A 139,447-nucleotide genomic window follows, 5' to 3' on the forward strand; every position below is an offset into this window, starting at 1 on the left:
AATCCGGATCCTCACTGGTACTAGTTGGGTCCATTACCACTGAGCCACGATGGGAACTCCTCAGCACCTGTTTTTTAACCGAAAAAAAATTTTTTAATTTAAAAAACTTTTCTTTTTTGGCCACTCCATGGCATATGGAATTCCCAGGCCAGGGATCAGATCCAAGCTGCAGTTGTGACCTATGCTAGAACCTGTGCAGGGCTGGGGATTGAACCTGCAACACTCCAAAGATGCCACTGATTCCATTGCGCCACAACGGGAACTCCCATCTCCCTTTTCTGTCTGTCCTTTCTGTCTGTGCTGGGCCAATAGCTTGAGGTTTCAGTAGGCTGATCCCCTGTCAATCTGGCCCAGAATTGAGGGCCCAGGAGCTTGGACCCTTGCTGCCCTCCCCCACCCTACTCCAGCAAAGATCATCTGCCACCCCAATGCCTCACTGAGCCCAAGGTAGGAGTGCAGCCCTGGATTCTGAGCTCCTAGGACAGCGTGGGGGAAGATATTGGGAGGCGGCAGGAAACTGCATGTCTCATCAACCCCTGAGTCATGACGTTTCCATGGACAGGAGCATCCTTGGCAAAACACCCAGGAAACTGATCCCAGTTTGGGTGAGAAGCAAAGGTGGGGATTATCATTATCAATAGGAGGTTCTACTTATTGAGCACCTACTGCCTGCTGCTTCGTGTGCATTATTTTATTTAATCCTCATGACCTTCAGTGAGGTGGGTGCTCTTATCATCACTATTTCTCAGTTGAGGAAACTGAGACTCAGACATGAAGTGAGTTGTTCCCTCATCACAGAGCTGGGATTCTGTCCCAGATTTGACTTTAGAGACCAGGTGACCAGGCCACATTTCTTGTCTTTCTTTTCTTTAAGGGCTGCACTTGCAGCATATGGAAGTTCCCAGGCTAGGAGTTGAATCGGAGCTGCAGGTGCTGGCCTATGCCACGGCCACAGCAACGCAGGATCCAAGATGTATCTGCAACCTACGCTTCAGCTTGTGGCAATACCAGATCCTTAATCCACTGAACAAAGTTAGGGATAGAACCCACATCCTCATGGATATTAGTCAGGTTCTTAACCTGCTGAGTCACAACGGAAACTCCCAGGACAAATTTCTTTAGTTCTCAAAGTAGCTGCTGTGGGCAGGAAACCTCAATATCATATAAATGTCAATTATCACCAAATCTCTAATTGCAACACACCTTTTTTTTTCTTGCAACACACTTTTAATCAAAATCCCAACAGGGTTTTTGTAGAAGTTGATATGCAGACTCTAAGACATATAAGGGAGAACAAAAGGCCAGCAATACCCAAGAAAATTTTGAGCAAGATGGGAGACTCGATCTACCAGATACTGAAATTTACATTAAAGTAAGAGTAAGATAACTCGGTGTTGGTCAACAGACAAGCAAACCAAATGAAATGAAAGAGCTTGGAAATCTACCTGGATGCATAATGACAGATGGCATGACTAATCAATCAGTGGGGAAAGGATGGACTTTTCCATAAGGGCAGGGATAGCTGGTAACCTACATGGAAAAAACAAAGTCAGATCTAGTGGAAACATCTCTCCCTGCAAATAAACACTTGAGGCCCTACAGCAAGACATGTGTTCCTTGCAGCCTAGATTTTGTTGCAAACAGATCCATGGATCACTAGAGTTTAGAGGACTCCTGGGATTTTTTTTTTTTTTTTTTTTTTTGCTTTTTAGGTTTGCACTCGCGGCTCATGGAGGTTCTGAGGCTAGGGGTCCAATCAGAGCCACAGATGCCGGCCTACACCACAACTACAGCAACGCAGGCTCCAAGCCACATCTGCGACCTACACCACAGCCCATGGCAATGCCAGATCCTTAACCCACTGAGCGAGGCCAGGGATCGAACCCGCAACCTCATGGTTTCTAGTTGGATTCATTTCCTTTGCGTCACAATGGGAACTCCAGACTCCTGGGATATTAAGCCCAAGTCCCTCACTGCCCCAAAGCGGACACAGAAGCACTGAGAGGGATTGGGCATCCTGGCCAGCACTCCTGCCCTATTGTGACCCCTTACAGGGCTAGAAGAAAGGGGTGGAAGGAGTGGATGCCAGATGGGTGCGGAGTTACGGAGAAGGGTCAGTACCTCTTTGGAGCTAGGTTTTGGAAAGAACAAGCCCATCAGCTGTGCTGGGTCATCTCCAGTTTTCTGAATTGGTCCGTTGACAACTGCCAAGTTTGCAATGACAGGGCATCAGGTGATGGACCTATTTCTGCCCGCTGCCCAGGGGAAAGAGGGAGGTTTCCAGGGGATCCAGCTCAGTGTAGCTGATGTGGGCCTTTTTCTCTAGAGAGAGTGGCTGGCTCAGGCCTGAGAATGAAGCTTTGTTTATTTTTTATTTTATTTTATTTTATTCTTGTCTTTTTGCCTTTTCTAGGGCCGCTCCCACAGCATATGGAGGTTCCCAGGCTAGGGGTCTCATTGGAGCTGAGGCTGCCAGCCTATACCACAGCCACAGCAACTCAGGATCCAAGCCATGTCTGCAACCTACACGACAACGCCAGATCCTTAACCCACTGAGCGAGGCCAGGGATCAAACCCACAACCTCATGGTTCCTCTTCAGATTCGTTAACCACCGAGCCACGATGGGAACTCCTGAAGCTTTGTTTTTGTGAGGCAGTACAGCATGGTAGGGAAGACTTTGGGTTCTGTGGTCTGATGGATCTGGTTTCAGACGCAGTGCCACCACTTCCTGGCTGTGTGACCTTGCACAGATGCCTTCACCTGTCTGAGCCTCAGTTTCCTCACCTGTTGGTAGAAATAATAGTCCTTACCTCAAGTTGGAGAGGGGATTCAAGGCAGCAAGTCTTGCTCATTGGAACAGCACCTTTCTCAGACATCATTTGAATGATGTCAAAACTATCCTTGAGTTCCCTGGTGGCTCAGCAGGTTAAGGATCTGGTATTGTCACTGCTGTGGCTAGGGTTGCTGCAGTGGCACAGCTTCCTTCCACCCCTGACCCAGGAACTTCCACATGCTGCAGGCACAGCCAAAAACAAAACAAAACAAAACAAAATAAAAACAACTGTCCTAGACTGCTGTTGCAGTAAACAAAGAACTTGACTTTCATTTAGGGGTCATGTTGTAAAAAAAATTATTTAAGTACAGAATTATATTCAATTCAGTAGCAAACTTAGAGCAAAAAAGGCATCAGAGGAGTTCCCTTCATGTCTCAGTGGTGAACGAACCCGAATAGGATCCATGAGGATGTGGGTTTGATTCCTGGCCTCGCTCAGTGAATTAGTTAAAGATTCAGCGTTGCTGTGAGCTGTGGTGTAGATTGCAGACATGGCTCGGATCTGGCATTGCTGTGGCTGTGGCCGGCAGCTGCAGCTCCAATTTGACCCCTAGCCTGGGAACTTCCATAGGCCTCGGGTGCGGCCCTAAAAAGCGAAAAAAAAAGACATCAGAGTTCTCCTGTGGCACAGCGGGTTAAGGATCTGGCATTGTCACTGCAGTAGCTTGGGTTGCTGCTGTGGTGTAAGTTCAGTCTCTGGCCTAGGCAATTCTACATGCCAAGGGTGTGGACAAAAAAAAAAAAAAGCATCAGGAGGGCTTCCCCTGTGGCCTAGCGGCTAAGGATTTGGCATTGTCATTGCTGTGGCTCAGGTTTGATCCCTGGCCTGGGAACTCCACAAGCCATGGGTGAGGCCAGGGAAAAAAAAGTTATCAAGAAATCAAAGATCATGATTATAGATTCCATCTCTTGCTGACTATCTCTGGAATAGTCCTCAAGTGGAATGAGACAGAGTCACCAGAACTAGCTCAATCCCTGCTCCCTAGCATGCATCAATGGAGACCTATTAGCACAGAGCTGGCACACAAATGAATGCAAGCCCATAATAATGTAGTTGGTGGTGATATTTTTATTGAATTTTCCAGTAAGGATACTTGATAAATGCAAACATCTGAGAAGAACTCTGGAGTGGTAGAGGGAACAGGTATATTGGTTTCTTTTTGTTTGTTTTACAGGCGTTATGACAAGCTGGGGGTCAGATGCAACATCCTCCACAAAAGACCCTTCGACTGTAGGAACTATTGAGTGTTCATTCACAACTCCAGCTCCATCCAACAATGGGAGAGACAACAGCCCTGCAGCTCCACCTAACACCTCACTGGCAGCCAGGAGGCCAGCACCATCTGAATCCCAGAAGCATGCAACACCTGCCACCCCACCATCTTCACCACGACCCAGCAGTTCTGCTGGGTCCACTGAGCAGACAACCTCAATACAGGAGACTCAGGAGGAGGGATTAAACACGGCTCTCACCGCAAGCTCCGAGAGCACAACACTGTCAGATTCTCTAATGGCTTCTACTTTGAAGGACCAGGGAGGGACATCCAGAAGCACCACCTCCTCCAGCATGGCCACTTCAGCTTACACCTCAAAACAGAATCAGAGTGTTCCAACCACAGCCTCCTTGCCATCAAGCTCCATAGTCAGTGGGTTGGAATCACTGGTGTCCATAGACTCTCCAGAGTCAGCCATGACCACATTGCCAACAGATTTAAACACACCAGGCAATGATGTTACATCGTTGGAGTCCATGACAACCACTGTCTCTCAGAAGTCAGCTCCAACAGTATCTCCAGAAACACTGAATGAAATCACTGATGGGAAAGAATCTTTATTTGTGACAACCAGGGCACTCACTCACACCACTTCACCAACCATGACCACCCTAGAAATAACTGTTCCTAGAGCAAACGTCTCTGAGACTCAGGAAGGGGTAACTGTAGCTGCCTCCCCAACCCCAACAACAGCCCACACGATGAGTACACTGCCTGAAAGACATCACAACACCACGACACAAACACCTTCCCATCCAGAGGAATCAGCCTCCAGTGCTGACACTGCGACCGCTCAGTCACCCGAGCCATCAGTTGCTCATTCAGCAGCCCTTATCCCCAGCTCTTCAGTGACAACAAAATCATCTGCCATGACTGGAGCCAGTCAAGCCTCCCCTAAACACACTCAGAGCAATGGTCCCCAAGCAGGAGTCTGTGCTTTAGATGAGTACCCAGCTGATGCTGGAGGGTGTATGTGCAATGACAGCTACTACGCCCACTCAGGTAAGTTGAGGAATTCGTATCAATACAGCAAAGAGCTCTTCACAAGTCTGTGACATTCTGGACGAATGCATATCCAAGGGGTATGGGAGGGCCAGCGAGCTTTGGTCGGACTTTGATATCTAAAGAGTCCATCCGGGTAGAGGTGATTTCTAGTGAGGAGAAAGGTAGCTGGGCATATGGATTTGTCTTCATTCAAGCTACTGTAACAAAATACCACGCACTAAGCGGCTGATGAACAACAGAAACTTATTTCTCATATTTCTGGAGGCTGGAAGACCATAAGACATCAGCAGGTTCAGTATCTGGTGAGGGCCCATGTCCTGGTTCATAGACAGCTGTCCTCTTGCTGTGTCCTCACATGATGGAAGGGGCAAGGGAGCTCACTAGGGTCTCTTTTACAAGGGCGCTAATCCACCCTCATGATCTAATCACCCCCAAAGGCCCCGCCTCTACATACTGTCACACTGGGCACTAGGATTTAACATATGGACTTGCGGGGCATGCAACCATTCATTCTACAGCAGAGGTAAAATGGATAATTCTTCGACCTCCAGCCCCCAGGATTCCAACTAATAACCAGAGATAAAGCATTTTGGTGGTGGTGGGGGAAATAGATGATGATCCATTAAAGAAAACGGTTGTAGCCCCACCCAGCAAAGGCCTGAAGGGCTAGGCAGGGAACCTGAGGCAAAAATCTTATTGGAATTCTCTTGTGGCACAGTGAGTTAAGGATCTGGCTTGTCACTGCAGTGGCTTGGGTCACTGATGTGGCATGGGTTCGATCCCTGGCCTGGGAACTTCCACATGCTGAGGGCACAGCCAAAAAAAACCCAAAATCTTGTTGTTGAGTCATGTTCAGTGTGGCACGTAGTTTAGAAAGGCTGTGTTCACAGGGTCTCCCTGTGTGAGTATTTGTGCAACTAAGTCCCAGGCCTACCCTCTGGCAGGGCTGAAACTGGGTCCTGGAACCAGAAAGGTGATGGTGTCCCCCAAACATATGCCCCCACAGTCAAGATAAATTTAACCCCCCCCAGACATATCAATTAAAAAAAATTCTGATTTTCCTAAAATGACAACTCTGCTTTTAAAAAATACCAAATTTCTTCAAAAAATATTTCCTTGGCATTCCCATTTTGGTCTAGTGGATAATCCAGCCTTGGGACGAAACTTCTATTATATGTAAAACTAGGCAGTGCTTAATTTATGGGTCAGTGCTTTCCAAAATGTATTTTGTGGGACACTGATGCTAAGGATTTCAATAGACATTACACTAAAAAAAAGTTTCTACTGTCAAATGTATTGGGGAAATATCAGATTAAGAAAACTATTTCTTGAATGCAGGATTTTTCAGAGCCTTTAATGTTTAGTATTCCAGTGTTCACTGTGATTCCCTCAAAAGTCAGATTTTGCAGGGACGGGGGTGGGGAGAGCCATGCCTGCGACATGTAGAAGTGCCTGGGCCAGGGATCAAACACATGCCCCAGCAGTAACCAGAGCCACAGCATTGACAACGCCAGATCCCACAACTGCAGCACCACAGTGGGAACTCCTAAAAGTCAGATTTCAAAGCAGATTATGGCATGCATTTTCCAAGAGCACCTCTCCCAGAATCCTCACTCTGAACACTTATGTGGCACCTTGGCATATACTCTGTTGCAGAAGAAGGGAATTTAGATGAGAGCTGAGAAGAGCTGGACAAGGTAGAAGTGACCTGGATGACAAGTCTGACCCAGGGCTGTTTCGGTCAAACTCTAAGTAGGTGCCAGCTCATTAGAGGGTTGTCCCCATCTCAGCAATCTCTCCTGGGGAGCCTGGGGTTATGTGCTCACTTGTACAATGCTACATGTGTTACTCCATAGAAAATACGCAGCGTATCTTTGTGTTTTCATGCATTGAGAATGAAACAGCTTCTCTTTTTGTGTTAATTTTCTTCCCTGTAAGAACAGGGACTTTGCAAGATAGACTGTTTAGGTTTGAATTATGCCTCATTTTCTTCTGCTGAGGATAAGAGCACATTTACTTCATAGCGTCAGTGTTTGTGTGTTAGCTATTACCATTATTATTTGGCATGTCATATCACAGTGTATTACTGACTGCAAGAGAAGAAAGTTATGTGACTGACTTAAATTGTTCCCCTTTTACCAGCTCATGTTGGTACAAAGTACCTGCTCTTAACTTGCAGCCCATCCCTTGGACCAAACGATCCTGCCAACAGTGAGCTTTTTCGGGCACAACAGTGAAAACATGGATTCCTAACCACTAGACTGCCAGGGAACTCCCAGAATCACTGAGCTTTTTAAAAAAGGAAGGGAAAACAGAATGTTTAAATTCAAAGTAATAAACCAAGACCAGAAATATTTTATACTGGTATTTCCATAACATTTTACTTTGTAATGACTTTCATCTGAAAGTGTGTAAAGAGCAGACACAGAAAGAAGGGAAGGGTTAAATATTAGCTTCTCCTTCATCACCCAGGACCGTGAGTATGTGACACCTACCAGGGCACCGCCTGGTGCCGGGGTTGGGGGGGGGGGGAATCAATGCTAATTGGCTTGAAGAAAAACAATTAACTAATTTTAAAAACTGAAAATATGAAAAAAAATGAAACAAAATGTGTTGTCTCATGAAACGAAGAAATCCTGGAAAAGACTTGAAGACTCTGACCCCTCTCCCTCGAAGGCGCTCCCTCCCTCTCCTCCCTCAGCGTTACCTCTTCAGGGATCTAGGCTTTCACAAGACAGAAAGATCCTTTGATTTCAAGCAGTTTAGGTTCCTCAAAAAAAAAAAAAAAAAAAAAAAAAACACAAAAACCCAAGGCCCAGGCTACGTTGGAATGAGAAGGAAACCAAAGAAAACAATTTAATATCTCCAAAAAAATCTTGTTAGGCAAGTAACACAAACCAATGGCGCTGGTGAAGGGGAAGGGGAGGATTTATTGCAAGGGGTGTCAAGGATCCCAAGGACAGGAGTTCCCCTCGTGGCTCAGTGATTAACGAACCCGACTAGGAACCATGAGGTTGCAGGTTCAATCCCTGGCCTTGCTCAATGGGTTAAGGATCCGGCGTTGCCGTGTAGGTTGCAGACATGGCTTGGAGCCTGCATTGCTGTGGCTGTGGCGTAGGCCGGTGGCTACAGCTCCGATTCGACCCCTAGCCTGGGAACCTCCATATGCCGCGGGAGTGGCCCAAGAAATGGCAAAAAGACAAAAAAAAAAAAAAAAAAGGATCCCAAGGGCAGACTCTGACCTGGTTCCCTAGGGACCTGGAACTGTGAACGTGGTGGGAAGCAGGGAGTCACCTCTCTCTTCTCTCAATCTTGCTTCCCCCATTCTGCACCTGCACCTCTTTGTCCCTCTTTCCACACACTGGCTTTTCCTGCCTCTCAGCCCACGTGGCAAAAGATGGCTGCCTCACCACTCTCAAGCTTTACACCACCTCATTTAAGGCTCGGTTCCAGGGAAAGAGATTCTGAGTGGATCAGCAGAGGCCAGGGATCAGGGTTCCCCAGTGTAATCACAGCAGAGGGGTCTCACTTCCTTTAAGGGAGAGTCATCCTTTAAGGGAGTGGTTGGAGATTGGACTAATACCCCCCTAAAGTCTCTGCTACCCATTAGAACTCGGTCCCTGCCCTTGGCATCAACCCAGGAACCTCTGCCCTGGCTCTTGTCCCGCAGAACTATCCAGGGTGCTGGTGGCCCTGCACTGCCAGCCGCAGAAAATTGAGGTGATCCTAAGCAGCTGCTTCCTGAAGACTCGCCGCTGGATCCTGGAGGAAGGCGCCTTTTCAAGATGCTCCAGTGTCAGCAAGATAGCGGAGGGGCGCAGTGTCCAGGTCTTCACAATGGAGAAGAAGGATGGAACTTGTGGACTCCACCTCTCTGTGAGCAAGCTGGCAGGCGCCAGTTGATAGGAAGTTGGGCTTTATGTGTATTTTGGGGGAGGAACTGGGAAATGAATGATTGAGTACCAGTCTTGACTTTCTTTCCATTTAACTGAAGAATAATTCTCTGAAATGGAATCACATCTTAGCCATCAGACAAGTCTTTTTTGGGGAAGAGGCCATGTCCCCCATCAAATTGGGAATGCCCTTATAAATGGTACCAGACTCAATGGATTGAGAAATTGGTTTCCAAACTTGTCAACCACAGAATCCTTTAAAATAATAACCAACACAACCAATATTTATTAATGTCTTACCATGTGTCATGTGCTGTGTGTCAAAATCTTTTTTTCTTATTTTTAATTAAAAATTTTTTTTTTGTCTTTTTAGGGCCTTAGCATATGGAAATTCCCAGGCTAGGGGTTGAAGCGGAGCTGCAGCATCTGGCCTACACCACAGCCACAGCAATGTGGGGTCTGAGCTGTTTCTTCAACCTACACTGCAGCTTATAGCAATGCTGGATCCTTAACCCACTGAGCGAGGCCAGGGATTGAACCTGCGTCCTCATGGATACTAGTTGGGTTTTTTACCACTGAGCTACAACGGGAACTCCCTCAAAATCTTTTTTTTTTTTTTTTACATGTTGCTACCTCCTTTCCTTGGAAGGGATCTTATGTAAAAACCAAATATAAAAATAAACATATAAAAGCATGGCAGCTCTGATTGAACAGGGTAGAAGTGTGCCCTGCTGTGTTAGCTTCCTCTCAATGCACAGGGGGGCTTTAACACAACTTCAGAGAGGCTCCGGGGCTCCCTGGGCTCAGTTTGAAAACTAGAGTTTGTTCAAATGGTTGGGGTGGGTGATTTAGTTCCTCTGGTGTCTAGTTCTACCACCCAAAAATTCATGGAGTCTCTTGTTTAGCTAAGCTCATGGCTGTGCCCCTAGAATTCTCTATCACTGTTTTTTTTTGTTTTATTTTGTTTTGTTTTGTTTTTTTGACCATCCTGAGGCTTATGGAGTTTCCAGGCCAGGGAGCCGATCCGAGCCACAGTTTCGACCTAAGCTGTAGCTGCAGCAATGCTGGATCCTTAATCTACTTTGCTGGACTGGGGATTGAACCTGTGTCCCAGCGCTCCCAAGATGCCACCAATCCTGTTGTGCCATAGCGAGAATTTCTTTTCTTTTTTTAAAGTCTTTTTAGGGCCGTGCCTGCAGCATATGGAAGATCCCAGACTAGGGGTCGAATCAGAGCTACACCTATCTGCCTACACCACAGCCACAGCAACACAGGATCTGAGTCACATCTGCTACCTACACCCAGCTCAAGGCAACACCGGATCCTTAACTCACTCCTCGAGGCCAGGGATCGAACCTGAGTCCTCATGGATTCTAGTCGGGTTTGTTAACTGCTGAGACACAGCAGGAACACTCACAGTGAGAATTTCTATCAGTGTTCTTTTTGATAAGCTGCTTCACTCATAGCAACAAATCATTTTATATCTTTTTTAAAAATCCTATAGAAAAAATGAAATACCAAAAAGATACCTGAATCTTGGGAAAGGGACCAGGACTTGGCAATCTTAACAAGCTCCACAGTGATTGTTTCATTTATTCTTTTGCAAGAGATTCTAAAATACGCATTGAAATTTTTTTTTTTTTCTTTTTATGGCTGGACCTGTAGCATATGGATGTTCCCAGGCTAGGGGTCAAATCGGAGCTTCAGCTGAGGCCTACACCACAGTCACAGCAACACCAGATTTGAGCCACACCTGTGACCTATACTGCAGCTTGTGGTAATGCTGAATCCTTAACCCACTGAGTGAGGCCAGGGATCAAACCGCATCCTCACAGAGACAATATTGGGCTCTTAACCTGCTGAGCCACAATGGATACTCCCACATAGAAATCTGAAAATCACTGGCACAGAGGTTAAGAACATGGGCTCTGGGGAGTTCCTGCTGTGGCGCAGTGGGTTAAGAATCTGATTGTAGCAGCTCGGGTTGCTGCAGAGGAGAGAGTTCCATCCCTGGCCTGGTCCAGTGGGTTAAAGGATCTAGTGTTGCCACAGCTGTGGCATAGGTCTCAGCTGTAGTTAGGATTCAATCCCTGGCCCAGGAACTTCCATAGGCCAAGACAGTAACCATTTAAAAAAAGGGGGGAGGGAAGCTCTGGGATCAGAAAGATGTTGAATTCTGGCTCTGTTACTTGCTTTGGGCAAATCTTTTAACTTTATAAGCCTCAGTTTACTCTTCTGTAAAATGGGACTAATAACAACCTTCCTCAGAGAGTTGTGTCCAGGCCACAGTACCTGGAATACAATGCATGCTCAATAAACTTTAGCCATGACTCGTATTTAAATAAACAGCTTGCAGCAAATGAAGATGGGAGAAGGTGATTCCCCTGGAGATCTGAAGGTAATAGCTGCCTCTCTGTTTTTTCTAGACCAACAACAGCCACGCCCTTTATTCTCTGGAGGTACAGCTTCTGAAGGTGCTCCCTGACTCCGTCAGTAATGACTCCACAGTGCTCAGTTTCAAGTGCATGTACCCTCTGGTGGTGAACGTCAGCCAGGCCCACCCTCACCCAGTGGTCTCCTTCCCGTGAGTTCTTTTCTGTCAGCTGCCTCTTGCCTCTAATTCAGGCAAAAGGAATCAACACCCTCAGGACGCTGGCCCCCCAAGCCCCCTCCACCAATCACAGGTACCTCTTAGATTGAAACTCAAAATATTAGTGGAAAAAAAAGACGCTGCTCTGAAGTAATGCATTATGGGTTGTCTATGTAAATTACCTTGAGTTTGGATGGCTTGGATGGCTTCAAGTGTCCTAGGGTCTGGGGATTGATGATGTGGTCCCTCACTTTTTAGGAGGTCCAGGAGGCAGGTTAGCAGATTTCCTCCTCCTCTCCCCTAGTTCTCTATGGCTCCCGGTGCTCAGTGACCTTGGGTACAAGGCAGAAGATGAGTGATAGTCCCTGCCTCTAGATTTTTGTGGTGAGAGTCTCATTTCTGTCCCTCTCCAGATATATCACCATCCATGTTCCCGGCACTGGGGACACCATTGTCATCCTGGCCATCTTCACGGACTCTGAGCTCTCATCTCCACTTGAAAACAGACCAGCTCCCCTTGGCAAGCCTCTCTATGTGGTCCTCAGAGCCACAAGCAGTGACCCAGACAGATTTGCCCTAGTGGCCAATGAGGTCTTTGCCAGCACCAACATCTCCAGGACTGGTGCTGCCAAGGCCATCTACTACTTTGTGAAGAAGAGGTAAGTATCTGCTGGGCCCTGGCAACCTCCTCTCAATGTCACCCTGGTTCTTGGACTATAGCTTGCACTGGGTGCATCTGTACCCATGAGCAAAGATCCTGTCATTCTTCTTCTCTGTATCCCTGGTACGTAAACAGTGGGAAAAAGTAAGTGATCCCAAGAAATGGCAAAAAGACAAAAAAAAAAAAAAAGTTCTCATTGTGGTGCAGTGGTTAACAAATCCAACTAGGAACCATGAGGTTGCGGGTTCGATCCCTGCCCTTGCTCAGTGGGTTAACCATCCAGCATTGCCGTGACCTGTGGTGTAGGTCACAAATGTGGCTCGGATCCCATGTTGCTGTGGCTCTGGCGTAGGCCGGTGGCTACAGCTCCAATTAGACCCCTAGCCTGGGAACCTCCATATGCCGCAGGAGCGGCCCAAGAAATGGCAAAAAGACAAAAAAAAAAAAAAGAAAGAAAGAAAAAGTAAGTGCTGGCTGGATGTTTGTTGAAAAAAATGCAAATATTATTATCATTCCCATTTTCCAGATAAGTAGATGAAGGCACAAGGAGATTAAGACCTGTCCAAGATTACATCCAATGACATTCATTCCTTTTATTCTTTCCTCAATTATTGAGGGCCTACAATGATAAAAGTAAAAATCAAGGCTATAATGGAAAAAATAAAAATCATTTTTAAATTAAAAAATAAATAAATAAATTCCCAATGTTAAAAAAAAAATCAAGGGAGTTCCCGTTGTGGAACAGCAGAAACGAATCCGATTAGTAGCCATGAGGATGCAGGTTTGATCCCTGGCCTCACTCAGTGGGTTAAGGATCTGGCATTGCCATGAGCTGTGGTGTAGGTCGCAGGAATGGCTTGGATCCTACATTGCTGTTGCTGTGTAGGGTAGCAGCTATAGCTCCGATTTGACCCCTAGCCCGAGAACTTCCATATGCCACAAGTGTGGCCCTAAAAAGCAAGACTAAAAAAAGTAAAAATCAAAACCAAAACTAACATTTCAGGGTGCTATACACTATGTAATATATTTGACATTTATTCCATGGTAGGCACTGTTCGAATCACTTCACATGTGTTAACTGACTTAAGCCTCACAACACACTGTATGACAGAGTTATATTTTCATTCCCACTTTATAGATGGAGAAACTTAGGCTAGTTCACACAACTGCTAAGTGGCAGACCTTGCTAACTGCTGGGCCAAGTCCTTACCCTCCACAGCTCAAGGTCTAGGGAAGGAGCTGGAGATCCTGCCTTCTGATTGTATTTCATTAACATTAACAGGTCTTCACAGAGCCCAGTGAATCACTCATTACCTCATTTATTCCTGAAAACAACCCTGTGAGGTATTATTTCCCCTACTTTAAAGATGAAGGTTCAGAGTTTAAATGGCTAGACCCAGGTGCTAGTCTACTCATGCTCTAGAGTCCAGGTTCTGAGGCACCACCAAATCCATCCTAGCATTCGGTTCTTCTTTGTCAGAAGGAAAGAGAACCTAGTGATTAAAGGTTTGGTTGGGGGGAGCCTGCGGCCAGATTGCTACCTGAAGAAACTTGGACAACTTACTTAACTTCTCGGAGTCTCGGTTTACTCATCTTTAAAAAAGAAAGGGACCATCAAGGGGGGAAACTAGAATGGATTTATTGATGGTGACCTTGAGTCCTGGAATAAAGATCCCAGGGTAAATAAATAAATAAATAAATAAATAAACAAAACAAAACAAAACTACATAGGCTTTGGGAAGTGCAAGAGAGATTTCAGAGAAGTGACTCCCTAATGCCCACAGGAGGTAGCATCTGTTTGGGCAGGTAACTTAGTGGGAAGATAATTTGCTGTCCCTTAGGGTTTTACATTGACTTCTCTTCCTGGAATCCTCAACTCCTTGATACACATATGGAAAATTCTCATCTCCTTAGTCTTTGCTAAAAAGTCACCATTTCAATGAAACCTACCCTGTCCATGCTATATGTGTGTGTGTGTGTGTGTGTGTATATATATATATACATATATATATATATATATTTTTTTTTTTTTCCACAGCCGAACCTACAGCATATGGAAGTTCCCAGGCTAGGGGTCAAATTGGAGCTGCAGCTGCAAGCTTATGCCACAGCTACAGCAACACAAGTTCCCAGCCGAATCTGCAACCCATACCCCAGCTCATCATAGTGCTGGATCCCTGACCCTCGACCCACTGAGCAAGGCCAGGGATTGAATCTGCATCCTCATGGATACTAGTCAGATTGGTTTCTGCTGCACCACAATGGGAACTCCCCCGTCATGCTCTTTAAAATTGCAACTGCCCTCCACTCATCCAACCTAGATCCCTATTTTTTCCTTCTATCTACTTATCACCCCCTACTCTATACTGTATTACATGAGATCATTTCCTTTTTCATTAAAGTTATTTGTTGTCTGTCTCCCCTCACCCACGAGCGAATAGGAGGTTTGGTCTGTTTTGTTCACTCATGTTCCCTAATTCTCCTAAACACCTAAAACAGAACTTATGCACAGTAAGAATTTCTTTCTGCCCATGGGCCAATTATATAAATATTACCAGTTATAATAAACAGGCTACATTTAGGTTATTGTTGCCTCAAAAAAACGTCACCATGACAATAGTGTGGACAATTCAGGCCACTGTCTCCAAATTCCTTAGCTCACAATTTTTTACATCTACCAGACTTTGTCACCAGTAACTAACATTTCCCTTTTAAGTGTGAAGCAGTTATTGCTAATAGAAGGTTCCTGATAAGCTATGCCCAGTTTCCTTTACTGAAAGCAGAAGACCTTAGAAAATAAATAAATAAATAAAAGGTCATCTTGCAGTAATTTACTACCAAAATAATATTAGTGAGGAGAGGAGAAGAAGAAAGGAAAAGACAGTGGGAGAGAAAAGATGTTTAAAAAAAAAAGAAGAGGAGTTCCCGTCGTGGCGCAGTGGTTAACGAATCCGACTAGGAACCATGAGGTTGCGGCTTCGGTCCCTGCCCTCGCTCAGCGGGTTAAGGATCCGGCGTTGCCGTGAGCTGTGGTGTAGGTTGCAGACGCGGCTCGGATCCCGCGTTGCTGTGGCTCTGGCGTAGGCCGGTGGCTACAGCTCCGATTCAACCCCTAGCCTGGGAACCTCCATATGCCGCGGGAGCGGCCCAATAAATAGCAACAACAAAAGACAAAAAAAAAAAAAAAAAAAAGAAGAAGAAAGAAAAAAGGAAAGGGGAGGAGTGCAAAAGAACCACCTTCTTCCTACGATTGATGTGAGGATGAAGTGAAATAATGCATGTAAGTTCTCAGTAAGAGACCGAGCATCTATATCCACACAGGAAAAGCAAAAACGGGGAAATCAATATTTTTCGGGGGTCCTAACAGTGGGTGATGCTGCCTCTCCCCGCAGCTGCCCAGTCAGCAACCTGCTGCTCAGAGGCGTGCAGGCCAACGGGGCCGCTCTGGAGGTGAAGCTCGCCTTCAACTTGTTCCGCTTCTCGACCAGCGATACGGTCTACCTACACGGCCGAGTGACCCTGTGTGACAAGCGGGCGGGACGTCAGTGTCAGCCGGTGAGTGGACAGCCCTAGGCGCTCCCGGCAGTCGCTGCGGCTTCAGTCCGCCGCAGCTCGGGTAGAAAGCTGGGGAGCCCGACCCGGGCTATTCTGGCACCCTAGGGGGCGGGGCTAAGGCGGGGCCTAGAGGACGGCGGTGCTGGGGATTGGCCTATCCTTCCGGGGGCGGGGCCGAGGGCGAGGCCGAGGGGCTTGAGGACTGTCCCTCAATTCGTGCAGGATTTTAGGGAACTTAGTGGGGATCCTTGGGGGTCTCAGGCAAAGGCCCGTCCAGGCTGGGGCGGGGGGGGGGGGGAAAGACCTCGCTACTTTTCTGCTGTGTCGCCACAGACCTGTAGTCAGAAGAGTCCACCTAAGAGTCGAACCTGGAAGATCCCAGCTCGGGAGGGCCTGGAGAGCGGCGCCGGCTGGATGGTATTCGGGCCCATCCGATTAGGTGGTAATGAGATCATTTGGGGGCCTCCTTGACCCCTCCTCCAGATCCCCCCACTTAATCTGATCTAAGACGCTGAGCCCCCTCCTATCTACATGTCCTCAGACTTTCCTCAATTTAGGTCCATATCTTCCCAAGCCCATATCTTCCTCCGTTCCTTTTTTTCTCTGCTGTGGTCTCCTCCTCTCACCCAATCTGGTCCTGTTCTCACTCATTACATTTCTCTCCTCTCCCATTCTCGTCTTTTCTATCACACCAGGTCACTCTTCTCCCAGTCTGTTTGTCCTTTGTGCCAGCTTGCTTTTATAAATCTTCCTTGCTGGTCTCAAACCATCTCTTTTTCTATTCCGTGACAATCTTCCAAAGCTCTGACCCTCAGGAAAAAGCCTGCCTTCTTAGTAAGTCTATTCTTAATTAAAGGCAGAAGGTTTGTCATCACACTCTTCTGAGTTCCTATTTCAGTCTTGAAATGATGGTAGTCTGCTGGTCTTGTGCTTAAGCTTAATCTTTCTTTCTTCCTCTGTGATTTCAGAGCCCAGTGCCTCCAGCAGCAGGAGTTCGACAGGTTCGTGCACAGAGATTGCTGTGATGGAATTCTGATGTTTGCCTCAGGGTCTAGGGGTGCACACTGGCTTCTGGCAGGTGGTAGTCTTGGATCTTGTCTCTGCTCAACAATATGTGTCCTGGGAGAAGTCAGTTACCCTAGGTCTGAGCTTCCTCTGCAGTACATTGCAGAGTTGTCCTTGTGGCATTGTTGGTGGTCACAGAGTTTTATCCCTCATCAGAACCTGAGACTACCCAGAAATGATTTAGAGTAGGGGTTGAAATGTCAAGTTACGAAGCCAGACAGGTAACAACAAGTGAGGGGGATAGAGGAGGGTCCACACTGAATGAGAGAGTTCACCTCTGTATTTCCATCCACCTCACCCACAATCTAAAAGAGGATTTGGCACAAAGTCCTGGAAAGCTTTGTTGAAAGAATGCATGAATGATTTACTAAATAATCCCCAAAGTGGAATATCTAAGCTTAAAAAGTTTCCTAGGCTCTCAAATCCACCTAATCCTGCTTCATGATCATTTCTTTCTTTCCTGCAGGATCCTGGATGGCTGTCTTTCTTCTGATGGTGATAGGTTGGATGCTAGGATAAAATCCTGCCCAGACACCTTCCCCAACTCTATCTAGCCCTTAGCCTTTAGTTTAGTTGCCTGATGCAAGGGTGGGGTAGAGGAAGATTTAGGGAGAGGCAAATAGTCTGTTTTCTTGTTATGGACCAGAGAGGTTGGGGTGAAGATGGAATCCGTATGTGACCCAACTACCATCTGGTAAGGAGTGTGGCCACTGAGCATTGGGCAGGGCTTCCTCATCCCACCTTCCCTTCCTATCCCTGGAACTCTTCCAAACAGGGCAGAGGGAATGACTAATAAACAGCAAATTTTCCTACTTTGTCTGACTCCTCTTCTGTGTTATTGGACCACAAAGTTTCAAGGCTTTATGGATAATGGGCTGTGTGTGTGTGTGTGTGTCTATACATGTGAGAGGTCACTTAAGAGTTTGACCAGATGATCTCTGCTTCAACATGGGGACTCTTATGACTCGTTCTGGGGTAATAAGTTCCTGGGCCTTGGCCAGCTGGTTCCAAGTCTCCCTTCTTTTTCTTTTTCTCTCTTTTCTTCCTCTCTCCCCTTCCCCTCCCCTTTTCATGGCTGCACATGCAGCATATGGAAGTTCCCCAGCTAGGGGTCAAATCAGAGCTGCAGCTGCCAGCTGATGCCACAGCTTGGAACAAGATCTTAATTCTCTGCTCAGAAATGAACCCGGGCAGCCTGGTTGAAAACCAGGAACCCTAGCCACTAGACCAACTAGAGGCTGAAAGCAGAATTGCCCTGATTCTTGCCCCCTGTTGTAACCAAGAATGTTTCAAGGAGGCAAAGACAGTAAAAACAGGTATAAAATTTATTCTTAGAGACACAGTACATGTGGAAGAGAACATGGAGAAGTAGTTTATTTAAGACGGAAGCAAGGCAGGAGTTCCCGTTGTGGCTCAGTGGTTAACGAATCCGACTAGGAACCACGAGATTGCGGGTTGGATCCCTGGCCTCACTCAGTGGGTTAAGGATCCAGCGTTGCTGTGAGCCGTGGTGTAGGTCGCAGACACACCTCTGATCCCGCACTGCTGTGACTCTGGCCTAGGCTGGTGGCTACAGCTCCTATTGGACCCCTGCCTAGGAACTTCCATATGCTGTATTTGCAGCCCAAGAAAAGGCCAAAAAAAAAAAAAGACAAGACAGAAGCAAGGCAGTAATACATAGGCAAAAAGAGGAGCATGGGTGCGGAAGTCCTCCTCAGTGGGGACTGTGCCAGAGAGGTGATTTAATTTTTTTTTTTTTTAGGGCCTCACCCGCGGCACATGGAGGTTCCCAGGCTAGGGGTCAAATCAGAGCTGTAGTTGCTGGCCTACACCACAGGTCATGGTGACACCGGACCCTTAACCCACTAATCGAGGCCAGGGATAGAAGCCACAACATCATGGTTCCTAGTTGGATTTGTTTCTGCTTTGCCATGACGGGAACTCACCAATTATCTTGTTTTATTTTTCACATTTAACTGCTTCCCCTTATCTCCCGACCTCCCGTGTGTCTGTGTGTGTGTGTGCACACCTTTTGGCCAAGATGGATTCCAGAGCAAAGGTTTCTGGGATGGTATCACACCTGGTGCCCCTTCCCTTTTTGACCCCTGAGTCTTACTGTGCATGTGTAATTGGGAAGGTCTTGACCCCAGAAGTGATTGAAGTGATCACCTTATCATTTACTCCAGCAGAAGTCAGCTCCTGCCATTAACTTTTTCCTTGAGGTGTCAAAGCAAAGCCCAACTTACTCAGCCTAACAAGTCCCAGCTGTTCTCAGCCCAGGGGGCCCATCCACCTCCTACCTCAATGTCAAATGATAGTTCCATTTATATATTTTATTAAAATGCACCAAAATCTTTTAAAATAATAAAGTAACTGAAGATCAAAGATGACCTCATAATGAAAAATTGTGAATAGTCTCTGAAATTAGCGCCCAAAGTCTTTGATAAAATATAAATGAGGAGTCATTCACAAGTGAAAATTGATACTGAGACCAGGACCTGGGACCTAGGTCCATTTGCTGCAGTGGCTGTGATGCTTGCATCTAGACAAACATCTCCTGGAGCAACAAAATACAAAGAAACTATAAGGGACTAAAAATAACTGCATGCATGGGAAGTTGAGGCAAATCATGGGCAAGAAGATACAAAAAAACTAAAAACCCAACTGCCACTTCTAAAGAGCTGAGAGCAAAAGCAGGGCATCGGGAGCAGAAGCAGGGTACTATATATGCCCCTAGCACACACCACCACCAAAGAGGAGGCAGATCACCTAAGCCACCCCTCTGGCCCGACCCCTGGACCACCCCTACTCTCACACCATATAAGGAAGCAGCTGGCGGTGCCTAACGCCCACAAAGAGAGAGCAAGCAAGGAAAATTACTGTTTTTAGGGCCACACCTACAGCATATGGAAGCTCCTATGAGTCGAATTGGAGCTACAGCTGCTGGCCTACGCCACAGCCACAGCAACTTGGAATCCGAACTGTTCTGTGACCTACACCACAGCTCAAGGCAACACCAGATGCTTAACCCACTGAGCAAAGCCAGGGATCCAACCTGGGTCTGCCTGGATACCTGTCGAATTTGTTACCACTAAGCCACAAGGGGAACTCCCCAGTAAAAACTTGCCTGATTTTTCCTGTCTGGCCTCAGCAATTTCCATTGATTAAGAAGGCCAAGGGCCCTGGACAAAGAGTAACAGTACTATAATATGATAATGGAGTTATTTTTAAAATATAGCTACCCATTGGAGAAAGCTGTACAAACATACTGTTTGCCAATTATAAATTTAAATCTCAGCACTTCTAGTTTCCAGTCTGGTTTCTCTTGCATTCTCCACATCAGCTCTTCCCCATTCTTCTCAGTCCTCTAAACACCCCTGTTCCCTCCCTCCTTATAGAAGCTTATCACCAAAGAAATAGAAGCCATTAAGTGGCTGTTCCCACAACCCACCAAGCCTACTTCCTACCCTCCAGTCCACTGTTACTTGTTCTGTAGTCCCAATAAATCCTTGCCTGAATTTCTTTTCTTTTTCGTATTTTTTAGGGGCACACCCATGGCATATGGAGGTCCCCAGGCTAGGGACCTAATCTGAGCTGTAGCAGCCTGCCTATGCCTCAGCCACGTGGGACAGCCACGTGGGATCTGAGCCGGGTTGGTGACCTATACCACAGCTTATGGCAATGCTGGATTCTTAACCCAATGAGCGAGGCCAGGGATCGAACCAAGTCCTTATGGATGCTAGCTGGGTGTGTTAACCACTGAGCCACTACGGGAACTCCCCAATCCTTGCCCGAATTATGTATCTGGCCTTTTTTTTTTTTTGTCTTTTGTTGTTGTTGTTGTTGTTGTTGTTGTTGCTATTTCTTGGGCTGCTCCTGCGGCATATGGAGGTTCCCAGGCTAGGGGTCGAATCGGAGCTGTAGCCACCGGCCTGCGCCAGAGCCACAGCAACGTGGGATCCGAGACGCGTCTGCAACCTACACCACAGCTCACGGCAACGCCGGATCGTTAACCCACTGAGCAAGGGCAGGGACCGAACCCGCAACCTCATGGTTCCTAGTCGGATTCGTTAACCACTGCGCCACGACGGGAACTCCTATCTGGTCTCTTTATCAATTTCTATGGAGTCCAAGAACCCTGGTCAGTAACAATTATAGTTACCATGTTTTATCATACAACTTTTTAGTTTTTAAAATTATAGTTGATTTACAATGTTGTGTCAATTTCTCCTGTACAGCAAACCAACCCAGTCATATATATATACATACATTTCTTTTCTTATATCCACACAACTTGTTAATGCCTCTCCCTTCCAAGTCAGGTTTCCAGATATCTTGAATTTTACTATACTTTGGCTGACGTCTTGGTCCCTTTTAAATAATTTCAGCTGATTCTTCAAGTATATATTAATGCAAATAAACGTAGTTCCTTTTCCTAGGGACCAAGTTTGAGTAGGGAGGCAAGATCGATCCCTTACCCTTCAACCTGAGTCCTGGTCACAGACTGACCACTGACTTTATAACCCAGACCAAGTTCCGACCCTGACAACTGACCCTGGCTACACTCTAACTTCTGGTCACGACGCGACGCCCTGCTTCAAGTGGGAGTGGTGGGGAATGGGAGGAAGGTGGACAGGTTAGGTATCCTGGAATTATCTGCGCTGGCTTCCAACTTGTTCCGCACCAGGCCCAAACAGCCACTTTAAGCTCAGGTGACCAGGGATCGGCCCACAGGATAGACCCGCCAAGGGGGAGAGACTGCAGAGAGCTGCGCCGAGGTCATGCGCAGAGAGAACCGTCGGTTCTCAGCGCCGAGGGCGGCGTGCAGGGGCGGGACACCCGCGCGGCCCGACTTCTGATTGGCTGCAGGAGGGCAGAAAGGGGCGGGGCCAGGACGGCGCGCGCTCTGAGGCGCGCGGCCTGGCGGGTGGGTAACGGCCGTTACCCGAACTGAGGGACCGAAGCGCCGCCCGCGGCTGACGTGGTGGCCGCAGTTGGCGTCCCTGAGTGAGGGATTTCGCCGCCCGCTTTCAGGCCCACGTAAGTCCTCCTCCCCTCGGGGGCCCGGTCGGACTGACAGACCCTGTCCCAGCCTTGGAGAGCCCAGGCGGAGCCTCAGGCGCGCTCGACCTGCCTCGGTGAGGGGCCGCGGCGGAACGCAGCGCATGCGCAGGGCGGCTGTGCCGTCCCTCTCGGGTTGCTCACTGCCCCGGCTTTTTGAAATAATGCCCCCACCCCACCCCACGCCTCTTCAGGTCTCTGTCGCCTCCGCCCTCATCGCCTTGCCCCTTTTCACACACTCCACAGTAATCGCGGGACGTCTGTAAGGACAGGCCCTGTGCCCGCTCGCCGGGGTACGGCGGTACCAAGTTCCTTACCCTACGGGAGCGCACAGTCCCGGGAGAGGAGTAGGCGTCCGGCGGGTGGTTGCTCGGCCAGCACTGTCAATAGAGCAGGTGGAGCAGTACCCGGGCGCGGAGGAAGTGAAGTTGGAGCCGAGATTTGGAGAATGAATAGAGAAGGAAGGTCGGGGGACAGAGAGCGGTTGCAGGCGCTAGGCTGGAGTTTCTCAGCCCGCGCGACTTTGCCCCCCACAGGGTATTTAAGTGTCTGGAGACACTTTTAGCCCTCACTTCTCGAGGTTTACTCCTGGCATCTGGTGGGTAGAGGCCGGGAAAGCTGCTAAACGGCCTGCGGTGTACGGGACAGCCCCACAAGGAAGACTTAGCCTAGCTCCGATGTCGGTAGCACGGAGATTGAGGAAGCCTGCTATAGACAGGGAGGTTCTCTGCATGCACACAAAGTGTAGTAAAAATTGTTTCTGCAGTAGAGGGTGTTCAGCACTTATTTCATCACAGTAACACGGGGCTGGGGGAATCAGAACCTGTTTGTCTTTTATACCCATCTGCTTCCACCACATGGCACAGAGCCAGGCAGATTGGAGGCACTCAGTGAATTTTGGTTGGTGAATTGAATACTGTGTGCTAGGAAGAGAGGAGGAGTAGTACAAGGACCATTAAGATAACCATGCCTCATTACTTACCTTTAGGCCTTGTCTGTTTTGTAATGATCAGTGGTGTTAAGTGTCTCGAGACCAGTTCTTTGTAAAGGCAACCTCTTAGCAAGGATCTGGCTTCTCTTTCTTTAGGTCTGGTTTAATGAATGATCAAGGCGATGAAAAGAGTGTGATGGTGTGAGATTCTTAATGTGTCTATGTCAGCTGTTTGTGTGTCTTTTGAAATCCTCTCCTGTCTTGATGTGGTCCTAGCAACAGCTGCCAAGTGTGTTCCCCACCAAGATTGTAATTCTTCAAGGGGGGAAATACTTGTCAAAGTCTAATTCTTGGATAGCAACTTGAAAAGTAGAGCCTGGGTGGTGACCAAGGGGAAAGTGAAGAAATTTTATGAACTGTCCCCCCCCCACTTCTAACTGTTTTGGGACATGCAGCTGTGGCTAAATCTGAGGTAGAAACTACAGCTTGTGGTGCCCTAGTAATTTCTTTTATTTGTTACACACAGAACGCTGATAGGATTCCTATAGCTTTAGAGCACAGTCCTGGCTTTGAAACCTCTTCCCAACTGTACACCCTTCACTTCTTTATTTTCTTTCTTTTCTTTGTTTGTTTGTTTGTTTGTTTTTTGCTTTTTAGGGCTGCATCCGTAGCATATGGAGGTTCCCAGGCTAGGGGTTGAATCAGAGCTACAGTTGCCGGTCTTTGCCACAGCAACATCAAATCTGAGCCATGTGTGCGACCTACACCACAGCTCATGGCAGTGCTGGATCCTTAACCCACTGAGTGAGGCCAGGGATTGAACCTGCAACCTCATGGTTCCCAGTTGGATTCGTTTCCACTGTGCCAGGACAGGAACTCCTATTTTCTCATCCATAAAATGAGGATAGTAATAGTAACTACCTCATAGGTTTGACGTGAGCATTAAACATAAGACATACTATAGACTCTTTAGTGCAGTACTTGATGGGTAGTAAGGACAGGCATACCTCAGAGATGCTGTGGGTAGGGTTCCAGACCACAGCAATAAAACAAGTCAGATTTTTTTGTTTCCCAGTGCATGTAAAAGTTATGTTTATACTATCGAGTATTAAGTATATGATAGCATTATGTCTTTTTTAAATGTACGCAGCTTAATTTAAAAATACTTTATTGCTCCTAACCATCATCTGAGTCTTCAGTGATTTGTAATCTTTTTGCTAGTGGAGGATCCTGCCTTGGTGTTGATGGCCGATGACTTAACAGGGTGGTGGTTGCTAACGGTTGGGGTGGTAGTTGCTGAAGGTTGGGGTGGCTGTGGCAGTTTCTTAAAATAAAACAATAATGAAGTTTGCTGCATCAGTTGACCTTCCTTTTAGGAATGATTTTTCTGTAAAATGCAATGCTGTTTATAGCATTTTCCCCATAGTGAAACTTCTTTTAAAATTGGAATCAATCTTTTCAAACCCTGCTGCTCTATCAACTAAGTTTAGGTAATAATCTAAATTCTTGGAGTTCCCGTCGTGGCGCAGTGGTTAACGAATCTGACTAGGAACCATGAGATTGCGGGTTCGGTCCCTGCCCTTGCTCAGTGGGTTAACGATCCGGCGTTGCCGTGAGCTGTGGTGTAGGTTGCAGACACGGCTCGGATCCCGCATTGCTGTGGTTCTGGCGTAGGCCGGTGGCTACAGCTCCGATTCAACCCCTAGCCTGGGAACCTCCATATGCCGCGGGAGCGGCCCAAGAAATAGCAAAAAGACAAAAAATAAATAAATAAATAAATAAATTCTTTGTTGTCATTTTGAGAGTCTTGACAGGATCTTCACCAGAGGTAGTTTTCCATCTCAAGCCACTTTCTTTGCTCATCCATAAGAAGCAACTCTTCATCTATTAAAGTTTTATCATGAGATTGTAGCAATTCAGTCACATCTTAAAGGCTCCACCTGTATTTCTTTTGCTTTTTCCACCATGTCTGTACAAACATGAAGATCACAGATCACCGAAGCAGACATAATAGTGATGAAAAAGCTTGCAATATTACAAGAATTACCAAAATGTGACATAGATACAACATGGGCAAATGCTGTAGGAAAAAATGACACCCATAAACTTGCTCTAGGCAGGGTTGCCTCAGGTCTTCAGTTTGGGGGAAAAAAAAAAAGGCATTACCTGTGAAGTGCAATAAAAATATGCTTGGAGTTCCCCTCATGGCGCAGTGGAAACAGATCCAACTAGGAACCATGAGGTTGCAAGTTCGATCCCTGGCCTTGCTCAGTGGGTTAAGGATCCGGTGTTGCCATGAGCTGTTGTGTAAGTTGCAGACACGGCTGGGATCTGATATTGCTGTGGCTGTGGCGTAGGCCGGCAGCTGTCGCTCCGATTGGACCCCTAGCCTGGGAACCTCCATATGCCTCAGGCGCAGCCCTAAAAAGCAAAAAAAAAAAAGAAAAAGGGAAAAAGAAAAATATTTATGCTTGTACTGAATACATGTTAAATTTGTTGAATGAAGGAATAGTTCTCTAGTTTAAAGGGCTTTGAAAATAGAAACTATCAAAGTTGGGTGCTTTTTCTTCTGTATGCCTCCATTGGTTCCTACTTTTCTTGGCTGTATAATTGGTTATTTGTGTTACTTCTTATGTATTCGTTTCTCTCACTTTTGCCTCAAGAAATCTGTCTCCTTCAGATGGTCCTAATAATTTCCATCAGTAGCCCATCTCCTTCTGAACTTAAGTAAGAAGTTAAGAATTATTTATCTTGTACTGTTACAAGGAGTTTTTTTTTTTTTAATTGCAATATAATTCTCATACCATAAAATTCAGTTGTACGTGTGTACAATTCAGAGGTTTTAGTATATTCACAAGCTTGTGCACCATCATCATTATCTAACCTCAGAACATTTTGATCACCCTGGTAAGAAACCTCATACTATTAGCAATTGCTCCCCATTCCTCCCCCTTAATCCCTGGCAATCACTAATCTGCCGTCTCTATGGACTTGCCAATTCTAGATATTTCATATAAATGGAATCATACAATGTGGCCTTTTGTGTTTATTTTCCTTCCCTTAGTATAATGTTTTCAGTGTTCATCCATATCGTAGCAGGTATCAGTAGTTCATTCTTTTTGTTGCCTAATAATATTCCATTGTGTGGATATAGCACAATTTATTTATCTATCAGCTAATGGACATTCAAGTTCTTTCTACTTTTTGGCTGTATATAAATAATGCTGCTATGAATATTCATGTACAAGATTTTGTGTTGACATGTTTTTATTTCTCTTGGATGCATACCTAGGAGTGGAATTACTGAGTCATAGGGTAACTCCATGTCTAACTGAGAGTTCTTTCTCATCCCATTTTCAACTCCTCTGAATTGGAAAGGTCTCAGAATCCGGTGGGCCTACTAGTTTGTTATATATTAAAGAAGGGTGAAAAAAAGTGTTTTGATGTTAACTGTTTGATATCACTAGTAGGTAGGTAATCCTTCTGTATCACCATTAAAACACTAAGTGGAAGCTTTTTTTTTTTTTTTTTTTTTTTTAACCTGAACAAAGTTTCTCTTACCCAGTATGTGGAGACCTGGGGTTTCAGGGGATGGTACAATTTCTGTTGTAGAAGTAGTGAATTAGGGTTTGGGTTGTTGTTACCAAAAGAAAACTATAGAGGTCAGTAAAGCACATTAGGGACACAGTGCCATAGAGTTTGTGTCCGTGTCCCGTTCCCCCGCCCCAGGCCCCGGGCCAGGCCCACCAAAGTTAAATTTCACCTGTAAGAGTTGGGTTCTGTTGATAGGGTTTGTCCCAAACTCTTTTGGGGCACTCAAAAATGCAGTTTCTAAATTCATATTTTATCTTCCAGGGACTGTACTGTATGACTTTTTATTAATATAAACTGCCAAGTATAGGAGATCCTGCTATAGCCACAACAGGATTGGTAGCCTCTTGGGAGCACTGGAACTCAGGTTCAGTCCCTGCCCGGCACAGTGGATTAAGGATCTGGCATTGCTGCAGCTGTGCCTTAGGTGGCTACTGTGGCTTAGATCTGATCCCTGGCCCAAGAGCTCCATATGCTGTGGGCAGCCAAAAGTGAGGGGGGGGGGGGGGGAGCCACCCTGTCATGTATAATAAAAACATTAATTAAGCACTTAGTTGTGTCAGGCACCATTTTAAGTTAATTCTAAATGAATTAAAGTGGAGAGTTCCCACAGTGGTGCAGTGGGTTAATGGTCCAGCTTGTCTCTTTGGAGGCACTCTTTGATCTCATCTGGTACTGCAGAAGCTATGGTGTAGGTAGGTCACAGCTCCAGCTTAGCCTTGATCCCTGCCTGAGAATTTCCATAGGCTGTGGGAGCAGCCGAAAAAGGAAAAAAAAAAATTTGTAATGAATTAGGTCATGTTTTTATCCTTATTTCTATAGGAAGTAACTGAGGCACAGAGATATTAAGAAATTTGCCCAAAGTTACATAGCTAACACATTGCTAAGTCAGACTTTAAACCCGAACTATCTGACTAAGAGTTAATACTCTGGTCTACTACTGTGTACTGCCTCTCAAATACTATGCCTATCCAAGGTATTATTATTATTTGCAGTTAATGGTTACATTTAAAGCTTTTGTTTATACATGTAGTAATCAGACTTCTGCTAAATTCTCGGAACCTACCATTATAGTAAATTTAAATTTATTTTTTTGGCCACACCTATGGCATGGGAAAGTTTCTGGGCCAGGGATGGAACCTATGCCACGGCAGTGACCTGGGCCACAGCAGTGACAGTGACAACACCAGATCTTTAACCTGCTGAACCTCTAGGAAACTTCCAAGTGTAACTATAAGTGTTTTAAGGAATGGGGAAATGGGAAGAAAACCTCATGTTCCCAGCTGAGGATTGGGGTTCTGCTTATGACCAAGAATTCTGTCCATCTTTATACATCATATGACTAACTTTCATTACTGGAGAAACTTGGCAATTCATTTTATGTTAATCATAATTGAAGCTATAAAACTTCACTATTAGTTTGTCTATTTAGTTTTTTTCTACTCCACCTTCCATCCTGTTCCAGTGGATGGGAAGACCCATGACAATGTATGTTAATTAAAAGTAACATTTTTATTTTTTTGCAAGAGTCAGAGGGGTTCTAGGCTCAGTATTGGGAATCCCTATTTGATTCTAGGATTTCTCTTCTTTATTTTTTATTTTTAATTTTTTTTAGGTTTTTTCTTCTTGCTTTAGGAAGAGAAGTAGAGTGGAATATTGAGAGTTGCTTTGCCTCAAAAAATATCCTTAGGAGTAGAGTAAAACATATAGAAGTATACTTGAATACTCTATGTTTTTGACAGTTTCAGTTGAATGGGAATGAGTTACAGGGAATTAAAGATAGTGGAGAGATCTGACTTGTTCCTTCATTCCACAGCTAGCTCCAATAACCGTGTTGATGACCATGCAGGATAAATACCCAAGTGAGAGGATCTCTCATGCCACATCACCAGGTGAGTAGTCAGTTTTCTGGATTAAATTCTGACCTTTGTTATTTTATTTATTTATTTTTAAAGAGGATCTGATTTTTTTAATGAACTTTATTGCATTTTTGTAGTTGTACAATGATCATCACAAATGTGCAGAAGCCTTTTTTTTTTTTTTGGTCTTTTTAGGTCCACACCCCGGCATATGGAGGTTCCCGGGCTAGGGGTCGAATTGGAGCCACAGCAGCACCAGATCCAAGCCACGTCTGTGACCTACACCACAGCTCATGGCAGTGCTGGATCCTTAACCCACTGAGTGAGGCCAGGGATCAAACCTGCGCCCTCATGGATGCTAGTCAAATTCAGTTCCACTGAGCCGCAACGGAAACTCCCTTTGTTATAACAGACATTTCCTTTAAAGAACATACTGAGCAACAAGCATTCACTGAAATGCTGGTACTCAGAGAACAAAAATGACATGATGCTACATTGAATAGCAAAATGGGTCTTTCTCAGAGGACACTGAATAGTAAAATAGGTCTCTGAAAGAACAACTATTTATCTCTGGTCCTATATGGCTTCCAACAAGACATGTGATTGATTGGGAGTAGAGGACACATAAAGGATTGTAACAGAATGGCTTTGGAACATAGTTCCATTTGAAATCAGAAAAACACAGCATAAATTACTGTGTTGTATGTTGTCTTTGTAGTCCTGTGGGTGGATCAGTCATCTGCTAGCCCACAAAGATTGAAATTCTTCTTGGATGCCAACGGTCTCACTTGTGTTGTCACTAGAGACTCAGGAATTTATCTCTAGAACAAATTTACAAAATTTTGAAATCTCAGTAGATAGCCTAAGTTGACATGTGAAAAGTGTGTATATACTTCTAATATATATATATATTAAAACATAATACACATACTCAATAAACAATACTAAGTAGAGATGGTATATTCAGATAGGAAGTAGCATTTTAGAAAAATAACTTTTGAATTCTGGGGCATTTCTGAAGAAAGGGGTATATTTTAGTGAACTAATGGTATGTTTTCTTTAACTTTAAAAATCCTTCAGAGGTGCGTCATAGCAGACTTTTGGTAGATATGTTACATTCTCCTAAGCATGTTCCCTTGCATATAATGAGCACTTTGAAAAGCATTTGAGGAGTTCCCATTGTGGCTTAGTGGAAATGAACCCAACTGATATCCTTGAGGATGCAGGTTTGATCTATGACCCTGCTCAGTGGGTTAAGGATCCAGCATTGCCATGAGCTGTGGTATAGGTCACAGACATGGCTTGGACCTGGTGTTGCTGTGGCTGTGGTATAAGCCTGTAGCTGTAGCTAAGATTTGACCCCAGCCAGGGAGCTTCCATATGCTGCACCTGCGGCCCTAAACAAAAAAAATTGAAACAGTAAGCACTTCAGAAGGCAATTCAGGATTCATTCAGCAAGTATTTATTGAACATCATCTATGTGCCATGCACTATCTTGGAACTGAACTGGACAATTTCTTACGACAGTTATGTGTATAGTGCAAATTTTTGGAATACAGCAATCCCTAACAAAGCCTATTCTTTTCTCGTGGCTTTGTTTTCAGTAGTCTTTCATTTGATTAATAATTGTCTTAGTATTTGATAAGAATGCTTCTGATAGGACATGGGATATAACACAAAAAAGTGTCAGCTTTCAAACCTGAATTTTTTTTTTCTTGTCTTTTTAGGGTCGTACCCACGGCATATGGAGGTTCCTAGGCTAGGGGTCAAATTGGAGCTGCAGCTGCTGGCCTACACCATAGCCACAGCAACACCAGATCCAAGCCATGTCTGTGAACTACACCACAGCTCATGGCAACGCTGGATCCTTAACCCACTGAGCGAGGCCAAGGATCAAACCTGCATCCTCATGGATGCTAGTCAGATTCTTTTCCACTGAGCCATGATGGAAACTTCACACTTGAATTTTGAAGTAATCCTAAGTCTATAACTATTCCAAAACATATTTTTACTATTTATTTATTGTCTTTTTGCCATTTCTTGGGCCGCTCCCGCGGCATATGGAGGTTCCCAGGCTAGGGGTCGAATCAGAGCTGTAGCCACCTGCCTACCCCAGAGCCACAGCAACACAGGATTGGAGCTGCATCTGCAACTTATACCACAGCTTATGGCAACGCCGGATCCTTAACCCACTGAGAAGGCCAGGGATGGAACCCGAAACCTCATGGTTCCTAGTTGGATTCATTAACCACTGAGCTACGACAGGAACTCCTATTTTTACTTTTTAAAGCAGATTTCTCTTTCTCTCTTTCTCTCTTTTTTTTTTTTCTTTTTTGGCCGACCCATGGCACATGGAGTTCTTGAGCCAGGGATTAGATCTGAGCCACAGTTGCAACCTAAGCGACAGCTGTGGCAACACTAGATCTTTAACACGCTGTGCTGGGCTGGGAATTGATCCTGTGTCCCAGCGCTCCCAAGACACCAGCAATCTCATTGCACCACAGTGAGGACTACAGCAAATATCTCTTTTAAAATTGTTTATGGAGTGAGTAAATAGAAAAGTAGCAGTAGTGAAGAATGGAAGATTAGTGGTAGAAACAGGGAGTGGTTTCCAGTAGGAGGCCAGGAACATAATAATAGAGGCTCTCAATCGATTTTCACTGTTTCAAAAGACCTGATAAGTTGTATACTGACTAGAGAGGTAGTGCCATGTAGAGTCACCAAGAGGTCAAATTTCTTTGTTTATGGCTAGAATTATGTTAATTTAGTATCATAACACTGGCTAATCTTATGATGATCAGAACCTCTGATTTGGGGCTATGTTTTTTAATTAAAGATTGTTACAGATTACTGTTTGTATATAGATGCTTTCACAAGAAAGTCCACTGAGACTCAAAGAATAAAAGAAGTTCTGAGGGAAAGTGTGGTTGTCTTAAATAGAAAACAGAAGTAAGGGTAGCAGAAAAAAAGAAAGAAGCAAAAGTAGAAGGCAGTAGGTTCAAAAGATGGGAGAAGCATTAAATTCAGAAGAAGGGAGGGAATAAGGTGATCTGTCTTTAAATATCATTTGCTTCCCACTAGATCATAGTCTATAGAACTGTGTTTTCTCAAGTCTGATACTTTAATGGATAAGTAGCTGACATTACCTGTTTATTTGTATACATGGATCATCAGATGAAGTTTAGAAAAATTATAGTGGATTTTCAAAAATAATTTGAATTTAAATCTTTGCTAGTTTGTTAGTAAGTCAAGTATTTATCGAACACTTCCTACCTACCAGCCCTCGAATGGCAAGCTGATCAAGTCAAATAAATCTCATTAATCTTATTTCATCTTAACTGCTTAGAAAATTTAGTAGCTTTTTGTGTATGTATGCCCTTGCTCCTCAAAACTCTTCAGATTAACTTATAAGACTCACCTTGATCTGGATTTACTCTGCCCACAAGGGTACCCTGATTCAGTCAAGCAATGGTTTCAATATGGGACTAGATTGCCTCTTATCCTGCAGAGCATTTGGAAACATACAGGAGGGTATTTTCAGGTTTCACAGTGCTGGTGGGATGGAGTGAGGGCTGCTCACTGGCACTTAGTGAGTAGGGAGGGACTAGGGATGCTAAAGCATCCTGTAGTATATAGAAGTATATAGATGCACATTGAAGAATTGTTGTATCCAGAATGTCAAAAGCACTTGTTGAGAAACGTGTAAGAGGAGAGAATGTGGGTATTGGAATCAGAACAACCTGGGTTCAGACTTCCTTTATGGAACTATGGGTTAAGGATCCAGCATTGCCACTGCAGTGGCCTAGATTTGATCCCTGGCCTGGGAACTTCCACATGCTGTGGGCGTGGCCAAAACAAAAAAAATATTCTGGGTTCGAATCTCAGCCCTTATCCTCTGTAAAACAGGGATGATAAGTAGATAGATGAGATCATGTTTTGTAAAGTGCTGTGGCTTCTAGATATCCAAGAACAGAGCTGCTGTCAACTATTACTGTCTAATTACCCCTGGATTCTTGGTCTTATTTCTGTCCTTGAGCATTGTTACCTCTTATGCTATTTCCATTTAAAATTAATTCAGAGTAGCTGAAATAGGCACAGGAGAAAGAAAGGGGTGGGGGTGCCTCTCTTCTCTCATCGGTTTAAATGATTTTTTTAAAAACACTCCTGGAGTTCCCATTGTAACACAGTGGAAACAAATCAGACTAGGAACCATGAAGTTTCAGGTTGGATCCTTGACCTTGCTCAGTGGGTTAAGGATCCAGTGTGTTCCCATGAGCTGTGGTGAGCTGTGGTGTAGGTCGTAGACCTGGCTTAGATCTGGCGTTGCTGTAGCTGTGGCTGTGGCATAGGCCAGCAGCTGTAGCTCTGATTAGACCCCTAGCCTGGGAACCTCCATATGCTGCGGGGCAGCCCTAAAAGAAAAAACATCAAACCAAAAAAACACTCCTGTGGGGTTATACGAGCTAGTTCACACTAAAGGTGGGAAATGCCGCTTGTTTCAGGTTCCAGTGTGATTCAGAAAGGCAGTTCCCTGGGGACTGAATGGCAGACCCCAGTGATCTCGGAGGCCTTTCGGAGCCGCTTCAGCCGCTGTTCAAGTGTAGCTGACAGTGGGGACACAGCCATTGGCACATCATGCTCAGACCTTGCAGAGGGTAAGTTTGGATTCATAATTTGATTACCAATGTGTTGATGTTTTCAAATTGTATTCCAAGTGTATTGTCATTTCCAAAATATTCGTAAGTCATTCCATTCAGTCAAGGAGTCTACATGATTCTTCTTACTTTATACCTCTGGAGCTAGTTCATTCCTCTTGGCTTCTACTGTTTGTCCAGCCTGAAACAACTTTTGATAGGTTTCTTGGCCTCAGGTCTTTCCCTCTCTTGCCAGATTAATCCTTTCCTGCAAATCCTCAATTGTTTCTATTACTTGGAGGATAAAGGTTAGAGTCCTCAATTCTATGATCTGGCCCTATCCCATTTAAACATACTTCTTACTGTCACCAGGTCTGTCGTCTTAACCTTGCTATGAAAGCACAGAACCTTTGTTTGATACCTGAACTCTTTCCCTCTTTAATCTGGGCCCATTTGTGCTGTTCCCATCTCCTCCTGCCCATCCCAGATATGCTGATCTTATTTTTTATGATTTAATAAAGTATCTGACAAGACTTTTCCCATCCCTTTCTCCCATTACTGATCTTCCTTTTTGCAATTTTATATCTTTATTTTTTGCCACTTATTTTCACACTTAAATTAAGCAATAACTGTGTCAGACTATACTTTATAAAAGTATTTTTTTAAATTTAGGTGATGGGTTCCTAGGAGGGCAGAAAACCTAATGATAATAATTAATTACTATTTATCAAATACTTTATGATGGATACTGTGCTGAATTTTTTCAACTTTTTTTTCATTTAATACCTTTAAGAACACTATGAAATATTTTATTTCCATTCTACATATGAGAAGGCTGAATTTCAAAGTGACTGAGTTGATTAAAGTCACAAAACTGGTTACCTTTGTACTTTATCAGATGGCACACCCACTAGGGTGGCTGTAATCAAAAGGATAACATGTTGGTGAGACTGTAGAGAAACTGGAAGCTTTATATTGCTGGTGGGAATGTAAAATGTCAGAGCTGCTTTGAAAAGGCGCTTCTTTAAAAGCATAGTTGCCTTTTCACTCAACAGATTTACTCCTGGGTATATATACCCAAGAGAAATGATGAAAACATATATTTACACAAAAACTTGGATACAAATGTTCATAGCAGTGTTACTCATAATAGCCTAAAAATGAAAACAACCCAGTGTCTATCAATTGACAAGTAGATTAGTAAAGTATGGTGTATCCATAAAATAGAATATAACTTATCAATAAAAAAGGAAATGAACATTAGGGAGTTCCTATTGTGACTCAGTGGTAGCCAACCTGACTAGTATCCATGAGAATGCAGTTTCAATCCCTGGCCTTGCTCAGTGGGGTAAGGATACAGTGTTGCCTCGAGCTGTGGTATAGGTTGCAGATGTGGCTCAGATCTGGCATTGCTGTGGCTGTGGTGTAGGCTGATGGCTGCAGTTACTGTTGGACCCCTCCATATGCCATGGGTGCGGCCCTAAAAAGACAAAAGACAAAAAAAAAATTATGCTAAGTAAAAAAACCAGACACAAAAGACCATGTATTGTATGATTCCATTTATGTGACATGCCCAGGATAGGCCAGCCTCTATAGAGACAGAAAGTAGATTTAGTGGTTGCCTAATGCTAGGGAAATTAGAGCAAATGGAGCATGACTGCTGAAGAATAAAAAAGCTTTTTTTGAGGGTGATGAAAATGTTGTAAAATTGATCGTGGTGATGTTACACTGTTCTATGAACATGATAAAAACCATTGAATTATTTCAAGTGGGTGAATTATATCTTCGTAAAGCTTTTAAAAAATAGAAATGTTTGGAAAAAATAAAAATGAAAAGAAAAATATATCTACTACTAATACTGATTCCTGGACATCTGGCATTTAATTTTTTTTTTTTTTGTCTTTTTGCCATTTCTTGGGCCGCTCTCAAGGCATATGGAGGTTCCCAGGCTAGGGGTTGAATCAGAGCTGTAGCCACCGGCCTACGCCAGAGCCACAGCAACTCGGGATCCCAGCCGCGTCTGCAACCTACACCACAGCTCACAGCAACGCCGGATCGTTAACCCACTGAGCAAGGCCAGGGACTGAACCCACAACCTCATGGTTCTTAGTCGGATTCGTTAACCACTGCACCACGACGGGAACTCCCCTGGCATTTAATTTTATTAGTTTGATAGCTGTGTGCACATGGACACAATGTTCAGTAAATATTGAGTAGAATTGAATCATAAATTTTAAGGTAAACAGGACTTTAAAAATCACTTAATCCAGTTTTTTGTGGGTAACACAAATCCCTAGGGGGTTAAGTAACTTGCCTAATGTCACACAGCTAGTTTTGAGATTCAGGTCACCCATCTGTAGTGTTTTTTTGTTTTTTTTGTTTGTTTGTTTTGTTTTTGTCTTTTTGCCATTTTCTTGGGCCGCTCTCGAGGCATGTGGAGGTTCCCAGGCTAGGGGTCGAATCGGAGCTGTAGCCGCCGGTCTACACCAGAGCCACAACAACGTGGGATCCGAGCTGCGTCTGCAACCTACACCACAGCTCACAGCGCTGAAACCTTAACCCACTGAGCAAGGCCAGGGATCGAACCCGCAACCCCATGGTTCCTAGTTGGATTCGTTAACCACTGAGCCACGACGGGAACTCCTGTAGTGTTCTTTCCATCACTTGCGTAATCAAATGTTACTGTCAATGGAGTTATGACTTGTTAAGATTTTGTCTACATCTGCAATCATGGGATCTTTTCCATTTTGAGTAAATAATAGGCCTTTTTTTTTTGTCTTTTTGTCTTTTTTGTTGTTGTTGTTGTTGCTATTTCTTGGGCCACTCCCGCGGCATATGGAGGTTCCCAGGCTAGGGCTTGAATCAGAGCTGTAGCCACCGGCCTACGCCAGAGCCACAGCAACTCGGGATCCGAGCCGCGTCTGCAACCTACACCACAGCTCATGGCAACGCCGGATCGTTAACCCACTGAGCAAGGGCAGGGACCGAACCCGCAACCTCATGGTTCCTAGTCAGATTCGTTAACCACTGCGCCACGATGGGAACTCCAATAATAGGCCTTTTTAAAAAATTTTTGTTTTTTTGTTTTTTTGCCTTTTCTGGGGCCGCTCCCAGATGGAGGTTCCCAAGCTAGGGGTCGAGTCGGAGCTGCAGCCGCTGGCCTACACCACAGCCATAACAACATGGGATCCGGCTTTTATTTGTTTGATTTTGTTTGCACCTGTGTCATGTGGAAGTTCCCGGGCCAGGGTTCTAACCTGTGCCACGGCGGCAACCCAAGCCTCTCCAGTGACAATGCCACATGCTTAGCTAACTGAGCCATGAGGGGACTTAACTAGAAGTTTTATTTATTTATTTATTTTTAAGGATCCAAAGTGTCTTTTCTGCCATGTTTTTGTTATATACCATGGTCTTTGTCTTGATCTTATTACAAACCCATGTGAGAAGATGATAACTGATCTATATGCATATAATTCTGGGAGAAGTTAGTGTCTGTCCTTACTAGCTGAGTGTGTTCTGTGTTGGTTGATGGAAAATGAAAAGAAACAAATTGGAGGTCTGCTCTTCTCCATGGTAGATGTACTTAGTTTGGAAAAGACTACTTACTGGAAATAGTTGAAAAAGGAAGACATTTATATTCCTTGTCCCCCTTACTCAGTTTTCTGCCTGTTGGAGGCAACAGGTATGTTTCTTCATATTCCTGTCTTGTTTGCTTGCAGCCCACTGCCCCACGTTAGTTCTGTGACCTTGTAGTCTTCTTCAGAGTAGCACTTGAAAGTTGGAAGTATGTAGAAATGTGAATCTGCAGCAGGGCTAATCAGAGAATTGTCTCCTGAGACTAGGCAGGAGATAAAGGAAAGAAATCCAGTCTGAAGGACAAGTGAAAAATCATAGTTGTATACAAACAAAGGGGTAAAGAAAAGGCAAACTATAAAATAGAGGATTTCAGTGTTTACCGCTTGGGAGTGCTCACTGTGCTAGAATGAAACCTGAGAGTTACTAAGAATAACTTCACATATCCTGGCAGTCAGGTCTAGTGTGTGTGGGAGAGAACAGAATCCTGATTCAGATGCTATGCTCCCTGCCCTGGATACAAAGCAGCACTGTCCAGTCGCCTTATTCGGATAATTTAGATTCACGCTCACCTTTGCTGGGGAGCTTTTGGAGATCACAGAGGATTCTGGCAGCACTTGGAAAAGACATTTTTATTCAACTGGATTGTAGCTTAGAGTTGCCCAGCTCTTAGAAGAATAGGACCCAATCCATTTCCCTTAAGTAAGTGGTTTTTTGTTTGTTTTTTTTTTTAAGTTCAGTTTTCAGCTTTGTTGACGGCAGAATTTTTTATGCAAATACAAGGGACAGAGTATAAATTAAAAGTGAAACCAGTGTTGCCTTTTGTTGGTTTGCCTTGTGAACACGTCTCACAGTTAGACTGCTGTGTTTTTCTTTGATACTCGTGATGACAGTGCCCTCTCTGCCTGGTCTCAGGACAAGCAAAGAATGTCTGGCATAGCAGCCAAACTCAAGAAAGCTTGCTGCTTCAATTTTGACTCATGGAAGACTATTCTCTCCACAGATTTTTGCAGTTCAAGTAGCAGCCCTTCTTTCCAGCCCATCAAAAGCCACGTAACCATTCCAACAGCTCATGTGATGCCTTCTACTTTGGGGACCTCTCCTGCCACGCCAAATTCTCCTGCTGGACCCTCTCCCAAACTTCCTTTGTCAGGGTTGGCTGAAAGTGTGGGGATGACAAGAAATGGAGACCTTGGTGCAATGAAACGTTCTCCAGGCCTATCTAGAGATTTCATGTATCTTTGTGGGGCTGCTGGAGAAAATGGAGTTGAGCAGTCCTGGTTTCCAGCAGTGGGCCATGAAAGAGAAGAGGAGGTGAGGAAGTTTGATATTCCCAATATGGAGTCTACCCTCAATCAGTCGGCAATGATGGAAACACTTTATTCAGATCCCCACTACCGAGTCTACTTCCACAACCCAAGAACTGATACAAACAAGGAGTTATACAAAGTGTTGCCTGAGGCCAAGAAGGCACCAGGTAGTGGGGCAGTATGTGAGCGGAATGGACCACACCCTAGCAGCAGTGGGGTTCTCCCTTTGGGGCTTCAACCTGCTCCTGGGCTCTCCAAGCCTCTACCTTCTCAGGTGTGGCAGCCGAATCCTGATCCTTGGCATCCCCGTGAGCGATCTTGTGAACTCAGCACTTGTCGGCAGCAGCTGGAGTTGATCCGTTTACAAATGGAGCAGATGCAGGTAGAGGCCCTTCTTTCCTTAGGTTTTGCAGTTTCTGTGCTGACCTTAGAACTGTATAGGTTTTGTCCTATTTTGACTCTAAAAAAAAATTTGTAAGAATGAGGGAAGACGTTTGTAGATAGGAAATGAAGTCTTGTGAATGTCATCAAATCTGTTGGTGGTCTAATTAAACACTAGATATGTTCTCCAAAGTAGAGGGTTACCAATACTGATTGTGTGTATAGGTGCTTATGTACCAGTCACTAGATGATGACTACTTTAACATACAGAATCATATTTAATCCTTATAGAACTCTGATGAGGTAAATGTAGAAATTTACCAGGTTCTTAGAATAAGTAATCTGTCCAGGTTCACAGAGCTGGTAAGTGGCAGAGCTCTAGGGTTCAAAGACTATCTTTGAATCCCATGTTCTTTCCACTTTGTCACTTTTGTGTTTAGAAGAAAAAAAAAAAAATCCTTGTGCTGCTTAAGAATGGGAAGAAAGAAGCAGGACACATTCTCCTTTACTGGTTGGTGAGGACATCTTAGCTTCTGGTTTGCTTCTGTTGCCAGATAATGAAAGATAACTGACCTTTTCTTAGAAACTAGAGCCCTTCTGAACAGGGAGTGTCCAGTTGGCAGAAAGTCTCCCTGGCAGGTTCTTTCCAGTCATGCATCAGAGCTAAAATTATTTCATAAACACTGGGCCTTCTCAGACTAAGCCAAAGTAAGCCTTGACTGCAGACCCAGCCAGGTACTGCTCAGGTGTTTTCAAGTACCTATAGGTTAAGATCAAATCCCTCTGGGCCTGCTTATCTTTCAGCTTCAGAATGGAGCCATCTGCCACCATCCTGCTTTTGCTCCTTCATTGCCCACGTTAGATCCAGCACAGTGGATCAGCATCTTGAACAGTAATGAACACCTTCTGAAGGAAAAGGAGCTCCTTATTGACAAGTAAGGGGGTAAGGGGGGTCATAGGGCCAGCCTCTGTTCTCCCAGCCCCCTCTCAGGAGGTCTCCCAAGGGCAGTACATCCTCCTCTTTAGGCCCTTGCCTTGCCTTTTGGTAAAGCTAGGTTGATAAGCAGCCTAGTCATGTATATGGCTAATACGAGAAGCCAGTTTACATATCTCTGCAGGGGCTGTGGGCAGTGCCTAAAGGAAGCAGCTGGTTCTTTGCAGCTGATCTTTTTAAATTTTATTTTATTTTTTAACTGAAGTATAGTTGATTTATAATGTTGTGTTTGCAGCTGATCCTCTTTCATTTCCCCTCAGTCACTTTTCTGGTTTGTTCTTCCTTCAGTGAAACAGCACTGCCCAGAATCCAAGGTCTTTGCTTATAAAGTATGGATTGTGCCTATCTAAGGAAAGTAGGGACTCCTATTGCAAATGGGTTTGTGTCAGAACCCTGGGCCTTATTCTATTCTGGCTCTTGCAGGCAGAGGAAACATATCTCTCAGCTGGAGCAGAAAGTGCGAGAGAGCGAACTACAAGTTCACAGTGCTCTTTTGGGTCGTCCTCCCCCCTTTGGGGATGTCTGCTTGCTGAGGCTACAGGTAAGCCTTGCCAGCCAGGATGATATTCTCCTTGTCATAACTCATTATCTTCCCTGTGCTTGGCACTGTTAGGTATCCAGGAGATAGAAAATGGATCAGGTGATGTAAGGTGCCCCTGCCCTTAAAGGATAAACATACTAATTATAAAGCATCCCCTGTTGTGTACTTGGAGGGGCAGAAAAGGCTTGAGGATAGAATCAAGCAGGTGCCTTGGTATCAGGACATATTTGGGAGAAAAGGAAAGAACAACAAGGTATATAGTAAGATCCTAGAGTCGAGTGATGCTCTGAGAAATCTTAATCTACCAGCCCCGGCCAGATGGAGGGAGAAGCAGAGGTAATGTGGGATTTAGAGCCATTCCCATTTTTAGTCGTCTTTGTCTAGGAGCAACTGAAGGAAACCATGTTCCCACTTAGGTTAACATCTCTAAAAGAAGTTGACCAAGCTTCTTCTGCAGTTTGAGCTTTCGAGTGATGGATATTAGACAGATTATAGTACTATACTGGCTTTGCTACCTAGTGGGCTTGTTAAGATAGTATTCCACCCTGTAGAATCAGAATATTAAGAGTAAGAAAAGCTGTTAGATAAAATCTAGTTTCATCCTCTAATTTACTGATGAAAAAAATCGAGGCCCAGGAAGGAGGAAGAATTTGGCTAAAGTCGTATAGAGAATGAGTAGAGGAGAACCAGACTTTGAGCCCAGGTCTTCTGATATATTGTTCTTTGTTCCTTTGCTATACTACAACTCCTCAAGTATTGCTTTAAGCCAGTGGTTCTGAAATTTGAGTGTGTATCAGAATTACCGGGAAGGCTTGTTAAAACACAGATTATTGAGACCCATTCCCAGAGTTTCCCCCTGATTCACTGGGCCTGGGAGTTGAGCTCAAGAATTTGCATTTCTAGGAGTTTCCGATGTAGCACAGCAGAAACGGCTAGGAACCATGAGGTTGCGGATTCAATCCCTGGCCTTGCTCAGTGGGTTAAGGATCCGGTGTCGCTATGAGCTGTGGTGTAGGTCGCAGACGCAGCTTGGATCTGATTGTTGCTGTGGCTGTGGCGTATGCCGGCAGCTATAGCTCCAATTGGACTCCTAGCCTGGGAACCTCCATATGCTGCAGGTGCAGCCCTAAAAAGCAAAAAAAAGAAACAAAAACAAAAGAATTTGCATTTCTAGGAAGTTCTCTTGTGGAGCACTGGGTTAAAGATCTGATATTGTCACTGCAGCCTCTTGGGTTGCTGCCTTGGCAGAGGTACATTCCCTGACCCAGGAATTTTCATATGCTGTGGGTGCAGCCAGAAAACAAAACAAAACAAAACTTGCATGTCTAACAAATTCCCAGGTGGTGCTAAAGCTAGGACCACACTTTGAGAAGTGCTACTTGAAGAAATTCTTAGAGAAAGATGATATTTGACCACAAATAGGTATAAGTAAAGTACTGGGGATATGAGGGTAAGAAACAGTTATATATTGTGAATCTTTCTGCAGGAGTTGCAGCGAGAGAACACTTTCTTACGTGCACAGTTTGCACAGAAGACAGAAGCCTTGAGCAAAGAAAAGATCGAACTTGAAAAGAAACTCTCTGCTTCAGAGGTTGAAGTCCAGCTCATCAGAGAGTCACTCAAAGTGGCATTGCAGAAGCATTCAGAGGAAGGGAAGAAACAAGAAGAAAGGGTGAGCTAAGGAGCTTTCTGGTTCACAGAGGAGTAGGCAATCAGTCTTCTGCCCAACACTAAATTGTTTCTGGCGCCTGTTGTAACCTAGAGGACCCAATTGGATAAAACATCCTACATCAACTTCTTATGCAGGACTGGTCTGTTAGAAATGGAACCCCTCCTTTCTTCTTTACACCCACAAAACAGGGAAAGAAAGGGAAAGCTGTATAATCCCTCACTGTCTCAGGTTGTGATTGACCACTGGCTGGCCTGGGTAGAAAAGCAGCTTGGGCAGTCATACCAGATGGTACTGTTGCAAGATGTACCTATGGTACATCATTCAGCCTGGTTTCTCCTCACTCTACCTAAAACGTAGAGAAGAATCCCATATTTGCAACTATTTGGGGAAGTTTTTACATTTTGAGCAGTGCTCTTAGAATTGCCTCAGGGTGAGATTGGTTATCATAGAAAGAACTAAATCTGGGAGTTCCTGTTGTGTTGCATCGGAAACGAATCCAACTAATATCCATGAGGATGCAAGTTCAATCCCTGGCCTCGCTTAGTGGGTTAAGGATCCATCGTTGCCGTGAGCTGTGGTGTAGGTTGCAGACATGGCTTAGATCCTGCATTGCTGTGACTGTGGTATAGGCCAGCAGCTGTAGCTCCAATTAGACCCTTAACCTGGGAATTTCCATGTGCCACAAGTGCGACCCTTGAAAAAAATGGAACTAAATCTTTTGGTTCTGTTCACAGGTTGCTCTAATGCAGATATTCCTGGGGGACAAGTTTAATAATAATGTTTAGTTCTGGACCACTTGCATCAAAGACAACTAAAGTCATACTGCTTCTTTTTTGTTTTCTTAAATTTTATTGAAGTATAGTTTTAGCATAGTGATTCAGTTATACATATGTATATTCTTTTCATGTTCTTTTCCATTGTGGTTTATCATAAGATTTTTTTTTTTGTCTTTTTGTCTTTTTCTTTTGTTGTTGTTGTTGTTGTTGTTGCCATTTCTTGGGCCGCTCCCTCGGCATATGGAGGAGGTTCCCAGGCTAGGGGTTGAATCGGAGCTGTAGCCACCGGCCTACACCAGAGCCACAGCAACGCGGGATCCGAGCCGCGTCTGCAACCTACACCACAGCTCACGGCAACGCCGGATCGTTAACCCACTGAGCAAGGGCAGGGACCGAACCCGCAACCTCATGGTTCCTAGTTGGATTCGTTAACCACTGCGCCACGACGGGAACTCCGTATCATAAGATATTGAATATAGTTCCTTGTGCTATATACAGTAGGACCTTGTGGTTTATCCATCCCATATATAATAGTTTGCCTCTGCTAACCCCAAACTCCTAGTTCTTCCCTCCTCTGTCCCCATCTCCTTTGACAAACACAAGTCTGTTCTTTGTATCTGTGAGTCTATTTCTATTTTACAGCTATGCTCATTTGTGTCATATTTTAGATTCCACATGTTCTGACTTCATTGATTTACATGTGCTGTGCAGCTTTCTTAACACCACTTAAAGCAGTGTTTCTTAAACTTTAATAAGCTTAAGAATCATTTAGAGGAGTAGTTTCCTGTTGGTCTGGTGGTTGAAGATTATCTTTCTTTCTGACTTACTTAATATGATAATCTCTAGGTCCATCCATGTTGCCACAAGTGGCATTATTCCATTCTTTTTTATGGCTGAGTGGTATTTTATTGTATATATGTACTACATCATCTTTATTCATTCCTCTGTGGATGGATATTTAGGTTGTTTCCATGCCTTGGCTGTTGTAAGTAGTGCTGCTATGAACATGGGGTGCATGCTCCTTTTTTAATTGTAGTTTTATCCGGATGTATGCCCAGGAGTGGGATTGATATATGGCAACTCTATTTTCAGTTTTGAGGAACCTCCACACTGTTTTCCACCGTGCTATTTACATTCCCACCAATAGGAATGTTCTCTTTTCTCCACACGTGCTCCAGCATTTATTATTTGTAGGCTTTTTTTTTTTTTTTTTTGGCTGCATCCACAGCATGTGAAAAGTTCCTACAGCTGTAGCCATGCCAGATCCTTAACCCACTCTGCCAGGCCCAGGATCAAATCTGCACCTCAGCAGCGCCCCAAGCTGCTGCAGAGACAATGCCAGGTCCTTAACCTGCTGCAGCACAGCAGGAACTCTTCCTGTAGACTTCTTAATGATAGCCATCATTAAAGAATTAAATATGATGGTACTTTATAGTAGTTTTTATTTTCATTTATCTAATAATTAGTGATAAGCATCTTCTCATGTGCTTTATTGGCCATCTGTATATCTATTTTGGAGAAATGTCTGTTTAGGTCATCTGCCCATTTTTCAATTGGGTTATTAATTTTTTTGTTACTGAGTTATATGAGCTGTTTGTATATTTTGGAAATTAAGCCCTTGTTGGTTGCATCATTTGCAAATACTTTCTCCCAGTAGATTGTCTTTTCATTTTGTTTGTTCCTTTGCTATGCAAAAGCTTAGAAGTTTTTTTTTTCTTTTTTTCTTTTTCTTTTTATGGCCGCACCTGTGACATATGAAAGTTCCTGGGCTAGGGGTCACATCAGAGCTGCAGCTGGTGCCTATGCCTCAGCCACAGCAACACTGGATACAAGCCACATCTGTGACCTGTGCCTCAGCTTGCAGCAATGCCAGATCATTAACCTGCTGAGCCACTACAGGAGCTCCTATAAGTTTGATTAGGTCCCATCAAAAAAACCATTATTTTTGCTTTTATTTCTGTTGCCTTGGGAGACCTAAGAAAATGTTGGTACGATTTATGTCAGAAAATGTTTTTGCCTTTGTTCTCTTCCATGAGTTTTATGATGTAATGTCTTATATTTGCGTCTTTAAGCCATTTTGAGTTTATTTTTATGTATGGTATGAGGGTGTGTTCTAACTTCATTGATTTGCATGCAGCTGTCCAACTTTTTTTTTGTCTTTTTTTTTTTTTTTTTTTTTTAGGGCCACACCAAGGTATATGGAAGTTCCCAAGCTCGGGATCGAATCAGAGCTGCAGCTGCTGGCCTACACCACAGCCGCAGCAACACTGGATCCTTAACCCACTGAGCGGGGCCGGGATCGAACCCTCAACCTCACGGTTCCTAGTCGGATTCGTTTCCGCTGCGCCACGAATGGGAACTCCCTTTTTTGTCTTTTTGCCTTTTCTAGGGCCACTCCCGAGGCATATGGAGGTTCCCAGGCTAGGGGTCTAATCAGAGCTGTAGTCACTGGCCTACACCAGAGCCACAGCAACGCTGGATCCGAGCAGCGTCTGCAACCTACACCACAGCTCATGGCAACGCCGGATCCTCAACCCACTGAGCAAGGCCAGGGATGGAACCCGAAACCTCATGGTTCCTAGTCGGATTCATTAACCACTGAGCCACAACGGGAACTCCAGTTGTCCAACTTTCTTAACACCACTTCTTAAAGCAGTGCTTCTTAAACTTCAGTATGCTTAAGAATCATTCAGAGGAGTAGTTCCCTGCTGGCCTAGTTGTTGAGGATTCGGCATTATGACTGCTGTGGCTTGGGTCACTTCTATAGGATGGGTTTGATCCCTGTCCCAGGAACTTCTGCATGCCACAGGTGTGACCAAAAAAAAAAAAAGATCTTGGTAAATATGCAGATCTGGTTTGAGTAGTTCTCAGAGGGGAGGGGGCCTGAGATCCTGCATATCTTTCTTCCTTCCTCCCTCCGTCCCTCATTTCCTCCTCCTTTCCTCTCTCCCTCCCTTTCTTCCTGTGGTGTGTGGAAGTTCCCAGGCCAGGGATCAAACTTGTTGCTGCAGTTTCAGCCTGCACCATGGTTGCAGCAATGCCGGATCCTTAACGCACTGTACCACAAGGGAACTTCCAGATCCTGCATTTCTAGTAAACTCACAGGTGATGTTGGTGCCATTGGTACAGCACAGACTTAAAGCCTTGTTAAAAAGGAAACTTTTTCTCGAAATAATACATGTATCTAAGTTAAACAACTAACATGTTATCAAATATCAACAATATCAAAACTTATCAAATCTTTTTATCAAATGTCAAAAATAAGTGGTTTTATGCCCAGTCCTACTCCACAGGGTTGTCTCTTCTCGACTCTTTTCTTTCTCCTGATGTATGTCTCTATATTTCTGAATAGTATTCTTTTATTGTGTTTTTTGCTAGTTTCGTTTCATGGATGTAACATCTCTCTGATTATATTGATTATACGTTTGGGGATATCTGTGTCCGCTTATAGTGTTGTTTTTTGTTTGCTTTGAATTTTTTTATTTTGTTTTAGTATCTTTCATATTAGAGGCTTGGTGATCCTTGAACGAATGAGTGCTCCTATTTAAGAATGTAGTATTTTAGGAGTTACCTTGTGGCACAGTGAATTAAGGATCCAGCACTGTTACTGCAGTAGTTGACGCTGCTGTGGCATGAGTGTGATCTCTAGCCCAGGAAGTCCACATGCTGTAGGCATGCCCCCTCCACCAAAAAAAAAAAAAAAAGTGTAGTATTTGTTATTTATTTATTTAGTTTTTTAGGGCCACACATGCAGCACATGGAAGTTCCCAGGCTAGGGACGGAATTGGAGCTATAGCTGCAGGCCTATACCACAGCCATGCAGGATCTCAGCCACATCTGCAACCTACAGCACAGCTCATGGCCACACCGGATACTTAACCCACTTCAGCGAGGCCAGGGATCGACCCCACATCCTCAGGATAGTTGAGTTTGTTACTACTGAGCCACAACGGGGACTCCAAGAGTGTAGTATTTTAAAGCTGCACAAAAGCTCTGGGTTCATGGTGGTTGCCTGGTAGGTTTCCCTGTAGGATAATCAGACTTCAGCGGCCCTCTTTACCTGGGAACCCTCAAGTGTCGGTTTCTGAATGTCTTATTTCACTCTCTCTAGAAAAAGTCTTCAGGCTGCTGCCTGGTGGGGAGACTGGGGACAGGAATGTTTTTGGCCTTTGGGTTCTCGGTACTGATAAGGAGATTAGGTTTAGAGTCTCACAGTTCTATACATAGATTTTTACTTATACTTATTTTTAACCCCTTGCTTCTCTCTCTCCCTCTCCCTCCCTCTCTTTCTCTGGACTCATATCCCAGAGCCTTACATTTTCCCTGCTTTCTTTTACTTCCTCCAGCTTCCTTTTTCATAAGCCAGAGAAAAAGCCATAATAGTGAAGAAAAAGTTTCCATTCACCAAATCTTGATTTGCCTACTTAGTGCTAAGCACTGTGCTATGTGTTTGGGGTATGATTATAAGCAAAATGGACACAGCCCCTCCTCAAGGAGTTCAGTTTCATTAGCCCTTCCAGATGATTGCTTAGCTTTATATTATATATGCTTTTCAGGGAAGAATGCATTACCCGTCTTAGCACAACAGAACAGACTAGCTATATGTCTACAAGGAAGTTACATATACTATTGCAATTCAGTTCTTTTTTTTTTTTTTTTTTTGGTCTTTTCTAAGGCTGTTCCTGCGGCATATGGAGGTTCCCAGGCTAGGGGTCAAATCAGAGCTGTAGCCACCAGCCTACGCCAGAGCCATAGCAACGCTGGATCCGAGCCGCGTCTACGACCTACACCACAGCTCATGGCAACACCAGATCCTTAACCCACTGAGCAAGGCCAGGGATGGAACCCGCAACCTCATGGTTCCTAGTCGGATTTGTTAACCACTGCGCCACGATGGGAACTCCTGCAATTCAGTTCTGATACAGACTACTCAGAGTTAGCATCAAACTCCACAGGTTTAAGGGTGTGGTCCCCACAAGGACTATGTTTATTACCTCAGATGCCAGCTACAAATTTTGAGCTCCCTAGATAGACCGCCTATATTTCTGACCCACTGGCTACAAATCCAGGGGTTCCCATGACCCCTTCAGGTTCATTAATTCACCAGAACAACTCAGAACTCAAGGAAATACAGGAAATCCTATACGTAGGATTACAGTTTTATTTTAAAGATATAAATCAGGACAAGTGAAATAAAGAGACAAGTAGAACAAAGTCTGGGAAAGTCTTGATAGCCGGGCTTCCATAACTTTTTCCCCTTAGAATCAGGGCCTGTCACCTCCTAGCACATCTATGTGTTCACCAACCGGGAAGCTCTACTGAGTTCCAGTGTCCATAGTTTTATTTGGGGTTTCATTATGTAGGTATGATTGAATTCAGTCTCCCGTCCTTGTCTCCTCACAGGAAATTGGGCTCAATTTCATTGGTCTTTTAGGTGACCAGTCTCCATTCTGAGTCATCCTCATTAGCATAAGTCCTTTTATGGTGGGCTGTGGTCCAAAATGAATAACAAAAACACTCCTATTATTTGGGAAATACTTAGAGTTTAGAAGTTACCTCCCAGGAACCTGGACAAAGACCAGACAAATTCTTTTTTTTTTTTTTCCAGCCACACCTGAGGCATGTGGAAGTTCCCAGGCCACGGGTCACTGCGGTGGCAACAGCAGATCCTTTACCCACTGTACCACAAGGGAACTCCAGACAAATTCTTTATTATACAGTAGAGCTACCAGTTTTTAAAAACTGCCCAATGAGCCCCTCTTCCTTGCCCTTGATTGAAAAGTTCTTGTGGGTTAACTCTCCAGTTTATACCCCAATCTCAAATGGCAAAATTTGATCAGCTTCTTCCCTTCATTGTAGTAGAAAACATTTATAGCCCTAAGGGCAAAGGCAGTGGTTACTTTAAAAAAAAAGTTAATGTTCAGGGTCATAGAGGAGTTAGTGGAGACAGATTCTTGACATTTCTTTCCAATAGGTCAAGGGTCGTGATAAACATATCAATAATTTGAAAAAGAAATGTCAGAAGGAGTCAGAGCAGAACCGGGAGAAGCAACAGCGTATCGAGACCTTGGAGCGCTACCTGGCTGATCTGCCTACTCTGGAAGACCATCAGAAGCAGAGCCAGCAGGTAACAGTGATGTCTAGGCAAACCTGGCAAGCAGGAGGACTTCTGTTGCATGCAGTTACCTTGTGGCTTCCTGAAAGGAATATCCCAACACAGTCAGGCCCAGACTCACACCACAACTGAACTACAAATTTTTTGAGATACTCATACACAGTCTTCCTTGGCTTGTTGACCTAAGCATGAAATCCTGTCTCTCAGCTTAAGGATTCTGAGTTGAAGAGCACAGAGCTGCAGGAGAGAGTGACTGAGCTGGAGAGTTTGCTGGAGGAGACCCAGGCAGCCTACAGAGAGAAGGAGGTTCAACTGGAAAGCCTGAGACAGAGAGAAGCAGAATTCTCCCCTGCTAGACATAGGTAAATACCCCTGTGGGGTTGAGGAAAGGAGTGGAGAACTAGGTTTTGGTCCTGGCTACCCGACTCTTTACCTCTGTGACTTGGGGCAAATCCCTTTACTTCTCTAAGCTTCATTTTCTTTGGATTTTAAGTAATAGGAAAGCTGTTTATGGGCAAGGACCGTGTCTTTGACATGGAATGTGGGGAGTGTAATGGTGCAGTGGGGGTTGTTGCTGTATTCTTTGGAATACAATGCAGAACCTGGTATAATAATCCTTGAGTATAAACAGTTTAATGAGTGCAGACACTTTATAAACTAGTAAATGAGTATCTGTATATTTGCAAAAGTAGATCCTGGTGCTGAGGACTGGGGGTTATCCACGTTTTAAAAGGCTACCAGGAGCATCTGTTTCTCTTCAGCCCTAGGGATTGCTCTCGATTGCCACAGCAGGTTCTGAGAACAAAACAAGATGCTATAATGTACTCTCAGGGTGTCTTGGGAGCCTCCTCCATATTAATAGCAGTTTCTGAAAATGTGGAGGCTGTGTTTCAGCAGCCTCTTGGACAAAATCCAGTTTCTAATGGGATGGATTGGATTTCTCATCCTATATTCAACCACAGCAACCCTGTTGTTTATCTCAGCAGATGGGCCATGATGAAAGAGATTGGGAATCCATGGGAGGGGACCACTGGTTGGAGTCAGAAGTGAGGTTAGGGGACAGAGTTGGGCTTGCCCCAGACTATATGTGCCAAAAAAAAAGTTTTCTTTTGGTATTTTGTAGAATTTTTGCGTATACATGTGTGACTTATAATTTAAATACATGTAATGAATATTTGTTTTTAAATATCAAAACAAAGAATAAAAGAGCCTTGGACTGGTAGAGAATTGGTGGCACATTGTATAGATGCTGGCCTCTAAGGAAGGGAACTAACCTAGACTGAGCAAGCAGCTTCCGTGTGGCACTCCTGACATTAAACAGATATAATAGCTATGGCTATTATTCCAAGCTATGGCTTGGAAGGGCCTAAGTGTCTTGCCCCCAAACACACAGTAAATTGCAGAATCAGGAGTCAAAGCCCCATCTTTCTGACTTTAGACTTGAAAAAGCCACTGTCTTTCAGCCTGCAAAATAAGCTGTGTGTGGAGGAGACCAGTGGAGAAGATCCAGCTCAACAGGGAGAAGGTTCCAAAGTGGAAATGGAGTCCTGGCAGAAGGAATGTGATTCTCTTCGAAAGGTGACTGAGCGCTGTAATGGTGTAGGCTTAGAGGAAAGAGAAGATTGTGTATAAAGAACCATGAATTTCTGGCCCTGAGCCCCCTAGGATCTACCACCTCGAGTTTTTCTTTCTTTTCCAAGAAGTCTCCCCTGCACCAGCATTTTGCATTTTGTATATTCATCCTTATGATAGGCAAGCAAAGTTAGGGAAGGACATACCTCTGAACACCCAAACTAGATGCTCCAAAATGGCACACTGAGGCTTGGTGCACTTCATTCATGGCTCAGGTCTTCTACAGAACTTCTTGTATTAGGCAGAGTTCTCACCAGTGAGGTGGCCTTAATCGAGCAGAGAAGCAGCAGCTCAGGGCCTGCCAGTGAGACTGGTTGAAGGTCAGCAAAAAAGAAGACCCAGAAATGGTCCAGAGAGTACCTGAGTTCTCAAAGTACAGGAAACTGGGCCTGTTTAAGTTCTCGCCGCCCCTCCCCCCCCCGCCTTTTTTTTCTTTTTCAGTGGCCACACCCACAGCATGCAGAAGTTTCCCAAGCCAGGGATCAAACCCACGCCACAGCAGTGACCCAGGCTACAGCAGTAACACCAGATCCTTAACGCACCAGGCTGCCAGGGAATTCCATCTCCTTGAAATGTCAGTGTGACCAAAGCTATGTGATAACTATCATAACCCTAGATAGGGCAGGATTCATTAAACTGAATTTTTAGTCATGTCCTTTACCAAAGAACCAGAATGCTCACTAACTTTGTATGAAATTGATTCCACTGGTCTACATTCATCAGGGTGAGGTTATCTCTCCACTTGACTTCCCCATGGTGGTCATAGGTCCACACTACATTCCTTTTTGTTTAAACCTCTTTGTGACTAGAGCATAAGAGTGTGAAGCTAGTTAGCCAGGGTGGGGAGTCTGGGTTATATTTCTGTAGGTAGAACTAACTTGTCTTTACCCTGTTTTTGCTACTGACTAATAGTCAGACCACGGATCCTAGTGCAACTTCTCACCCTCCGACCTCACTGTCAGCATGTGCTAACAGCCGTCTTTGATAACTTTGCCTTCCAGATTGTGGAGAAGCAACAACAGAAGATTGATCAGTTGCATTCACAAGTACAGGTGTGCTTGAGTCCTTGGGACATGGTGGGAAGGCCTTCATGGTGGAATTCTAGAATTCAGCCAACCCTTTTTTTCTCTGCTAGGTAGTTTGCTCAAGTTAGGAGTACAAAGATGAGACTATAGTCTTGTTGCGAAGAGGTTTCAGCACAGTATTGTGAGAGTAATGTCCATATTACCCTGGGGGAGTATAAAAGAGCCAGTGGAAGTAGAGAGGCCGAGGAAATGTTTCCGGAGATCATGAGCCTTGAAGGAGGGAGTTAGCCAGGCAGAGATGAGAGAGATAGGATGATATTGGAATACCTGCCAGAAGGAACAGCATGGGTAGGAACATGAAGGCATGAAACAGTATGGAGCTGTAAGCAGTTTGATATTGTTGAAGTGAGGTGGTAAATGAAGAACTGGGCTATGGAAGGGGTCAGACTATCCAGCTAAGTTAGCTTTCAATCTTTAGGTGGACCATGGGAATCTACTGTGGCATTTAATTAGGGTGTGATGTGGTCAGTTTGCACCTCAGGCTTGAGTGTGGAAGACTGACACTTGGAACAAGTCCAAGCTGGAGGCCAATGGACTGTTGCGGAAATCCTAGCTAGAGATGTTGAAGGATGATGCATCATAGCAAGGAGGAGATATGAGGGGGTAGATTTAAATGAATTTTAGGAGGTAAGATTGAGAGGAATTAGTGACTAACAGAGTGTAGGGGCTTGAAGAATAAGGAAAAACCAAAGATAACTCCTAGTTTCTAGATTGGGCCAGAGTTGAGAGTGTCCTTAACTGGATTCTCCAGGAGATCAGTAGGTTCACTCAGGTACTCTTTGGACCCAAAACAGGTGAAATGCACTCCTTCTGAGGAACAGCTGAAAGCCGCAGGCCTACCTTTGTTATTATGTGGGTCTGTACTATTTAGTTCATGTATTTCAAGTCTTGTAAGGAGGTAGTCAAGCCTAGTGAGTGTATATATCCATTTAAAATCCCAAGATTTTAGTAGTTTTTAATGGATCTCAAAGTATGTTTTCTAGAACCCTGAGGTTCCACAACATCGTAAATGGTGCATTTACCCGTGATGAGACTTTGCAAATTAAAATATCAGGTGAATTTGGTGGAATTAGGTGGATTCAGAACAGTCACTTTGGGTATTACATGGTGGTGAGATGTTCTCCCTGACTGTTAAAATTTTTCATTAATACAAAATGGAAAAATTCAGAAATTTACTTATACTTGATTTGTTCAAATTAGTTTCAAAACTGGGGGAAATATGTATGGCTGATTCACTTTGCTGTACACCAGAAACTAACACAATGTTGTAAATCAACTATACTCCAATTTTAAAAACTGGGGGAGGAGTTCCCACTGTGGCATAGTGGTTAATGATCCAGCTTGTCTCTGTGGCATTGCCAGTTTGATCCACAACCCGGTACAGTGGATTAAGGATCCATTGTTGCCCCAGCTGTGGCATAGGCTGCAGATGCAGCTCGGATTTGATCCCTGGCCCGGGAACTTCCATATGCCTTGGGTGCAGCTGAAAAAGGGGGGAAAATAAAACTGGGAAATTGGAATGAACAGAATGAGGAGCAGAAGATAACAGTTGTAAATACCTCCCTCCCCTGACCCTGACTACCTCTACACACAACACACACATATACATATAGACACATTATAACTTGATTAGGTGCCTGTGAGAGTCCTCTCTGGCCCCTGCTCATCTCTGTCAAAAGCATTTTTTATGTGTATATGTTTAAATTCCAGTAAAATGCCTTTTATTTATTGAGATTCTGTTTCTCTTTTAATAACACACATATATATTTACATATGGAGCCAGATTGGTTGGGTTCAAATACTGGCCCTTTCGCCTACTAGCTGTATGATCTTTTTTTTTTTTCCCTAAAGTTTTATTAAAGTATAGTTGATTTACAATGTTGTGATAATTTCTGCTGTCAAAAGCATTTAATATACAATATCGTTGAGGGCATTTGGCTGTGAGCTTCTCAAAAGACAGGGACTGTTTGGTATTCTTTTTCATTATCCCCAGTGCCTGTTAGCATTAAGTGGTCAATTAATAATTAAACTCAAGAAACTTTCTTGCCCTCAGAAAGTATGGTCTAGTGGAGGGAGGAATCATGTGCATAACCAACAAATGTGCTCATGAGCCATGATGGAGATATGAGTATCAGGGCAAGATTAGGATTAATTGGATTGAGGAAGGCTCAGGTGGAGGTTTCCCAGGGGACCAGCAGAGCAGAGGAGCATTCTGAGCAAAAGAGAAGAAGAGGGAGCAACAACATTGAACCTGGAAACTTTGGGAGAGGAATCCAGTCAGTCATTTGATATGACTGGAGTGGAGGGAGGCTGTGTGGAGGGTAAAAAGAGTATAGATAGAAAAGTAGGTAAGGGCCTGGAATGCTCTGCTGAGGAGCAGGCCTCTATTGGTACATGGTCAGGGCCTAGAGGAGAGTCTTGATGGGAAGTCACAGATCAGGACTGTTCTAAAATAATCTCTTAGCAGCGGTATGTGGGTGTGGGGAGCTTTACTATGTATATAGTTCAGACCAGAGGCAATATGGTCTGAACCAGACTTGTTACTCCTGGTGTGTTCTCCCATACTCCTTGCCATTGGATTCAGAGCCTAGAGCAGGAAGTGGCTCAAGAAGAAGGAACAAGCCAGGCCCTGAAAGAAGAGGCGCAAAAGAGGGAGACAGCCCTGCAGCAGCTTCGCACAGCCGTGAAAGAGGTGAGCAGCATCAACTAGGCCTCTTGGTATTGCCTTTACAAACCTGCTTTCTCTGTGTACCCTCCCCATACCTCCTCCCATGAGAGCCCCATGTTTGAGAGGTCCCTGCTAAACTTTTTTGGTAGAGGAATAAGAAGGGACATTGTATCATCCTTTATATTAAAAGTCCTAAGCCTGTCTTTGAGTGGCCATAATTATCTAGGAATGCTTTTTGGATATGGAAAATCATTCTCATTTTGTCTTTCAGCAGCCACAGTTTTATGGGGTTGGGGATAAAGGCTTCAAGATTAAAGGTTTGGTGATCCTCATGGAGTAAACAGAGCTGCCAAGTTCAGTGGCCAAGTGCTAAAGGAGGAGTCTCCCAGACCTAGGATTGTAACATGGCCCAGTGTGGGTGAAGGGCTGAGACTGGAGGAGGAATTCTGTTTGGTGTCTTTAAAACAGAATAGAAGTAAGAAGGAAAGGAGAGTGCATTAAACTGTTCTGGGAAAGAAAGGGAAAGAGACACAAATATACATGAATATCTGGTCTCTGTACTGAAGCTTGGCTCCACCTAGGTGATGGTTTGAAAAGACAGGACACATTCCAGCACTGTGTCCTCCAGGTCCCCAGCTTCTCCAGTGCCCACTGGGGTCATGTTGTCTTTCTTGCCCACTTTATTCCTCTGACACACACTGATCAGGCTGGCTGGTGGCCACTTTTGTCAGGGTGGCAGGGAGAGATTGAAACCAGTGTCTCCTCAGATTTCACAGTTCACGTTAAGCCTTCTCTAATAGCCTGGCTAACATAGTTGGCTGAGGGACTGGCTTCAGATAGAGTTCCGAGGGGCAGGAGTATCTTCTCTGGTTCCTGAACAGAAACCTGGAAGCCGATGACTCAGTCTGCTGGGGAGCAAGTTTACCCTCCAGTGCTGCAGCCCTGTGGGCACAACCTACCTGCAGGAGAAACTAGGCCTGATACTGAGGAGGAAGGGCAGGTGTGCAAAGCCTTTTGGTAGGGTTGGAGAGGGGGACATCTCCTTAGACTCATAGCTTCCCCTCCACACACGTATATAACATATACCCACACTCATGCACAGATACTCTACTTTTCCCTGGGCCTTGGTTAATGTGCTTGCCTATCTATCTGCTCAGCTTTCAGTGCAGAACCAGGACCTCATTGAGAAGAATCTGACACTCCAAGAACACCTGCGCCAGGCTCAACCAGGGTCCCCATCTTCATCAGACACAGCTCAGCTGGCATTTGAGCTGCACCAGGAGTTGGCCAGTTGCCTTCAGGATCTGCAGGCTGTCTGTAGCATTGTGACCCAGAGGGCCCAGGGTCATGACCCCAATCTCTCCCTGCTCCTAGGCATTCACTGTGAGTCCTCAGGCCAGTTTTGGACCCAGGAGAGAGTGGCTTTCATTCTCCTTTCACCCCTGTTCACCTTTCCCATCCTGAGGGTAATGTGTGAACTAGGCTCTTTAGGCCTGGTCACCACCATCTGGGAGTTTTTATGTTTTGCAAAGTAGATGTTCAGTAAATCTGTTTTGGAAACAGGCATTCTTATGGGGGTACCTGAATGCAAGACAAAGTGGCCCTTAGGCACAAGTTTTCAGCCCATTATCACTAGGTGTTTTTTAAAAAGTGTCATGTTCTCACGTGGCTCAGTGGGTTAAGGATCCAGCATTGTCACTGCAGCAGCTCAGGTTGCTGTGTGGTGCCAGTTCGATCCCTGACCTGGGAGCTTCCACATGCCACAGGTGAGGCCAAAAGAAAAAAAGTGCCATGTTCCAAGACCACGGGCCTTAGAGTACTGCCTATCCATACTGCCCCTTCCACATGAAAGCATCCCCTGACTGACTTACTACTATTCTCTTAAAATGCTCTCTTCCCCAGCTGCACAGCACCCAGGGATTCAGCTAGATTTGCAGAAGCCGGATGTGATCAGAAGGAAACTAGAAGAGGTTCAACAGCTACGCCGAGATATTGAAGACTTAAGGACCACCATGTCAGACAGATACGCCCAGGACATGGGAGAAAACTGTGTCACACAGTGAGGAATGCTGGGGGTGGGACAGGTTGTGTTCCCCCAGGGAGAATCTGGTTTGCTGAGAGCCCGGTCCAGCAGGTCCTGCTCTGACAATCTTTTGCCTCCTATTTGCTGCTATTCCCAGAGAGGAGTGGAGGGGAGGTGTGAGCCTGCATCTGGGGGCAAGGGCTGATTAGAGAGTTTTGTTTGCCCTGCCCCGCACTGGCTTTGCCTTGTTGGATTGCATTTGTTCTGTCATCCTGATTCACCCTTTGAGGGTGAGTTACTAATTAACTTTTGCAGGTAGACTGGTAAGTCCTCATAGACTGTTTCCAGCTGTAGGCTGACGTCGAAGGCAAACAGGCTGTTCACCTCCTGCTCCATCCTTTGGGCTGGATCCACATTCATTCCCACTCCACATCTTGGTCCTACTGATGCCCAGAGTTCCTTAGAGGGCCCAAGAAAGGCTGAGTACCAGTAGCAATGGCCATTTGAGAATTCCTAGGCCCCATGTGCCAGCCTTCCTGGGACCTGAGCTGGCTCTGGGTTTTCTTAGGCCCAATCTCACTGCTTCCTCAGGGCTCTTGTTCTCACAGATGCCTCAGGGTAATCTCTTCATTAGCAAAGTACTCACTAAAACTGGGGGCCTAGGGATTATAACCAGAGCTCCTTCATCTGTGCTACCATGCTCTTTTACAGGAGACTCCATTCTAGTTGCCCTGTGTCCTTGGGGCCCTGATCATAGGGTCAGCAGAGCCCCCTTCTCCTTTGTTCTCAGGCCGGCCAGGTAGCCCCCTTCTTTGGGCTTTAAGTGCAAACTCTACTCTGTGGTTCTGGGTTTGGGCAGGATTTTCTCCCAGGATACCACAGGGCAACTGTCAAGCTGCTCACCCCCTCCCCCTAGGGCTGGGTGCGGTGCCCAGCCTTCTGATTTGTGCCTCTGTTGTGTTTGGGGATGGGAGTCCTTTCCTGTTGTGGGCTCCTTGAGAGTTCAGAGTACCCAGTACAGGTCAGCTTTAAGGTACAGCTTTCAGTGTTTTTTGTTGTTCATTTTTCTGGGGTCTTTGGACCCTCTGCTTTCTGATTTCTCTTGCCTCCTCATTGAGGGAGCATCTTGCAGTTGTTTGTATCTGGTTGTTGGGCCAGCCCCAGGCCTCTAGATCTGGAACCAGGCCAAGCCAGAGCCATAGGTGGGTGGGGTGGCACTGAGTTGTTCAGGAGTTCGGATCTAGCCAGTGGATTCTTGCTAGGCTTTGGGCTGGCGGGGCAGCGTCCTGGACCTCACTCCTGGGCCTGAATGAGACCCTTCTTAAATGTTTTTACAAGTTTGTGTTTTATTTATGGAGTGACTTATCCCTTCCATTTAGAGCAGCCCCACCCAGCCGTCTCTGGACTTCTGCCTCCTAAAAGCAGAGCTGCCTGATTGGCCTCCACCCTGTATTGGGAGCCCAGCCACCATGCTCACGGGTATTTTTCCTCAGAATTTATAAGCAGTTATTTATATGAACCCTTGTTATGTCAACTGGTTTGTATTGCCTATTTTGATTACAAAATAAAAATTTAACAAAGTCCTCAGTTTTCCATCGCCTTCTATTACCATCATCTCGTACTCCACCCCTTACTTTGGCTTGTTGGAGCCAAAGCCTGGGGGTTTAGCCAAGTTCTCCAAACAGCAGCAAGGAGGCAACTTTGGCAGATCAAGCCTCTCGTGTCTGTATCTCTGCTGCTTCTGCTCCTCTTTCATTCTGTGGGGACAGATGAGATCTTTCCCCATGGCACTTCTGATTGGGTGAAGCTGCCCTGAGTCGGAGCAAGTTTGTCATTGAGTTTCAGTAATCCTCTGAGGAGGAAGTCTGCTGCCTGTGAGTCGCTCTGAGGAAGTGGCTTCCCCAGAGCAAGGCAGGGCACTGTGTTTGCCTCAAGGAGCTGGGGTTGTCTTCCTGGGTTATTCTCAGAGCCCTGGACCTGGGAGGACTTCAGAGTGGAGTCATGTCCAACCCCAGACAGATGGCTGAGTCACCACAGTGGGGCTGGTTGCTCCTTCTGAACTCCCTGCATTTTGCTGGGAGTTGGAGTTTTGAAGTACCACCTACAGCAAGGAATTGGGGTGGAGCTGGGGCCACCCCAAGACCAACTGTGGGTCTTTAACAAGGTCCCAGACTGAGGAGTCCTGACACCAACCTCTGCCTCCACCCAGTCCAGAACTAGAAGCCTCTTTCTTACCTTGGTCTCCGTCTGGCTCCTTGAGGGTGTGGCCCCATCTGCTGCTACACCCATGTCTAAACCTGCCTATCTGAGCAGAGAGGAACTTTGGGGAAAATGTCTAAGCAAGGGCTGTCCCTGCTGTGGTGTGCCTGCTGGGTTAGCTCTGTGTGGGTGGCCCCTGGGGGAATGGGGCGGTGGTCCCTTGGGGTGAGGCCCCTAGCTGGAGAGTTTTAGGTTTGGAAACAGCCGAGACTTCAAAGCCCGGACCTGAGCAGCGCTGTCGTGGCACGGGGGTGGCTAGTTGGGTGCAGCAAATGCGGGCGAGGCGGAGGAGGAGGCCTTTGCCAAACGCTCGCCCCTGCCCCACCCTACTGTCAGGTTGATCCGCAGCCTCACACTATGAGCCCTAGAACCGGGAGGGGTGGAGGGGACGGCCCTGCGTGGGGCTGGGGTCCGCCGCGCTCTGGGACCCCGAAGGGGAGGGGAAGGGGCCCGCTGGTGCGCGGGGCGGGGTCGCGCAGGCCCCGCCCCAGCCGCGCGCTTGTCTGCGCCACCCATTGGTCCTGAGAGCGGTGACTCGCGGGCTGAGCAGGAAGGAAACCGCTCCCGAGCGCGGCGGCCTCGTCTCCAGGCCGTGCAGCTGCTGCTACCGCTACCCGTCTGCCTGTCTCTCGGTCTGTCGGTCCACCCGCAGCATGAGCGGCCTGCGCGTCTACAGCACGTCGGTCACCGGCTCCCGCGAAGTAAGTGCGCGCCGTAGGCCCGGCGCTGGGGGAGAGCGCGGGCGGCGGTCCTGGTGCTCGGGACCAGCGCCTGGGACCCGCCCCCAGGGCGGGGGAGGCGAGGTGCTGGGCAAGGCCTCCTAAGTCGGGTTGCGGGGGCAGGCTTCGCGGCCCCTTCCTGAACACTGAACACCTCCTTCCGGCCTCCTGGGTCCTCTGCACCCCAACTACCAGGCTGATCCTTGACCATGTCCTCATCTTGCCCTTCCTCTCCACTGTGTGTGTACCTGGGGCCGGGGTGGCCCCTTACCAGCCTCCACTCAGGCATGCCTTGCTTTCTTCTTGCTGAGCTCCTGGCTTCCCCACCCTGAATTTATCCCACTTAGCTTCTTCATTCTGACTCTCCTCCCCACGGTTGGTGGTCCCTCTCTCATCCCACACCACCACAAGCCTGACTCATCCTCCCAACTCCTAATGGCCAGAGCCCTCCCCTAGGGTATGGAGGGGGACAAGAAAACAAAAGCTCCTGGCCACTGTCCCAAAACCTCCAGATTGTTCACTAACCTTTGCCCGCCCTCTGCCCCCAGATCAAGTCCCAGCAGAGCGAGGTGACCCGCATCCTGGATGGGAAGCGCATCCAGTACCAACTAGTGGACATCTCCCAGGACAACGCCCTGCGGGATGAGATGCGAGCCTTGGCGGGCAACCCCAAGGCCACCCCTCCCCAGATTGTCAACGGGGACCAGTACTGTGGGGTACGGGCCCAGGAGTTGGGGGTGAAGGGAATGTTGTAAGAGGACTGCCAGCCAGAGTCAGACCTGAGACAAAGCACTAGCACGCAGGTGACCTCCTCTCCTCCCTTCCCCCAGGACTATGAGCTCTTCGTGGAGGCTGTGGAACAAAACACACTGCAGGAGTTCCTGAAACTGTCCTGAACCAAGCCAGCGCCCGGACTCCGTCACCACATTCCCCTTAGCAATCACCCAGCCACGAAGGACCTTGTGACCAACCGCCTGGTATTCTTAACCTTCTGACCTTGGATCCCCTCCCCCTAACCCATGACCTTTCTCCCCTCTCCTAACTGTAGCCCCTCCTCCATTCGAAGGCAACATTCCTTACCCACTAGTCTCAGAAATTAACAGCCCAAGTGCTGGCTGTTGTCAGCCAGGTCCTGAGACTGCCACCCTTCCTGGCACTGGCTAATGGGCACCTTTGCTGGTTCCATTAGCCAGGGCTCTGCCAAATGCCCCGCAATCCCCATCTGGGAGCACCGCAGAAACAATTAAATGTCCCATTCCATTGGCACCGTGTCTGTTTGGTGTGCCTGGGCATTCTGGGTCCCTGCCCTGAGCAAGGCTGGTAGATGTGATTGTGCTGAGGCTGTGCTCCTGTGGACAGGTCAATTGGCTGTCCTGTGTGGCACCTGCGTGCGTGATAAGGCATGTGTTGGAAATGTGTCCAGCACATACATACCTGTGTGGACCAATGGTTTCTAGAGACAGTGTGGGTCACGCACCAGTTCACATGCATACAATGGTGACCATGACACGTGTGTGCCTTCATGTCTACTGCATGTTTGTATGCCAGTCAGTAACATGGCTGTGCCTTGTGCCCAGCTGCCTGTGTCCCAGTGGACCAGCTAGGTGTGGATGTGTCGTGGAAATGGATGCCCAGCTGCAGTTCTGCCAGGGTGGGGGCAGTGGCTTTGGTGCACAGTGTTGAGGAACTGTCCCCGTGTGCCGGTGGTTCTGTGCATGTCTGGCAGGGATTGGCTGGCTGCACGCTTGCACTTGAGGCGCTACTACCCCAACAGAGGCTGGGCTGGGGCTGGCCCTCCTTCCCCAGGATCAGCCAGCCCTTCTGGGCGGAAAGAGGAACCTGGAGGACAAAGACCCAGCGGCCAAGCCCGCAGCTGGGCTCGAGTTACGGAGGGGGCGGGTCGGCGCCGCCCCCTCCCCCGGCAGAGCTGGCGAAGCCTGGCTGCCCCGCCCAGAGAGCCTCGCGGGAGCAGCCAGTGTCTGGGCGGGTGCTTTATTCCGGGCGGGGGGCGGGCCGCGGGGCCCGGTGCGCCCGAAGCAGCAGTGTGGCGCTGGGCACTAGGCCTGCGGCCAGCAGAGTGAGAGCGTCGTGGTAGACTGTGGGCGGGAACGTACTGAAGATCTCGAAGGTGGTGGCATCCACGGCCCTGGGGACAGGAAAGAACGGATCAGGCGGGGCTACCGCTCCCTGGGGCTGCCAGCCGCGCCCCACACCCACCTGGCCTGCGCGAGCAGGACGCGCACATCTCCGATGGTGTCCTCAGGCCGCATCATCAGCAGAAAGGCCTGCTCTCCATTCTCAGATTTGATGCGCAGCATGGAGAGCTGGGGCGCCGGCGACTCTGGCGACTTCTGACTCCTGCAGGCCCAGAGGCCATCAATGCCTCCCCCTACCCCCACTCCCAATGGCCCAATCCCAGGGTCCTTACCTCTCACGCTCAGCAGCCAAGGCAGGCGTCTCCACCACGATTTCCTGGATCCGGGCAGGCAATGGACAGCAGTTCTGGAAAGCATCATAGATGGCGTGGACAGAGCCCTGGGCCCTGCCAGAGTCATACCCTACCCCCAACCCTTACAAGGGACTTCTCCCTAACCAGGGATGGATGAGACAAATGAGCCCAGGAGGAGGGGGGTTGTTCTGTGCAAACTGGGGCCCAAGGAGAGAAAGTGGAAGGGAAACTTTGGGAATCCCATCATTCCCTTCCCTCATCCTAGTGAGGGAGACAGAACCCCACACAGTGACCAGTCTGGATGCCCAACCCAGCATGGGTCAGGGGGGGCCTCCCTGGGGAAATGACACTTGAGCAGTGAGTGAAGGATGAGGAGTCCTTAGAAATGGAATGGGAAGCAAAGATATTCCAGATAGCTCAGGGAAGCTTCTGAAAAGAGGTGAAATATTTGGGAAAGGGTCAGCAGTTCATGTGGCTGAAACCGGGAATCAGGTTGGACTGGAAGAAAGAAAAGGTTAGAGGTAGAAAGAGGACCAGAAAGGAATGACAGGCCTTACCTAATAACCACTGGAAGGTTTCAACAGGGAAGAGCCAAGATCCAGTTTATACTTTCTTTTTTTTAAAGCCACATCCTTGGCATGCGGAAGTTCTAGGGCCAGGGATTGAACCCGCACCAGAGCAGTGACCAGTGCCACAGCAGTGACAACACCAGATCCTTAACCCACTACACCACCAGGGAACTCCCCAGTTTATTTTTAAAAGCGCACAGAGGCTGCTGGGGGAGGATGGTGGCAGGGCAGGAGCGGAGGTGGGAGCCCAGACTAGGAGGGTAGGTGGTGCAGATGGAGAGAAGAGTTGGATTCAGGAGAAGTTCTGGGGATTGACAGATCTGACAGGACTCAGCCCTGTGCGGTGAAGGCAGAGTCCTTAAGAGACGGGTTTAGTACCTTTCACAGGTGGAGACCGGGGCGGGGGGTGGGGGGGCGAGTAGCAGGACAGGGAGTGAGGAGAGAGGATGATGAGTTCTGTGAAGGCCAGGAAGGAGTATTTCAGATTGGACTTGAGCTAACTCCCAGCCAAGACTCCTCTGATTTTTCCCCTCTTCCAGCCATACCCCTGCACTGGCCATCTGCTCTCTGGTCCCAGCTCAGAGCCCTCACCAGCAACATCCTTTCCAGGAGACAGTGGAATAGCTCTGAGGGATTCACTTCTCCATCCAGGTCGTCTTCAGGAACCCCCAAACCTGAGCCTCCAGATAAGCTGCCACTCTGGTAGGCTGGGCATGGATGATGATAAAGCCCCCCAAAAAGGCTGGGGAAGCCAGGGCTGGCCTCACCTGCAGGGTGTCTCGGATGGGACCCCTGATGTCAATCACCTCGCCTTGTCGGATCACAAATTTGGGGAGCCTGTTCAGAAACTTCTCTGCAGTCATCCTGGAGCCTGCAGGGAGGGCAATGGAGCCTGGCCAGGGCAGGGACTGTGAGTGACAGTGGAGGAGGCCACCTGGAGCTCAGGGCACCCCAGCACCTGCCTTCGGGCTGAGCTCACCTGGGTGCTCCGTCCTGTCCCAGGGTTTTCGAATCCTCTGCAGGCCTACCACGCGGCCCTCACCTGGGAATGGGTCCAGCCCATTCTCTGGGTAGACCTGATCGCGCAGGTCACTCACCTGGCAAGAAGGAAGGAAAGCAGTGGCTGACACAGCTCTTCAGCCCTGGGCTCCAGCCCCATACCTGCTTGCCCAAACAGAGGCCCCAGGAATAGGCCCAAGGGATGGTCTGATGCAATCCCCATTTTACAGATGAGGAAACTGAGGCCCAGGAAGAAAGCAAGAGAGCTACAGTTCACGCTGCCTTCACCCACCTGGGCCCTGCTCTTGCCGCAGGCTCCCCTTATCATGCCAGCTGGAGCCACAGTACTGATTTCCTCCTCACAGAGCCCCTCCTCACAGGAGCAGAGCAGGAGCGGAGGGGTGAAGGTGTCAGGAGAGGGCCAAGCCCAGCTTAGCATGAACCGCCTCAAACACCCCCGGTCATGACTCATGCTATTTTCCAAGCCGTGGTGGCACATGCTCCCTCGCATGCCCTCACTGTGGAGCTAACTCACCACCCTCTGGGACGCCGCCTCATGTGCTCCCAGCCCAGCACCCTCCTCACCGCCCACCGCCCCCCACAGCAGGGGGCTGACTCCACTTAGCGTCCTTTAGTCCCAACACTTGCCCTCCGCGTGACACTGCCTTCCACCCCAACCAGGTACTCCAGGAGGCTCTGGGGGAAGCCAGGCCTCCTTCGCATGGACTCCTCATTGTGCCCCGTTCTCAGGCCTGTCCCGATGTCCTGAGTGCTGGGGAAGAGGGCCAGGGGTCCCACGCAGCAGAAGACTGTGCTTTCAGGATACCAGCAGGGGGCGCTGCCTGCTGCTCAGCCGTGTGTCTCCCCAACTGCTGATGTAGTAGCTATGGCCACCGCAGCCTCCCCACTCCCTTCCCAGCCTGGTTTCAGGCTCATTCTCCTCCTGGAGGTCATCAGATTGGAATCCCCTGAGATGAGGCAGTGGCTTCCCATCCCAGACTGGGTGATGCCTGAGGAAGCATCACCACCCCCTCCAAAATCCCCATACCAGGAGCGAGTGGTTTGAGGAGCAGCCCATCACCTTAAAGGGGACCCCATCAGGGTACAGCCGCTGGAGCTCTGAGGGGAAGAAGCCATCCAATATGTCTCGAAGGCAGCGCTGCAGGGGAAGAGGTAGGGTGAGGCCTGGCTGGATCTGTGCGGCACCCTCCACCCTGCTTGCTGCCTAGAAGGCAGGCCCTGGGCCCTAGGCTGACTCTGTGGATCACACTCTGGAAGGAGAGCCCCAGGACCTGGACAGGGGGTGCTCTGCAAGTTGTGCATGAGCCTGGGTGCCAGGGGTGAGCTGGGACCCCATTATCTCCAACTAATGGTGAGCAGGTGGTGGGCCACCAGAGCAGCCTGAAGGTGCACGGGCCTGTCTCCCCTCCCACAACTCCTACCTGTGTGGAGGGCTCGAAGAAGGGCCGGAAGGGCCCGTCAAACATCATGATGCCGTTCCGGTAGAGCTTCAGTGGGATGGGTTCGAGAGCATGGTGTGGCACTCTGCTGGGCACTGGCGTCACCTGCGTGTCACTGTCTACCACCAGCTCACTGAGATCCTTCAAGCTGGCCAGCAGCCTGTCAAAGTCCACCTCAGGGGGTACCAATGAGTCCCCTGGCAAAGAGAACAAACACCCATGAGCCTCTCCTCCTGGCTGCTGTGTGCTCTAGAGCCGGGCATGCGCCCCAGCACCTCCTTAAGCAACCACCCAGGGAGGAACGCAACTTCCACCACATAATACTAATGGCTGTCTCTTTATTGAGCATTTACTTTGCGCCAGGTGGTTGCTATGCTACCCCATTCTCTCTTCAGACCAACCCTATGCTGTAGAGACTATAACTGTCCCCATTTTTCAAATTAGGGCACTGAGAGTGAGCAGTTCACGGCTGGCCTAGGGGCATACGCAGTTAAGTGGCAGGAGCAGGGCCCCAGGTTAGATGTGCCAGGCGCTGGGTTAGCAGCTGAAGAGCACAGTGCAGAGTTGCCAGCTGTCTGGGTTCAAATTCCAGCTCCTCTGCTTCTACATATGTGACCTTGGTCAAGTCACTTAATGCTCTACATGACAACATTCTCTTCTAGGAGGGGGTGATAATTCCTCGATGGCTGGGAGGGTCCAAGATGACCACGGAAGGGTTCAAACAAGCATCTCTCCACCTTAGTTACCGTTACCAACTCTACCGTGCACACATGGCCCCGAGCTAACCCGGAGGCCATGAGGCAGGGGCTATTTATCTCCATTTCACACATGAGCAAACAGGCCCACAGAGATGAAAAATGACTGGCCCCAGGCCACTTGGCAAGTTAGAAGAGGGGACTGATCCTGGAGCCTGTTCTTCCCACCCATCTGCACTATCAGGAGAGGGAGGTCAGGGCAGGGACAGATGGCTCTTGGGGAGGATGTCAGGGAAGCTGCTGGGCAGAACACATATGGGACAGACCTTGAGTTGTGCATGCATTTCTGGGTCAGAGACCCCTTTGACAAACTGGCAGCTGTGGGCTCCTCTTCTGAAAAATGTGTTGTACATACAGCTGCTCCTAAGCTTCAGGGGGTGCAGAGGGGGTGGTGGAGACAGCCAGGGCAGATGCCAGAGCAGAAAGGGCACAGAGCAGGTGGGACGCTGATGGGGGACAGGCCAGGGGCTTGTTCTCAGGCCTTGAGGGATCTGGCCCCCAAGCCAGAATCTACAAGGGTGTAACCCTACAGAACACCAGTGACTTCCTGGGCCTTCACGGAAGCTATTTTTCACCAGAACAGCCAGGCTGCGGAAGGATGTGGGTCAGGGCTCTGGGGACCCAATTCCTTTCCCTACACCGGTGCAGTGGTTGTACTGGGGAAGTACAGATGTGGGTTTCCTGTTGCCTTTGTGGCTGCTGAAACAGTAAGCCCAGCTAGCCTCCCCGCTGCTACATTTCCTACCTGTCTCCCACTTCCCCCTGGGGTCCCCTGGAGTCCCTGAGATCCCCAAGAAAAACTCACAGATCATCACATCCTGGGCATCACTGGCATGAGTTAAAACGATACCAAGACACTATTTTCCTTTAGCAACTAACTACTTTCAGAACACCTTGGTAAACCTAAAAATAACAACAGAAAAGCTCATCTCGCAGTTCCTGCTGTGGTGCAACAGGTTTGGAATGTCTCTGCAGCGCTGGGACACTAATTCAATCCTTGGCAGTGGGTTAAAGGATTCGGTGTTGTCATAGCCACGGCACAGGTCGCAACTGCGGCTCGGATCTGATACCTAGCCTGGGAATTCCATATGCCGCAGGGTGGCCAAAAAAGAAAGAAAAGGCTCATCTCCTTCAACAACTGCCCCCATCCCTCCATTCTTACAGAGGACAAAAGTGGAGCCTAAAGAGGCAGATGACTTGGCCCAAGCAGGCCACACGGAACAGAGCCAAGAGGACCATTTAGATGCATGGACTGCTAATTCAGCTGCCTCCCAGGCTTGGGCTTTTTTCAGGGCAAGTGGAAGCGCGAGGGAGGATGCCAGGAAGTAAAGAAAGGGAAAAGAAAAGTGTGCCGAGAAAATCAGCCCCAAAGGCTCCCAGCCAGGCTTCGGGCGTGGAGAAGTGAAAGGGGGGGTGGGGTACAAGAGGTCAGGCTGGTATCAGAGGCAGCAGAGCGGAGGCAAGACAAAGGGCCCAAGAGAAGGAAGAGCATCTTTGGACAAACCAGGACTGAATGAGGCAGGAAGAGCCTGGCATGGCCACCTCACAGCAGGGAAGCTTAATAGAAGCCTGGCCCACACAGCCACACAGCCAGCCTGCGAGGAGGCAGGGCAGAGGTCAAGCAAGGCATTTCCTCTCCAAGCAGCAGCTTTCCTTTCCGGGGAAACTTCATGCCGCCGAGACCCTGGGGTGACCTGACTGTGATGCCGACTCAGTCTTTACTACGTGCCAGGCACCTAGAAACAGGTCTTGCTGCTCCCACTTTACAGATGAAGAAATTGGGCCTGGTAAGGTGATGTGCAACAGGTCACCCAGCTTGCAGGGCCCAGGTAACTCTAAGCCTCTGTCCTTCATGACCACGCAGGCTGCCTCTCAGGGCTGGTTCTTCAGATGCTGCTCATTGGGGTTCCTTTCCAAGGAGGGGTGCAGTGCAGGGAGATCACCTTTGGGGCCTCATCCAACTTTTGAGAGCCCAGGATTTTACTTAAAAGAGGAGTGACAAGGCATAGAGGTCAGGTCCAAGCTCCTTGACCCAACTCCCAGGACCCTCAGAGCACCAGCTCCCCAGCCTGCCCTCAACAAGCTCCTCTGCTCACACTCTGGAGCCACACAGTCCGTGCTACCAGCTTCCAGGCTGTGTGATCCTGGGCATGTGGGCCAGTGTCTCGGGGCCTCAACCTCCTTTTCTGTAAAATGGAAGAGGAACAATAACAGCCCCTTCTTCACAGGCTGGTGAGCCTCACAGGAAATGCCTGGCAAACAATGGCTTTGTTGTCACTGAAAGCCCACCTCCTTGTTCATCACAGGGCTCAGCGCCCTCTCCTATCACCTCCTTGGAGAGGCCTCCCCAGGAGCCCCCTCTATCTGGGCCTGGGCCCCTGTTCCTGCTGGGTTCCTGGAGCCCTTGGGCCCTTGTCACAGGCTGGTGTCACTGTGTTTGCTTACTTCTCTTACCAAGTACACTGGGCACGCCTTGAACACAGGCTAGGCACGGGCCTGGCCCACAGTGGGGGCTCAAGAAGCAGTGGATCTGTCCCTTCACCCGCCATTCAGCAAGTATGCCTGGAGCGCCCATGCCCTGCCACGCCCTGAGATGCATGGCCATGCCCGTGCCCAGAGCTCCTACTTGAGTGAAGGAGACAGGGTGACAAACAGTGACAATGGCATGTGGTAATTGCCACTGGGGGGGCCAGGGACCCAGAGGAGGGCCAGACCTTGCCACTAGGCACAGGTGAGTGGTGAGCCCACCCTGGGCTGGTTCCTCGCACTGTCACAGGAGGCCCACCTGCTGCTGTTAGTTACCCCAAGGCCGTACCCGGCTGCCCGGCACCGCAGCCAAAGGCTGTAGACCAGGAAACAGACCCACTATTTCCATCCACCTGCAAGCCAGGCCCTGCTATGAGGACTTCACCTACATTCACTCTGCCCCTCAGAGGAGCCAGAGGAGAGAACACAGGCCCCCCATTAGCTCCAGCCTGTGACTTAGGCAAGATCTGCCTTCTCCAGCCTCTGCTGCTGAGCACGGTGCTGCTCGTCCCCATGTCATCCTGCGCAGAGGATGTCCCGGCAGGCTTGGGTCATCCAGGCCAGGGCACCCGGGCACCGCCCGCCAATCACCTGCCTGTGCACGTGCGCTGGCCTCTGGGTCAAGCCCTGTGCCGGGCACTCGAGCACAGGAGGCGCCAAGAAGCAAATGGACATGGTCACTATTGACTGACCACACAGCCGGCGAGAACATTCCACATATGCTGGGGCATTCAGTGCTCTCAGTTCCTAGGGATCAAAGATAGCATCTCCTCACATCGCAGATAAGGATGTGGACTCAGAGGTGAAGCAATTTCTCCATACACGGTGCAGGGTCCGATCTGACCAGGCCCCACTCCTCAGCCAGAGCCCCTAACCACGTGCCCGGGGCAGCTGCAGCAAGTCGGGTTTAGCTGAGCTCCAAAGGAGGGGAGGAAAGGGGACAAGGCACCCAGGGGACACAGCACAGGCTGGAGCTAATGGGAATGCAGCTGGAAGGAGCTAATCCTGCCAGGGGTCCAGGCCAGGCCAGTCCCAGAGGCCCAAGGGCAGCCCAGGGACAAGTGAAGCCAGCTACAGCCCACAGAGGGGTCAGGGTAGCATCCTGAGCAGTGGAAGGAAGAGGCAGGAGCCTGGGCCTGGGGGAAAGGGTTGGGAGAGGTGGGGGGACTCGGGGGAGGGAGATGGAGAGGGAGGGCAGGAACTTGATGGGGGAGGGGAGGGAAGCACAGAGGGGATGGGGGAAGGGAGGTGAGGAGGTCAGAGAGGATGGGGAAGAGGGGTCAGGAGCTCAAAGTTGGCAGGAGCTTTCAGCCCTGAGGCTCGACACCTGACTTGAAAGTGGTACGGCCAGAGCAACATCTGACCTGAAAGTAGCATGGCCAGAGCAGAGCTGCCCTTTCAGGTCTGCGTGTACCCTGAGGCACCTGGCACCCGGCACCCGATTTGATGCTCGCCCCGCTGGTGGAAGGGTGGGAGGGGCTGAGCTTCCTCTCCCCTGGGCCCTTGCATGGGCCCAACTGGCCCTCCTCCCTAAGATAGGACTCCCAGGCTTCAGAACATTAGAATCAGCCCCAGTTTGCCCAATACAGACACCCCAGCTCACCTCTCCCCTGGCCTGCTGCCCCAGGGCCTATGGGAAGTGGTACCCGACAGAGGGAGAGCCAAAGAAAGGAGCCAGAGCATCAGGGCCAGCCAGAGGCTACCTTCATGGGCCCAAGGGTCCTCAGGGCGGGAGCAGGCTAGCAGCTGGGGACCAGGCCATGGGGAAAGGAAGGGAAGAGGGTGGGAGGGTTCCAGGAGAAAAAGCTGCTGGAAGTGAAAAACATGTTGTTCATTGGGCAGGAGAGTGAAATCGAGGTCCCTCTGTGTGGAAGAATCAAAAAGCAAAAGAAGGAAGACGACACACAGAGGGAGCTTGTGGCTGGGTGGCTTTTACAAGTGGCTTATGAGCTGGCCGTACTCTGTGTGTAAAGCACAGAGCCGGGGGGAGGCTGCTCTGTTTTGGAGGGAGAGGGTAGGAATCCACAGAGCCAGGACCAGAAAGCAGCTGTCTGGTCTGACTCCTTCCCCAAAGGGGCAGGGCAGCCCCCTCCGGCCAAGAGGATGACTCTCCTCCAACAAGGAGACCTGAGCCCAGCTCAGGGACAAGGAGGGGAGGGGAGGGGCAGTGCTGGCAGGCCTTTGGCCCTAGAGCCCAGGAACAGACATTCTTACAGCTCCTGGCAGTCACTTGCCAGGGTCTGGCCTCTCATCTGGGCAGGTGTCCCTGGAGAACTTCCCATAGGACTCAGCCCAGGGTTCAGCTCCGGGCATGACCCAGGTGCCACCAAGCTCCCCCAGCTTTGCTATGTCCCAAATGGACTCAGCATCTTCCCCCCCAGTCGTGCTCCCCAGGGTCAGCCCAGGTTCCTCCTGCCCCCTCCCTAATGAACAAGCGATCTCCAATAAATCTCTCTGCTCTGCCCCTGCTCACCAGCCCCACCAGTATCACCCTATGCTGGGCATCATCTCATCTTCTGCCCAGATGATTGTAACCACCTCCCAATGGGCTCTCAGCCTTAAGCCTTGCCCCCTCCACTCAACAGGCTTTGGACGTCTTAAGTGCCTCAGTTTCCACATCTGTAAAATGGAATAACCCCAGCTCATGTCAAGACTATTTATTAAAACGCTTTAAAGGAAGTTAAGTGTGGTCCAAATGGGAAGTAATGTTTTTGGAACAAGGATGAGAGGGTTGTGCCTGGAGATTTAGGGGGATCCGGCCAAAGGTGGGACTCCCATGTTTTCGGTTTCGGTTTTTACCCTGCGGGAAACTTATGAAACCAAGAGAGTGCCATCATCTTCCAAAGAGTCAGCCTGGGAGCCTCGCTCATGTTCCCACGGGACTGTCACTGCCTCTGACTGTGGAGACCAATGAGAGCTCCCACTCGTGGGGCTGAAGGCATGCAAGGTCAGCGGGAGGTGCTGCGTCCAGCCCAGCGTGGGCGAGAACACACTCCCATCTACTGGAGAGGACCTGGAGGCTCAGAGAACAGAACCCAAGTCAAGTCACGCCTGGGGGTGGAGTGGCAATGAGGACCCAGCTGTGACCATCTCCAGAGCCCAGAGAAGAACCTTCAGGGCGATGACCTCCATTCTTTGTGGAGAATGGACCCGGCTTTCATAAGGGGCCAGTTCTATGGGCCCAAATCTCTGGAGTGCATCCCTCTGGATATCAGCACTCAACTTAGGAATAAAAGGGGGTGGCGTCCCATAGAAGCAGGTAGATTTCAATAGTTTGCTGTAAGGGAACCTGGAAAAGGAGTCCGAAGGGGGGGCCAAGCCCTGGGACCACAGGACACTTCCAAAGCAGAGGGACTGCTTTCAAAGGCCACAGCTTTGGGAGGGGGGATGTTCTGCGAACTGTGGTGCCTGAGACAAATGAGATCTTGTTACATCTTGTATCTCTGGGTCCCCGGAGCCTTAGAAAGGTGAGCAAACAGAGTCTAGGTTAGGTGCTCAGTGATGAAGGCTAAGGCCTTTCCCTCCTGTCCCTGAGTCAGTGGCAAAGCATGGGAGGCCTCGGGGCACTTCCTCGTGCTGGGAGGAGGGGCGTGAATGAGATGGCCTCTGGACAGCTGGGCGCCATCAGAAGCTGCTGGACAAGTCCCTTTGCAGGGGGCACTGGGGTAGACCCTGACTCTACCTGGCTTCCAGAACTTCTTGGCTGTCATCCAGTCCCTCTCGTTATCCTCAGAGTCCTCTTGGTCCACAGCCTCACCCACCCACTGCAGGCCGTAGTCCCCGAGGAACCGCTGCGGGGAGAGAGAAGGGAGGTGTCCAGGGCCCTGTCAGCTCAGCCCCTTCCAGGGGAAAAGGCAGCACCAGCCCAGCCTCCAGCCTGGGCTCCCAAAGCTGACTGGATCGAGGGGATGGGCCCCAGGGTCTTGAACCACTTCCTGGCTGTGACCTTGGGAAGCCATTTTGCTGCCTAGAGCCTCAGGCTCCTTGTGAAATGAAGCTTGTGAGGAAGACTAAGATAATTCATGTCATGTACTTAGTACCGGGCCTGGCACAAGCAGGAGCTCGCTGAAGGCGGGTGGGTCTGGCCTGAGTAGCAGGAGGGGAAGGGACACCCCACTTGGCAGGTCTGAGGGGACATGTCCACTCACATGTGGCCCCTCTAGGGCTGGCCTCACAGCCCCTTTGCCACAGGAAAACTTTTTTTTTTCTTTTTAGGACTGTAGGTGCAGGATATGGAAGTTCCCAGGCCAGGGGTGGAATCGGAGTTGTAGCTGCCAGCTTCCACCACAGCCACAGCCACACAGGACCTGAGCCATGTCTGCAACCTACACCACAGCTCACAGCAACTCCAGATCCTTAACCCACTGAGCAAGGCCAGGGATGGAACCCACATGCTCGTGGATTAGTTGCAGTCTTAACCTGCTGAGCCACCACGGCCACTCCCAGGAAAACGGAGTTGTCTACACTTCCTGCTGCAGCTTCCTCATCTCCATTCTTCTCCTCGACCCACCTCAACCCAGCCTCCAACTCCACAGCTCACTGCAACTGCTTACACGCAGCCACCGGCAACCTGCCTCGTGCCTATTCCAGTGGGCGCGTGTCTGCCTTCATCGCCCACGACACGTGTTCTTCCTCTTCAGTTTCAAATCCCCAGCCATCCGCATGTACATGGCTAACAGGCATCTCAAAGTGAACCCAGCCTAGTCATGACTCCTCGCCCCCACGCCTCCCACACATCTTCCCCCCCAGGCTCCCTTGTCGCCATCAACGGAGAGGCACTGCCTCCGCCGGAGCTTCATCCAGGACCCACAGGGCCCGTGACACCAGCTCCCAAGCAGACTGAATCTGTCCACTCTCTTTCCTTTCCCCTGGTTCGGGCCATGGTCACCTCCGTCTTGGACAAACCGCGCTGCTCCCTGCCTCGTCCCCTGGCACTCTCCTACCTGAGAGCTTCCTATGGTTTCTCATTCTCAGGGACTCTGCCCCCCGCCCTGCCCCCCAGGATGTGGTCCCTGAAGCCTCTTCTTCCTTCGGCTCCCCACAACAACCCTCCCCCCCACGCCAGGTCTACATGGCAGGAGGTGGAGGCTCATCTCTTCAGCCTGGATCCTCATTCCCTGGCTCCTTCCTCATCTAGTTCTCTTGCCCAATGTCACCCCACAGAGAGGCCCAAGCTAGTCTCTGTTGTGTCACCCATTTAAATATTTCACCATATTCCGTACTTGTGTGTCCTCCTGTGTACTGGCCTGAAGCCAGGGACCCTGTCTAATCCCAGGGCCTGGCAGGGTGCCGGGCACACAGGAGACTTTGTATGCGTTTGCTAAATCGATGCCGCCCTAAGAGCGTGAACAATATGATCAGAGGAGCTGCAATGCCCTCCGCCCTGAGGCTCTGGGGGGGCGGCCCTCACGCCCTGTGGCAGCTGCTCAGAGAAGCCCCACTGGCTGCCAGCGGGGAGCAGCTGTTTTCCCACAACCCCCGGTAGGAACAGGCCGGGTGGGTGGGCTCCTGGGCTGCAGCTGGGGCTGGGGGGCCGTGGGGGGCCGAGGGGGGCGGTGTGCTTCTGTGGTCTTAAACGAGGTTGGGGCTTTGAAAACCAACTGTGCGGTGAAGGAGAGGTTAGACCCCAAGAAGAGCTTCTGGCGGGGGCGGGGGTCCAGTAAGGGAGTGTGGGCGGCGCTGAGGAAGGGGGCCTGCCCAGCACCCTCCCTTGAGCCTGGGGACCCTCTGGTTCAAGACTTGTTGTGTGAATGGGGGCAAGAAAGGTGACAATGGGTGAAAGATTCCACATTCAGAGGCAGGGAATGGTTGTGCCCAGCGGAGTGAACACGTATGGCCAGGCCCCCGCTCTAGGTCCTGGGCACAGGGCAGTGAACACGGGAAAAGCAGCCCCTCCCTCACGGAGCCCACAGGCCCAGGGGAAGAGAGCTGGGGTGCTAAGGAGGTCCGAGATGGAGACCTTCCCTCATCAGGGGTCGAAGGGGGTCCCCCAGGGAAGGACCCCCCTACTTGGACTTGACACAGAGGATGAGTGAAAGTTCACCAGGGGAAAAAAATACTTGGGGTGGAAGCAACAGCACGGACCAAGGTCCTGAGGTGGGAAAGGGCTTGATAGAGTCAAAAAACCTGAGGCAGGTCCCCGGAACTAGAGGGGAGAATGGTTCATGACGGGGGGGGGGGGGCAGCCGAAGCCTGAAGTGGGGGTGGGCCCCGGCCCTGCCCTAGTTCCTGGAGCTCTGGGGGAGTCCTGACTGGGGAAACCCTGTGTGGGGTGGGGCGAGGGGTCCAGTGAGGTGGGCTCTGACCCAGTCCCTGGGAGCAGACGTCCCTGGCCACCGCCTCCCTCACCTCCATCTCCCCGACCTGCCGCCGCAGCTGAGTGCACGTCGCTTCCAGCTCCTCCTGCCGCCGCAGGGTCACTGAGCCTTCAGGGAAAGACAGGGAGGGGTTCCTCTGCCCCAGCTCGGAGGCTGCCAGGCCACCTCTGACCGTGACCAGAGCTTTGGCCTGAGGGTCACCTGCAGAAGCTGCCCCTTGAGAACTTGAGGGGGTCCCCTGAGAACCGCCTCTTAGCCTCTCCACCTGACCTTGAGAGGGGAGCCCTGACTGACTCTCAGGAGGCCGCCAGCCCCACTTCCCCGCTCCCCCCAGAGCAAGGGGCTGAGGGGGCTGGTTTCCTCTAGGCTTCTGATGGCAAACCCTGAGCTCAGAGGACTCAGTCCCACACAGCAGGGCACCGCCCCGGGTGTGTCACAGCTCCCCTCCGGGCTCTGCTGTCCAAAACCCACCGAGGACTCAGCTTGATGCTCTTGGAGCCCTGCTGCCCAGGGATCACCGGCCCAGGGGAGGTACAACAGGAGGGCTGACCAGCCCGCCGTGAGGGCCTCTTACCCTGGTGCTCCTGGAGGGTCTCCACCAATTCCTCCAGGGCCCGTATCTTCCGATCCTGCAGCAAGGCGGGAGGGGAGCAGGCCTGGTGGTTCCCAGGGTGGAGCCCAAGGGAGCCCCTTGCAGATGGGGAGATGCAGCATAAAGTCCCCGCCCGCCTTGGCACCGCCACCACTCCTGCGCTGACCCTTGTGGTTTCACTGAGGTGGGAAGCACCCCCAGGCGCCCAGTACTCCGTAGCCACTGCTGCCACCCAATCTGAGGTCTATAGGACTTGCTCAGATGTGGAGGAGACCCCTTAGCTCCTCTGCTCAGGTCACAGGGACCCAGATCAGTTCCAAGTCGGACTAGCCCTTGAGTTGGGCGGTTTGTTCAGGGAGATGGTTCTAGAACCCGTCCACCCTGGTCCATTGCAATAGTAGCCTCACTATGAGTAGCCTCCCCAGCCCAGGCCCTTCTGTCCCTTAGACCGGACTCTGGCCCTTTACCAGCAGGGGCCTCACCTTGGACAGCATCTCGTCAGCCTGGGCCTTCACCTGCTGCTCCAGATCCCGCAACTTCTTCATCATGGTGGCCACCAGCTCTGAGTCGTGGGACACAGGGACTGCCAACCAGACAGAGTCCTAGAGCCCAGGCCTAGAGCTGAGCAGGGGGGTGGGGGTATGGGGGTCCAGGGTTGGGGGAGAGGGCTCCACGACAGCAGAAATAAGCCTGGTTACAACCGCTGCCACCTAGATAACGGGGACTGCCTACAACAGTGCTCATAGATCAGCTTTGCTGAGGGAATGAACTGCTTTGGGAAACTGAGGCACAGAGACTCAGTAACGTGCCTAAGATGTACAAGGAAGCAGTACGACATCGGGTCACATCACCGTGAAGCACTCTCAGCAAGGTCACCCTCTGTTGAATCACGTCTCTAATCTCAGCCCTCGTTCCCAGGAAAGATGGTGGATAGAGGACAAGTTAAAGGGCACCAAGACAAAAGACGTGCGACATCCTGCAGCTCAGGGGGCCTGGACTCTTCAAAAAGGCAGTGTCATTTTCTTAAAAAGGCAGGGACCCTGCTCTACAGAAGTGTAACAATCACATGCAGTGCAGGATCCTCAATTAGCACCTAAATCGGGGCAAAAAAATGAAAACCTAGGAGATATCTGGGAACAGTGGGACGTCAGAGTTACTGGACTGCTCACGCTCTTCAGTATGATCACAGTATGGGGGCTCTGTATTTCTTTACTCTTAGGAGACGTACAGTGGAATATTTAGACGTGAAATGTCATGGTACCTGTGACTGATCTCTAAGTGGTTCATCCAGAGTTCCTGTCGTGGCTCAGCGGTTAACAAACCGACTAGTACCCATGAGAATGCGGGTTCGATCCCTGGCCTTGCTCAGTGGGTTAAGGATCTGGCATGGCTGTGAGCTGTGGTATAGTAGGTCTCAGACATGGCTCAGACCCCACGTTGCTGTGGCTGTGGCCACAGCTCTGATTCAACCCCTAGCCTGGGAACCTCCATATGCTGCATGTGGGGCCCTAAAAAGACAAAAAAACAAAAACAAAAACAAACAAAAAATGGCTCATCCAAAAAATACATCTGTGTTCATTATGTGTGTATAGGGAAAGGAAGCAAATATGGCAAAAGGTCACCAACTATTGGACAGAGGAGTCTTCACTGTGCTATTATGTCAGCTTTTCTGTTTGCTGAAAAAAAAAATTTTTTTTTTGTCTTTTTGTCTTTTCTAGGGCCACACCCATGGCATATGGAGGTTCCTGGGCTAGGGGTCTAATCAGAGCTATAGCTGCCTGCCTACACCAGAGCCACAGCAACGCGGGATCCGAGCTGAGTCTGCGACCTACACCACAGCTCACGGCCACGCTGGATCCTTAACCCACTGAGCGAGGCCAGGGATCGAACCCGCAACCTCATGGTTCCTAGTTGGATTTGTTAACCACTGAGCCACAAAAGGAACTCCTGAAAAATTTTCAAATGAAAAAGTTTGAGAAAAGAAGATAAGAAACATAGGAAGAAACGGACCCCTTCTTCCCCCGGATGTTGTCTGAGTGAAGCCGGAAACATAGCTGTCACCACACAACCATGTGGGGCTGACGTGCCCAAGGGTGGCTCAGTGGAAAGGTGGAGAAACCTGAACTTCTGACCATGTCTTTGAGCTGCCTCCCTGGGACTTCTTGGTATGTGGGATAATAGACCTCCCTGAGGGTCACTGGTTGAGTCAGGGTTTTCTCTGACTGCAGTCTAAACCTTCTTAACTGATACCTAGACATTTGGAGACTGTCAGCAGGTAAATGACAGCACGGGGACGAGGCAGAGTAGAGAGAGGAGAAGCCAGGTGGGAGGCACAGCACATGGAAAAGTGAGAGCGAGCAGAGAGCTGAGAGGAAGGAGCCTGAGGGGCAGGAGGACACCACGGAGGCCACGTTGTGGAAGCCAAGAGCCCGGGGTGTTCTGAGAAGAGGGAGCGTGGAACCGTGTGTAATGTTCCCATGAGGGAAGCAAGATAAGACAGGCAAGTCCTCGCCTGTGACCTCAGACCCTGGCTGAGAGTGGGCTGAGGAGCAGGGACAGGGGAGCGGTGGAAGGATATGGGGATGAGCCGGGGGCTGGGGTTGATGCTGGAAGTGTCCCCAGCTGGGGGGAGGGGAGACGCTGGCTCGGTGGCCCAACAGTGCTGGGCCAGGCTCTTCCCGCCACCGCCTCTTCCCCCTCGACCCCCTCCCTACCTGAACGGCGGGCAGAGTGGGTGGTGGAGGATCGCCTGCCTCAGAGAATCCTCACCTCAACACGCTGGCCTAGGTGTTCCCGTTCCCGCCTCACACAGGAGCGAATGGACACAGAGACAGGGAGCTGCTTGCCCACGACAGCACAGCCAACAGGGAATCCTAACCTCATCCCCAGCTCCTCCGGTCTCCCAGCTCAGACCCGGCCCAGCCCTCCACGAAGCTCACCCCGCCCGGCCCCATCTCCCTGTTGCCCAGGCCTGCTCAGTCCTACCTCGTCTGGGAAGCAGCCCTAGGGAGCCCCGTCCTACTAGGGGCCCCTCCCTGAGGGCAGTGCTGCCACAGCCCTTTGGAGATGCTGTGGGCCAGGCCAGGGGGCTGTCTAGGGGACCTGAGCCCCATGGAAGCAGGTAACAGCTACCTAGAGGCTGAGCTTCACTCTCAGGCCCTTCATTCCTCTCAGACCCTGAATCTTGGACCCTCAACGGTGACTCCAGCCGGGTCCACTTCAGAGGTGCCAGTCATAGCCTGGCCTGGGGCTTGGCTGGACCTCCTCAGCTAAGGGTGTGGCTTTATGCTAAGCCAGGCTCCGGACAGGTCTGGGGTGCAGGCGCATGGCCACAGTCAGCCAGGGGTAGGAGCAGGTGTTATGCCTCTCAGGGCCTCCCTTTTCCCCAGGGCCTCTGCTGCCACCGGAAACTCAGACCCCTTGGGCCTCTGCTCTCACCTTGCCTATTCACGGGGGCACCTACGCCGCCATAGCAGGAAGGGACAGAGATCCTTTCTTCAGAGCCGTGTGCGTCGTTCAGCATGTCTACCTCATCTTCTGCAGACAGGGACGTGTGGGTCACTGCTCTGGGGGTGAGGCCCAGGGGAAAGGGGGCCCCGAGCCCCAGCCAAGATGAAGCAGCCTGACTCTGTCCCCAAGCAGAAAACTGGGGTGCTGGGGAGCAAGGATCCAACCAGGCCTCTTCTTGGCATTCCCCCAGCCCGGCTCCTGGGGGGATCTGGTGGGCAATGCCAGCACCAGGGTGGAGGCTAGAGTGGGGTTGGGATGCAAAGGCCTGAGCCTGCAGGAGGCAGGGCGGCAATATGAGGGCTGGGCTGTAATGGGCTGGAGGTGGCTGTCAGGGAAAGGAGGGTGGGGGTCTGGCCAAACGCACAGTGGGGGGAGAGGTTCAAACATTAGTGAGGACACCTCCGCTACGGGTGTGGGGTCTCCCATCCGAGAGCTGCAGGCAGCACTGGCCAGCCAGCTACTTGGCTGTCAGGGGAGTCAGGCACACTCTTCCTCCATCCGCCCAACTACAAGGATGCTAGGCAGGTGGGCGAAGAGGACACGAGGGCGGAGCCTGCACTTACCATTTCCGTAGATTTTTATCCCTCGCCGCCTGAGGCAGGAAGGAGAAAGAAGACAGACAAGTTAGGACCCCCTGGATCGCCATCAGGGGCAGGCTCTGGCACCAGGTTCCCAGCTGAGCCTAAAGAAGATGGCTGGGCCGCCACCTCCTGAGGACGCCTACCCCTGAATCCCATCCTGGCCCAGGGGCATGCTTCGGGGTACCCAGCTCCTCCCAGCAGAGAAGATGAGGAAGAGCTGAAGGGCAGGGGCTCGGGGAGGAGACTACAAGAGTCCCCAAACCCAGGAGCCCAGCCCCAGCTCTACTCTGAAAAGGTTGCAGCACCCCAGCCCTGTCACTTAAACTTTTCTTTTTCTTTCTTTCTTTTTTTTTTCCGTCTTTTTAGGGCCACACCCACAGCATTTGGAAGTTCCCAGGGTAGGGGTCAAATCAGAGCTGCAGCTGCCAGCCACTGCCATGGCCACACCCAATCCAAGCTGTATCTGTGACCTACACCAAAGCTCATGGCAACGCCAGATCTTTAACCCACTGAGCAAGGCCAGGGACTGAACTCAAGTCTCCATGAATACAAGTCAAGTTCATTACCAGTGAGCCACGACGGGAACTCCCCTTAACTTCTCTTGATCCCCCTGAGATCCTATCATGATGCCTATGACTCAAAGCGGGGTTCAGAAGAGCAAGGAGAGAAGTAAAAAAAAAAAAAAAAAAAGCTTTGAAAAGATGAAAGTGATAGACAGATGAAAGAGGATTCCCTTTCCTGAGGGCCCGGAATAGGTGCACCATCAGTGTGTGCAGAATTAATTAATGAATAGACAGCTGGATGCTGAGCCGCCCCATCTCCCCAGCCCACACGTCACTAGAGGGCACTGCCCAGTGTGTGCCTGGACACAGGCAGAGCCCCCAAGAAGGTATAAGGATAAGGTTGTCAGGGAAAAGCTACATAACTGCGTCCTGTTTTCCCCAAGACACTAGGAGTCAATCTCTGAGTCCACGGGAAGGGCCAGGAGGAGGCAGGGGCACGGAAACAAAGACCCCAGAGGCGGGCTCCTTACCCCGGGTTCACAGGCTCCGACTGCAGAGGCACTCTCCGGGTCTTGCCAAGGGAGGCCAGAGGTGAGCTCATAGTTCTACGTCTACACTCTAGCTGTCAGGAACTCCCTGAGAAGAAAGAAGTCAACTCCTGGGATCTGTCCCTCAGGACCAGGGAGTGCCCTGAGCCTTTCTCTTTCCTGATGACTTTTCCCAGGAGGGAGCACTGTCCGGGGAGTGGCACCCCCTGCCTTCTTCCCACAGCCCCTGCAGAAGTTTCTGGAGGCAGCTTGGCCTCAGGATCCCTGTGCTGATGTCCACCTGCTCCGCTGGATATCCAGCTCTCTGCTCTGCTCCTGGAGGCCTCAGGCCTAGTAATGCCCGGGAAAGGGTGACGAGGGTGGGATGGGGTGCTGAGGGAGCTTCCTTGAGGCTTACCCAGACTTAGAACCCAGGCACAAGACCACCCAGGAGCTGGTCAATACAAAGCCCAAGTGTCCCATTCTCTCCCACCAGAATCCAGGTGCCACCCCCAACATCTCAGAGGCAGAGAGGGGAACCCCAAGGCAGGATTCCACCAAGACAACCGTCTACATGGAAGGGAGGTCAAGAGTCCAGGCTCTGGATGGGTTCTGCCATCCACTAGCGTGGCCTGGGTCTCAGTTTCCTCTACTGTAAAGGGGAAATGAAAACAGGACCAGCCAGGTAGTGTTAACACACATAAAGCACCTAGACCAGTGTCACGCTCAAAGGGGGTACTTGAAACTGACTTGTCAGACATAGAGAACAGACTTGTGGTTGCCAAGGAGGACCTTGGCATATATATAGGACTGCGTCACTTTGCTGTACAGCAGAAATTGGCACAACATTGTAAATCAACTATATTCCAATAAAATTTTTTAAAAATGTGAACCATGGCTGTTATTGGCACACAGAAGGCACTTACAAATGCTGGTTTCCCTTCCTTTCCTCTTCCTTCTGGAAAGATGAATGTTACATTGGGGATGCAGTTAAAGGCCACTGCTCTCTTCAGTGAATTAGGTATATTATGTGGCTAATATCTAGAAACCTTAGAATCAAAGGATCTCCACCAGGGCCTAAATCAAGTCTCTCTCTCTTTTTTTTTTCTTTTTTTGGCTGCTCCGAAGCATATGGAATTCCCGAGCCATGGATCAGATCCAAGCCACAGTCACCACCCAAGCTGCAGCTGCTGCAACACTGGATTCTTAACCCACTGTGCCCCATAGAGGAACAAACCAACATCCCAGGCACCCAAGACATTGATCTTGTTGCGTCACAGCGGGATCTCCTGAATGGAGTCTTCTGTTCCACTTTGGAAATGCGTGGCACTTGCTTCCACCCTGCCTCTGAATTTGCCCAGCAAGGGCACCTGGGCTGCCAGGAGACAGCTTTCCCGTCTTCATTCTAGAGTTCGGGAGGCGTGCCCCACGCCTTCCCCAGAGGTGCAGCCAAGGATCAGGCCCAGAGCTTCCTCACCCCTGTCCTCCAGCATCCAGCCTCTCCAAACTGCCCCCGCCCTGCCTCGTTCCTGCCATCTCAGGGTTCATGTGAAACTGCAAAACAGCCCCTGTGGTTCCCTTCGCCAGTCTCCACACGCTGCTAGAGGGATCTTAAACACAAAGCTGACATGTCACTTGCATGCTAAATACTCCCAGTGGCTCCTTCACACCCATGGAAAAAAATTCAAAATTCCTTAACATGGATCATCTGGTTCCAGCCTGTGTCGCTGGACCCCACCCTACCCTTGAGCCACTCTGTGAACTGTCAGCCCTGAAGTGCACCAGATCTTTGCACACATATCTCCCTAGGCCTGGAAGCTGCCCCCACAAAAAGGTCTCCCTACTCCCACCTATAACCTTCCCCTGACTGGCTAACTCCTTTTTTTTTTCCCCCAGTTTTTGTTTTGTTTTGTTTTGTTTTGTTTTTTTCTGGCTACACCTGCGGCATGTGGAATTTCCCAGGCCAGGAACTGAACTCATACTACAGGAGGGACAATGGCAGATCCTTAACCCACTGAGCCACCAGGGAAATCATGTGTTTAAAAAACAGCTTTATTGGAAGTTTCCCTATGGAACAGCAGGTTAAGGATCTGGTGTTGCCATAGCTGTGGTGCAGGTAACAGCTGCAGTGCGGGTTTGATCTCTGGCCAGGGAACTTTCGTATGCCTTGGGTGTGGCCAAAAAAAAAAAAAAAAACACCCAAACAGCTTTACTGATCCAGAAATCCCACTCCTGGGCATATATGTGGACAAAACTATGTTGCACCCCTATGTTCACTGCAGCACTATTCATGATAGCCAAGACATGGAAACAAACCAAAAGTCCATCAACAGACAAATGGATTAAGATGTGGTACATATATACAATGGAATACTACCTAGCCATAAAAAAGAACAAAATAATGTCATTTGCAGTAATGAGAATGCAACTAGAGATTATCACACTAAGTAAAACCAGGAAGAGGACAAATACATGATATCACTTACATGTGGAATCTATAATACGGCACAGGAAGTTTCTGTTCTGGCTCAGCGGTAAACGAGCCTGACTAGTATCCATGAGGATGTGGGTTGGATCCCTGGCCTTGCTCAGTAGGCAAAAGGACCCAGCATTGCCGTTAAGCTATGGTGTAGGTTGCAGACACAGCTTGGATCTGGTGTTGCTGTGGCTTCGGTGTAGGCTAGCAGCTATAGCTCTGATTTGACCCCTAGTCTGGGAAATTCCATATGCCACAGGTACAGCCCTAAAAAAAGCAAAAATAAATAAATAAATAAGGCACAAATGAATTTATCTATAGAACAAACAGACTCACAGATATAGAGAACAGACTTGTGGTTGCCAAGGGGGTGGGGGGAGGAAGTGGGATGGACAGGGATTGTGGTATTAGTAGATGCAAACTATTCCATTTAAATGGATAAACAGCAAGGTCTTACTGTACAACACATGAAACTATACCCAATCTCCTGGGATATGCATGTATAACTGAGTCACTTTGCTAAACACTAGTAATTGGCACAATATTGTAAATCAACTATACTTTAAGGTAAAAAATAAAATAAAAATAAAAAATGCAAGAAACCCCCAACTTTATTGAAGTATAATTCACATACTTAACGCTTCTTTTTTTTTTTTTAATGGCCACGTCCTTAGCCACTATGGTTGGATTCTTAACCCATTGTACCACAGCAGGGATTCCAACTCTTTTAAAGTATATAATTCACTGCTCCTTAGTGTATTCCGAGTCATGACACCCCCATCACAATCACCACACTCAAGTCTCAGGCACTGGGCCTTTAGTGGCTGAGACTGCCCTGCATGAACTTTCACCAGACCTGATTATCTTTCTCTTCTCTAAATTCTAGTCACCATAATGACCCCTCAAAAGAAACTAGTCAAAAAAACAGATATTAACCAACACTGGCAAGAATGAGCAGGGAAACTGGAAACTTTGTTGGAATATAAAATGGCGCGGCTGCTATTTGGCAGTTCCTCTAAAGTTAAACATAGTTATCTTGTGGCTCAGCAACTCCACACCCCAGGTATATACCCAAGAGAAATAAAAACTTACATTCACACAAAAATTTGTGTATCAGTTCAATAAGTAGCATTATTCATAATGCTGGAAACAACCCAAGTGTTCATCAACCAATGAATGAACAAATGTGATATAGCCTTGCAATGGAATATTATCTGGCAATGAAAAAGGGATGAGGAGTTCCCTTCGTGGCTCAGTGGTTAACGAATCCGACTAGGAACCATGAGGTTTCGGGTTCCATCCCTGGCCTCACTCAGTGGGTTAAGGATCCGGCGTTGCTGTGAGCTGTGGTGTAGGTTGCAGATGCGGCTTGGATCCCATGTTGCTGTGGCTCTGGCATAGGCCAGCGGCTACAGCTCCGATTAGACCCCTAGCCTGGAAACCTCCATATGCCGTGGGAGCGGCCCTTTTAGAAAAAGGCAAAAAAAAAAAGAAAAGAAAAAAGGGATGAAATACATGCTACAGTATAAATGGACCTTGAAAACATATGCTAAGGGAAAGAAGTCCATCACAAAAGACCACTAATTGTTATGATTCCATTTATATTAAAGATCCAGAGTGAACAAACCTATAGACACAAAATAGATTAGAGGTTGCCTAGGGTTGGAAGTGCTAAGGAAAGGTGGGGTGTGCATGTGTGTGTGTGGACTGCTGAAGAGTATAGGGTTTCCTTGGGGACTGATGAAAATGTTCTAAAATTGACTGTGGTGATGGCTGCACAACTCTGAATATACTAAAAACAACTGAAATTTACATTTTAAAAGGGTGAAGTATATAGTATATGACTTATATCTCAATAAAGCTATCACAAGAAAAAAAGGGACCTGGCCTCCAAGCCAAACCCATAGCTTCCCTCAACATAAATTCCTCCCACTTCCTCCTGCTTTTTTTTTTTTTTTTGGCTTTTGTCCTTTTTAGGGCCACACCCTGGGGCATATGGAGATTCGAAGGTAGGGGTCTAACCGGAGCTGTTGCTGCCGGCCTACCCCAGGGCCTCAGCAACGCAGGTTCCCAGCCGCGTCTGCAATCTACACCACAGCTCATAGCAATGCCAGATCCTTAACCCACTGAGCGAGGCCAGGGATCGAACCCACAACCTCATGGTTCCTAGTCGGGTTCGTTTCCCCTGTGCCACGACAGGAACTCCACCACGTCCTCTTTCTTAATGAGAGGCAAAAATTTGACTCTTTTCCCTCTTAATTCTATCCTACCCCTGCAGGGTAAACTCTGCATTTCTCTCATACATAGCTCCTTTTTTTTCCATGGCCACTGTTGGCCATTCTAGAGTGGGACTCTCACTGCCCTTCTCTGGGATTGTCACAAAGGCCCCAAACTGACTTCCCAGTTTCCAGTCTCACTCTAGCCCAACACACTGACTCCGGATCGATTTCCCCATGGATTATAGAGGACCCCTACGGATGACAACTGTATCCTCCCATCAGCCTGGGGGCTCCTGAGCGCAGGGCTGTGTCTTTTCCCTCAGACTGGGGACCCTGAGGACAGAGCCACCACTATTGCCTTCTGTTTGGGGCGTCCGGGGCAGACTGTGTCTTCCCCTCAAGCCAGAGGCGGCTAAAATTTGGGCTGTCTGCTTCTTCAGACTCAGCCTTTGAGAGGAAAGCTTTGTATTACGCCTATTTTGGGGACCCAAATTTGTCCCTCCACGGGCCTCTGTGCTCTACAGCGCCAACACAGACCAGCCAGCTGCACGCCTTCATTCCCCAAATCTCCAGCTGGAAGCTCTCACCTAGCAACTTCTACCACCAGCCCCGCCCAGGGAGCCGCGTGGCCACCTCCCGCCTCCACGCGCTGCCAAAGTAGGCGGGGGCCTAATCTGCTCCCAGAACGCTGAGGGCCCGCTGATCCGCCGGGCTCGCATGTCCTCGAGGCTCTCTGTGCTAGGGCCCCAGCCTGCGTGGGGAGCTCTGCGGGCAGAAAGGTCCGGGGCTGGAACTCACCACGCATGTCGGCCGAGCCCCCCGCGGCGCCGCCATCTTGTTGTCACGCGGTTTCCCAGGCGACCAGGACCAGTGCACTTCTCATTGGCTAATACGTGGGGTCCTGAGCAACCAGCAGGCAGCGGAGGAGGCTACAGCCTTCTGTACTCGAATTCTATTGGCCCACAGAGTCTAAACTCCTCGCGGGATACATGCAAATCCCAGAATCCACCGCTCTGCGCGGACTCGGGGTTTGGGGAAACGGAGGGTCCATTTGTTACCACCCCAAGGCACTGAAAGTGGAGGGCCTGAGTTTGGATTCACGAAGCCATTAGCAGTCGCTGGATCCATAACTGTAATCCCGACAATGCTGTTTTGCTAAACTGATTTGGGGAGAAATTACGTTTCTCTGTTTTCCCGTCTGATCAGTACAGTGCTAAGGGGGAGTTCTTTGGAGTATGAATTGACATGATGCAAGTAGTTAATAAATGTTTCTTAAATCTGAAACCCTCTGTTAACTTCTTGACCAAATGGTGCCCTAAAGGGGCGCTCAGATTCTATTTCCTTTGTGTAAAAATTCAGGTAAGATTCCCCCTGCCTTCGGATAAAACACTTTTTTCTTTTTGTGACTTTAGGTGAGACATTTCCCCTCCTGAGCCTCCCATGAAAAAAATATGGTATTGGATTAGAGCAACAAAAGGTGGTTTAGTTAAGAGCATGGACTTTGGCCTTTGGAGTCCAGGCCCCTGACTTGTGCGTCCTGGGGCAAGTTATTCACCTTAATTTCTTCTGTAAAATGGGGAGAATACCCACCCCCCATAGGGTTGTGTGAGAATTAAATGAAATAATGCATGCAGAGTGCCTGTCACAATAGCTACACAGAGTAAGCTTTCAAAACATTTCCTGCTTTTAACTACCGTTATCTCACAACCTTCCACCTGTGATACTCTGAGACTCTATGCCTTGGCTCAGCTACCAAAGCCCTTTTTCTGCATGTCTCAACCACACGTAGTATTTTCCATTTGACTCTAATCTACTGCATTTAGGAGAGAGCAGGCTCCTTGAGGCAGTCTTTACACACCAATTGGAGAATGAGGGGAACTACCAATTAATGAGTGTCTTTCAAGTGCCCGCTGTCAGCATTATGAACTTTACAGCGGAGAAGACTGAAGCTCAGAGAAGTAAAGTGACTTGTTCAAGACCATACAGGTAGAAAGCAGCAAAAGTCGATGCTAATCTAGACTCTCTGCCTCCAGAATCTGTGCTCTTTCTAGAAGCTCCCACTTTAGTAAAACATGCAAGCAAAAATAAGCCAGGGTACAGGTGGTTCAGGTCCACGGCCAGGGGAACAGTTCAAGTGGAAGGTGTGACTGAAAGCTCTCTTGCCACTGAGCTGCTCCCAGAAAGTTCTCTGAGGCCTGATATATATGAGATGAGAAAGTTTGAGGTCATGCTAGGCCAAGTGTTTGGGGAGGCTGGAGCCATAGTCAGGGGATTGGCAATCTTACACTGTCACCTTGCTCCTGTTCCTTCTGCTTTTGAAGGTAAACAAGGACCAACAGCAGGGGAAGCAGGGGGTTCTGGTCTCATGGGCCCTGTGGTGCTCCTTCGACTGCCTCCCACCTCAGCAAGACTGGGGAGTGAACTGGCATTTACCCAAGCACCAGGATTTACAACATAGCTTCCTCCTACCCAGGGCTGGGAGCCTGGCCTGAGATTCTGCAGTAGGCTGACACGCAGCAAAAATCTAGTTCCTGTGAGAGAGGCAGGAGTCCTCTAACCTAGCAGGCAGTTTATTATTTTTAAAATAACATTTATTAGGAAAAGTCAGAGCTGTATTATGAAAATGATAGTGTACATTTTCATCATAGAAACTTGGAAAATAATAATAGCCATGACTTACTGAGACTACATTCTGGGTCAGCATAATTTAAAAAGTCTGTGGGGCTGGGCTCTGTCACTTACTAGCTGGCTGTTTCTGCTCCAGCTACTCCACTGAGCCTTAATTTCTGTATCTGGAAAAGAGAGATACTAATTGAACCCAGTAGGCTTACTGTGCAAATTAAATTTCTTGTAACACTGTTGTATTATTGTTTTGGAAAAGGTGTTTACCAAAAACAAAAAGTTACGAAAGTGAAACAAGAATCTAAATTCACCTAATAGTTATTTTTCTGACTTATATTTTTCTATCTCCCATCTTAGATGGTTCTGGAAATTTTTCTAAGGTCTCCAGTTTCACATAAGATTTGAGTGTTGGAAGGATGGTGGAGGACAATCTGTCCAGCTTCCAAGTTCACCCAGGATCCCCTCTGGACTTCCCGGATGACCGCCGGTTGGCTGCTTCTTGATTCCACCCTGGGTGGATGTTCACTGCCTGACGATGGTGGGGAGGTGCTGAACGACAGGAGGGAGGCTCTTTCTGGGCCTATTCCCCACCTGTGCCTTTTTTAATTTAATTTTATTTTTTTTAGGGCCGCACCTACTGCAGATGGAAACTCCCAGGTTAGGGGTCTTAGCCACCAGCCTATGCCACAGCCACAGCAGCTCACAGCAATGCCAGATCCTTAACCCACTGAGCAAGGCCAGGGATCGAACCTGAGTCCTCATGGTTCTTAGATTCGTTTTTGCTGAGCCACGTTTTTCCTTGTTCCCCACCTGTGGTGTGAGGAAGTAGACCCCAGGCCTGGAGTTAGAGAGTTCTGGAGGTCTCTATTCCCCCACCCCAACCCCACCCCCATGGGCCCAGTGGCATATGGAGCTGCCAGGCCAGGGATCAGATCCGAAGCGTAGTTACAACCTAAGTCACAGCGGCGGCCACGCTGGATCCTTAATCTACTGTGCCCAATGAGGATCAAACCTGCATCCCAGCACTCCCAAGATGCTGCCAATTCCATTGCACCACAGCAGGAAGTGCAAGGTTTCTATTCTTGGGAATAGACAGAGCCCACTTTGCTTATAGGTCATTTCCTGAAGGACCCTTATCAGTTATGACCCCTTTGGGGCTAAAGAGTTTATCAAGTCTTAGCAGCTCAGGAGAGAGAGGTAAATAATAATGGAGAGGAGTTCCCATTGTGGCACAGTGGAAACAAATCCGACTAGGAACCATGAGGTTGCTCAGTGGGTTAAGGATCAGGCGTTGCCGTGAGTGAGCTGTGGTGTAGGTCAAAGACGCAGCTCAGATCTGGCGTTGCTGTGGCTGCGGCGTAGACCAGCGACTACAGCTCCGATTCAACCCCTAGCCTGGGAATCTCCATTTGCCGCAGCTGCACAGCCCTAAAAAAAAAAAAAAAAAAAAAAAAAACCTAATATTAATACTAATACTGGAGAAAGAGGTCCTCTAAGTCCGAGCATTCCTTTAGAATAAGAACCTGGCTATCTCTCTCGCCTTTCCCTGCTCCACCCACATCACAGGTGCCTTGGGTCAAGCCCTCCCTATATCTTATTGACATTTAAGACCTTTGTATTACATGTCCTGCCCTTCACTCTTCTCAGTGTTCCAGAAACTATCATGCTCTCCTATGTTCGGGCCTCTCCTTCCAGCGGGAACATCTTCCTTTGCCTTTTCCCCCTGGGAGAACCCCCTCCATCCTTCAAGAACTGGTTCAAATGTCCCTTCCTCCATGAATACCCCACTCCTCCCACCAGGAGTCACACTCTACATTCTCAGAGTCCTGATGCCACCATAGCATTCTTTATTCAGTTTTGTGATTTTTTTTTTTTTTCAGTATGCATCTCCCTCTTGGACTACGAACTCTTCAAAGGCAGGGATCCTTACTCGTTCATCCTACCTGACACAGTAGGTGTCCATAAGTTGCCTGAAATAAACAGATGGGTGGATGGACGGATGGATAGAGGGACAAACAGATGAAAATCTCCCTTGGAAAGTTCTGTGGTGCTATTGGATCACAGCCCTCTCTCAGTGGGGATGAAAGCTTGCAGGCAGATCGTACTGTAATATGCGCCCCCACCCCCCAACCTCGCTGTGTTCCACTCTGCCACCAACCTCAAGTACACTGAGCACTTGCGCCCTGTGGGGCCGCGCTAGGCCCTGGGAACGGTCACTAAAGAACACTGTGAAACTGGGCCGGGGAGTGGTCTGCGGTGTTTTGCACACCCAGGTCCTTGTTGTTCTGTCCAAGCATTCCCTATGAGTGGTCTTCCCTGAACAGGAACCCACACCATGTCGTCCCCCATTTCTCTGTTCTCACACTACCCTTTTGACTTTCTCACGTCTACTGAAATCTCAAATTATCACTATTTTTTAAGGGTTTTTTTTTTCTTTTTAGGGCTGCACCCAAGGCATATGGAGGTTCCCAGGCTGTAGCCGCCAGCCTACACCACAGCGACAGCAATGCCAGATGCCAGCCGTGTCTGTGACCTACGCCACAGCTCACAGCAATGCCGGATCCTTAACCCACTAAGTGAGGCCAGGGATAGAACCTGTGTCCTCGTGGATATTAGTCAGATTCATTTCTGCTGAGCCATGACGGGAACTCCTCCACTGAGTTCTTAATTTCTATGATTGTATATTTAACCTCTAAAATTTCCATTTGGTTCTTTTCTATAATTTCTGGGGTTTGGTCTTGTCTCATATGTTTTGAAGACACCAAGCATTGCTATTTAAAAGTTTGGGTGATAATTCCATTATCTGGATCTTCCGTGTAACTGCTTCTGTTATCTGCTGTTTCTCTTGGTTTTTTGATTGTGTTGTCTTTAATTTCTGTGAGGGGCTAGGCTGTTGTTTCCTGTTCACTCTTACTCCTCAGGTACCACCTTTCATGGTCCCAACCTAAAGCCAAGTGGAGGGTGGGAGAGTTTACCAGGGCCCCTCTTTCCTAGCAGGGCTTGAGTTTTTCTCCCCCAGCCCCCATAAATGTGTAGAAAGCGCTGCTCAGATTCTCAGCTGTCTCTCCTGGAAGTGGCAAATACTTTTAGGGGAGAAGCAGCCCCAAACAAAAGGCTCACCTCTCCCTTCCCCTTATTTATCTTCTTCATTGGAAACTCAAGACTTTGTCTGCTCTTGCCACATATTAAGCATTTACTGACTGCATGAATACAGGCATGCAAGGCTTGGAGGTGGGAATGACAACCTTATCTTTTTTTTTGTCTTTTGTCTTCTGAGGGCCATACCTGTGGCATATGGAGGTTCCCAGGCTAGGAGTCTAATCGGAGCTGGAGCTGACCTATGCCAGAGCCACAGCAACACCAGACCTGAGCCACGTCTGCGACCTACACCACAGCTCACGGCAATGCTGGATTCTTAACCCACTGAGCGAGGTCAGGGATCAAACCCACAACCTCATCGTTCCTAGTCAGATTCCTTTCCGCTGAGCCACGATGGGAACTCTGGGAATGAACACCTTATATTCACCCATTTGTTCAGCTGTCCCCGACATCTAACTGCACTGAATTCTGTTCTGTGCTGGGTTAGAGAGGTGACAAGATCTAGAGGGACCTGGTCTTGGGTCAAGGGACCAGATCATACCCTTAGCAGACTCAGTCTTTAGAGCAGTGGCCACAGAAGGAGCTCTTGGAATACTGAGGAACTCCCTCTCTTGGAAGGAGTTTCTGGGGCGTGGGGGGAGAGAGTTTGCTGAGCTAAGCCTTGAAGAACAAATAACAGTTTGCAGATAAAATAACCAGCGAAAGGCATTGCTGGGCAAACGCATGGGGTGTAAAGGAGCTGGGCAGCTGGAGAGAGCAAGCTGGGTACAGCCGAGGCCTAAGGTTTGGTATGGGTGTGGGGGGAGGGAGGTTAAGGAACCCAAACACCAGGCTGAGGAGGACGGCAGGGGCCTTGAATGTCACACTGAGGAGTTTGGTCCTGATTCCTGGGGAGAGCGGTAAGGGGGTATGCTATGGACTGAGACTTCCCATCTCGCTAGTGAAGGTTTAGAAGTCAGGTTTGGAGAAAGTGTTCACTGGGACAATGAAATCAAAAGATAGACCAGGTTCTATCTATAGCTCTGCCATTCACCTGCCTTTTGGGGGCCTCAGTTTTCCCATCTGTAAAATGGGGGTCTAAGCTCTTTAAGCTTTGTAACCAGAGTCCTGTCCATGTAGATGGTGTCAAAACAGAATGAAACTGCTCAGAGGGCAGGAGAGGAAAAGGCTTGAAGCCCCACTTCTCTCAGGTACCGAGAGACTCCAGCATCCCTCCCGGTCCTGAGGACCCTAAAAACCCTTCCAGCACCCACCAGGTCCCCACCGCCATTGTGAGCTCAAACCACAGCAGAGGCTCAAGATGTGGACATGAAATTTCTGGAGTTTGTAATAATATTTTTGCAAATATGAGCCTGGCATTTAAGTATCCTCACAGAAATGCACAGCATGGAGAAAGGACAACTCAGCTGGCCACAGGGTTCATCCCGTCCAGCTGCCTCTTTCTAAGAGAGAAGAAGACTGCCCAGTGTGATGGAGCTGATTTTCAGCAGAGTGATTTTCTTCTCCTTTTTTTTTTTTTTTTTTTTTTTGCTTTTTAGGGCCGCACCCACGGCATATGGAAGTTCCCAGGCTAGGGGTCCAATGGGAACTATAGCTGCCAGCCTACACCACAGTCACAGCAGTGCAGGATCTGAGTCAAATCTGCAACCTACACCACAGCTCATGGCAACGCCGGATCCTTAACCCACTGAGTGAGGCCAGTGATGGAACCCACATCCTTGTGGATCCTGGTTGGGTTCATTAACTGCTGAGCCACAACAGGAACTCCAGCAGAGCCATCTTGGACTTACGGGCCTCCCGTATCCTGGGCCAGTGCCCTTCTGGCATCTGCTGCTTTGCTTCCTATACTCTCATGAACCCCCAGAATCAGCCACCCCTCCAGGTGCACCAAAGGCAGCAGAGACTTGAGCAGAGAGTCAGGGGAGGCCTCTGGTGAAGGAGCTGGCAAGTGTGGGCAGTGAGAGGCTTCCCTACCTCCTTCCCTTCGTGCCCGGGGGTGGGGGTGGGGGTGTTGGGGCACAAGATCCCTGCCCCTCCCTCTCCACTTCCTGGCTTTCTCTTACCAGCCTTGATTCTCAGTTCTTTTTTCTTTGTTTCTTTTTGGCCAGTGGCCCCTCTAGGGCCCACTCAGGTTTTTCTGAGGCTTGCTACACAAAGCCCAAAACCACAGGAGGGAAGTGAGATTGGGATTTCTTTCACTACCTGGCATGCAAATGAGATGCAGAATAAAAGAAGGAAGGGAGAGTGGGTGAGGCGGGAGCTGGGCTGTAAAGCCAAGCCCTGGCTCTTCTGGGAGTGAGGAGGACAGGGAACCAAGACAATCAATGACTTCTAGGGCACCCCGGACGTTACACACCTGGGTGCAGCTTCAGGCAGACCTGGATTCAAGTTCATGTCTGACTTTTATTACCTTGGACAAGTCACTTAATATCCAAGCTTCAGTTTCCTCATCAGGACAATGGGGATGCTTATAAAATCCACTGCAGAGCCCCACCAAGAGAATACAGTGAGAGGATATGTAAAGAATGGGGCTTTGTGATCCACCTCATCCCCCAGGCCTGGGTGGCTGGGACTTCACAGCCACCCCCACCCCAAATCCCTTCCCAGCAGTGTAGTCACCTTCTGCTTCCTCCACTAGCCCTCCTCCCACCCATCCAAGATGGAAACACACCATGCATCTGCTATTTGCTTGATCCAAATCACAGATGCCAGGTCTTAATAAACTCTGGAAATAATCCACTTCAGTCTTCTCATTGACCTGAGACCCATGAGGCCTGGAGGGAATGGGCTGACCCAGAGGCGAGGTTTCCGGCTTCCTAATGCAGTGCTTCTAGATTTTCACAAGAAATCCACCCCCGCCCCACAAATGTTAATGTTCCCCAAGCCTTCATTCTGGAACAATCTACAACCTTATCTTGAATCCTAAAACTACTCCAACCTTTTCTCCTTCAGCTCCTATCTCCTGCCCATCTCCTTTTAATTATACTATATTTAATTCTCTGGCAGCTCCTTTGTTAAAGGCTCAGAGAGGTACAGTTTCTGGCCCAGGGTCTCAGAGTTCAGGGGATTAAACCAAGAGTCAGTCCCCACCGTGCATGACTCCAAGCCCAGGGCCCTCTTTACTGCCCCCCCGCCCCCAATTTGCCCAAATCTCATCCCCAGGGATCTGCCTCAGTCCCTTTCCAGAACCCATCCTCTGCCAGGACTATAGAACCCAGCTCCCGGTATCCTCAACCTCAAGGTCTGTAAAGCAGCAGCACCCCCACCCCCACCCTGAAGGCCCTCCTTCCTCCCCCTTCCACCCCGCCTCCTGGCCTCCTCCTCACTCATAAGCAGCCAAGCCAAGAGGGGCCTGCACACAGCCCTGTGTTCATCGCCAAAAGCTGCTACAAAAAGAGCCACCGCAAGCCTCCAAAGATGAAAGGCTTCCTCTTCCTCCTATTCACCATCAGCCTCCTGGTTATGATTCAGGTAAGAGCAGCTCCTCGGAGTCCTTGGCACCACTGCCCAGGACTCCCCAGACCTGAGGCCATGCAGGTTCCCGGGCACCCAGCCTTCTCCCATGGGAGCAGAGGCTCCAGCAGGGGGGCCTGGCTCCCAACCTTCCAGCCCTTCTGGTTGAGGTCAGACTGTTTGCGGGCTGCCCCCGAGCCGACTGCCTCCTGTACCCGAGGTTGGGGAGCACTTACAAGGCACAATGAGGCACCCAAGCGTGCTGTGGAGTAATAGCGAATTGAGAGGCTTGGGAAGACGGCCCTGAGTGAGGATGGCATCAACCCACAGGGAAGCTGGGGAAACGGTCCTGTTGGGAAGGGACCAGAAAATGTTCACAGGGAGTCTGATCCAGTTTGGAGGTGGCAGGGAACCCCCCAGGAGAGGAGCCCGGGTGTTCGGCAACGCTAAGAAGATAGAAATCTCCTGCTCCAGAAACAGCTAGGCTCTCGAGACCAACTGCTATTTCAGGAGGCAGCTTTGGCAGCATCTCACATGCTAGTCAGTATAGGAGATGGGAGCCATCAAGTTCTCGATCAAGAACAGCTTGATCAAGCATCAAGAACAGCTTGATCACCACCAAAAACAGCTCAGTCTCCATCCAGGGCAGCTTTAGGTGCAGCTTGATCAAGCATTGAGAACAGCCTGATCACCATCTGGCCATTTCCTCAGGGGAAGAAGTCACCCCCCTCACCCACCCACTGGCACTGTCTCATGTGACCCTCGTGACTGGAGTGGGCTCTTCTCCCCATTGAAAAGATGAGGAAGCTGAGGCTCAGAGAGGCTAAGCCCCTGGTTGGGCTAAGGTAAAGGGCTGGGGCCACAGACTCCCCTCTCTCCTACCTGCTGGAGGAGCTGGTGGCCTGATAGACATGAAAGGAAGGTTCCATGGGAGGTGGACCAGGGACCGCCTCTGACCCTGCCCATGTCAAGGCAGGAAGCAGCCAACGGTCCCCACAGGACCTTGTGAAAGAAGTCGTGGTCATAGGGGCAAGGGAACTGAGGACTGTAGTACTGGGGTGGGGGACACTGTGTCTCTAAACAAACATGAGGAGTTCCTGTTGTGGCTCAGCGGAAACGAATCTGACTAGAAACCATGAAGACATGGGTTCGATCCCTGGCCTTGCTCAGTGGGTAAGGGATCTGGCGTTGATGTGAGCTGTGGTGATGGGACTTGCAGATGTGACTTGAATCTGGCTTTGCTGTGGCTGTGGTGGAGGCCAGCGGCTGCAGCTCTGATTTGACCCCTAGCCTGGGAACCTCCATATGCTGTGGGTGCAGCCCTAAAAAGACAAAAACAAAAACCAATCAACCAAACAAACCCCATGCAATTCAAAAGCCTCCTGAGCTTGCTCCACTTCTCCTCTTGCAGATACAAACTGGAGTCTTGGGAAACCGAACCACCACCAAGAAACCCAAGGGTGGAGCCCCAGCCCTCAGCGGCCTGGGCAGCGGCGGCATCCTTCTCTTTTTGACCAACGTCCTCATCCAGCTCTTCCACCTCAGCTGAGGTGACCTGGCCCAGCCCTAGCCCTGTGCCCCTGAGACAGCTGCCACCATCTCTAGCAACAGAAGCCGCCCCCCAGTCCTTGGGAGGGATTGATGCTGGAGATGAGCAGGTTGTGGGAATGACAGGCAGTGCCTTGGGGGTGATGGCTGATGCAGGGAGGTACTGATGTGGAGGGGCAAGCACCACCCAGCCCGGCATCAATAAAGTTGATGTGTGCTTGGCGTTGGGTCCTGCATGTGGTCCCTGGACATCACTAGGCCCCCAGAGCCAGGTTTGCAGCTGCACCAAGGAGCTGCCCATGTTCCCATCAGCAAGAGAGGTGGCACCAGGGATCTCGCAACCCACGTTCCCTGCCCCAAAGGCCAAACTCCGAGACCCTTCCCCTTCAGATCACCTAGCAGGGACATGGCCCAGAACCAGCCATAGTCACCTCCTTTAGTTGCATTTGCCTCCCCTGTCCCCGGGTGTTTGGGAATGATGGTTCCAGAAGACCCAGCCCTACCCCCACTCAGACCCTGGACATCCCCATTGCAGAAGTTCAGAAGTTCACCCCCTCTCCACTACCTTGGTGTCTTCAGAATGACAGATTCAGAGAGAAGCCCCCCAGTCTCCAGGGGTTCCGGACCTCACAGCCATCCTCCTGTCCTCATGTCTCCAGCCACTGGGGGCTGAGAAAAATGAAGAGGTCTATTTCTGCCCCCGTTACCCGCACTGGGTAAACAGCTGCTCTAACCACTCTGACCCCTCCTGCCTTTGGGATGGTGGAACTGGGAGCTTCAGAGAGGGAAGGGAACCCTGGAGTGGCCCCCCCCCCCAGGGCCTTGACCATCTCTGCTGCTTCCTGGAGGATATTGGCCAAGGGGCCAAGTGTCTGTTAGATTGAAGGACTATGTCCTCCCCTCTCTGAGCTGGTTTAGGGACCAAGACCCACTGTCCTGGCTTCTTTGACTGAGGCTAAACCTTTAAGCCTTGAGACCAGAGTTGGGGGGAATTGAGAGGTGCCCTGGTGAGCAAGGTCCTTTGAAGTGTGGCTCCCGTTTGCCTCTCCCACTGGGCCTGCTGGGCCCCCATCACACTGAACTTTCAACTTTCCATCCCTGGCCTGGCCTGCCTCCCTCCGCCACACCCTGGCCTGGCTGACTCCTTCTCAGCCTCCGCATCTCAGCTGAAGGTCCGCCTCTTCCAAGCAGCCTGCCCTGTGCCCCTAAATGGTTTAGGATCCTCCCCTGTGTGTTCCAGCACTCCTGTTCTTACCCTGTCACTGTATTGCCCTACCCACAGGAATCCTCCACTGGACTGGGAGTTGCCTGAGGGTGGGGACCAAGGGGCTTGGTTCCTGTTTGCGCTCCTGCAGCCCAGTGCCAGACCTGGCTCAGAGCTGGCTCTGAGTCATTTGGGGTGACTGCATGAAAGGCCATGCTCAGCAGTTAGTCTGGTCCCAGGGCTCCCTCTGGTGGCAGAGGGAGGCCGTACATTTGAGCCCCAGAACTGGAGCTGGTGCAGGCAGGTAAAAAGGCCGGTGAACAAATTCTCACTCCCACCCCTCAAATCGAAGTGCACAGAGATGAGATACATGGGAGCATATTAGAAAACAGATTTATGTTACAACCAAAAAACCCTATAAAAACAATCCTAGGGAAAGCCTCCAGGGATGGGGGTGGAGGGGGAAGTTCAAAGTACATGGACAGTCCACATCTGGGAGGGCCTGTCCTTGGCCGGCTCCCACAGCACTGCGTGGTCCCGGTCGTAGCCCCGGCCACCTGGGGGAGGGCGTAAGAGATGGGGAGATGGTCAGAGAGAGCTAGGGACGCCACTGGCCTCAGGGGCCTTGTCCCACAACACGCCCCACTTACCCTTCACATCTAGGATCCGGCCTTCGAACATCTGGCTGCAGATGTGGCCTGATTCGCTGATGCTCCACGTCTGGCGGGGCAGGCGGCTCTCAGCCCACAGCACCACCTTGGAACCTGTGCTGGGGGGCCCAATCACCTGCAGGCTCATGGTGGGGGCCACCTGAGGCCCCAGAAGGTCATCAGGCACTGGCCCTCCCACAGGGACTCCACCAAACCCAAGACACCCTTGACACACCCAGCTTTGAATCCTGGCTTTTACGGACTGTGACTCTGGGCACATCTCCTTCTGAGCTCTGGTTTCCTTGGGGATGGTTGTTGTAAAGGTTCAATGTGAAAAACCATAAAAGGGCTGGAAAATATTAGCTCCTCCAGGAAGCCTTCCATGACTGACTCCAGAAGCACAGGCTTTAGCAGCAGACAAGCCTTCCCACACTTACTGGCTGTGCAACTTTCAGGCAGTTACTTAACTTCTCTGTGCTCTGGCTTCCTCGCCTACAAAACGGAAGTTTAATAGTACCTGCCCCCTAGTGCCCTCTAGGGGTTACATGAGGCATTCACACAAAGACAGCTGGACTGTGTCTCCCTCAAGTGCCACTTTCTCAGCAAGGGCTCGCCTTGTCAGAGCTACTGATACTCCCTATTTTCTTTTCTTTTCCTTTTCTTTTTTCTTTTGGCCACACCTGCGGCATGCAGAAGTTCCCAGGCCAGGGATCAAACCTGCACCACAGTAGTGACCTGAGCCACAGAAGCGACAATACCAGGTTCTTAACCACTAGGCCACCAGGGAACTCCCCTATTTTCCTTTCTTATTTTCCCTCTATTGCATTTTTCATCATCTAAGATACAAGATATCTTACTCATTTGTGTTATTTCTTTATCTCCCCATAAGGATGCAAGTTTCAGGAGGGCAGGAGTTGTTTCTGTCTTCTCATTGCTATGTTCCCAGCACCTGGAACAGTGCCTGGCACACAGCAGGTGCTCAGGAAATGTTCGTGGAGTGAATCTGTCATTATCAATAGGATCCGAGTTTGTCACAGTATCCTGTCACAGAGCTGGGTGGTCCCTCAGAAGCATCTGGTTCAAAGCTCTTATTTTTGCAGATGGGAGACAGAGACCCAGAGAAGAGCCTGAATTGCCCAGGGGTGCACAGCCTGCATTTCCCACCTCCCCAGGGTCCTGGTGTCTGCGTATCTGTCTCTCTGGTTCAAGGTGGGTCCTCTTCCTGACTGGACTGAGACTTTCAAAGGTGGGCCTGCAAGTTTCTGGGGCCCTGGTGTCCTTGTCCCAGTCCCCACACTGGTACCTGGTTCTTCAGCAGCCCATCCTCATAGTACCAGATGCAGCTGCCTCCGGCTCGGGGCTCAGAGACCACCACACGGCCCGCCTTCATGTCCTCCACATGGTCGGGCACTGCTAGGAATCCCCCCAGTGCCGCATTCCAGAGGCGGAAGTAAGCCCGGCGCTGGGAAATGGGGAGAGCTGAGAGTCAGGGGTCTCTGTGTAGGGACACTCCCCAGTTGGACCTTCAACGCCTTTAACTCCGGACCCTCCAGTATCCCAAGCGCCCAAGCTCTCCCTCCTGCCTCAAACCATCCTCAACCCTGCCCCTAAGTCACCCCTTCTGTCTCACGCATACACCGGGAGCTCTTATGCACTGCACATCCAACAGTTCCACGTCTGTAGAGATACCCGGACACACTGGCAGATACGCCCACGGTCCTCATGGGTGTACAGGAGTCCGCAGCAGACACAGACGCATGGATTCACACAGCCATGTACACGCATGCTATGTGCTCCCTTAGCCGACCCCATGCATTATTTTGTTAAAAGTCTGGATGCACAGAGGAACACAGATGTGCACCCCCAGACTTAGGGAGAGAAATGCATGCACTACCGCTGCTGAAGAGGTACCACGGCAGGGCAGACCCTGGGCTGTCAGACATCAGACCTGGCTCTGCCACACATCACCTGGGGGTCTCGGGTGGTGGTGACTGTAACAATGACACTAATCACAGCTGATGTCTGTTGAGTAATTAACCACTTCCATTCATCCTTATCTTCCGCCCGAAAACAATTCTAGCACACATAGCATTCCCATTTTAAAGATGAGGAAACTGAGCGCCATGGAAGTTATAAAGTACTTGCCCAAGGTTGCTGAGCAAATCCTTGTCCACTTCTCTGGGCCTTTATTTCCCCATCTGTAAAATGTGAGGGTTGGAGATAGTCTCCAAGCTTTCTAGCAATGATGCGTCAAGAGTCTGAAATAGGGGCCACACGAATATCCTCACACAGAGACACACGCTTTCAACAGTGTCCCACGTACAGGTGCAGGCAGACATAAATACACTCTCACAGATGGACTGTACAAGGTCACCTCCAGAGGCCACATGGATACAAAGGACATCGCAGACACAGAAATGCACACGCATACCCCCTCCACAGCCATGCCTCCACATATAGGCACATAAAGGGGACACGTGTCCAGACACGTGCTCACAGACATTTATCACAATGTCTATTAAGGAGAAATCATGCATACACATCAAAGCTATGATCATATAGATATTACTCCTTATGATAAGGTTAAAGTAAAAAAAAAATGTGTTGATGAGAGGAAAATATTGAGATAATGATTCAAGAGGAAGGATAGTGTGACAGAAAACATGACAAAAGGGCCCAAAGGCTGAGTTTGGGAAACGCACAGACACACAGGCAGACAGGAGGTCCAGATGTGAGCAACCAGACACGCTACCCACCTGCTTGATGGGGTAGAGGGAGCCCACCCTCTGGGTCCCGCTGTACGTCAGCCAGTTGGTGATCTCGCAGCTGCCCACCAGCCACTGGCGGCCCCGGAAGTCGCTATGCTCACACAGCACCCAGCTGGGTCCCACAAGTGCCAGAGACACAGAGAGGAAGACAGGCAGACACACAGTCAGACAGATGGACAGATGGGTAGAGGAGGAGGCAGGGCCGTCAGAACGTTCTCCACCTCCTCTTCTCTCATGACTCCTCGGCCTGGGGTTCGGGTCCCAGTTGGGGGTGGAGAGGGAGGCTGGGAAGGAGTCCTGGGGTTTGCAGGGCAGAGGAGGGTCCTGGAGAGCCCGCCTTCACCCCTGCCACACAGGCTGGGGTCCGAACCCTGAGGGCCAGGGACCCTTCTCGGCCCACACTTCCCCTGCTTCCCGCCCAGCTTGGAGGGGAGTGAGGTGGGGAGAAGACCCAGAGACCCCGCCCCCATCAGCAGCCCCCACACTCCCGTGAGACACTCACACACCCCCCTTGATCCGCACGGACAGCACGTGGTTGTTGAAGCCCTCGGCTTGCAGGCTCCGCACCTCCCTGCGGAGCTCGATCTCCTTCCCCTCGAAGCACTCCAGCCCGTACAGGAAAATGGACGCCTCTGAAAAGTGCTGGGGGCCGGGGGCACGGAGAAGGGGTGAGGCCACGAGAGCCCCAGACTCAGTCCCCAGGTCCAAAACCCTGACTCCCAGGTCGGTATTTCAGGCCCTCGTCCCTCCTGAGCTCCACCCCACAGGGTCCCTGACTCCTGGACGCAGCTGGCTGTCCCCTAGATTCTCAGATGCAACGTGTGCCAGACAGGGCCTCGTTGCCCCAAAACCTCCTGCCCAGTAAACAGCACTTCTGAGAAGAGTGGTAAGAATTATACTGGTCGTGGGAGCTCCTGTTGTGGCTCAGCGGGTTAAGAACCCGACTACTATCCATGAGGATGCAGGTTCCCTCCCTGGCCTCGATCAATGGGTTAAGGATCTGGTTGTGAGCTGTGGTGTAGGCGGAAGACACGGCTTGGATCCTACACTGCTGTGGCTGTAGCGTAGGCCCGCAGCTACAGCTCTGATTCAACCCCTAGCCTGGGAACTTCCATATGCTGTGGGTACGGCCCTGAAAAGCAAAAAAAAAAAAAAAGAATACTCCTGGTCATTACAGCAGTTCTCATGTACTTGGGGCTTAGCACATGCCAGATTCTGTGCTTTACCTGATGTCATCATAACTTCTCCACAGCCCTAGAAGTAAGTGCTATTATTAGCCCCATTTAGAGGGACACTGAGGCTGAAGAAGGTAAACCACTTGCTCAAGGCTCTAAAGCTGGACCGTCTTTAGAGCCCAGTGTGTAGCTCTATTACCAGCTGTGTGACCTGGAGAAAGTCGCATGACCTCTCTGTGCCTCAGTTGTCACATTGCAAAAAGGGAGATTATAGTTTATCCATTGCATCACAAGGGAACTCCTATGGGAAGCCTTTTAAACACTGCCCAGAGGAGCGCCTGTTATGGTACAACAGGTTTAGGATCCAGTGCTGTCTCTGCAGCGGTGCAGGTTCAAACCCTGGCCCAGGGTGGCTGGGATTTGATCCCTGGCCCAGGAATTCTCATATGCCGCAAGTGCAGCCACACACACACACACACATACACACACACAAAATCCACTGCCTGGAGCATGGCACAATAAATGTCAGCTGTTCTGTTTGTGCTACCCCTTCTGGCCACCTGGCTGGTCACCAAGTCCTACAGATTCCAGCTCCTTAATATAGTGGATATCATTTGTTCTGGATCACAGCAGCAGCCCCACTGCCTTCTCCCACCCACCTGTACCCCCCATGCAGCAGAGCCATCTTTCTGTCCCACTCCTCCCTTCCCAGAACCAACCCCCAGGCCACCCCGAGGGCTAGCCCCTCCTGGCCCTGTCCCACCTTGCTATCAGGACATACCACTCTGTCCTGTAATCCTCCTGGGTTCCTTGAAGGAGGGCTATGTCTGATTTATTTCAGGGTCCCCAAGACCTACCTCAGCAGAGGTTCAATAAATCCCTAGTAAACTGACCTGGCTTTGAAGCCCTGGGGCCAAGGGGACCCGGGGTGGTTCTGAAGAAGGCTGGATTCAAGCCCCACAACCCAATCAGCAGTGAGAAGAGGCTCTGTGTTGGGACCTGCCTCAGAGGCACCTGGAACTGGACAGGGACACTCACCAGTGGCACCTTCCGGAGAGAGCCCAGGACTGTGGAGGCCAGGCAGCCCATGGCCGTGAGTGTGGGGAACTCGCCCTCAGAGAGGATGTGCTGCTCACCCTCGAAGTTCTTCTCATCAAACAGGATCCAGCTGGGGAAGGAAGCAGAAGCAGGGGGTTGTGAGTAGGTGTTTGAGCCCACCCTGTCCTTGGCCTCCCAGAGCATCCCCAAGATACAGCAGAATGGGTGCAGACTTGCTGGGGATCCCCCACTCCAGTGGAGGGCAAGGATGAATAAGCAGTGCAGCAGCAGAGACTAAGGTCAGACTTAAGAAAGGACTGAATGGGAGTTCCTGTCATGGCTCAGCAGAAACAAATCTGAGTAGTTATCCACGAGAGATGAAGGTTTGGTCCCTGGTCCTGCTCAGTGGGTTAAGGATCTGGCAATGCCGTGAGTTGCGGCGTAGGTAGCAGATGCAGCCTGGATCTAGTGTGGCTGTGGCGTCGGCCAGTGGCTACAGCTCCAAGTTGACTCCTAGCCTGGAAACCTCTACATGCCTCAGGTGCCAGCCTAAAAAGACAAAAAAAAAAAAAAAAGAAAAAAGAAAGGACTGAACGAAATCACATTCCCCTTTGGGGTCAATTTGGCAACATCAAGCAAAACTCCACACATGGTCACTCAGCATTCCCATTTCACTGAATCCATCTCAAGGATACCCTTTAAAACTATGAAATGACACATACACAAGGCTACTCGCTACACACTGTTTGAAGTGGCAGAGTGAGAGTAGCCAAATGTCTATCCATTGGAAATTGGCCGAATAAACTAAGAATCTGGGAGTATAATATAGCAGTCAAAAGGAATGAGGAATACGAAGGAATATAAAGTGATCTCCAAACTGTTAAGTTAAAAAAAAAAAACCAAGGTGAATTTACAGTATGCTTCCCTTTTTAAAAAATTGAGATGTAATTTTTCTTTTTTTCTTTTTTTTCTTTTTATGGCTATACCTGCCATATATGGAAGTTCCAGAACAGGGGCCGAATCTGAGCTGCAGCTGCAGCCCAAGCCACTGCAGCTGGATTCTTAACCTACTGCACCACGGTGGGAACTCTAGAATTCACTCTTTTAAAGTTCAGGGGAGTTCCCACTGGAGCAGTGGAAAAGAATCCGACTATTATCCATGAGTATACAGGTTTGATCCCTAGCCTTGCTCAGTGAGTCGGGGATCCAGCATTGCCACGAGCTGTGGTGTAGGTAGCTAGCAGACACGTCTCGGTTCCTGCGTTGCCGTGGCTGTTATGTAGGCTGGCAGCGGTAGCTCCAATTCAACCCCTAATCTGGGAACTTCCATATGCCTCGGGTGCTTGGCCCTAAAAAGCAAAAAAAAAAGGAAAAAAAGTAGAGTTCAGGACCTCCCTCTTTGGCACAACAGGATAGGGGGTGTGCTGGGAGCCCTGGGACACAGGTTTGATCCCTGGCCTGGCACAGTGGGTTAGGGATCCAGTGTTGCCACAGCTGTGGCTCAGGTTGTGACTGTGGCTCAGGTTGCGACTGTGGCTCGGATCTGAACCCTGACCTGGGAGCTCCATATGCCGTGAAGGGCCAAAAATGAAAAAAAAAATAATAATAATAAAGTGTATAGTTCAGTGGTCTTTAGTATATTTACCAGGTTGCAGTATGCTTCTTTTTGTAAGAAAATAGGGGAGGAGGAAAACAAAATATATTTGACTTCCATAGTCATTTGTAAACTTATATGAGTGTATATTCGCTTGTTTCTTTGAAAAGAAACAATGAATGAATAAGGCAGGGACTTAAAAAAAAAAAAATGACCTATAGGAGGAGGAGGGGGAAAGGTAGCAGGGACAGAGATGAAAGCCATTTTTTTTGGCTGTGGCCTGCATTATATGGAAGTTTCCAGGCCAGGAATCAAACCTGAGCTGATGCAGTGACAATACCAGATCCTTAACCTGCTGTACCACAAGAGAATTTCCAAGCTATTATTTTTTTTTAAAGTCTTGACTTCAAAACTCTTATGGACCGAATGTCTGTGTCTCCCCAAAATTCAAATGCTGAAGACCTAACCTCCAATGTGATGGCCTTAGAGAAGCAACTAGGTTTAGATGAGGACAAAAAGATGGAGCCCCTGTGATGGGATGTGTGGCCTTATAAGAAGAGGAGAGATGGGAGCTCTCTTCCTTAGTCACGTGAAGATACGGCAAGAAGGCAGCCATCTGCCAGCCAGGAAGAGAGCCCTCATCAGGGAACCAAATCAACCAACACCTTGATCTTAGGATTCCCAGCCCCTCGATCTGGGAGAAAACAAACTCCTGTTGTTTAAGTCACCCAGTGCATGCTATTTTATTATCACTGCCCAAGGTGACTAAGACAAGGACATCAGGAATATTTTATAGAGCTAAAAAACAGAATTAAATAAAAATGAGATATAGTCCTAAAAATTAAACAAAATAAATGAAACTAAGTGTATATCAGGTTGGTGGCATAACCATAGAAAAAAAAGAATTATTTCAAATGTCTTAAGAACACAGTATTTGGAACTGTACATACCTAATGGGATGTAGGTGAATGTTCTGAGGACAAAAAGAACAGAGAAACCTTAAACAGCATTCACTGGCTTTTACTGTTAGTAGAAACATCTGTAGTATAATTTTGAAACACCTACCATGCAGATTTGGTCTCTATCACCCATCAAAAGCAAGCAGGGTTCTTTATGAAATGACTGATTATAGGTTTGAGGCAAAATAAAAAAAAAATACAAAATTATCCTGTAGTATCTTACTGTATCAGAAAAAAAACAGAAAGTTATCAAAAAAAAAAAAAAAAAAAAAGGAGTTCCCATTGTGGCTCAGTGGAAATGAATCTGACTAGTATCCATGAGAACGCAGGTCCAATCCCTGGCCTCCCTCAGTGGGTTAAGGATCCAGTGCTGCCGTGAGCTGTGGTATAGGTTGAAGACTCGGCTTGGATCCTGTGTTGCTGTGGCTGTGGTGTAGGCTGGCAGCTGCAGCTCTAATTCAACCCCTAGCCTGGGAAACTCCATATGCCACAGGTGTGGCTCTTAAAAAAAAATAAAAGCTCTTATGGCACGGCAGGCTAAGGATTTGGCATTGTAACTGCAGCAGGTGGGGTTGCTGATTGGTGTGGGTTTGATCCCTGGCCCTTCCACATGCTGTGGGCGCCACCAAAAAAAAAAAAAGTACCCAGGAGGCAATTTGAAGGGATTCTCATTTGCCAAAGATAAAACAATCTGAGCACACAAGAGAATAGTGACTCCAATGAGCCAGAGCATTCCAAATACATAAAACCCCACGTGTTCTTAACAATACTTAAATAAAAGTCGTTGGCAGCTGCTAGGGCACCAATACAGAAATAATTCTGGAAACTGATAAAGAGAAAGCTTAGGAAAACATCAAACGGCCTTTTTTGGATAAACTCTTTCTGGTAAGTCAAAAAGAGAAAGTTCATCTTTACAGAGGCAGTCCAGCTAATATACATAGAAGGAATAACAAAAATTAGAAAATCATCAGTTTGTAACCTGTGAAGAAATAGTGGGTCTAGGCAATTACCATCAATGGATGCTAAAAATCATTAGGTGAAAGGTAAATGAGGAATCTTACAATGTAGGGACCTTGGTATCATTAAAAATGGGACAGGCAGACATGTGCCATCTGATGAGATGCAGTGGGAAGTGTACACACCACCTATATAGTCTTCTTGCCAAGAAAACAAAACAAAACACTCTGAATCTCATCTCGCCTTTAGATCTAACTACCAGTTTAAAGGAAAGATGGGGCACAGAGGAACAAGTTAAAAGACACCACCAGGAAGCAATCAGCCAAATACAGAGGATAGTAAACTTACTGGGCAAATTATTGGGTTTCTTCAAACGAATAAATGACAAAAAACAAAAGGAAGAGCAGGGGACTGTTATAAATTAGAGATCAAACGGACCAAATGCAATGTATGGACCTTGACTGGATCCTGAGAAAAACAAACCCATTTCACAAAGGCATTTTTGGAGACAATGGGAGGAGTCTGAACAGGGACTGGGTATTAGGTAATAATAAATTCTCGTTAATTTTATTAGACGTGATCATTTGAGGCTATGTGTGGAGGAAGTCCTTTCTTATTAGAGATACATACTGAATAATTTACCTGTGAAACTTTATGTTGGGTTGGAGACTTAAAATATTCCACTCAAAAAAAGAAAAAAGGCAAAGGGATAGATGAAACAAGAGTGAGGTTCTTTACACTGTCTACGAGTTTTCCGTTTTCCATTAAAACTTTATTTTGCTTTGTTTTAGGATTGATTCAAGACAGAATAGCTAATCTCAAGGAAGCCAAAGGAAGGAAATAACGTGAAATAAAGACCTTCTTCCTGCAGCTCCAATTTCCAAGCTGAGCTAAGCGTTTCGGGGCAGAGGCGCCCCGTTTCCCCTCCCCCACGCACGTCCTCACCTGCCGCCGTGGACACGGCAAGACTGGGGCTGGAAGGAGGAGGGCAGAGACGTCTGGTCATCCTCGAAGGAGATGTGGTCACCGAGGAAGTCCGGGCCGGAGAAAAGCTGAATCTGGCGGCGGAGACGGGAAGAGATGAGAGTGAAAGGGGGTGATGGAGTGATAGAGAGAATGGGGACGAGGGGGAAAGATTTACAACGAGGGAAGAGGAGGCGTGGGGCCTCACCAGCTCCTTACCTTGGAGACAAAGTGCAGATTGCGCTCCCCGACCTGGAGGGAGGGACCAAAATTTCGAGATTTCAAGAAGGTACCAACCCCTAGCCTCAATTCTGGTTTCAATATTCCCGACCCTTTTCGAAGCTCCGGCACATTCCAAGTCCGTGTCAGCTCCGTTTGTTTCGCGAGGGCCCGCCCCCACAAGCTTTGAGCCGGGTCCTTCCAGTCCCGCCCCCCTGCGGCGAGCGCGTCTCAGACTCCAGGCCCCGCCCCTCCAGGAGGCCCCGCCCCCGCGGCCGCCACGCACCTGCAGGACCGGCTGCAGCGAGGCGAGGGCGCTGTTGCCCGAGCCCCAGTCGTCGCAGTTGCGGTACACGCCCTTCTCCAGCACGTACTGCTCTCCGGAGAAGCCCACCTCCTGATAGGCCACCCACCTGCAGGAAGGGGTTGAGGGGAACCGGGTCAGCGTGGCGGAGCCGGGGCCTCTGTGGGAACCATCCCAGTCCGCCCTGCTCCCGGAGCCCAGGTCACTCACACGCCGCTGAGCACGTGGATGGCCTGCGTGCGGGGGCCGTGTCCCGCCAACTCCACGTCTGGCAACGATTCGCTCACCTCCACGCCTTGCCCCTCAAAGTCCATGGCCTCAAACAGCACCACGGCCGGGTCCCCGAAGTCCTGTGCCCCAGGGACAGTCAGGTTTCTCCCGCCCACGGATGTAAACCCCAGGGAGTGTCCAGACCCGAAGGACGCAGTCCACCAAGGGACTTTGGGGTGAGGTGATCAGTGTGGCCTGGGGAAGGGCAGCGGAGGGAGAGAGGCTAGACCTCAGGGGAACACTTCCAGGTGCTCTGGAGAACAGGGAAAGGAGGCATAAATTCTTCCCTCAGCAGATTCCTCAGGGGAAATACGGCTGTGGCCAGAGGCAATGTCCCAATTGCTCTTGCTTACCGTCCTGATGACCCGCAGGGAGGTCAGCACCTCATTATAGCCTCCCCAGTGTGACCAATCAGCGTATTCCCCCTCCTCCAGCAGATACTGGTGGCCCCGGAAGCCCTCCTTCTCGTAGCCCACCCAGCTGGGGGAAGGGGAGGCAGACAAACAGACTCAGTCACAGGAAGCCCTCAGCTGCCCCCACCCCTAGGCAGCCCAGGTCACTTCCCACCCTGGAGGGTAGAGGCCAGTGGAGAGGGTGAGGTGGAGGGAAGGGTCCTGAGTCCTCACCAGCCCCCAAGAACTCGCAGGGACCCCACAGAGGCCAAGTTGGGGCTCTGGCTGTCCTCTGGCTGCTGAAGGTTGTAGATGTCTCGGCTCACTTCCCAGCTCTGGCCCTGAAAGTCTGGGGCCTCATACACCACGGCCTGGAGGGGAGGAGAGTGGTGTGAGGTTCCTGGGAAGTGATCTGGACCCAGACACGCCCCGCCACCCCAGGATGGCTGGACCCAGCATCAGCCCAGAGCTAAACCCTCCCCCTCCCTCACTGAGCCCCATGTCCTTAGCTAACTCCTGCCTCTTCTCTGACCTCTGATCTGGTCCTTATACAGCAAAAGGTAGCTCCCAGTGAGCCCACTGGCTTCCACACCACTCCCCCCCAGATCCAGTCTCCTCTCCCATCTTCTAGACCGGGCCACAATAGCCATAGCACATACACACCCACCACCCAAAGACCCTCTTTGACCATGAAGCCCAGACTCTTACCTTGGGCTCACCTGGCTTCTCCACACTTGGGCAGCCCTGCAGGGGAGACAGAGCTGAGACATGAGTCCAGAGATGGGCAAGACCCACGGGGCGGATGACTAGGGTTTATTTGATCCTGAGACCCCACAAAATGGCCAACCCCATATCCTCCCTCTCCCCCGCCCCTTGGACTAGCCCTCCCTCTCCTCTAATCCTATTCCTAGTAGGCGCTCCCAAGCCCTGCCTCTTCCCTCAGACTATAGGACAAGGATACTTGGAACCACCTGCTCCTTACCAATCTCATGGGCTTCAGGGAGCCCACGCTGGGGTCTGATGCACCCCAGGCCTCTGAGTTGGGGTACTCTCCAGGCTCCAGGATGCAGGGGGTGTCTTCAAAGAAGGGTTTGGGGTATAGAAGCCACCTGGGGGGAGGCAGAGAGGCACCTGCACCCAGACTCCCAGGAACACAGATTGGTGATCGGGGTGGAAGATGTAGAGGGGAGAAGGAGGTTTGGGGGAGATGGCCCCATCAAGGGGACTCTGAAAGACATTTCAGGCCCTCATAATCTCTTGCAGTGGCCACTTCATCCATCTCCCTTCCTCTGGTCTGAGCCTCTCTAATTTCACACAGCAGCTGGAGAGTTCTTTCTAGCACCCATACCTTCTCAAAGACCCCAGGTAGTTTCCCATTAGCCTCGCCATACAGCCCAGCTGCACAAAGAGGACTTTCCATCTGTCCCCTCCCTCCCTTCTTCTTGGGCCTCACATCTCCCCATTGGCTGCTTTCTCTGGCCAGACTGAACTTTCAAAGAGTAGCTCTCTCACCTCTAGACCTTTGTAGGTAGTGTTCTCTCTGCTATTATACTCTTTTCTCCATTCATTCAATTAACAAATATTTAGGGGCTTCTCCCCTATGCCAGGGCCTGCTTCAGGCATCAGTGACACAGTGGTGAACAAAACATACAAAGTCTCTGCCCTTGTGGAGCTTAGATGTTTGTGGGGCTGACTCATCCCGGCTGAGGAATCTCCACCTCCAGGAAGACTTCTCTGATCTCAGGCTGGTGTGGTGCTGCTCCATGCTCCCCCAGCCCCATGCTCCTCCATCCTGGAGCTCTGAATTGCCACTGTCTGCTTGCTTGCCTGCCTGGCCAGTAACCTGAACACTTCTTGTCACCTCTGTGTCCCCAGCATCCAGCACAGTGAAGGTTACTTGAAGGGTTTCCAAAACATCCCAGACTCACAGTCCTGCGGATACAGTGGCAGATGCCACCTGCAGGGGCTTCTCCAGGCCCTGGGGGTCCTCTAAGGCCTTGGTTAGCCTCACTTGCTCCCCCTTGAGGCCCTCCTCAGAATACAGGCTGATCTCTGGGATAATGTAGTCCTGCAGGAGGGGAGGGGTGGAAAATGAAGCATAAAATAGCACCTCTGAGAAACACCTGCCCACACGTGCTTCCCCAAGTCTGTCCAGATGGGGCTCCTGGGGGCTTCTCCCCAGAAGCCAGAAAGGCAATGGAGGTGTTCTCTGCAAGGTCAGCCAGACCAGCCTGAGATCAAATCCCTTGCTGGTCCCACACTGGCCTTCGGGAATCCGAGACCAAAGTCCCCGCCAGGCGCCTGCCAAGTGCCATACCCTTTGCCTTGCCTCCGGGGGCCGCATTTCCAGCCTGGTGGAGGGATGGGAGGGATGCACAGCCACTTGCTGAGGTCTAACTCTGACCCTTCCTTTGGGTACAGTTCCTGTCCCTCTCCAGGCAGGCCTCCACCTGTACCTCATCCCAGGAAGCTGCAGGTCCTCTCTGCCTGCTGGGTGTTTCTGCCTCACCAGGACCGTTTTCATTCCCTCACTGCTTCATGAAATGTTCCTGACACATCTACTGAGTGCAAGGCAGATGCTAAGGGCCTATGCTGCCCCTCTCATTTGTTCTTCCCAGCGGATGTTATTACGCCACTCACAGACTAGGAAAGTGAGGCTCAGCAAAGTGAAGCGGCCTGCCGGAGGGCACACAGCCTGTAAGCAGCAGGGCTGAGCACAGAGCAGTGTAGTTTTTATACACTGTTGCAACCCAGCACCTCCTACCTGCCTACAACACACTAACTCCGTGCCCCATCAATGCTGAATGAATAGAATGACTTCAAAGCCCTTGTTTTCCCCTTGTACCTCATTACCTCCCACACGAAGATGAATTTATTGTGAGAAGCTCACAATAAACTGTCCACAAGTGTTTGTGTGTTTCTGGAGAGGCTTTGAAAACTCTTGTCCCCTCCTTTGCATGGCTGGGCCACTGCCCTAGTTAAGACGTTCGCCCTTTCTTTCTTTCTTTCTTTTTTTTTGTCTTTTTGTCTTTTCTGGGGCCGCACCAGCGGCATGTGTAGCTGTAGCAGCCAGCCACAGCCACAGCCACAGCCACAGCAACGCCAGATCCGAGCCACGTCTGCGAACCTACACCACAGCTCACGGCAATGCTGGATCCTTAACCCACTGAGCAAGGCCAGGGATCGAACCCACAACCTTATGGTTCCTAGTCGGGTTCATTAACCACTGAGCATGACGGGAACTCCTAGACGCTCCTTTCTAACTGGGAGGATTGCAACAGCTCTGGAGTTATTTGTCCTTCCATTAAAAACCAAAAACCGTGAGTTCCCATTGTGGCTCAGCAGGTTAGGAACCCAACTAGTATCCATGAGGATGCGGGTTTGATCCCTGGTCTTGCTCAGTGGGTTAAGGATCTAGTGTTGCTGCAAGCTGTTGCATAGGTCACAGGTGCCACTTGGGTCTGGTGTTGCTGTGGCTGTGGTGTAGGCCAGCAGCTACAGCTCCAATTCAATTCCTAGCCTGGGAACTTCAAAATGCCACAGGTGGTGCCCTAAAAAAAGAAAAAAACTGGAGTTCCTGTTGTGGCGCAGCGGAAACAAATCCGACTAGGAATCATGAGGTTGTGGGTTCAATCGTTGGCCTCGATCATTGGGTTAAAAAATCCGGTGTTGAAGTGAGCTGTGGTGTAGGTCACAGATGTGGCTCGGAGCTGGCAGCTAGTAGCTCTGATTGGACCCCTAGCCTGGGAACCTCCATATGCCTTGGTGTGGCCCTGAAAAGCAAAACAAACAAAACAAAACAAAACAAAAAACCCAGTAGTTTCCTTGTGGTGCTGTGGGTTAAGGATCCAGTATTGTCACTACAGCAGCTTGGGTCACTGCTGTAGCACAGGTTCAATCCCTGGACCAGGAACTTTCATATGCTGTGGATGTGGCCCAAAAAAAACCCAAAACAGGAGTTTCCGTAGTGGCTTAGCAGTTAACAAGCCTGACTAGGATCTGTGAGGATGAGGGTTCGATCCCTGGCCTCACTCAGTGGGTCAAGGATCTGGCGTTGCTGTAGCTATGCTGCTGTGGCTGTGGCGTAGGCCAGCAGCTGTAGCTCCAATTTGACCCCTAGACTGGGAACTTCCATATGCCGCAGGTGCGGCCCTAAAACAAACAAAAAACCACCAAAGAAGACAAAATCCTCCCAAAACAAAATAAAAACATCTGCTAGGCCAGGCTTTGGGATTTTAGACTTTAGATTTTTGCTTTCTCTTCTGGATCTCCTTAGTAGCCAAGATGGTTTTGTCAAGCTTAATTTTAGTAGTCTGTAAATTTGTGCTACGAAAACAATGTTATCTCCCTCCACTTTACAGATATAAAACTGTGATATTGACTACACCTTTTCAATCCACATACCCCTCCCTCAAAATTCAGAGGTGCCCCTCAGCTGGAAATCACAGCCGATCCTGGTCTTCCTGCCTCCAGAATCCCCGTCTTTTCTCCTTCTCCTGGCAACCACAGGGATATTTATAAATCTCTAATCTGTTTATATGGCTTTCCTGCTTCAAACCCAACCCTCATACCCTAGCTTGACCGTGAGTCCTGCAGGGCAGAGAGCAGCCCTCCCCCACTTGTTCATTGCCTGGCATGGAGTCTGGCACACAGCAGATATTGTCGAGCATCTGTCAGCAAACAAATTAACACGCATCCATGGCACCTTGGGTCTGGCTGTGGGCCTGAGAGCCTGGGCCCTGGGTGAGGGGTGAGCACCCACAGCCACCCCCACCCATTTCTGTCGCTCAAACTGAATCCTTCTCCAGCACTAGCTGGAGCTCGTGGGTGGGGCTTGGCCTCTGCCCGGCCCCTGAACACCCTAGAATCCCTTTCTTCCCCAGTTGGCTTTGAGGTTGAGCATCTACAGGTGAGACCACAATAAATCCTTGTCAGGCTCTGATCCCATATCATCTCCCCCAGAAATTCCAAGGCTGTCTTCTTCCTCAGGGCCTGGGGCTTAGGGTAGATAGGGCAACATCTGGTCCCCTCCACCCAGCCACTCACCCGGACAACCCTCCTCAGGGAGCCGATGCCTTGGGGACTCCACGCCGGCCCCGGGGCTCCGAGTTCCACGTCTCCTTCAGGCAGGACCAGCTTCCGGCCCCGGAACTCCGGCTCTTCATATAGCACCCAGCTGTGGGCACAGAGACCAGGGTGACCGGTGGGGAAAGGATGTCCGCACAAGGTGGGGCCTCCAGGTAGCTTGAGGGGGTTTCTGCCATGTTGACTGGGGCACTTCTCACTGCCCTCGCATCCCCCAGATTCATCACACACCGGACCCCCCTGGACACTCACCAGCCTCGAACTACTCGTATGGAGGCCACACGGGCCCAGCTGGAAGCATCAGCAGTGTCTCCCCAAACCTCCCTGCTGCTGCCTTGGCAGCCAGGCTCTGAGAAGAGGATCATCTGGAGAAGGCACAGAGGAGATCCTCAGGCCCTGTCCCCAGGCCCCCACCTCCTGCTGCCCCACCCACCTGGCCCCCCGCCCCCTACCTTTCCAGGCCTGGTGTTCGGCTTGCTCTGGGTCTTCAGTGCTGGGCTCTGGAATGGAGAGCGGTCATGTGCCTTACGGGGTTGCCTCCTCACTGCCTCCCACCACCTGCCATTCCAGGGACCCCACATCCTCCCCCTTGGACTCCACCCCTGAAGAGCTGGCCCACAGAGGCTGCGACACTTGTTCCTAACCCCCAGGGGCTTATCATCCAGGAGCTAGGTACCTATCACTCCCCTTCTCCAGCTTCCAAGATAACAGAGCCACCAAGCCCTTTGGAATCCACAGTGCAAATCCCCTGCTGTTTGGACAGGGAGACGAGGCCCAAAGAAATGTGATTACAATGAACTAGACCGCAGACTCACGCCTCCGGTCCCTGGAGACTCTGCCTCCCAGCACCATGGTCCTCTCACCACCCGAACCCTGGGCCAGATGAAGCCATGCCCCCCTCCCTTGCCCACCCAAGGACTCACTCACCCACCCCTCTGGGGACTGGGCACGTGCAGGCTTCTCTGGAGGCGATTTTTCACTGTAGAGCAGGGGCAGCTGTCCTGGCACCTTCCTGAGTCCCGGTGCCCCGTGGGGTGGCAGAGCAGACAGTTTTGTGCCCAGTGGTTCCAAGGCAGGGGCCTCCTTGGGGGCAGGTACCAGACCCCCAAAGAGAAGGCTGCCTCCAAGACGGGAAGTGGGCCTGCTGCTTGCGTGCCGCTCTGGCCCCAGTTCCGAGTAGGGGCCCTTTGCACCTGCTACATGCTTCTTCATCATCTCTAGGGGAGAGTAAGAGACCTGGGGGGGCGGGGTAGGTTGGGAGTCCTGGGAGGAGCTGGGCCCAGCTTTCTCCTGCCTGCGCTGGAGCTTTTCATCATCGCTCAGGTAGGGGTTCTCTGGTTCCTCCTCCTCCTCTTCTCCCTTCTCCTCCCCCTTTTCTTCTAGTGTGGGCACCTCCTGGGGGCTGGGTCCTGGCATCCATGGCCCAGGTTGGTCCTCCTCGATGGCAGGCAGTGTGGCGTACATGGCCAGGTAGGAGGACCGGGGGGCTCGTGGAAGCCGGTGAGTGCGGAGGATCTCGGGGGGCTCCATGCTCCGCAGGGTATCTAGGAAAATCTCCAGGTCAGCGGTCAAGGCCACCTCCTCCTCCTCCCTTGATGGCTCCAGGAGCGTCTTGCCCTTGGCGGAGTCAGGGACATGCTGGGACTCCCGGCTGGCCTCTGGTCTCATCAGCACTGGTGCAGGGGGACCTCCTGGGCTGAGGGACACCTTGCCTACTGAGGAGGAGGGGCCAAGGGGAACAGTAGGGCCCTGGACAACCACTTTCTGGGTGGAAGACAGGACTGCAGGAGCACCAGGGCCCTGGACAACCTCTTTTTGGGTAGGAAATGAGATGGGGCTCCCTTCAGGGACCCACACAACCTCATCCTGTTTGGGGGATGGGATAGCAGGAGCTGTCAGGCCTTCAATAGCCTCTTCTTTGGTGAGGGGAGGGGCAGAGCTGCCTCCAATACCCAGGACAACCTTTTTTGGGGTGCTAGGGCTGCCTGCTGGGTCCTGGGCAACCTTGGTTTGTTTGGAGGATGAGGCAGCAGGAGCACTAGAATCCTGCACCACCTCTTTTTGAGGAAGGGAGAAGTTAGGGACATTTCCGGAGTCCTGAACCACCTTATTCCTTGGGGAGGATGGAGCAGAAAGACCATCTGGGCTGGTGACAGCCTTCTTTTTCGTAGGGGGTGGAGCAAGAGATTGTCCAGGGACTATAACAACCTCAGTCTTCGCCATGGGCAGGATGGGGGCAGCAGGGGGATCTGGAAGCTCTTCCCTTTTTACAGAGGGCAGGACCTGGGGTTCCCTGGGCTCGAGAGTGAGCTGGGTCCTAGGGTGAGTAGGTAGCTCAGGCTGCTCTGGGGGGTGGACTCGGTCCAGGGAGGGGGGGTTGTGGTTCTGGAGTCTGGGCGAGGAGGGTACTGGTGCCTGGCCCTGAGAGGTCTGGGGAGGGAGATGGGTGGGGCTGGGGGCTCTCTGCACCGTTGGGAGCTCATGGACCCTGGCATCCAGGGCTCTGTCCTGGTCTTGGTCTGGCTGGGCTGCCGGCACATCCTGGTTCTGAGGTGGGTGAGCATCCTCTGGGATGCCTGCAGGAACCAGGGAAGATCTGTCCTTTGGCTCTGCTGTCCCCATGTCAGGCAGCTGCCCTAGGGCTGCACCCTCTGTGCTGCCCGGACCTGGACTCCTTGGCACAACAGGCCTGGGAAGCCGGCTGGCAGGCAGGCTATGCTCAGCGGGCACGAGGCTACTGAGCAGCTCCAGGGCCTGACTGCGGCTGGGAGAGCCCTCTGCTCGGGGGCTCAACACCACTGCCCGCACCGTGCGAGCGACAGTGCGGCCCCTGCGCAGGGCTTCGCCTGAGAGCGTTGGTCCCCCTGAGCTGGTCACAGAGTAGTTCACGCGTCGGTCCACGTGGCCTCCCAGCATCACTGTGGTCCGCACAGTGCGTGTCACCCGCCGTTCCTCGGGGTTCGGAGGGCTCTCGCTGATGATATTCACACCTGGGTGGGGGCTTGGCTCACGGGGCCCGTGCACTGGCACCAAAAACTCAGTCTTGGCCATGGCTCCTGAGCTGGGTGGCTCAGTCCTGGGGTCCAGGGGACTGCCATCACCCTGGCCCACAGCCTCCTTCGGCCTTCCCACTGGCCTTTTCTCCTTGCGGGGTAGCGTGTACTTCTTGGAAAAGATGGGTCCGTGGCTCTGGAAGCTCTTGGCACCAGCCCCATCCCAGGGGCCCTGCTGACTCATGGTCCCCACTTCCCGTGCAGCAAAGCCATTTACTTCCTCTCGATGGTGGCTGTTCTCAAACATCTCCTCCTGGGGGGCTTCCAATGGGGCCCCTGACACCAGGGACACCTTATGAAAATGGTGTTTGATCTCTTCCTGGGCAGGGGGCCGCTGCCGCCATGTCAGTGTGGCGCTCACCACTCGGGCCTTGGCCTGAGCCGGGGGCCCACCTGCCTCCTCCATGTTGGGCCCTGACCACCTGTCCTGAGGGGTCCTTGGCTCACCGTGGTCCAGCTCGCTGCAGGTGGTGCAGGGAAGAAGAGAGACAGGGTCAAGGGGATGGAGAGGGGTGGCTCCCTGCAGTGCAGAATAACTAGCCCTGCCAAGGTCAGGCTGAGTCACCTCAGGCAAGTCATTTGCTTTTTGGGGCCTTTGTTTCTTCATCTGTAAAATGGACACAACACTCTCAGATCTCCCATCCCTCTCCCCACTTTCAGGTGATCTCCTATGCCAGGGTCCTTTAAGGGGTGAAGCTGAGGCTTAAGCCTGGAAGGAGAGAGAAGGGAGAAAGCTGAAAGGCATATGGGTCTGGCCCACTGCTCTGTGGATGGGTCTGTGGACTCTACCTAAGGAGCCCTGAGGTTAGTCCTCCAGGAGCTGAAAACTAGAAAACCTGAAAGCTGAAAACTAGGCAAGCAATGTTCTGACGCTGTTTCTGGCCATTATAAAGGAAGGTAAGGAAAGACAGCTCTGGCCTCAAGCAAGGCTGGGTTCCCCAGGCCTTGTTACTCACTAGCAGGATGACCTTGGGCAGTCACCTCCTGTCAGGCTTCGGGGCCCCCAAACAAAACTGGAAGAACAAGAATATGTGCCTCACAGGGTTACTGTCAAGATCCAGTAGGAGAGAAAGAATGAAAACTTGCTTTATAAACTAAAATGCTGGCTCATAAGCTTCACACTGTCACCTGGGAGAACTGAGACCAAACAGCAACAGGTGTGAACGCAAGCGTACGAGCAGGAGGAACATGTGGTCAGAACCTATACAGGAGCCTAAGTGCATGTCTGCGCATCTGTGAGTCTGGCTAAAGCACCACAGGATGCAGCACTTTGGACTTGAATGTATTTTCCCTCAATTGTTTCCTTTGCAATTATTTCCTCCATTGTACAGATGAAGAAACTGAGGGTCAGAGAAGAGGAATGACTGGTCCAGGGTGATGCAGCTGCTAAGCTGCCAAGTCGGGGGTTTGAATTCACATCTGAATCCACATGCAGGCATCTTCCCTCCTGCCCTGGAGGCCGAGGCTCTGAGCACATCCAGCAATGCCTGGGACCCTCTTGGGCAGCACACATCTCACCTCTACTCCCTGAGCAGTGCGGCCTGGGTCTTTACTTCTTTTCTGACCCTCCCTTGATCTCCCTGGATCTCCATTACTCTTCCTTTACCAAATAGCGGGATAATAATAACACCTGCCCAAGAAGACCCCTAAGTTCACTAGAAACTCTCCAGAGAATCTCTTTGTGTTTTTTTTTCTTTTTTTTGGCCACACCCATGGCATGCAGAAGTTCCCAGACTGGTGATGGATAGAAACCACACCACAGCTGTGACCTAAGCCACAGCAGTGATAATGCCAGATCCTTAACCCACTGGGTTACCAGGGAATTCCTCTGTTTAGTAATAATAACATGAACAACGCCAGCTGTCAGCTGAGAGCTTACTCTGCGCCAAACGCCTTGCAAACTGTTTTAGCTCATTGTCCTACTGAATCTTTAAGAGAATCCCGTGCATTTGATACCTACTCTAACAATTTAATATCTATTCTAACAGTTTGAACAAACTGTTAATACAGTACAAGCAAACAATCCCACTTTGCAGATGAGGGTAAAAAAAGGCTCAGGGAGGTTAGGAAACTTGCCCAGAGTCACAAAGCGGCAGAGGCAAAAGTTGAACTCCAATCCCAAGTGCATAACTGCCATATCCATGGATCTTACCCAGGAAGCCTGGGTCTTTCTTCTTTTCTGACCCTCTCTTGATCTCCTTGGTAAACTGAGACTCTGTGGTTTGGAGACTTATTTTTAAAGGGGGCTGCAGCAGTCCTGGAGGGGCCAAGCAGCCCCCACTCTGACTTCCAGGCTATACTGAGCAGGGCAATCCTATTCGCAGGTCAAAAGGACCGGAGAGGTGAGTCTGCTCCGCCAGCCTCAGTGCCAGCCTGTCTTCAGGTCTGCTCATCCTCTCTGTGAGCCAGCCCCCCAGACCATTATAAGGACAGTAAAGGCCGGAAATGGACCCATGCCCCCAAATTCCCTACCCCCCTCTCTATTTTCCTCCCTCCCAAGAGGTTGGCAGAACCCAGAACTTTGACCCTGTTCTGTGGCCCCAGCAGTGACTCAGGTTTTATGAGGGTCAGAGATGAATGGGGCTGAGGCCCAGGGAAGCCTGACCTAACTCGGGGACCACTGGTGGTTGTGACAACATGTGACCTAGCCTGGGGAAGGGTCTGAGTTGCCCCAGAAAAGCCCTGTGTAGGAGGGAGGGGAGGGGCAGGGCTGGATGCCCAGTTCTTTCCCCAGGCCAGAATTCCTGAGAGCCACAGATACCTGGGGCCCTGGATCCTAGCCCTTCACTGAGGCCTGATTCTTTTTCCTATTTGCACCAAGGAGCCCCTTTCTTCTAACAGAACCCCTTTCCTCCTTGCTGGAACTCCTTCAACAGGGAGCTTCACCCCTTGCTGAGCCCCCCTCCCCCAATCTCTCTCTCTTTTTTTTTTTTTAATTTTTAGGGGTGCACCTGCGGCATATGAAAATTCCCAGGCTAGGGGTCAAATCAGAGCTACAGCTGCCAGCCTAAGCCACAGCCACGGCAACGTGGGATCCCCAGCCCACTGAGCAAGGCCAGGGATCAAACCTGCGTCCTCATGGGTACTAGTTGGGTTCATTACCGCTGAGCATCTCCATTTTTTTTTTTTTTGCCTTTTCTAGGGCCACTCCCGCAGCATATGGAGGTTCCCAGGCTAGGGGTCGAATCAGAGCTGTAGCTGCCAGCCTACGCCAGAGCCACAGCAACGCTGGATCAGAGCCTCGTCTGTGACCTACACCACAGCTCACAGCTCATGGCAACACAGGATCCTTAATCCACTGAGCGAGGCCAGGGATCAAACCTGCAACCTTATGGTTCCTAGTCGGATTCGTTAACCACTGAGCCATGACGGGAACTCCTGAGCATCTCCATTTTTGACTAACAATAACAACTGCCATTCGCTGAGATTCTCTGTCTCTGATGGCATTGACGGTAAGGGGTGAAGCCTGGGTTGTAGGTCCTGTAGTTATTCATTTACTCATTCATTCATTTAATACTAATTGTGTTAGGTGATGCCCGAGGACCTGATTAGGTTCATCCAAAGCCAATTTTCTCTTGAAGCTGGTATCCTAGAAGTCCAGGGGGCAAAGAATTAGGCATAATAACGGGAACCACATCCGGGAGGGCCCCCAAAGGCTTTTGCAAAGCAACAGGAGGGCAGCTTGAAAGGAAACCATGGGCAGAGTTCCCGTCGTGGCACAGTGGAAAAGAATCGGACTAGTATCCATGAGGACGCGGGTTTGATCCCTGGCTTCGCTCAGTGGGTTAAGGATCCTGTGTTGCCATGAGATGTGGTGTAGGCCAGCAGCCGCAGCTCCATTTTCGACCCCTAGCCTGGGACCTTCCATATGCCATGGGTGTGGCCCTAAAATGAAACAAACAAACAAAAACAAAAAAAGAAGAAAGGAAATCATTGGTAATCAGATCAGATATTGTCAGTGACCTCCCAACAATCAGATTCAAAATTCTATGCCTCTCTCGACCCAACCCCTGGACAACACCCCTGATAGTCATTCCACAGGCATGTGGTCATTCATTTCTGCTTGCATACCTCTAGGGAGGTCGCAATTTGACAGTTTGACCCATCCCTAGATAGTCATGACTGCTAGAATCTTCTTCATACTCTGCTAGAATCTGCCTGCCGATAGCTCCCCGGTTTCGTCTTTGCTCTGTGGATACACCCCAATGACCCAGGTGGCCTATCCTAGGCCAGCAGAAATGCCCATTCCAGAGCCCTCTTTTCTCCAGGGACCCTGGACCAGAGGTGGATTTGTCAGCAGGGTAACCTGTGACCTCTAAACTAGGTGTGTGAGGCTGGGAAAGGGAGAGGCTGGGAGCCGGGGGAGTGTGGGAAAGAGCCTTGTCTTACCCAACAAGTCCCGGATTCTCCCCGCTTACCTGTGAGTCACCCCCAAACTAGGCCAAACCAGTCTACAGGCCCACAGGCCCACAGGCCCACAGGCACATGCCACGTCACACTGGCACACACAGCACAGATGCACAGAACCACATGGGCACAAAAACACCCACAGATACTTACCCAGACCTACGCAGTCACACAAACACAGTCAGAGTCACAGCAGATAGGTAAGACACACAGAAACACAGTGCCACAATGCCACATGAACACACATCCACAGTACACACACCCTGGTCAGTTCACAGCCCCAAACCCTCCTCTCCTTGAAATTTACCCTCACTTGAACAAACACACAGACTTGGATGCATATACATCTTACGCATTCCCATTTGTGGCCCCAACGGTGCCCCGCCTCCTCCCCCCTCCCATATTTGCCAATCTGGCCCAGAGAACCCTTCCCCAGAAAGGGGACAGAGAAGGATGACATCCCTGGAGGTCTGCTTCCTTCCTCTTTAAGCGGCCCTCCCCTCCTGCGAGTCTGTTATTATCCACCTGTGCCCAAAATAGTCAGGGTGTGGCAGAGGGAGCCCGAGTCCCCCAGCTAAACCTACTGCTGTTTCCTTTCCCCTCTCCAAGGCCTGCCTGCCCACCTGCCCTCCCTCTCTCGGCAGCCCTTCTCCCCCAGTGGGGGCACACCCCCACCTGGCAGGTCTCTGAGCCAGCCTGGGTCCCACATCCCCACTTCCTGCCACAGGAGCATTACCCTGCCTTCTGCCCAGAGCCCTGGGCATTCCTGATGCTGCCTCTGCTAACACAGAGCTGCCAAGTCCACCTCCACAAGGTTACAGAAAGCTCTGGAGCCTGCACAGCAACCACACTCAACCCTCCACTGTCAGCACAGGGCCATGGAAGCCTCCGGGAGGGACAGGAGAGAGAAGTAGTTAGAACACAGGCATCTGGGTTCCAATTCTGGCCCTTTGACTTTCTAGTTGACTTTGAGCAAGTGATGAAACCTCTCTGAGCCTTGTAATTGGGCCTCTCTATTGTAATTGGGGTGAGGGAGTGAAGAGCAGTCCTACATCATGGAGCTGTCATGAGGATTAAAGAGAATTATGTTTAGAAAACAGACCATAAAGGACAGCCACCCTTTGAAGTTTTCAGAGCCCTGTTATGGCCCAGTGCCCTTCCTGGTGCTTCTAGAGAGGTTCCATGTTTACCCCCTCTTCAGCGAGTTTTAGGGGTCCCCTCCTTTCACCTCGAGCCCATCAGGCAGATTCAGGAGCATCACTTCAACACAAATAAAAACGGATGCTTGGGAACCTCAGTGCCTGTTTCCTGTGGCCGCCACCACAGAGCCAGATGGGGTAATTATTGCTGCGACTGAGGTGTTGTTAACAAGCATCCCTGGCATTTCGGCAGCCCAACTCTCTGGAGTTCAAAGTATTTTCCTGTAACGACTTCTTACTTCCTCATCTCCGGCTACCAAATCTACTTGACAACTCAAGGCCCAGAGAAGTTAAGCAACTTGCCCCAGGACATCCAGCACTTTGGCTGAGAACCTCGGCGGCTGGGAATATGGTCTCCTGAACAGAACGAGGGAGTGGTGGGTGTTGCTGAGGATAAGGCGACCCCTCCTCCATCCTCTCCTCGACAGGATACCCCCTTCCTCAGGTGGATGGGAGCTGGGGGAGGGGGGAGAGCAGCAGTGGGTTCCAGGAGGTAGCCTGTGGGTGAGGGGAGCGAAAGGAGGGCAGAGTTGGGAAGGGCAGGGGATGGCAGAGTCAGCTCACGACCAGGGAGCTGAATGAATGGGCTTTGAGTCAAAGAGGTCAGGAGACAAGATCGAGACTCAAGACAGGGCAGCCAGGCCAGTGTCCCCTCCCCGAGTCGCCCCACGTGGGGACCGAAGTCTACTCACCGTCTGTGCGGGGATCCAGGGGTCTGGCCAGTCTGGAGCTCCTGCCGCTGGGCCATGCTCCCCTGATGTGGTGGAGCTCTCAGCCGGGGCTCCTGAGGCAGGTCAGTCAGGCACCCTGTGATGGGGCGGGGCCCCTCAGGAGGCTCCTGCCAGCCCTTGGATTCCTCAGGGCCGCAGGGGTGGAGAGCTGGTTGGGCCGGTTTGGGCTCCTCACTCTCCTCCCCAGGTGCTTGCCCACGCCCCTGCAGGGTGACGGTGATGTGGTAGCGGGTCCTCCTGGCAGAGGGACGTTTGAGTAGGGTCTGGGCGGTCTCTGGCAGGGCTGGCCCCAGGCTGGCAGGCTTGCCCTTTGTCCCCTCTGCCCTGGGGAAGGATGCTGGGCGGGGCAGCGTGTCTTCCAGGTTGCTGGGTGGCTCAGGCCTCCAAGGAACCTCCGGGGCTACGTATGCAGGTTGCAGGCAGGCACAGCCTGGAGACCCCTGTTCTGAATGTCCAGGAGATGGCAGAGGGCATGAGGGGCACCTGGCCCGAGCAGGCTCTGCTGAGGTCACCGCCATTGCCAGGCTCTCTGGTCCCGCAGAGGCATAGTTGGCCAGGTCAGAGGCGCTGCCCACAGCTGGCCTCTGCAGGCGCCCCAGAGGCTCGGCGGGGCCCCCTGAGCTGTGTCCTCGCTTCCAAAGCCAGGAGCCACGGCTCCCTGCCCAGAGGTCCCATTCTGAGCCGCTCTGGGCTTGGGCCTGTGGGAAAGCAGAGACCAGGTGACAGCAGTTCTCCCCTGCTCTCTGTGCACCCCTGACCCTCCAGGCTGCCCTTTTTGGCACAGGAGAAGCTGACCAGAGCTCTGATACCAAGCAGCGCTGCCCTACAGAGAGGCTGCCGGGGCCACAAGAGCTGGACAAAGAGCGAGAGCTCTGGAAAGGCCCTTTGGCATTTAACTCACCCCTTCCCATTCTACACATGAGAAAAGTGAGGCCCAGAGAGACACTGACATGACTGAAGTCACACAGGGAGGGCTCCTGCTCTCAGGGCAACTGCTGATTTCCCAGGAGTCCGCCTGCCTCCAGCCCTTTGGTGCCAGCTGCCATGGGGATTAGGGGCTGTGTGGGCATTCCCGCCTCAAGTGCCATGGCCTCTGCCCACCCCAGGCTTCCAGAGAGCCTGCAGCCACCTCCCCAGGACCCTCCCAGCCTGAGATTCCCAAACACACCAGGAGGAGTTACCTGGGTGGAGATGTCCTTAGGACAAGACGGAGCCAGGGAAGAGGGTTCCCCGAAAGATCAGGGACAACCCTGACCTCTGTCTGCCGCCTTCCTCTGGGGCCCAGCCTAGCTGTGAGCGGAGGGAAGAGGGCTCAGGACCCCAGATCCATATGGACGCTCTCCCCTAAAATACCACTTTTTGGAGATGGGCTTGTGTCCTTGGCAACAGAGGAGCCAAGTCTAGGGTCCTTGACCCCAAATGCCTCAATTTACTCATCTGTGAAATAAATGCAGCCTCTTACTCCCCAGTGGCCGAACATCTCAAGAAACAGGAGGGGAGTTCCCATTGCGGCTCAGTGGTAATGAACCCAACTAGTAACCATGAGGATGAGGGTTTGACCCTTGGCCTCGTTCAGTGGGTTAGGGACCCAATGGTGTGGCCATGGCATAGGCTGGCCTCTGCAGCTCTGATTCAACCCCTAGGCTGGGAACTTACATATGCCGCAGGTGTGGCCTTCAAAAAAAAAGAAGAAGAAGAAGAAGAAGAAAGAAGGTTGGGTGATTAATGTGGGTGACTGGAATAAGGCCACCTGGGCTTGATCCTCAGCTCTGTTACTTCCTAGCTGCAATAACTTCTTGTGTCTTAGTTTTCCCATGTGTAGAATGGGCGTGATAAGTGCTGGGAGTGCTGTGAAGACTGTATGAGATAATCCACGCAGAATGCCCGGCGGATAATGAGTACTCATTGATACTCCAGGCATTATCAATGGCATTCAGGACCACGGACACATAGCTGCCTGAGGCACCTCCAGAGGGACCCTCTGCTCCTCCACAGTGTAGGGTGGAGGACCTGTCTGTCCCATCCATGGCTCAGGTCCTCTCTGCAGAGAACAAAACTGTGACCGGAAGGCCCACAGTCCCCCTGGGGGCCACGCAGGAAGTGGAGAAAGGGGGTCAAAAATGGGGGAGGTCAGGCTAAAGGTGGAAGTGCGGAAAAAGGGGTGCTGAGAACAGGTCCTGCCCCTACACGCCTCCCCCAGGGGCCCTGGAATTAGGAAGCTGTTTCCTGAGCATCTAGGCCCTACGCTGGATGTTCTACATGTGTTACCTCATTTTGCACAACAATCATTATTGTACCCATTTTGCAGATGTGGAAGCTGAGCTTCAGAGGCAGGGAGAGATCTACGTGACCCTTGGGGCAGAGGAAGGACAAGAGAGCTCCAGTTGCCTGACTTGCCAGTCAGGGTTCCCAGGGCCGGCCCAGCTCCTCCCAGAGCTTCTGCTCCCCTCACCTCCCTCACCCTCGGAGTCTCTCCTACCTCAAGGCTGACATTGCTGGCACTGCCCTGGCTCTGGGCCAGGTCAGGGCAGCTCCGGCCACCCCAGGGCCTGGGAAAGAAGCACAGGGAAGGAAGTGAAGTAGCCTCCTCCCTCCCACCCCCTGCTGGCCCTCCTCCCTCTTCTCTCAGGCAGGATGAGCTCCTGAAACCTTGACAGTGAGGGGGGTGTCTATGCAGCAGCCTCCTCTCTGCTCCCTCCCGCAGCTGTCCACTCCACCCCCAGAGACAGAGAGAGACGGGGATGGGCTTCATTCCAAAATGGGAACTTGGCTGTGTCAAGGCCAGAATACAGAGAAAGGACAGTACCTTAATAATTCAAAAGCTCGCCATTTGCTGAGGCCCTCCCTATGCCAGGCTTAGCACTAGGTATTATGCCTACATAATCTCCTTTACACCTCACGATAACCCTAAAAGGTGGATATCAGTGTCCCCATATTTCAGATAAGGAAACTGAGGTCCAGAGTGGTAAAGGGACTTGCCTGTAGTCACTCTTGAGGTAAAGCGAGCCTTGGAGTTAAGACACTAGGATGGTCCCACTCTAAGGCAGACTGGACATCGCCACCCTGATGGGGGCAAGATGGGGAAGTTCCCTGGCTGTGCTCTCTGCACTCTGCCCCCCACTCCAGGCAATCAGCAGGGATTGGGTGATTGTGCCATTCCCATGGCCAGGGAAAACCAAGTCCAAGTGCTCGAGCGCGCGCGTGCACACACACACACACACACACACACACACACACACACACACACACACGGGATGTATCATTGTGCTGGCCCAGGAACAGGCCCAGCCCCTCCCCTGCCCTCCCCACCCCTGACTCACCTGCACCCCAACTCTGCCTCCTCTCAAATGTGGAAAGGGAGGAGCAGTGCCATCTGGGCCTATGGGGCAGGTTCCTGCCAGACAGGGTAAAGGGAGGGGGTGTGTCTACCAGGCAGGGCACTGGCAGGGTGTGGGCACCCGTGGGTACCCAGGACTTCAGGTGCAGCGTGGCTGGGCCTCCCCTCCCTTCTCTCTTTGGTGCGGAGGAGCAGTACAAACCCCTTCCCTCACTCTGGTCCCAAGACGCCTCTGCCCCTCCCAGGGCAAGCTGGAGACAGCTATGTCACGATAAGATCAGAACAAATTGCACAGTAACTACGCAGACACACAAACACCCCGTGCCGGAGAGCACACCCTACGTTCTTTGCAGATACAGGGCCTGTGAGCAACCGGGGTGCTCTTTGCTCTGTCCCTCCCAGCCATTCAGCGTGGCCATCCTGGGAGCCTTTTCCCTTCTTCTCAGTGAACCAGGCTAGGAGAGATGAAGCAGTTTGTTCAAGGTCACATGGCCAGTGGCCCTTAGGGTGAAGACAGAGCTCTGGCCCCTGGCTTGCAGTCCCAGAAGCTCTCCAGGCAACAGACTGGGCCGTGCTTCCAGAAGTGGCCTCTGGAGTCAGACTCCTTAAGCTTGTGTGCCCCAACTCTACCACTTCCCAGCTGTGTGACTGGGGGGGTGACTTCACCTCTCTGAAGCTCCATTTCCGGATCTGAATCACACGCAGTACCTGCTTCCTACAGCTGCCGTGAGGATTAAATGAGATAATCCAGGTAAGGCACCGAGCAAGTGGCAAATAAACGTTTATTGCTGTTACAATCTGGGATGACAGGGAAAAAGGTCTTCGTGGCATCTAAGGGTTTAAGCAATGCAGGGCAGTTTAAGCCAACGCAGGAATCTGCCATACTCTTGAGACAAAGGGACATGAAGAGCAGAGCTAAACCGGCCTGCGAAGTGAGAATCAAAGTCCACAGGGGCAGGAAGAGCTACCATATTTGCCTTTCAACTATCTCTGCCAGACTCTGAAATTGCAAACCTTTTTTTTTTTTTAAGTTTAAAAAAAAAACACAGCAACTTTATAAAGTCCACACATCCAAAATCGTGGCACACTGACAGGTATATTCTTATGCTCCCAGACACTCAGACACACTTAATTTGAACATCCACTACACTCTAAGACACACACCCACACCTATGGGCCCGGGGCGCCCCGCGCGGCCCTCCTCCAAACCTCTCACCTATCCCGGGATGTGGCCTCCTCCGGGGTCCTCTTCCCCTTGCGATCCCTCCGGACGCCTAGCACAGGCAGTCGGCGAGCCAGGCGGGCCCCCAGGCCCCAGCGCCGCTCGGCCATGGCAAAGGCGAAGTCCGGGGAAAATGCAAGGGAGTCAGGGCACCTGACCGCTCTGCAACCGCGGGGGATACCCGGATCCCGCTCATTTGCAGAGAAACGCCTCCTCTGGCCCGCCCCCCCTCGAGCAAACAGTGCCCCGCCCGTCGTCCATACCAGAGACGGGGAACCGGTCCAGATGCTGCCCACGCCCCAGGGCAGGGGGTGCGCTCTGCAGGGATCGTCCTTCCCCATCCCCGTTCCCCGCCCCCGTCCCCCTGCCCCCCTGTCCCGCTCTCTGTGGTCCTGCTCTTGGCTCTGTCCCTGCTACTTCTTTAGGCCTCCAGAGGCGCCAGGGGCCCACAGGGTTGCTGGCAGCCCCCAAGTGGGCCTGCACGAGGTGGGTCGGAAAAGAGAAGCCTGGGGCTAGTGGGAGCCTGAAGGCTGGATGGAGCGAAGGGCCTTTTTCCCAACCCCCATCCCTGGGGAAGGAGGGCGGGGCCAGGGGCGGGACTGAGCATAATCTCCTAGAGGCGGGGGCCTAGCCCGAGTGGTGGGCATGTTGGGCGGGGCCAAAAGGGTGACTGAGTGGGTTTGGAGCCTGGACCTTGATAACTGGGAAGGCCCGAAGCCGACCCTGCCCTTGCCTTGCATGTTGGACCCCTATTATGAGTGCGCTCTGTCTGCGTCACTGAGACCCTACGACACAGCGGGAATCTCGCCCAGTACCCTGGTGGGAAAGTCAATCTGAAATCCACAGGGGTGTGAACGGCGCCCCCTGCTGGAAGTTGGCCAGCTATTATTTAATAACAGCTAAGGTTGTGGTTAGAGCCTGGACCTCCGGCCGCCCTGGGCAGTACCCTTTCCCACCTGATGCTCTCTAACTCTCGAGCGGTGTGTGTGTGGCACACCTTGCACATCTGAGGGGATCATCTGGGACTGCAGAGAGAAAGATCATCAGCAGGGTCCCAGTTCCCCAGGCTCTGCCAGTTCTTTCCTGCCTGTAGTCCTTGTAGAACTTCTACCCCTTCCCTTTAGCCCTTGGTCCTCTAATGATGACAGGTCCTGACAAACAGGGAGACATCATGCCTCTGGCTCTTAAGACTGACATCCTTGTGTCCCTGCCGCTTCCAAAGGGGGCTCAGACCCTTGCAGGTACAGAGGAATGAGCATGTGCCACCTGACCCTGGCTGGGAGTACCAGCTGAGTAGGCACAGTGGCCTCTAGGAACTGTGAGACCAAAAGGTGATCCATCCGCATCTGGGCGGGTGCTGGAGCATCTATTCAGAAAAGAGGGCAATGAGTCCCGTGCTCGTCAGCACAGCCTGCATCGGTGAGCACCTGGTCCTAGATAGTTCCAAACAGAGAGAGGAACCCAAACCCAGCCAGAGGTAGATGGCTGCAGGCACCCACCCCACGTGGTGTGCAGCACAGTCTCTTCCTGCCTGTGTCCCCTGACCTGCTCCCAGTTGCGGTGTGAAGTCTGGCAAATAGACAGTGACCTTTCCCCCCACTGTGGAAGCTCAGGAGGCCTCAACTCATCAGAGAGAATATCCTTTAATTGCTCAGCCCCTGCCCCCTCCCCAGGGCAGTCCTGGCACCACTGCTCAGGCTGGCTGCCCTTGCTTTCCCCGTGATGCCAAGGACACCTTGTCCTTGTTCACGTCCCAGCCCATCTGCCTCTCTGATGGTGCTGCCGCAAGATCTAGTGCCCCATGGTGCCATCGGGCAAGGCAGGCGAGAGATGCCAGGGGCAGGTTGGTGTGAGAGAGGCCGCAGGGTTGTGGGGCGTGCAGCCGATGGTGCAGCTTCAGGTGAATGTGCTGCGTGAAGCGACTTGGGCAGACATTGCACTGGAAGGGCCGGGCCCCGGAGTGCAGGCGCAAGTGGGTCTTGAGGTTGCTGGAGCTGCTGAAGCGCTTATGGCACATCTGATGGGAATGAGCACTGGCGTCAGCTCTGCCCACCTGGGTGACTCAGGATCTCTGTTCCCCCTCCCCATCTTGGAAACACCCCCCGACACCACCTCCTTGTAATGCAGGCCTGGAAGCTTTTCCCCTGTGATTTCTCCCTGGGACCCACTGTGTCTGGCACATTGGAGCCAGGTAGACAGGTTAGGATCCTGGTTCATTTACTCCCTGCATGACCCTGTACAGGTGACTTCCCCTCTCTGAGCCTTGCTCTTCTTATTGGGGACATGGATCTAAGCTCATAGGTATGGTGGACTGAATGAGATAATCACATAGAACCCTTATGCTTGGGGCTGCAGCTTCAGTGGGTGTGATTAACATTTGGGAGCTGCCACATGCCAGGAACTGTTTCGGGCAGTCTTCTCCAGGACCCTGGAGAAGCAGGACGAAGTGCTTCCTAAGTACTACTCCTGTAATACCGTGAGAAAGCAGAGGCTCAGAGGAGTGAAGCCACCAGCCAAAGCTCACACAGCAAGTTGGAGGCAGAGCTAGGATTTGAACCCAGGTGGCCTAGACTGTAGCAACTATGCTGCTTTTGTTTCTGCTTCTGTAAAGCAAAGAAAGAGTCCCTGCCTTTCCGACCTCCCAAGGGATATGGCTCGGATCAAAACGGGAGAGAGCTAACGTTGAACCAATGTTATAAGTAGCGTTTGGATACTTGGCACACATTACAGCATTAACTCCTCCAACCATGCTGGGAAGTAGGCAGTGGGGATCCTCTCCCCAGGACCCCCAACCTCATCATTCTCCCCCACCCCCGCAGACTTACAGCTCTATTCTCCCCTCCAGGCCCAGGGAGTGACCTCCAATATCACATCCTGGCCCATCCCCTCCATCTCCCTCTCCTTCCCCACCCTTGCCTCCTGTCTTGTCTCCACTTGCTCCGGCTGATTGGGGAATGGAGGCTACAGGTGCCTGGGACACCTCACCAGCCTGCAGAGGTACAGGGGAGGGGGAGGAAGCTCTCACCCGACACTCGTGAGGCCGCTCCCCCGTATGCACCAGGTGGTGCTTCTGCAGGTGGGCGAACTGGGTGAAGCTCTTCTGGCACAGGGCACACTGGAACGGGCGCTCCCCGCTGTGCACACGCAGATGGACCTGAGCCAGGTGTGGGAGAAATGATGCCAACTGCCCAAAGTCCCCCAGCATGGCCAGGGGTCCTCTTCAAATCTCTACCCCCATCCCACAGAACTCCTTTTTGAAATCAAGTCCCCTCAACACCCCCCCCCACCCACTCTGTATCAACTTCCCAAAGGCCAGTTCCCCAGGATCTCCTCACTCTCCCTGCTGCCCTGCAGGAGAGGGGAGGGCAGTAGTCAGCAGCAGGTCAGATAAGAGGTGCCCCATATATCTTGCACAGTGCTTCTCAACATGGGGTCCACAGACCAGTGTCCCGGTTATCACCTGGAGCATGTTACAAATGCAGATTCTCGGGGCCCAGCCCAGCAGAATTAAAATCTCTGGGGCTGGGGACTAGGAATCTGCACGTTTTCTGGCTCTCCAGGTGGTTCATGGCTCATTAATAACTCATGCTCTAAAGGAACCAGAAGGGCTGGTCTCCAATAACCCTAACTTTTCCCCAACTTCAGCAGGTGCCAGCTTGCGCCTAGCTTCCTGTCTGCTGATACACAGCAATGGTCGCCCCCTGCTGGAAAATGCCTATAATGATGTCGATAGCGCAGTGCTGATGCATAGGATCCCACTTGAAAAAGGCTAGTTGTCAGAGTTGTGGTCTAGACTCACTACCATCCGCCGGTTCCCCAACCTGACCTTCCAAAACAACAAAAACCAAAACAAGACAACAAACAAAAACAAAAACAAGAGGAGGCTTAACTGGAAACAGAGAGGAATGCTGTTCAAGACAGGGTTTGCACTATATGTTGAAAGACTGATATCAAGACCAAAAAAAAAAAAAAAGAGTTCCCATCGTGGCTCAGCAGACATAAATCTGACTAGCATCCATGAGGATGCAGATTCGATCCCTGGCCTTGCTCAGTGGAATAAGAATCCGGTCTTGCCGTGAGCTGCAGTGTAGGTCACAGATGCGGCACGGATACAGCAATGCTGTGGGTGTGGTGTAGGCCAGCAGCTACAGCTCCGATTCAACCCCTAGCCTGGGAACTTCCATATGCGGCAGGTGTGGCCCTAAAAAGACAAAATGAAAAAAAAAAAGAAAGAAAAGCCTAACTGCACCATTAAATCAAAGTAGCCTTGACTAAACCCTCCCTCAGTTTCCCCACTTTTAACTTCAATGAGTCGATCTCATAGACAGCCTTTAGTGTGGAGCAGCCTCCTCTCTATGGATGTGAAACTGAGGGGCCAAATGAATCAGAGGAGGTCACAGGCCCTAGAGGTTGCCCAGGAGTTCCTTCTGGCCTGAAGTACTTGATTCTAGAAGCAGGGTGGCAAGGGGGGTCATTGAAGGATGCCAAAGAGAGCAGTGGAACCTGGAGGCAGATACCTTGAGGTTGGAGAGCTGCCCGAAGCTCTTGCTGCACACGTTACACTCATACAGGATCTTGCCGTTCTCTTTCTTCAGTGGGTAAGGCAGTGCGGCAGAGCTGGCCTGGGAGCCTGGCGGGGCCCGCTTTGCTGGAACCGCCCTGCTAGCACGCTCCAGCCCTGTGGAGTAGGTCCTGGAGGCTGCAGGGCCTAGATTCCGGGATGGGGAGGGTTGGGTTTGGCCAGAGGCTTGAGAGGTCCCTGTGTAGGGGGGCAGGGTCTCCCCCTGGGTGCTGAGCTGCCTGGGCTCATTGACATTCATCAGCAAGTTGGGCACAGCCATGGTGGCATAGGTGGTGTCTTGGGGCAGCATGAAGAGAGGGGGACACTGCACAGAAGGTAGTCCCCCACAAGTGACCAGGTAAGGTGGGGGCAGGAGAATCGGGTAGGCAGGGTAGAATGGGCAGAGGTGGGATGGGAGCTCTTTGGAGATGGGAGTGGGTGGTGGGCAGGAGCAGAAAGCCAGAGGGCTGGGGTTCTTTTTATTCTGCCAGGGGTTTAGGGAAGAACTGTTGTGAGGAGAGAAGGATGGGCAGGGGGTCCCCTCGCCAGCTTTTTCCAACTGGTTTCCCATCTTGTCCTTATTCAGAAGGTCCTTGGCTCGGAGTTTCTCATCATTGGAGGAGCTGGCAGGTGGCCTTAGTGGCTGGTGCCCTGAGCAGAAAAGGGAAGATGGTCAGGGCTGCACAGCCTGGGGCAGAGTTCCACTCCGCATCTAACCTGCCTGGCTCGGAGCCAGGAGAGTACTAGCCTGCTGGGCTCCTCCCCTCTCTGGGCTTTCCTGGTCTACGATTTCCCTAGCCAGCAAAAGAGACTACACACGTGCAGCGTATAACAGTTCCAGGGGGAGAAAACAGTTCAGGATCCTATTCGACATCCAGATGGAGAAGTCAAGTGGGCAACTGAACTGGTTTGGAGTTAAAAGGAGCGGTCTGAGCTGGAGACATAAATTTGGGTATCTTGGGCCAGGATGAGATCCTATAAAGGGCAACCCTAGATCTGCTGTACCAAAGTGGTAGCCACTAGACACACGTGACTACATTTAACGTAATTAAAATAAGTACAATAAAAAATTCAGTTCCCGTCGTGGCTCAGTGGTTAAGAATCTGACTTGGAACCATGAGGTTGCGGGTTCGATCCCTCGCCTTGCTTAGTGAGTTAAGGATCTGGCGTTGCCATGAGCTGTGGTGTAGGTCACAGATGCAGCTCGGATCCTTTGTTGCTGTTGCTGTGGCTGTGGTGTAGGCCAGTGGCTACAGCTCCGATTCAACCCCTAGCCTGGGAACCTTCATATGCCACAGGAGCAGCCCAAAAAATGGCAAAAAGACAAAAAAAAAAAGAAGTTCCTGGAGTTCCCGTTGTGGCATAGAGGGTTAAGGACCCCACATTGTCTCTTTGAGGTTATGCAGTGGGTTAAGGATGCAGTGTTGCCGCCAGTGGCGGCACTTGTCACAGATGTGGCTCAGATCAGGCATTGCTGTGGCTGTGATGCAGGCTGCAGCTGCAGCTCCAATTTGACTCCTGGCCCGGGAAATTCCATATGCCTTGAGTATGGCTATAAAACAAAAACATTTCATTTCCTCCCTTTCACTAGGCTCAGCAGGAGCCCCCACTGTGGCTCAGTGAGTTAGGAGGCCAAATAGTATCCATGCATAAGGATGGGGGTTCAATCCCTGGCCTCTCTCAGTGTGGGTCACACCATTGCTATGAGCTGTGGTGTGGGTTGCAGACACGGCTCGGGCCCAGAGTTGCTGTGGCTGTGGTGTAGGCCAGCAGCTCCAGCTCCGAAGCAACCCCTACCCCAAGAACTTCCATATGCTGCAGGTGTGGCCCTTAAGAGAAAAAAAAAAAAAAAAAAACAGGCTCAGCAGGCATGGTATTAGACAGCCACACACGTATAAAACATTTCCCTTATGGCAGGTAGTTCTATCAAACCACTACACTAGGTAACAGGAGAGGAGGCAGCGGGGGAAACTAGGAGAAGGGAGTGGGCAAGAGAGGAGGGGAGAGGGGTTAGGACAGAGAAGGTGACTCTGGATAGGAAGACTTAGAAGGTAAGTAGAGAAGAGCCAGCAGGAGAGGTTCAAGTGCAACCGCCAGGGGGATAGGAGTTAAACTAGAAGTGATGTCGAGTGAAATACTAGAAATGTGTAAATACGAAGAAGTAGATTGTCTGCTTGGATTCTCATTTATTCACTCAACCCACTTTACTCAGCTGTTTTACTCTGTGCTGGAAAAGAAAGGACACAGCAGCATGGTCCCTGCCCTCCAGGTCAAGTTGAGAAAGACAATGGTGCACCGCACGCAGGAGATGTAGAACATAGGTGAAGTAAGATCGGACTTTTCTGTACGATCTCACAAAGAAGAAGACACTGGCCTCAGTGATGTGCCCAAGGTCATAGAGCTGGAAGAGCAGAACCAGGACTCCACCCAACTCCCTGACTCCCAGTCAGGGCTCCTGTCTTACAATATAGACCCCTTTAGCTCAAATGTTCTAGGCAGACACAGTGCCATGCTCAGCCCCCATGACTTTGACTACACCTGTCCCAGATCCCATACCCACACTTGAGAAAACCACTGCCCGCCTCCTCTGCTCAAGTATCACCACCAGAAAGCCCCTCCGACCCTCAGGCCAGCGCTCCAGGCCAGAATGTGGAAGTAAACTGTGTCTGAGGCTCTGTTCTCAGCAGCGACACTGGGTCCCCTCTGTCTCTCATCCTCCGACCTAACAGTGCCCCCCCCCACCTCCAGCCTCCACCAAGGTGTGGCCGGTGCCCTGGGCTTACTTGTGCTCAAGGCATCCTCTCTGAGACCCCTCAGGGCTGTGCCCGAGGGTGCCGACTGCAGGGCACACAGGTACAGGTCCAGGCCCTGGGGACAGGCCAGCAGGGCAGACCCAGCCGGTGCCAGAGGCAAGGGACATAGCCAGCTGGCACAGGACAGGCCGTGGGCATCCGCTGTGTCTGGAAGTGGTCTGTAGCCTGGGAAGACCTGGAGGGCAGGGGGAAGCGGCTTGCAGGCTGGTGGGGACTGGAAGTCCCCTGGGATGGTCCCACCCCTAGTTTGGTTTCCAAAGGGGAGAATCTAAGGACCGCCCCCAATGCACACACACCCCCTACCACATCTCTCATTCAGACGGCTTCCCTTTCCCTCATCCATTTCCCTCCCAAGGGACTTACACGTCCACTCCCAGGATGGCCCTCCCCCTGCCTCTAGAGCCCTCGCCTAGCCCCGTTCTTCCTCCCACCCATCCTTCCTGACCCCCCTCATCCCACCACGTCTCAACCCTCTACTAGGTTTTGAATGGAGCCAAGGTGAACGAACTTAAGAGAAAACCCTCATCAAAGACTGTATACCCCACGGGCTGGCCCTGAGCTTCCTCCCTCCTAGGCCCAGGCCATGGTCATACAGTCAGCTCCCTGCCTGGCCCTGGCCCTTCTCATGCCCACAGGAGAGTCTGGCCCCTGGGACATGGGAGAGGGTTTCTGGCACTCAAAGGGCACATCCCCACGATGTGGCTGGGTAGGGGTGGGTGTTCAGGACCAGGGGCATCTAGGTCCCTTTGGATTTTCCCCCACTTCTTCCTAACACCCCCTCCTTCCACAAGGAGCCTGGCCTCAGAGGCAGGGCTGGGACCTCACCTTACCTGGTCACCTTGGCAGAGCAGGAAGTCCACATCGGGGGACAGGGAGCCTCCTGTGCTCCCTGCGGGCTTGGTCTTGCGGCAACAACCCAACTCTGGAGCCGGTTCCTCCTTCATGGCCCGGCTGCCTGCAGGGAAGACAAATCAGTCACAGGTAAGCAGTGAAATCGCTCCAAACAGGAGCCCGGCTCTGAGGGCTGGCTCCCCCACAAAACCATTGTATGACCTTGAGCCAGTCATCCCCCTCCTGCCCTCAGTTTCCCTATCTGCAAAATGGGAGAGTTGGACTGGCTGTTGTGAAAGGACCCTCTCAGTGCTGCGTTCAGAAGCCAGGGGTGCTTCTGATGCTCCTGACAGGGGTAAGAGGAGGGAGACTAACCAATCAGATGTGAGGAACAGAGCTGGCCTGACGCCCACCCTACCTTCCTTGGGTTGGGTGGGGGGATACTCATGACTTCACGACTCCACCAACCACAGTCTCCCCACAGAGGGGCGCCCCTGCATCCTAGCTCATCCACACAGCTTTTCTGGATAGCCACCTGGACTTCCCAGGCTCAGCTTCCTCAGCTGGCCTGGTCTGAGAGGGGGTGTCCAGAGTCCCTGGTCCTGACTGGCCTGACGGGAATCTACCCTGTGTCAGCTGCCTGTCTGCTCGGTTGGCACCCCGCTTCTCTGCCACTGTCACTGTAGGCCGCACAGCACAGGGACCACCTAGCTCAGCAAATGCCCCACAGCCCTTCCCCTCCGCAGCCACCCTTCCCCCCTTAACCTCAAGGGCCCCTTGGAGCCTGGCAGCCTCAGCCCATCAAAGCCCGGTCCTCTCCCCCTTTCCTGACTCCTCCCAAGCCGGCCCCAGGTCCCAAAACGCCCCAGGAGGAGGGGTGGCCTGGGCGAGGCTCTTCACCTGGCTCTGCAAAAGCCCCTCTGGCTGGGGAAGGAAGCAGGTGGGCAGGCAGCTGCCAGCCTCTGCCTGTGGCTGAGGCCCCCGTGGGTGTGAGAGATGACAGGAAGGCGCTACATTTGAAGTTGCCACAAATAGGAAGAGGGGGGCAGGCAGGGGGCCCCACGGGGCCTGACAAGGGTGGGCCACCCACCAGCCTTCACCTGTCTGAGGCAGCTCTGCAGGCTTTTTGGACCGCAGTGAACTGGGGCTACTGGAATTTCAGCTGTGGGGGCGGCATGGGGTGGGGGTGTTAGCACGGGTTCCCCGAGAACCTAGATGTCTGAGCAGGAGAGGGACGGAACGGGGCTCAAAGGCTGGAGCTAGGATGTTTCTGGGGCTGGGGGCCCACCCGAGACAGGGGTGGGCAGTGACGATGGCAGGGAAGACAACGGTGGTGACAACAGGGACAGGAACGGGCAGAGACAAGAGCAGGCAACACAGGAGGATACAGGGTAAGGCAGTGGAGAGAGAGCAGGAAACTACAGGGCACAGGCCCAGGAGGCGGCATATGCCTCATCTTCCTCGTGGTCCCAGCTCTGGCTTCTCTATCCCGGGATCCCTTCTCTAATTCAGATAGAACGCAGAGGCCCCCACTGGGTGAGAGGTGATTCAAGGATATAGAAAAATGCTTGTAAGGCATGACTAGTTACCAAAAGGGAGGCTCCTTAGGCCAGAAACGGCTTTCTTGCTTTTTTTTTTTTTTTAGGGCTGCACCTGCGGGATATGGAAATTTCCAGGCTAGGGGTTGAATCACAGCTGCAGCTGCCAGCCTACACCACAGCCACAGCAACACAGGATTCAAGCCGCATCTTCGACTTACATCACAGCTCAGGGCAATTCCAGATCCTTAACCCACTGAGCCCTATGTGTCTGTATCTCCAGGGCAAGGACAACTCTCTACTTATTCTTGTTTCCCATGTAGACGTTTGTTAGGTTTTTTTGGATGCCCAACATCTGGAACTTTCTCCCACAAGAATCGGGAGGGAGGCCAAAGGCATATCCCACTATAGAAGCCAAAATGGACACATGCTTAATTCCGAACTCCTTGCTGCAATACGAGATGGAGCCACATAACAAGGACCAGACAGATCAAATGTGCTCATCCAGTCCGTGATCAGAAGCCAGCAGCGGAGTTCTTGTTGTGGCTCAGGGGTTAATGAACCCAACTAGTATCCATGAGGATGCAGGTTCGATCCCTGGCCTCACTCACTGGGTTAAGGATCAGTATTGCTGTGAGCTGTGGTGTGTGTAGGTCACAGATGCGGCTCAGATACAGCATTGCTGCGGCTATGGCGTAGGCCAGCTCTGATTTGACCCCTAGCCTGGAACTTCCATCTGTGGTGGGTGTGGCCATAAAAAGACAACAACAACAAAATAGCCAGTGGCCCTGATGGCAAGTCAATGGAACCCACTCTGTAAATGGTGCTGCATCAGCTTCCGGGATAGCGGAGGAAAGAAAGCAAGCCCTTTCTCCGGGCTGGTGCTAGGGGGTGTGGTCCTGGCTCTCCCAGCCTCTCTTGATCCCGCTGTTCTCAGACCTGGTTCTGTAGCCTTCCCAAACTTTCTCCAAGCTTCCCCAACACTTTTCATTGAATTCCTTCTCTCTTTGAATCCTCCTGAAATGGTTTCTACAGCTTAAAATCAAGAATCCTGCATTAAACATGCCCAGAATAGAAAATGAAGCAGCAGGCTCAGGCTGGAATATTCCAAGGATTAGAGTAGATAGCTGCCTTTACAGCTTACCGTGCGTCTGGTACTGAGCTAGGGGCTTATAAGTGCCATCTTGGAGTTCCCGTTGTGGCTCAGCAATGATGAACCTGACTAGTATCCATGAGGATTGTGCAGCACCATTTACAGTTCAATTCATGGCCTTGTTCAGTGGGTTAAGGATCTGGCATTGCCCTGAGTTGCAGTGTAGGCCACAGACACAGCTCGGATCTGGCGTTGCTGTGGCTTTGGCATAGATAGGCCAACAGCTACAGTTCCAATTCGTCCCTTAGCCCAGGAACTTCCATATGCTGTGGGTGCAGCCCTAAAAAGACAGCTCTATTTTGTTTAATCCTCACAATGAACCTGGGTGGTTGGTTTTATTGTGCCCATGATGAAGGAGCAGAAGATCAGAGAGAGCAAGCAGCTCCCTCAGAGTCACACAGCAAATAGCCAAGAGCGCTCTAGTGCCAACCCTCAGACACCACTGTCTCTTGGCAATGTCAGCCCACCTCCAGTGTGGCCCCACACTCCCCATCCTCTCCTTCCCAGCCTCATCCACACCCCCTTCCCGTTGCCCTCTCAGCATCCTTCAGATTATTGAGGATCCCTTCTCGGCACTCCTCACCATTTGTCCACCAGAATTCCACTCCCCAAAGCTACAGCCCTCCCAGCCTCCCAGGCCACAGCCTGCCTCCCCTCCAGCCTTGCCAGAATCAAGGGGAGCAAGAGCCCCTCTGGGTTCCCCCGGAATACCCCACGCATATCTCCCAGGGGGAGTCACGCATACCTTTGACTTCCATCCGCCAACTCTACCCCCTCCCGGCCTCACACTTTGCTCCCAACCCTCAGAAAAGTCTGTACAAACTCTTGGTTAAGAACAAAAAGGCAAATGGCCCTGGAGTTTTCCAGGTCTCCAATCCCTGTAAGGCCTGGCTGCGAGTGTCTTGGGAGGTGGGCTCATGTCCCTCAAGTTCCCACCCAAAACAGCCTCTACCTGCCAACCTCTTCCTTGCTCCCATCTTCTGGGCCCTGCCAGGTCCTCTGTCTCGTCAGCCTCCACTGTGATGTCACTGACTCACTATGATGTCAGCATGTCCCACATCCCCTGGCGGAATAGCCCAGGGATAGGACTATGGCCTCCTAAGCAGGGAATCTGCATGCATGCCTGGACCCCATTGAGAGACCCAGGCCAAGGCAAGTGTTTGGAGATCAGCGGGGCCTGGGAAGTGATCGTGGAGAGGAAGTGGGGTTGAGGGGCTTTCAAGGGTGAGTGGAAGACAGAGGGAGTCCTCAAAACGATGCAGCATATGGAGCAGAAGACAAGAGCTGGAGGGGTGGACAGGGCCCTCGGACCCCTGGCTTCCAGTGCACTTACTCTCCTCAACTTTCTGTTAATTCATGCAGATTAGTGGTAAATGATCCAAACAACAGAGAATATAAAGACCAAAAAATGGGAGCTCCCCTCTTTCCATTTCCCAGGGGTCAATGTAAATGGTTTGGTGTTTATCCTTCCAGACATTTTCATGAACCTACAAATGAGTAAATGAACTTTTAAATTTTGTTTTTATACATAAATGGATTATATGACACTATTGTTCTGCCACTTTTTCTATACTGCAATCTACCGTGGCCCTCATTTCATGCCAAAACATGCACATCATCTATCTCCTATTTTTCCTGACTGTATAGTGTTCCATTGTAGAGGACTATGTATATGTCCTCTGATGGACCTCATATGCAGCATTTCTCTATTGGTGAACTCCAGTTTTTCCCTGTTCTGCACAAGCCTGGTTAAGACCGCCATACAGAGGTAATATGCAGCGTGGTTAAGAATATTAGCTCTCCGGAGTTCCCATCACGGCTCAGTGGTTAACAAATCCGACTAGGAACCATGAGGTTGCAGGTTTGCCCTAGCCTCACTCAGTGGGTTAAGGATCCGGCGTTGCTGTGAGCTGTGCTGTAGTTTGCAGACATGGCTTGGATCCCGCGTTGCTGTGGCTCTGGCATAGGCCGGTGGCTATAGCTCCGATTTGACCCCTAGCCTGGGAACCTCCATGGACCATGGGAGTGGCCCTAGAAATGGCAAAAGGACAAACAAACAAACAAACAAAACAAAAACAAAGAATATTAGCTCTCAGACACAGAAAGACAAATATTCTA

At 50.4% G+C, this 139,447-nt stretch overlaps 6 protein-coding genes across 23 annotated transcripts; 3 read left to right on the forward strand and 3 right to left on the reverse strand.

The window, feature by feature from the left end:
- The first annotated feature begins 21,791 nt into the window (after positions 1–21,791).
- On the forward strand, positions 21,792–59,967 carry CEP85 (centrosomal protein 85). Of its 2 annotated transcripts, XM_047792724.1 has the most exons (15): positions 21,792–21,917; positions 28,277–28,352; positions 32,822–32,974; positions 37,530–38,218; positions 39,022–39,152; positions 39,635–39,752; positions 41,239–41,424; positions 48,175–48,327; positions 48,523–48,677; positions 49,779–49,893; positions 50,949–50,999; positions 53,617–53,724; positions 54,858–55,083; positions 55,603–58,683; positions 59,532–59,967. In XM_047792724.1, exons 2-14 carry the CDS (start codon positions 28,298–28,300, stop codon positions 55,761–55,763), a joined length of 2,301 nt encoding a protein of 766 aa, XP_047648680.1. In that variant the 5' UTR covers positions 21,792–21,917; positions 28,277–28,297; the 3' UTR covers positions 55,764–58,683; positions 59,532–59,967. The 2 variants fall into 2 exon arrangements, with proteins under 2 accessions (XP_047648680.1, XP_047648681.1); XM_047792725.1 differs by lacking the exons at positions 21,792–21,917; positions 28,277–28,352; positions 32,822–32,974 and adding an exon at positions 36,998–37,228.
- On the forward strand, positions 58,558–59,967 carry SH3BGRL3 (SH3 domain binding glutamate rich protein like 3). The gene is made up of 3 exons (XM_047792741.1): positions 58,558–58,683; positions 59,250–59,417; positions 59,532–59,967. The coding sequence occupies exons 1-3, from the start codon at positions 58,636–58,638 to the stop codon at positions 59,595–59,597; spliced, it is 282 nt and encodes a 93-aa protein (XP_047648697.1). The 5' UTR covers positions 58,558–58,635; the 3' UTR covers positions 59,598–59,967.
- A 712-nt stretch (positions 59,968–60,679) lies between these two features.
- On the reverse strand, positions 60,680–94,310 carry UBXN11 (UBX domain protein 11). Of its 14 annotated transcripts, none has more exons than XM_047792728.1 (15): positions 94,241–94,310; positions 79,493–79,598; positions 78,442–78,470; positions 77,807–77,905; positions 74,851–74,951; positions 74,351–74,405; positions 73,808–73,884; positions 71,142–71,250; positions 64,161–64,375; positions 63,800–63,877; positions 62,699–62,816; positions 62,487–62,611; positions 61,130–61,203; positions 60,919–61,059; positions 60,680–60,847 (listed from the first exon to the last, which is right to left on the reverse strand). In XM_047792728.1, the coding sequence occupies exons 2-15, from the start codon at positions 79,561–79,563 to the stop codon at positions 60,694–60,696; spliced, it is 1,446 nt and encodes a 481-aa protein (XP_047648684.1). In that variant the 5' UTR covers positions 79,564–79,598; positions 94,241–94,310; the 3' UTR covers positions 60,680–60,693. The 14 variants fall into 14 exon arrangements, with proteins under 14 accessions (XP_047648684.1, XP_047648687.1, XP_047648685.1 ...); XM_047792731.1 differs by lacking the exon at positions 94,241–94,310 and adding an exon at positions 84,983–85,058 and having other exon boundaries at positions 62,487–62,590; positions 77,807–77,902; XM_047792729.1 differs by lacking the exon at positions 94,241–94,310 and adding an exon at positions 84,983–85,058 and having other exon boundaries at positions 77,807–77,902.
- CD52 (CD52 molecule) lies at positions 93,227–95,128 on the forward strand. Its single transcript, XM_047792742.1, has 2 exons — positions 93,227–93,376; positions 94,770–95,128. Exons 1-2 carry the CDS (start codon positions 93,323–93,325, stop codon positions 94,905–94,907), a joined length of 192 nt encoding a protein of 63 aa, XP_047648698.1. The 5' UTR covers positions 93,227–93,322; the 3' UTR covers positions 94,908–95,128.
- Positions 95,129–96,486: 1,358 nt separating this feature from the next.
- CRYBG2 (crystallin beta-gamma domain containing 2) lies at positions 96,487–126,728 on the reverse strand. 4 transcript variants are annotated; one of them, XM_047792720.1, is made up of 22 exons: positions 126,428–126,728; positions 124,354–124,423; positions 121,836–122,572; positions 113,412–115,998; positions 112,937–112,984; positions 112,737–112,849; positions 112,446–112,575; positions 109,328–109,467; positions 108,382–108,508; positions 108,108–108,143; positions 107,634–107,770; positions 107,361–107,487; positions 106,948–107,087; positions 106,720–106,846; positions 106,434–106,466; positions 106,197–106,309; positions 101,742–101,871; positions 100,031–100,170; positions 99,517–99,640; positions 98,064–98,222; positions 96,761–96,920; positions 96,487–96,667 (listed from the first exon to the last, which is right to left on the reverse strand). In XM_047792720.1, exons 1-22 carry the CDS (start codon positions 126,541–126,543, stop codon positions 96,579–96,581), a joined length of 5,583 nt encoding a protein of 1,860 aa, XP_047648676.1. In that variant the 5' UTR covers positions 126,544–126,728; the 3' UTR covers positions 96,487–96,578. The 4 variants fall into 4 exon arrangements, 3 of the variants coding, with proteins under 3 accessions (XP_047648676.1, XP_047648678.1, XP_047648677.1); XR_007136537.1 differs by lacking the exon at positions 96,487–96,667 and having other exon boundaries at positions 96,859–96,920; positions 97,618–98,222; XM_047792722.1 differs by lacking the exons at positions 96,487–96,667; positions 96,761–96,920 and having other exon boundaries at positions 98,139–98,222; positions 100,035–100,170.
- A 1,332-nt stretch (positions 126,729–128,060) lies between these two features.
- ZNF683 (zinc finger protein 683) lies at positions 128,061–135,614 on the reverse strand. The gene is given in 7 exon segments (XM_047792842.1): positions 128,061–128,153; positions 128,156–128,450; positions 129,459–129,587; positions 130,951–131,645; positions 133,778–133,982; positions 134,638–134,762; positions 135,539–135,614. Coding segments are annotated over 6 exon segments (1,515 nt in total). The 5' UTR covers positions 134,752–134,762; positions 135,539–135,614; the 3' UTR covers positions 128,061–128,076.
- Between the last annotated feature and the right edge of the window lie 3,833 nt (positions 135,615–139,447).

Source organism: Phacochoerus africanus, chromosome 8, assembly GCF_016906955.1.
Source record: "Phacochoerus africanus isolate WHEZ1 chromosome 8, ROS_Pafr_v1, whole genome shotgun sequence".
Classification (NCBI taxonomy): Eukaryota; Metazoa; Chordata; class Mammalia; order Artiodactyla; family Suidae; genus Phacochoerus; species Phacochoerus africanus.

What these genes read in the sequence shown, in the direction of transcription:
- CEP85 (XM_047792724.1), top strand. Translation starts at nt 28,298, where the DNA reads ATGACCATGCAGGATAAATACCCAAGTGAGAGGATCTCTCATGCCACA. An exon ending in AGTTGCATTCACAAGTACAG is followed by an intron (nt 51,000 to 53,616) that starts GTGTGCTTGAGT and finishes CATTGGATTCAG; the next exon opens with AGCCTAGAGCAGGAAGTGGC. An exon ending in TTCGCACAGCCGTGAAAGAG is followed by an intron (nt 53,725 to 54,857) that starts GTGAGCAGCATC and finishes CTATCTGCTCAG; the next exon opens with CTTTCAGTGCAGAACCAGGA.
- CD52 (XM_047792742.1), top strand. Translation starts at nt 93,323, where the DNA reads ATGAAAGGCTTCCTCTTCCTCCTATTCACCATCAGCCTCCTGGTTATG. An exon ending in GCCTCCTGGTTATGATTCAG is followed by an intron (nt 93,377 to 94,769) that starts GTAAGAGCAGCT and finishes CTCCTCTTGCAG; the next exon opens with ATACAAACTGGAGTCTTGGG.
- UBXN11 (XM_047792728.1), bottom strand. Translation starts at nt 79,563, where the DNA reads ATGAGCTCACCTCTGGCCTCCCTTGGCAAGACCCGGAGAGTGCCTCTG. An exon ending in GATAAAAATCTACGGAAATG is followed by an intron (nt 77,906 to 78,441) that starts GTAAGTGCAGGC and finishes CCCTGTCTGCAG; the next exon opens with AAGATGAGGTAGACATGCTG. An exon ending in CTGATGGGGTCCCCTTTAAG is followed by an intron (nt 62,817 to 63,799) that starts GTGATGGGCTGC and finishes CCTTCTTGCCAG; the next exon opens with GTGAGTGACCTGCGCGATCA.
- CRYBG2 (XM_047792720.1), bottom strand. Translation starts at nt 126,543, where the DNA reads ATGGCCGAGCGGCGCTGGGGCCTGGGGGCCCGCCTGGCTCGCCGACTG. An exon ending in ATCCACGTGCTCAGCGGCGT is followed by an intron (nt 106,847 to 106,947) that starts GTGAGTGACCTG and finishes CCCTTCCTGCAG; the next exon opens with GTGGGTGGCCTATCAGGAGG. An exon ending in CGCTGCAGCCGGTCCTGCAG is followed by an intron (nt 106,467 to 106,719) that starts GTGCGTGGCGGC and finishes CCCTCCCTCCAG; the next exon opens with GTCGGGGAGCGCAATCTGCA.
- SH3BGRL3 (XM_047792741.1), top strand. Translation starts at nt 58,636, where the DNA reads ATGAGCGGCCTGCGCGTCTACAGCACGTCGGTCACCGGCTCCCGCGAA. An exon ending in CGGTCACCGGCTCCCGCGAA is followed by an intron (nt 58,684 to 59,249) that starts GTAAGTGCGCGC and finishes CTCTGCCCCCAG; the next exon opens with ATCAAGTCCCAGCAGAGCGA. An exon ending in ACGGGGACCAGTACTGTGGG is followed by an intron (nt 59,418 to 59,531) that starts GTACGGGCCCAG and finishes CCCTTCCCCCAG; the next exon opens with GACTATGAGCTCTTCGTGGA.